The sequence below is a fragment of the Lynx rufus genome, unplaced genomic scaffold (genome assembly GCF_022079265.1).
Source record: "Lynx rufus isolate CCGP_SWC_20201006 ecotype Redwood Valley unplaced genomic scaffold, mLynRuf1.p SCAF_6, whole genome shotgun sequence".
Classification (NCBI taxonomy): domain Eukaryota; kingdom Metazoa; phylum Chordata; class Mammalia; order Carnivora; family Felidae; genus Lynx; species Lynx rufus.
The window spans coordinates 51,038,175-51,182,353 of record NW_025814878.1 but is presented as its reverse complement, the minus strand read 5'-3'; the positions used below and the strand labels follow the sequence as shown (position 1 = coordinate 51,182,353).

At 41.7% G+C, this 144,179-nt stretch overlaps 1 protein-coding gene and 1 pseudogene across 1 annotated transcript; both read right to left on the bottom strand.

Moving 5' to 3' along the window:
• Positions 1–1,206: 1,206 nt before the first annotated feature.
• LOC124528945 (cytochrome c oxidase subunit 1-like) lies at positions 1,207–2,954 on the bottom strand (annotated as a pseudogene).
• Positions 2,955–23,268: 20,314 nt separating this feature from the next.
• On the bottom strand, positions 23,269–143,770 carry PREP (prolyl endopeptidase). The gene is made up of 15 exons (XM_047102400.1): positions 143,690–143,770; positions 137,983–138,057; positions 118,742–118,875; positions 117,440–117,570; positions 114,730–114,939; positions 110,069–110,190; positions 92,171–92,276; positions 77,377–77,568; positions 72,829–73,026; positions 66,931–67,034; positions 36,934–37,070; positions 34,102–34,196; positions 30,930–31,061; positions 27,074–27,230; positions 23,269–24,016 (listed from the first exon to the last, which is right to left on the bottom strand). Exons 1-15 carry the CDS (start codon positions 143,732–143,734, stop codon positions 23,722–23,724), a joined length of 2,133 nt encoding a protein of 710 aa, XP_046958356.1. The 5' UTR covers positions 143,735–143,770; the 3' UTR covers positions 23,269–23,721.
• Between the last annotated feature and the right edge of the window lie 409 nt (positions 143,771–144,179).

The window sequence follows — 144,179 nt, the reverse complement described above, 5'->3', positions numbered from 1 at the left end:
TTGATGGGTAGTAATGTTTTGAAATGTTTAGTTGAAATATAACAAATAGGGTTATAATGATTGATATGGAGGTGATAAATTATGTTGATGTGTCTAGTTGTGGCATATCATTAAAAAGAGGCTTAAACTCTGTCTTTAACTTATAAGGTTAATGCTATTTAGCTTCCTAATGACATTACAGTACAGTTGCAGATCATTTTTCTAAGTGTTTTAGTGGAATTAATTCAGGAATGATTGGTATAAAACTGATTTAACCCACATATTTCTGAGCACTGCCCATAATATAGGCCTGGATGTATAGGTATTCTGGTTGATTTAATTGTCTGGAGATGGCATCTACTTTTAGGCCTAGAGAGGGATGGATCATGAGTGTAAGATGTCTGCTAATGAGATTAATATTTGGATTGTTATTTCTATGCAAAAACAACTTGGTTGTCAACCTTTACTCGTTGTAGTTCTCCTGGTGTTAGGTGTTGTGTGGGGATCAAAGTTTAAGAAGTCAAAGAAGTCAAGAAATAGAAGTCACAGTTTAAGTCTTCATAGTCTGTATATTCATAGCTTCAGTATCATTGATGGCCCATAGTTTTTACAGTTAGTGAGGGGTTGTTGATCTCAATTAGGATTAGGATAGTCGCTGGTAGGATAGTCTATATTGTTTCTACTTCTTGTACATCTTGTATTTAGGTTAATTTAGCTGTTAATATTAGTGAAATGATATAAAGAACTAGAGAGCTGATTAAGAAGATGATTATGTATGGTTGTTAAAGTGTAGGAGTTCTTCTTCCATGATGGGGAATGTTGTACCTTAGAAGCCTAGTTGAATGGATATGCCACGAGATATAAAGAACTTACACCCAGGAGAGCCCGGGTGGCTCAGTTGGTTGAGCGTCTGACTTTGGCTCAGGTGATGATCTCCCAGTCTGTGGGTTCAGGCCCCACATTGGGTTCTGTGCTGACAGCTCAGAGCCTGGAGCCTGCTTTGGATTCAGTGTCTCCCTCTCTCTCTTCCCCTCCCCTACTTGTACTCTCTCTCTCTCTCTCCCTCTCAAAAATAAATAAACATAAAAAAATTTTTAAATGACTTACACCCATAATTTAACTTCGACAAAGTTATGTAATTTTTACTAATATTTCACTTTTGAGAAAGACATAATGGTTATGTTATTGACTTGAAACCATTTTGAGAGGGTTCTATTTTTTCCTTTCTTATTTTAGACTTATATAAGTGGGTTCTTCAAATGAATGATATTGTAGAGGGTAGCCATGTAGTCATTCAAGATTAGTGTTAGTTAATTCCACTATTGCTACTTCTCATTTAGATGCAAATGCTTCTCAAATTATGAATATAATTAATATTACTGCTGTTAGGGAGATAAATAAACCTACAGATGGCATAGTATTTCATGTTATGTATGCATCTGGATAGTCAATGCAATGTCAGAGCATTCTTGAGAGGCCAAGAAAGTGCTATGGGAAGAAAGTTATATTAGCTCCAATTACTATGATTGTAAAGAGGCTTTTGCCCAAGTATGGTTGAATGTGTAGCCTGAAAATAATGGGAATAGTGACTAAATCTTCCTATGATGGTGAATAATGCTCCTATTGATAATACATAGTAAAAATGTCTTACCAAACGTATGTGTCCTGGAGAATAATGTCTAGGGATGAGTTGGCTAAGACAATTCCTGTTAGACCTCCTACTGTGAATAGGAAGATAAAAGTTATAGTATGGCTAGTAATCATTTAATGTTTCTATGAAGGGTTTCTAGTTAACTAAATACTTTTATTCCTGTAGGGATGACAATAATTCTATTAGCTGATGTAAAACATGCTTGTGTATCAACATTTGTGCCTACTGTTAACATATGATAGGCTCATACAATAAAACCTAGGAATCCAGTAGATATTATGACTCAGACTATTCCTATATGTCCAAAAGGTTCTTTTTTACCTGAATAATACATCATACCACATGAAATTATTCTAAATTCAGGGAAGATAAGAATATAAACTTTGGGATATCTGGAGAATCGAAATCAAAATAGGTATTTGTGGGGCACCTGGGAGGCTCAGTCAGTTAAGTGTCTGACTCTTGATTTCGGCTCAAGTCATGATCTCACAGTTGTGGGATTAAGCCCCATGTCGGGCTCCATGCTGGGTATGGAACCTTCTTAGGATTCTTTCTGTCCCTCTCCCTCTGATTCTCCCCTGCTTTCTTCCTCTCTGAAACAACAACAACAACCACCAAACAAAAAAACTCAAAGTAGGTATTGGTATCAACTTGGGTTGCCTCCTCCTATAGGATCAAAGAATGTGGTGTGTAGATTATGGTCTGTTAGTAATATGGTAATTCAGACTAAGACTGGATGTGATAGTAGTCGCAGGTTGGTTGTGGTTAGGAGGGATCCAATGAATGAAGGTGTTGGGTATTGAGATATAGCTGGGTGGTTTTATATTAATAATTATGGTAATATGATTGATAGCCCCTAAAATTGAGGCTACACATAGATGTAGAGAGAAGATGTTAAATTGACTGAGGCTTCTATGTGAGCTAGGTTGCTGGCTAGGGGTGATTATACTGTTCAACTGGTTCCTGTACCTGCTCCAACTGTTGGTGAGTAAGAGCAGAAATGATGGTGGTTATAGTCAAAAAGCTCATGTTATTTATTTGGGGGAATGCTTTATTAGGTGCTCTGATTGTTAAGGGGACTAAACAGTTTCCAAATTCTCCAATTATAATAGGTAATACTCTAAAGAAGACTATCACAAGTGCATGGGCAATTGTGAGTACATTATAAATTAGGTCATCTCCCGGTAAACTCCAGGTTGGCCAAGTTACATATAGGTTAAAAGCTTCAGGCAGTTCCTCCTATTTTAGTTAATGCACCAGATAGTAGGTATAGAGTGCTGATATCTTTATGGTTTGTGGAGAATAGTGGGCAGTTTATGAACATAAGTAAAATGGCTGAGTAAGCAGTAACCTCTAAATCTAAAGTCAGAGGTTGAGTCTTCTTTTTGTCAAGCCCTGTGGTGAATATCCTACTGAATTACAAATTCAAAGAAGCAGCTCCAACACTGCTGGGCTTCTCCTGCCCTTTTCCCCCCCTAGATGGTGAGAGATGTAATTGAAGCCAACTGATTAGTGTATTAACCACCAACTAAAATTTCATGGGGTGGAAACCCACCAATCTAGTAAGGTTTTAGCTTAAAGAACTTGATTTGCATTCAATTGATGTAGGATAGAGTTTTGCAATCCCTGTACTTTTTAGGAATTAAGTGAACATACTTGCTTAGGACTTTGAAGGGTTTTGGTCTTTTCTAACCTAAATTTCTAGTCCAAGATTGATAGGTGCAGGTGGGAGGACTGTTGTTGATGTTATAATTAGTGGTGTTAAAAGAGTTAATCATTTTGTACTTTTAAAATGTCCTTTTATGTTGTTTATTGATGGAAATATAATTAGTGATGTGAAGTTAATTGCATGTAGAAGTACAGATTGAGTAGTGCTATAATGGCTATTAACGTTGGTATAATAAGATCATTTTTTTTTGTCATTTCCTGGATAATTATCCATTTGGGCAGGAATCCTTAGAGAGGAGGAAGGCCTATTGATAGTATGGTAGTGAAGATTAATATAGTGATTAAGGGTATTTTGTTTCATATATATGAGAGTGATAGTGTTGTGGTGGATGAATTACACATAATATATATGTGGTGAGTGTCATCGTGATGTCATTGTAAGGTATTATTCATCTCATGTGGGCAACTGATGAATAGGATATGATTTTTCACAGTTGGGTTTGGTTAAGCCCACCTCATCTTCCAGTTACAATTGATGTAATAGCTATGATTAGAATTAAGTTTGGATTAATGGATGGTGAGATTTGGCATAAGACTGACATTGGTGCAGGGTTTTGTTGTATTAATAAAATTAACATGAAGATAAGGGAATTCCTTATGTTACTTCAAAGTAAAAAAAAATGTTTTAATGTTTATATATTTTTGAGAGAGAGTGAGCGAGCAAGGGAGGGGCAGTGAGGGAGACATAGAATCTGAAGCAGGCTCCAGGCTCTGAGCTGTTAGCATAGGGCCCAATGCAGGGCTCGAACTCACAAACGGTGAGACCATGACCTGAGTCTAAGTTGGACGCTTAACCGACTGAGCCACCCAGGCACCTCTCTTGTGTTACTTCAGGTACTCAGAAGTGGAAAGGGGGAAGTCCAAGTTTTATAATGAGAGCTATTGTTACAATGGCAGATGGATGCTGTGGGATTAAAGATTTTTGTAATTGTTCATTGTCCATAGTATATTAAGTTAATAATGGCCATTATAAGCAGTATTGGTGTGGTTGCTTGTGTTAGAAAATATTTAGTAGATACTGCTATGTCTGAGGGGTTAATCGTTTAATGCTTAAAAAGTAGTTTGATTCCTATAATTCCAGAAATAAGGTCTAAACATCTATTATTTACATTTACTCTGTCAAGGAAATTCTTTGTCAGACATATTTTTGGGATTGTGATGCCATACCTGGTGTAATTATAGGCAAGGATATGTATTACATACAAAGGGCTAATGTAATGATAGAAAGTTTTTTCACAAGAGATATATCAGTTAGTTGTTTTGGAATTGTGGGTAAAATGTCCAGATTCATGGGAAGGTAATGGTTAGTAGGAGGGTTTTGATAATAAAATTAACTGTATGTAGTTCTGGCATTCCTAAATGTTTTTAGGAATATGATTGTTGTGAAAATGTTTATTAGGATGATTTTGGCCTATTCTGCTGGGAAAAATAGGGCAAAAGGGCCTTCTGCATATTCAGTGCTGAAGCTAGTGACTAGTTCTGATTCTGAGGCTCTGTTGGTTTCTGGTAGGGTTGAAATGAATCATATCATGGCTAGTAGTCATGATAGAAAAATTAATCATAAGAATTCTTGATTAGTCATTAATGTTGGTAGTATAAACAGTCCATTTATTAACAGTACTGATAGTAAGATAATTACTAGAGTTACTTTATATGAAATTCTCTGGGCTACTGCTCCTACAGCTCCAGTTAAAGCATATTTGAATTTGAGGCCCATCCAAGTCAGAGGATGGAATATATAACTGAATTTGACATAGCTAGCATGAATAGGTTCTCCTAGGTTTATATTGACTAGTGGATATGGTATAGGCAGGGGAATTTATATTGTTGTTGCTATGGTGAGAGCTAAGATTGGTTCACTCATGGATATGGATATTGATGATGTTAGCATTTCATTGGTTCTTTAATGAATAGTTTTATAGCATCAACAATGGGTTGTAATAGACCATGAGGGCCAATAATTTTTGGTCCTTTGCAAAGTTGTATATATTCTAGCACTTTTCATTTGATTAGTTGAGGAATGCTATGGCAAGTGGGGTGGGGATAACCGATGAGATAATATTAATTCTAAACATGTTGTTAGGAAGAGGAATTGAACCTCTGACTATAAGGGTTTAAGTTTTACACAATTACTGGGCTCTGACACCCTACGAAAACCTGTTCTTGGGCAGGGAATATGTAAATTAACTAAATTAAGATTATACAATCTATTAGTTTGAGGGTACTTCAAACTAATGAAGTAGGCTTCAGTTTTCTTGTCCTTTCATATTGGGAGAAATTTATAATAGAAAGGAACTAACCTGGACTACTTCTGGTCTGAACTCAGATCATGTAGGATTTTAATCATTGAATAAATGAACCATTTATAGTGGCTGCACCTTTTGGATGTCCTGATATAACTGATAAACTCTATTGTTGATATGAACCCTAGAATAGGATTGCACTGTTATCCAAGGGTAACTTGTTCCGTCAATCAATATCTTGCATCAATAAGTGATGTAATATTTTGATTAGTGAGTCTAGATTTTAATCACTCAAAGGTTATTTTGTTCTTTAAGGTCACTCCAACCAAAATCGCTAGTCCACTTAAAGTCTTGTTATCCCTTATCGCCTGATACAGTTCTATAGATCCCTTAACTCATTTTTACTTTTTAAAATTCTTTTTTCTTTTTACTGATCTGTTTGTGTCAGTTCCACTGTACTTTCTTCCAGGTCACTGACTCTTTTGTCTGCTTCATCTAGTCTGCTATTGAATCCCTGTAGTGTATTTTTCAGTTGTTGTATTCTTTAGCTTTATAACTTCTGTTTGGTACTTTCTTATACTTTCTATCTCTTTGTTGAACTTCTCTTCATGTTCATCCATTCTTTTCTCAAGACTGGTGAGCATCTTTGTGACTGTTACTTTGAACTCTTCATCAGGTAAATTACTTATCTCTGTTTCAGTAAGGTTTTATTCTGGAATTTTAGCTTGTTCTTTTCTTTGGAACGTATTTCTTTGTTTCCTCATTTTGCTTACTCTATGCTTCTTATTTTTTTAAATATTTATTTATTTATTTTGAGAGAGAGCATGAGCAGAAGAGGGCCAGAGAGAGAGAGAGAGAGAGAGAGAGAGAGAGGCAGACAGACAGAGGATCCCAAGCAGGTTCCACACTGTCAGTGCAGAGCCCCATGTGGTACTAGATCTCAGGAACCATGAGATCAGGACCTGAACTGAGTGAGATCAAGAGTCAGACACGTAACAGACTGAGCCACACAAGCACCCCTCTGTGTTTGTTTCTATATATCAAGTCAAAGAGCTATCTCTCCCAGTCTTGAAGGAGTAGTCACAGGAAGACTGGAGATGTGTTTCAGTCTGCTGTCTGTGTAGTACCCTGGGGGTGGTAGCCTACCAAGGACTGGCTCGCCAATTGTTTTAGCCCCATGGGGTACAGAAACACAAGTCCCCCTGGCCACAAGAGCCAGGTGTTCAAGGGGCATTTTCTGTAGGGATTGCATGTGCCTGTTGGGTTTTAGTGAGTGGGGTTACAGGAGAGTGCTGAGCTGGGATATGTCTGCCTGCTGAATTTAGTGAGGTAGGCTGTGAGGGAGCATGGTATCTCTTTTTATTTCTTCTTTGACCCATGATTCTTCAGTAGCATGTTGTTTAATCTTCACATATTTGTGAGTTTTCTAGTTCTCTTATAATTGATTTCTACTTTCATATCATTGTGATTGGAAAAGATGCTTGATAGGATTTCAATCTTCTTACATTTAAGACTTCTGCCCTAACATGACCTGTTTTTGAGAATGTTTCGTGTTTTCTTGAGAAGAATGTGTAGTCTAGTGCTTTTGAATGGAATATTCTGTACATGTCAACTCCATTTGGTCTAATGTGGCATTTAGGGCAGTGTTTCCTTAATTTCTGTCTGAATGATGGATACATTGATGAAAGTGGGGTATTAAAGTCTATGAGTGCTGATGCATAGGGGCACTTGTGCCCCAATGTTTATAGCAGCGCTTTCAACAATAGTCAAATTATGGAAAGAGCCTAAATGTCCGTCAACTGATGAATGGATAAAGAAGTTGTGGTTTATATACACAATGGAGTACTACGTGGCAATGAGAAAGAATGAAATCTGGCCTTTTGTAGCAACGTGGATGGAACTGGAGAGTGTTATGCTAAGTGAAATAAGTCATACAGAGAAACACAGATACCGTATGTTTTCACTCTTATGTGGATTCTGAGAAATTTAACAGAAGACCATGGGGGAGGGGAAGGGGGAAAAAGTTACAGAGAGGGAAGGAGGCAAACCATAATAGACTCTTAAAAACTGAAAAGAAACTGAGGGTTGATGGGGGGGCGAGGTGGGGGGAGTGGGTGATGGGCATTGAGGAGGGCATCTGTTGGGATGAGCACTGGGTGTTGTGTGGAAACCAATTTGCCAATAAATTTCATATTAAAAAAAATAAAATCTTCTATGATTAATGTTTATTTCTGCCTTTAGGTCTGCTAATCTTTGCTTTATATATTTAGGCACTCTTATGTTTGGGTACATAAATATTGAATATTTTATCCTCTTATTATATTGACACCTTTGTCATTACCTAATTACCTTCTTTGTCTCATTACAGTTTTTGTCTTCAAGTCTATTTTGTCTGATATAAGTATAGCTACCCCAAATTTCTTTTGGTTTCATTTGCATGGAATATCTTTTCTCATTCTTTTACTTCCAGTCTGTGTGTGTCCTTCTCTCTGAAGTGAATCTCTTGTAGGCAGCAGATAGGTGGGGTTTTTAAAAACTTTTTATTTGAGTGTTACATGTAACATGTAACGATGTTACATTAGTTTCAGGTGTACAAAATAGTGATTCGACTTTTTTATGTATTATGCTATGCTCATCAGGAGTGCAGACTACCATCTGTCACCATACAATACTATTACAGTATCATTGATTATATTACCTATGTTGTGCCTTTTTATTCTCATGACTTATGATTCCATAAGTAGAAGCCTGTATCTCCATCTTCCCTTCATTCTGTCCATCCTCCTACCTACCTTTCCTCTGACAACCATCAATTTGTTTTCTATATAAGTCTGATTCCGATTTTTTTGTTTAGTAGATTATACATGAAGTGACATTATACAGTATTTGCCTTTGCCATTCTGACATTTCACTTAGTATAATATCCTCCAGGTTCATCGTATTGTCTAAAATGAAAATACCTCATCCTTTCTTATGACTATGTAATATTCCATTGTATGTATATACCACATCTTCCCTATCCCTTCATCTATTGATGGACACTTACATTTCTTTCATATCTTGGTTACTGTAAATAATGCTATAATAAACATAGGGTTGCATATATCTTTTCTGATTGATGTTTTCATTTTCTTTGGGTAAATAACCCAGTAGGGGAATTATTGAATCATAGGATATTTCTATTTTTAATTTTTTGAGGAAATCTCATACTGTTTTCTATAATGAGTGGAAATTAATTTCCACCAACAGTGTATTAGAGTTCCTTTTTATTCACATCCTCACTAACACTTGTTATTTCTTGTCTTTTGAATTTAGCCATTCTGATGGATGTAAGGTGATACCTCATCGCGGTTTTGATTTGCATTTCCCTGATGATGAGTGATGTTGAACATCTCTTCATGTGTCTGTTGGCCATCTGTATGTCTTCTTTGGAAAAATATCCAGGTCCTCTGCCCATTTTTTAATCAGATTATTTGGGGGTTGTTGAGTTGTAGAAATTCTTTATGTATTTTTGATATTAACCTTTTATCTGATATATCATTTGTAATTGTCTTCTTCCATTCAGTAGGTTGCCTTTTTGCTTTGTTGATGGTTTCCTTCACTGTGCAAGAACTTATTTTGACATAGTCCCTTTATTTTTTGGTTTTGTTTCCCACGCCAAAGGAGACATCTAGAAAATGTTGCTAAGGCCAATGTCAGTGACATTACTTCCTGTATTCTTCTAAAGGATTTTTATGACTTCAGGTCTCACATTTAGGTCTGTAAACCATTTTGAGTTTATTTTTGTGTATGGTGTGAGAAAGTGGTCCAGTTTCATTCTTTTATATGTAGCTGTCCAGTTTTCCCTAGGACCATTTATTGAAAAGACTATCTTTTCCCCATTGTATATTTTTTCCTCCTTTCTCATAGATTACTTGGCTATATAAGCATAGATTTATTGCTGGGCTGTCTATTCTGTTCTATGGGTTTATGTGTATCTGTTTTTGTGTCAGTGCTATTCTGTTTTGATTACTATATCTTTGTAGTATGTCTTGAAATCTGGGATTGTGATGCCTCCAGCTGATCTTCTTGCTCAAGATTGCTTTGGCTATTCAGGGTCTTTTGTGCTCGTATACAAACTTTTGCATTATTTATTTTAATTCTGTGAAAAATGCCATTAGTATTTTGACAGGGATTGTATTGAATCTGTAATTTCTTTGGGGAGTATGGACATTTTAACGATATTCTTCCAATACATGAGCCTGGAGGATCTTTCCATTTGTGTCATCTTTAATTTCTTTCATCAGTGTTTTATAGTTTTCAGAGTATAGGTCTTTCACCTCCTTGATTAAGTTTATTTCTAGGTTTTTATTCATTTTAGTGCAATTGTAAATAGAATTCTTTTCTTAAATTTCTTTTTCTGCTTTTGCATTATTGGTATATAGGAATACTACTGATTTCTGGGTATTAATTTTGTATCCTACAACTTTACTGAATTCATTTATTCAAATAGTTTTTTGGTGGAGTCTTCTTTTTTTCTATGTATAGTATCATGTCATCTGCAAATAGTGACAGTTTAATTTATTCCTTAACCATTTGGAGGCCTTTTTTGGTCTTATTTCTGTGGCTAGGACTGCCAGTACTACATTTTGAATAAAAGTTTGAAAGTGGATATCCTTGTTTTGTTCCTGATCTTAGAGAGAAAGTTCTAAGTTTTTCACTACTGAGTATATTAACTGTGGGGCTTTTTTATGTATGACCCTTATTATGTTGAAGTGTGTTACCTCTAAACCCACTTGTGAGAGTTTTTATGATGAATAGATGTTGAATTTTGTCACATGATTTTTCTGTATCTATTGAAACAGTCATATGATTTTTATCCTTCATTTTATTTATGTGGTATAACATGTTGATTGATTTGCAAATATTGAACTATCTTTGCATCCCTAGAATAAATCCTATTTGTGGTAAATGATTTTTTAATGTATTTTTGAATACAGTTTGCTAATATTTTGAGTATTTTTTTGCATCTGTGTTCATCAGGATATTGGCCTATAATTTGTGTGTGTGTGTGTGTGTGTGTGTGTGTGTGTGTGGTATCTTTGTCTTGTTTTGGTATCAGGGTAAAGCTGGCCTCATAGAATGTATTCGGAAGCTTTTCTTCCACTTCTGTTTTTTGGAATAGTGTGAGGAGAACAGTTATTAACTCATCTTTAAATGTTTGGTAGAATTCACCTTTGAATCCCTGTGGTCCTGAACTTTTATTTTTTGGTAGTGTTTTAACTAACAATTCAGTTCTGTTGCTAGTGACCAGTCTCTTCCAATTATCTATTTCTTCTTGAATCAGTTTTGGAAGATTGTATATTTCTAGGAATTTATCCATTTCTTCTAAGTTGTCCAATTTGTTGCCATATAATTTTTCATGATATTCTCTTACAATCCTTTGTATTTCCATGGTGTCCATTGTTAATTCTTTTTCATTTCTGATTTCATTGTTTTGGGTCCTTTCTCTTTTTTTCTTCATGATTCTGGCTAAGTGTTTATTAATTTTATCTTTTCAAAGGACCAGCTCTTTCATTTTTTCTATTGTGTTTTTTAATCTTTACTTTCTTTACTTCTGCTCTGATTTATAATTTCCTTCTTCTACTCACCTTGGGCTGTATTTGTTCTTTTTCTAGTTCCTTTAGGTATAAGGTTAGATTCTTGATAATCTTTTTTTGTTGTTAATATTTTGTTTTTAAGTAATCTCTACACTCAACATAGGGTGCAAACTCACAACCTCAAGATCAAGAGCCACTTGCTCTACTGAATGAGGCAGCCAGGTGCCCCAAGGTTAGATTCTTTATTTGAGCTTTTACTTGTTTCTTGAGGTAGGTCTATATCACTATGTATTTGCCTCTTAGAACTGCTTTCATTATGCCCCAAAGATTTTGGACCATGGTGTTTTCATTTTCATTTCCTCTATGTATTTTTAAATTTCTTATTTGATTTCTTCACTGACCCATTGTCTGTTTAGTATCATGTTATTTAGCCTACACATGTTTGTGTTTTTTTCAGTTTTTTTTCTTGTGATTGATTTCTAGTTTCTTACCCTTGTGGTTAGAAAAGATGCGCAGTATGATTTCAGTCTTAAATTCTTAAGAATGAATTCTTAAATTTATTGAGACTTGTTTTGTGGCCTAATCTATTCTGGAAAATGTTCCATGTGCACTTTAAATTTTTTTTTTCAACGTTTATTTATTTTTGGGACAGAGAGAGACAGAGCATGAACGGGGGAGGGGCAGAGAGAGAGGGAGACACAGAATCGGAAACATGCTCCAGGCTCTGAGCCATCAGCCCAGAGCCTGACGCGGGGCTCGAACTCACGGACCGCGAGATCGTGACCTGGCTGAAGTCGGACGCTTAACCGACTGCGCCACCCAGGCGCCCCCATGTGCACTTTAAAAGAAGGTGTATTCCATTGTTTTTGGATGGAATGTTCTGTATGTATCTGTTAGGTCCATCTGGTCTAATGTGTCATTCAAAGATACTGTTTTCTTATTGATTTTTCTGCCTGGCTGATCTATCTACTGATGTAAGTAGGGTACCCCCTACTATTACTGTATTATCACAAATTTCTTTATGTCCACTAATATTTGCTTTATGTATTAGATGCTCCAGTGTTGGGTACATAGAGTATTACAATTGTTATATCCTCTTGTTGGATTGATCCCTTTATCCTCATATAATGCCCTTTTGTTGTCTCTTGTTAGAGTCTTGTCTTAAAGTTTGTTTTGTCTGGTGTGAGTATTTCTACCCCAGCTTTTTTTTCCCCCACTTCCATTTGTGTGGTAAATGTTTTTGTTTGTTTGATTTTTGTTTTTTGTTTTTTTTTTTTATCCCTTCACTTTCAGTCTATTTGTGTATTTAGGTCTGAGGTGAGTCTCTTATAGGCAGAATATAAATGGTTGGGGTTTTTGTTGTTGTTGTTTTGTTTTGTTTTACTCATTTCACCACCCTGTGTCTTTTAATTGGAGCATGTAGGCTATTTACATTTAAAGCAATTATTGATAGGTATGTACTTACTGCCATTTTGTTAATTGTTTTCTAGTTGTTTTTGTTGGTTCTACTCTGTTCTTTTCTCTTGCTCCCTTTCTTTGTAATTTCTTTTAATTTTTTTAAGTTTTATTTATTTATTTTTGAGAGAGAGACAGAGAGAATGAGTGGGGGAGGGGCAGAGAGAGAGGGAGAGAGAGAGAATCCCAAGCAGGCTCCACGCTGCCAGCACGGAGCCCGATGTGGGGCTCAAACTCACACACCATGAGATCATGACCTGAGCCGAACGAAACCAAGAGTCGGACTCTTAACCAACTGAGCCACCCAGGCGCCCCTCTCTTTCTTGTAATTGATAAGTTTCTGTAGTGTTATATTTGGCTTTCTTTCTCTTTAATTTTTGTGTATTCTTTCATAGGTTTTGGGTTTTTGATTACCATGAAGTTCATATATAACATATTAACTATATAGCAGTCTGTATTAAGTTATCACTTAAGTTCAAAAAATGTTAAAAAAAATGTTTTACTCCCTCCATGTTTTATGTATATGCTGTCATATTTTATATCATTTTATTCATAATTTTCTTACATCTAATTATGGCCACTTCTTTTTCCTTAAAGTCCCTTTAACATTTCCTATAAGGCTGGTTTAGTGGTATAAACTCCTTTAACTTTTGTGTGTCTGGGAAACTCTTTAGCTTTCCTTCAGTTGTCCATGATAACCTTGCTGGGTAGAGTATTCTTGGTTGTAGGTTTTTTCCTTTCAGTACTTTGAATATATCATGCTACTTCCTTGTGGACTGCAAAGTTTCTGCTGAAAAATCAGCTAATAATTTTATAGGGTTTCTCTTGTATATAATTTTTTGCTTCTCTCTTACTGCTTTTAAAATTCTCTTAATAATTAAAATATTAAAGATTAAAGATAATGTGTTATGGTGTGGACTTCCTTGGCTTTATCTTGTTCAGAACTTTCTATGCTTCTTGAACCTGAATGTCTATTTTTTGTCTCATAGGTTAGGAAGGTTTTCAGCTATTATTTCTTCAAATAAGTTTTCTGCCCCCTTTTTTCTCTCTTCTCCTTCTGGGACTCCTATAGTGTCAAAGTTTATTTCCTTGATGTTGTCCAAAAGATCCTTTTACCTGTCCTCATTTTTTTCTTCCAAGATTTTATTTAAACTCAAGTTAGTTAACTTATAGTGTTATATTGGTTTTAGGAGTAGAATTTAGTGAATCATCACTTACATATAATACCCAGTGCTCATCACAAGTGCCCTCCTTAATGCCTTTCACCCATTTAGCCCGTCCCCTCATCCACCTTCCCTCCAGCAACACTGTTCTCTACAGTTAAGAGTCTCTTATGGTTTTCCTCCCTCTCTGTTTTTATCTTATTTTTCCTTCCCTTCTCCTATGTTCATCTATTTTGTTTCTTAAATTCCACATATGAATGAAATGGTATGTCTTTAACTAATTTCACTTGGCATAATATAGTCTAGTTCCATCCACATTGTTGCAAATGGCAAGATTTCATTCTTTTTGATGGCTAAGTAATATTCCATTGTATAAATATACCACTTTTTCTTTATCCATTCATCAGTTGATGGACATTTGGGTTCTGTCCATAATTTGGCTATTGTTGATAGTGCTGCTATAAACATTGGGGTGCATGTGCCCCTTTGAATCAGTATTTGTGCATTCTTTGGGTAAATACCTAGTAGTGCAATTGCTGGGTTATAATATAGCTCTATCTTTAACTTTCTGAGAAACCTCCACACTATTTTCCAGAGTGTCTGCACCAGTTTGCATCTCCAGGAGCATTGTAAGAGGGTTCCTCTTTCTTCACATCTTCACCAACATCTATTGTTTCCTGAGTGGTTAATTTTAGCCATTCTGACAGGTGTATGGTGGTATCTCATTATGGATTTGATTTGTATTTGTATTATGAGTGATGTTGAATATTTTTTCTTGCATCTGTTAGCCATTTGTATGTCTTCTTTGGAGAAATGTCTGTTCATGTCTTCTGCCGATTTCTTGACTGTATTATTTTTTGGGTGTTGAGTTTGATAAGTTCTTTATAGATTTTGGTTACTAGTCCTTTATCCAACATATCATTTGAAAATATCTTCTCCTATTCCACCAGTTGCCTCTTAGTTTTGTTGAATGTTTCCCTTGTTGTGCAGAAGCTTTTTATGTTGATAACATCCCAATAGTTCATTTTTGTTTTTGTTTCCCTTGCTTCTGGAGATATGTCTATAAAGAAGTTGCTATGGCTGAGGTCAAAGAGGTTGCCGCCTGTGTTCTCTTCTAGGATTTTTATGGCTTCCTATCTCACATTTAGGCCTTTCATCCATTTTTTAATTTATTTTTGTGTATGGTGTAAGAAAGTGGTCCAGTTTCATTCTTCTGCATGTTTGTGTTCAGTTTTCCCAGTACCATTTGCTGAAGAGACTGTCTTTTTTCCATTGGATATTCTTTCCTGTTTTGTTGAATAGGAGTTGACTACACAGTTATAGCTCCATTTCTGGGTCCTCTATTCTGTTACATTGATCTATGTGTATGCTTTTGTGCTGGTACCATACTGTCTTGATGAGTACAGTTTTGCAATACAGCTTAAAGTCCAGAATTGTGATGCCTTCAGCTTTGTTTTGCTTTTTCAACATTACTTTGGCTATTCAGGGTCTTTTGTGGTTCCATTCAAATTTTATAATTGTTTGTTCTAGTTCTGTGAAGACTGCTGGTGTTATTTTGATAGGCATTGGATTGAATGTGTAGATTGCTTTGGGTAGTATAGACATTATTTTTTAAAATTCTTTTCTCTTTTTGCTGTTAAGCTTAGGTGCTTTTCATTACCCTCTCTTCCAGATCCCACTGATATGTTCTTCTGCATCAGCTAATCTGTTGATTAAATTTTGTTTTAAAATTTTTAATGTTTATTTATTTTTAATAGAGAGAGAGAGGGAGCATGGACAGGGGAGGGGCAGAGAGAGAGGGAGACACAGAACATGAAGCAGGTTCTGGGCTCGCGGGGCTAGAACTCACAAGCCATGAGATCATGACCTGAGCTGAAGTCAGACACTTAACTGACTGAGCCACCCAGCTGCCCTAAATTTTCTTTTAAATTTCAGTTACTGTATTCTTCAACTCTGATTCGTTCTTTTCTTGTATTTTCTGATTTCTGCCAGTCTTTCCTCCAGCCCAGTAAGCATCTTTACAATCATTACTTTATGTTCTTTATCAGGCATATTGCTTATCTCCATTCCATTTAGTTCTTTTTCTGAGGTTTTGTCTTGTTCTTTCTTTTTGAACATATTCCCCTGTCTCTCCATGTTGCTTGACTTTCTCTTTTTGTTTCTATAGATTAGCAGAACAGCTGCTTCTCCTAAACTTGAAGGAATGGTCTTATGTATGGTCATCCCCTATATAGACTGTGTGCTTGGTGACTTTTGCTGGCTTTCTGGAGCTGTGGACGGTGTGGGCCAGGGGTCTTAGGGCTCTCTGTGCTGTAGGCACCTGGAAAGACAGCTAAAGTTGAAATGGGGACAAGCTGAGGGTCCCAGGGCTCTATGAACAGAGGGCACCTTGACAGGATAGCTGAAGCTAAAGTGGGTTTAAACTGAGGTTTCCAGGATTCTTTGCACAGAAGATGCCCTGTAGCAGTGGCTGTAGCTAAGGTGGGGTATAGGCTTGATGATCCTCCATGAAGCCAAGGTGGGATATAGGCTAGGGTATTCCATGCAGGGGGCAACCTGACAGGATAGCTGAAGCTAAAGTAGGCATGGTCCAGAGTGGTCCCTGGGCCAATATGCCCAGGCAGGAGAGCTGAAGCCAAGGGGGAGCAAGCTGGGGTGTCTTGGGTGCTCAGCACAGTGGATGCCTTGGCCAGGTGACTGGAGCCAAGGCTGACATGAGTGGGATTGTCTCTGAACAGAGAGTGCCTTGGTGGGGTGGCTGGAACAGGCACAGGTGGGGTAGGCACAGGCGGGGAATTTCCAGGGTGCTTCATGCAGGGAGCACCCTGGTGATGTAGCTAGATTTGAAGCAGATGGAAGTCAGAAGGTACTGGAACTCTCTGCATTGGAGGTACCCTGGAAAGCTATCTTAAGCCCAACTGGTGTAGGCCTGGAGTGTTCCAGAGTGCTTTGCTTTGCACCTTGGTACAAAAGCTGTTGCTATAATGATTGTAACCAGGGGTTTCCAGGCCCTGTGGCCACCTTGGTGGAATGAGTAGGCTGATGTGGGCTAGAAGCCCAGGGCTCACTGACAGGCAGGCTTATTAGGATGCCTGGGCTGTACCCTGGTCTGTGCTTTGAAGGTGGAGGGAGAGTGTAGACTATGTCTAGCAGTTCCTCTCACCTAGAGATGGTTCCAGAAGCTCTCTTGCTGTTTGGCAGAATTCTAGGGCTGGTTCTTTTATATGCTAGCTATTCTTTTAAATTACAGGTTTGTTTGTTTGTTTTGTGCCCATGGACAGATAGATCTGCTCCCAGTCCCTCAGTACCATCCCTCCCCACTACTGTTTGCAGCAGTGGAGGGGTCCTTTGCTACCATCTCTTGCCATTCTCTTTTGCCATCTTTTGTTGTGCAGAAGCTGTTCAGTTGGCCCTAGTTCTTCTTCAGGAGGAATTGCTCTATAAATAGGTATAATTTGTTGTGTTGCATGGAGGAAGTGAGTTCAGTGTCTGCCTACATCACCATCAGACTGGAATTCTAGATGGGTCTTGTAATTTTATCCATTCAGTCACTCTGTGTCTTTTGACTGGAGAATTTAGTCCATTTACATTTAAAGTAGAGCAACAGGTATGTACTTATTCCATTGTGTTAATTGTTTTATGGTTGTTTTGAAAATCCTTTATTCTTTTCTTGTTCTCTTCCTCGGTGACTTGATGATTTTCTTTAGTGGTATGCTTAAATTTCTTTCTCTTTCTCTTTTGTGTATCTACTATGTGTTTTTGCGTTGTGATTACCATGAGGCTTACATAAAACAACTTATAACAGTATTTTAAGTTGATGATGACTAAGTTCAAACACATTCTAAAGCTCTACAGTTTTTTACTTCCCTCTGACTCCACAATTTTCTTTTGATGTCACATATTACATTTATCTTGTGTAGCCATTAATATTTTTTGTAGTTATGGTTATTTTTATTACTTTTGTCTTTTAACCTTCATACTAGTTTTATAAATTAACTCACCATTTTTACATTAGATTATTCTGAATTGTATAATATATTTACTTTTGCCAGTGAGATTTATACTTTCATATGTATTGCTGTCACTAATTAGCACCTTTTCCTTTCCTTTCAGCATTTCTTAGAAGGCATTTCTAGTAGTGATGAACTCTACAGCTTTTGCTTGTCTGGAAAACTATATCTCCTTCAATTCTGAAGGACAACTTTGCTTGATAGAGTACTCTTAGTTGACACTTCGTTTCAGCACTTTGAACATATTATCTTGCTCCTTTCTGGCCTGCAAAATTTCTGCTGAAGAATATACTCATAGTCTTATAGAGTTCCCTTGTATGACAAGTCGTTTTTCTCTCTTTGCTTTAAATATTCTCTCCTTGTTGGGGCGCCTGGGTGGCTCAGTCGGTTGAGCACCGACTTCGGCTCAGGTCACGATCTCGCGGTCCGTGAGTTCGAGCCCCACATCGGGCCCCTGTACTGACAGCTCAGAGCCCGGAGCCTGTTTCAGATTCTGTGTCTCCCTCTCTCTGACCCTCCCCCGTTCATGCTCTGTCTCTCTCTGTCTCAAAAATAAATAAACGTTAAAAAAAATTAAATATTCTCTCCTTGTCTTTAACACTTTAATTATGTGTCTTGGTGTGGATCTCTTTTGGTACATATGTTTTTGAACTTTCTGGGCTTCCTGGATCTTGCTGTCAGTTTCCTTTCCCAGGTTGGGGAAATGTTCAGCCATTATTTGTTCAAATAAATGTTCTGCCCCCTTTTCTCTCTTCTTCTGGGACCCTATAATGTGAATGTTGGTCTCTTTGATCTTGTCCCATAAGTTCTTTAAGCTTTCTCATTCTCTTTTCTTTTTGCTGCTCTGATTGGATGAGTTCCACTGCCCTGTCTTCAAGTCCACTGATTCTTTCTTTTGCTTTATCTAGTCTGCTATTGAACAATGTAGTGTGTTTTTTTTTTTAGTGCAGATATTGTATTTTTCAGTTCTGTGACTTCTGTTTGGTACTTTTTTATATTTTTTCCTTGTTGAAGTTCTTACTGTGTTCATCTATTCATCTCTCACGCATGGTGAGCATCTTTATGACAGTTACTTTGAACTTTTTATCAGGTACATTACTTACCTCTGTTTCATGGAGGGCTTTTTCTAAGGTTTTGTCTTAACCTTTTGTTTGGAAGGTATTCCTGTTTCTTCATTTTCTTTGACTCTGTGTTGGGTTTTTATTATTTAAAATAACCACTTCTCCCATTCTTGAAGGGGTGACCTCATGTTACCTTACTATTGAAACCTATTGTTCAACCCTGCCCTAGCTCTTGATTGTCTGCCAAACCTTTGTGATTGTCTAAGCAGCCTACTATAGTCTTGGTGGCTTCCAGTAGGTGAGGGTGTACCAAGATCTCTCAGTGCCCTAAAGGAGAGTATCTCAGTCAGCACCTAGATTCAGGCTGATTGGAAGCCAGACACTCAGACAGCAGCTTTTAAAATATGCCATTATTCCTCTTTCAGGGGAAGACTGGACATTTCTGTGTGCTCCCTCTGTGCTGATCCTTGGGATAATAGCCAGTTAAGAACTGTTTCTTTGTTTGCCACCATTAACACAAGAACACAAGCCCTGTGAACACAAGTACCTCTGGCCACGAAAGCCAGGCTATCAAGGGATGTGGTATGGCCACAAATGCTGGAAACTCTGATGATATGGGGCAGGACAGAAGCAGGAAGATGATGACACCTGCCAGCCTCCCTGGTCTCCAGAAGGGATTGTAGTTTTCCCTTAGATGTGTTTTTAATGAGAAGTTTGCCCCTTAGGCCACAGTGATGAAGATAAGCTAATAGGCCTCTTTCACAGAAATACTAGAGGTGCATTTCAGACTGCTGTCTCTGTGTTGTGCCCTGGCAAGGAGGGAGCCGCTTAAGAACTGTTTCTCCATTTGTTGCAGTCCTATGAGACTCACAAATGTAAGTCCCCCAGGCCACCAGAGCCCAGTGTGATCAAGGGTTGCCCTTAGGCAGCAGCTGCAAAATCCATGGCACCAGATGTGTGAATGAATGCCTTTCCAGGAAATACTGGTGACACGGAAGGAGGCAGAAGGAGAGTGTGAAAATGGCTCCCACTGGCCTCTGTGGTCTTTAGAGTAGTTCAGTAGGCTGCTATGTGTGTGTTAAGTTAGAAGCCTGTCCCTCCCTCAGGACAAATCTTTAAGATAAGCACACAGGTGTTTTTCACAGGAAGACTGGGCACTTTTCAGTTGGCTTCCTCTCCGCCGAGCTCTGGGGGTGGCCAGAGCAGTCTGCATGAGCCCTTTAAGAACTGTTTCTTGGGTGTGTGAAATGGGTGAAGCCGTCACAAGGCATAAACTTCCAAAAGTTTTGGGGATGTCATGTCCAACATGGTGACTATAGTTAATAGCACTGTGCTGTACATTTGAAAGTTGCCGAGAGTAGATCTTAAAACTCTTAGAATTTTCTCTATTCTCATAGACTTTTCATCTTTCAAATTAAAACTGTGAGTAGACTACAGAAAACAAAAGTACTTCTCATTTTGCTATAGCCTCCGGGTCTCATGGTCACAAACACCATTGGCTGTCAAAGCTAGATGCTTTGGGGGCTCGTCTCCTAGGTACAGATGTTAAAAGTTGGGGTGCCAGATGTGGGGTCCCGACCCTTCACTCCTCAGGAAGAATCTCTTGAGTTGTGAGTTCCCCCTGGATGGCCGTGCTGGGCGTGGGGGGTGGTTAAGGTAAGACTGTGTCTCAGCCTCTCCTGTTTCGATGTGTGTTTTCTCATTTTCCCAATTCATAGGACTTATCTACTTGTGTTTCTTTTAGAGGACATTATTCTGTATGTAGCTGTAGATTCAGTGCATCTGTGGGAGGAGGTAGTTCAGGACCCTCCTATGTCACGATCTTGAACAAGAACCCTCTTGTTTATGATCTTAGTTCTACAATAGTGGGTAAGAGTACAGACTCCAGGGTCCAGCTGCCAGGGTTACTGCCCTGCCTGTTCACTTCCTGGCTGGGGAACTTAGGTCTTTGTCGAATGGGGGTAAGGGTAGCAAATGGCTTGTAAGGTTGCTTGAGGAGAGAGTGCTTAGGGCTGGGGGGCACTGGGGACTCAGCAAAATAATTTATCCTCTGTCTTCTCCATCTGGAGGGTCAACTTCTTGAGGGCAAGACTTTTTTTCTTGGCACCCCTGCCCCCTAGAATGAATGGATGGAGACTATGGCTAAATATTCCATATTCATTGGCCTCAGCCCTCATCCCACTGGCCTATTGTATTCCAGTCCGATCTCTGCTTTTTTCTGGGCCCCTCACAGCTTTCAATCCTGTCTTTCATGCACCTTTGGGTCTTTGTAGCCTTTCTGGTCAATGGCTATGTGGTCTGTCCCAGGGAACTCCCCAAGGCTGGTGAAACTGTGTGTAATACACAGACCGGTGACAGGCTTTCTTGGGTGAAATTTAATCTTTCCAGTGAGCAGCACCATTTGTGTGTAATTGCCGAAGTTCTAGTGGGAGTATTAGGACACAGTAATTGCCAAATTTTACACTATTCCAGGTGTGTACACATGAAGCATGGTAAATGTGACTATTTCACAAAAGCCACAAATGCTCTAAGGTGTGTGTAGCAAGGCCCTGTGATGAGGCAGTTAGACTACCTGTGCAATGTGTGCAGCTTTGTTTTCAAAACACCGTAGATCAGTGTAAGACAGAGCGGAGGGGCAGAGCACTGGACAGAAGGTGGCATCTAATAGGGGAGATACCTGAGATTTGGGAAGGAGCCAACCTCATATACTTCTAATGTTTAAGGCGTAAGAAAGCTACCCGCAGGGGTGCCTCAGTAGCTCAGTCGGTTAAGCGTCTTTGGCTCAGGTCGTGATCTCAGTTTGTGAGTTTGAGCCCCCCACATCAGACTCTCTTCTGTCAGCGTGGACCCTGCTTCAGCTTCTCTGCCCCTCCCCCACATTTTCTGTCTCAAAAAAAACATTAAAAACAATTTTAAAAAAAAGCTACCTTCAGTTTGTGGGCTCAGTTAACCAGCTAAAATCTAGATGTGAGAGAACTCGCAATTAGAGACCAATTATTTGGTAGGCATTTTTATAAGTGTACCGTAGTGCTTATTTCTCATAATTACCACTCACTGAGAGTTGGGATTTGAACCTGGGTCTGACTGACTTCTCCTGAAGCTGAGACCCTACCCACTGCATTTTCACTTTCCACTGTTAAGTAGGAGACCTCAGCGGCAAAGTAGGGTTGGATTTTGTGCCAGCTTGACAATGCTCTGGACTGACTGGGAACAACCCAGTTGTTCGTACCTCAAATGACCCAACTGGTCTAAGGGAAAGGCTGCCTCTAGCTTATCTATGCAACTGTATTTTTTTCCCTGCCATGCTGGTCAGCAGGTGCATGGCAGCTAGTGTTAGCATCTCTCCCGGTAGGTGGTGGGTGGTGGTGATGTCAGTCTGTACGTGCTGATAGCGGGCGGCACACTTTTCTCGGGGGGAGGGGGATACAGTGCATCACATGTTCGATGACAGCCACACTGTATACATTTCTTATTGAAACTCTGATAGAATACCTGATTCTAGATGAGAAAGTAGCCACCTTTCAGCTAGGCTTGCTATGTAGTGATATATACTTGACAGAAAACGGTGTCTAATTTCAGACCTCAATGTGAAAGGCAGAGCTCTAAAGAAAAGCACAAATATGTATGATTGGAAAATCGGACTTATCTGGGGAAGTACAAGTTAATGGAATAACGAGGTGATCTTTTAAGCTTTTTTAAGGTTAAGATATTTCCTACAAAGTAGTGGTTTTATTTTAGTCATCTGATGAAGCAAGACAAAGAAGAAACTGTTTTCTTCTCATAAATTAGATCAGCATTTCCCAGACTGATGCCCAAAGGAACAGTGTTTCATGAGATGTTAATGCCTTGAAATGTTATGAACTATACTTTGAGGAATGGTATATCCTCCTCTTAAAAAGGTGGCAGGGGTGAGGGACCAAAACTGTTTAAGTCTGTTCCTAAGTGGTCCGTGGGGGGAAACAGCTTGGGAAATGCTGAAATTTCTGATTTTAAGCTAGGTTTGGATAAATGTATCTGGGTAGTTCACTCGTGTGATCTCTTAGTTTTATATGCTAGGTACTCTGATGTCCAGGATAGTTTGTAACCAAACTGATAGGTCAATAATCTGAAGCTTCTGGTCTGCTGCTTTTTAAGAAGAGGTGTCCAAAGCAAAAGAGCCCTGACTCCAATGATCGGCTGAGTGGTTAATACAGAGGAGAGTGAGCCTGCCTCTAATGGCTGCATCACAATAAACCAGGGAGCTGGAATGGATGCACTCAACCTCTTCTCAGGGCTGGCCTTCTAGGACTTCCTTGTTTGGAAACTAACTTGTACGGAAAGGCGAACTGCTTTTCCAACACGAAAGTGATGTGATCCAGAATGCCCCTCAACACAAAGGAACCAGAAATCAAGCCTCCCATTCTTAAATAACATTTATTATTGTTGTAAAGAAGTCTTTTTCATGAGAACAGCTCTCACATTTAAAGCTATATTGGTTACGGTTACAGAAGCACATTTCACTGAGTGCTCTATATGAAGTGTGCCCGACTACGGCTCTGAATTCAGCGATCTATTATTCACGATGTGTTGGCTGCCATTTAGCTATTTATCCAAACATGCCTTTTTAATTTTTTTTTTTTTTCTTTTTAAAACATGTGCCTGCACAGGGTGGAAAAAGAAACGCCAAGGGCTTGCTAAAAAGGAGAAGCCTAAAAAAGATAAAATTCCCGCAGCAGTTCTGTTCAACTGCAGTCTGTGAGTGCGGGAATAGTGTCCACGTGGGGAAGCATGATGCCCAGTGGTTTCTCCGGGTTAACGGTGTGAAAGCCCTTGAGGTTTTCCCCGGCTGTCAGGAGGGAGTGGGAAATTCCATTTACTGAATCCAGTCGATGTTCAGGCACCGTGCTATGAATGCAAACATATCCGAGACTTCTTCTATCACTTTGGCCGTGGGCTTCCCAGCCCCGTGGCCTGCCTTGGTGTCCACGTGGATGAGCAGGGGGTTGCTCTGCTTCCGGCTACGGCCCACGATGTACTGAAGGGTGGCAATGAACTTCAGGGAGTGGAGTGGGACCACGCGGTCATCGTGGTCGGCGGTGAGGAGCAGCATGGACGGGTACTGGATGTCGTCTGCCTCCGGTAACTTCACGTTATGCAACGGAGAATATCTGAAAGACAAAGGCAGTTTTGTGGGGCCAGATATCTAAAGCAAAGTTGTTTGTTCGCTAGGCTCATCAAGGAGGACTGGTGGGCCCAGTGAGCGAGGCAGCGTAGCAGCTTAACTTCTCCAGCGACGGCTGCAGCTAGCTGGCACACGGGGGACCGCCACAGACCCTGCCTGCATCGTCAGCTGGGCCCTAGCGGGCTGCGCTGTTGGAAACCGGGCAGCGGTGTCATGTATTTGCTTGCGCTTTGGAAGACTGTGTAAAAAGCAAAAAACTCACGGGGCTGTTGAAATGACCGTAACTATATATGCACACTTACGGTCTTGAATGATTCCCATACTCTTTAGACTTACTTTTTCGCGACTACAAAGCGGACTGACTTTAAACCACTGATTGTGGACGTCATAGGTGCAAGCCTTTCTTTTGTTGGAAAACTTGAAATTCAAAGTTACAGCTTTTTGCCCCTTTAATATCTATGAAACTTTTATTCCAGGCTCAGCTTGGCAGTCTTGGGAAGAACACGGGTCCCCTCTGGGCCTCTTGCCGGCTCTCATAGGCCAGCAGAAAGAAACGGCCTTTGGCCGATGCTGATGGAGTTAGCGGAGGAGCAGAGAGGAGGCGCATTCTGAAGCACAGCCTTCCAGGTAAGCTAACAAAAGGGTTTTAAGAATAAAAGTGTAGCCAAATTAAACAGTAATTGATAGTAGTTAGGTGAGCAAGATGTCTTATTTTTTCTTCACATCTGACTCAATATGGACATCATGTCTTGCAGAGCGTTCGGTATTAATGAATACCATCAACTATTTTAGTAGAGTTTTATTTGGAGGGTGAATAGTCAAAAATAGTAAAATTTCTGCTCACTTAACCATATCAAGACTGAAAAGTTCTGGAGGTAAGCCTCCCAACAGAAAAGAGGGGGGTGGCAATGGATCGGTTTTCTGGTTCATTTAAGAGTGCTCTTGGATCAACCCCAGATAAGGGTTAGTTCTCGGGGAAAAAGGTTTGGAAAACTCTGCCTACTCAGAATACCAACCCCTACCTGTGAGATTCACACACATGCCACACTTATACATCAAAGATTCTGAGAAGTTCTGTAGAAAATTTATTGAAGCTATTCCCAAACTTGGAAATTCAGCTCCTTCATTGGGGAGACCCCCTTTAGTCTCCGGACGGTGCTTCATGGGACACGCTGCAGGGTTTGAGCAGCTCCCGGTAAGGCCCCCTCTGGCTCAGCTTGTGGTGTAGGGCTGAGCTCTCTGCTCATTTGGGAACAGGAGGTATGAGGAAACTACTGCCCTGCGAGTGCCAGTTTGGAAAATTAAAGTCTAAAGTAGGAATATCCCAGACATCTTGAGAGAAAAAAATACTTAGAACCTTCTTTCCCCCCAAATTAATTTTAGAAGTATTAAGTTCCATTGAATATTTTGTTGCCTTTGATAAACAATTCAGTCAGTATTTTCAACTGAGTTTAGATGGGACTTCTCTCCCTACGTGTGTATTTTCTTTAATTTGAACTAGAGCCTCTTTAAATATTCAGCTTTTACTGGTATTTGCCAATGAGGTTATCTGTGTGTTTAAAAGTATTTAACGAAAAAACTTTAGTCATTTTAGCTGAATCTCTAAGTGAGGAGCTAGCCACAAAAAGCACTGAAAGAAAAAGTTTTTGGAGAAATTATTGTACTGAAATTTAAAGCTGACTGAGAAGGTTGGGACAGGGGACACAGAGCTCTTCCACTATCCTAAGGGCAATTCCTAACTGCTGCTGCTAACAGTCTCCAAACCCCTAAATGTGGGAAGTGAAAAGAATGTAGCTTGCAGTCTCGAAGAGTCTAAACACCTGCCATTTTCTCACTGTTCTTGCCAAAGTGGTTGAAGGCAAGCAATGAAGCTGTGTAATACTTTCATAATGTGATTTGTAGTTTCAAATATACATGGTTACACTGAGAGAACAAAATAAGTTTAATGTACTTGCATACATCTCTATTTCCTTCTTAAAAAATTCCATATATAGATGTAAAGTATGACACCTTTTTCTATTATTTTGTGATTGCTAGGATAACAAATTACCATAAGTTTGGCAGCTTTTAAAACAACACAGATATCTTTTTTTTTTTTTTTTTTTTCCTTAAGAGAAAGAATCCCGAGCAGGGAGCCTGCTCAGTGCAGAGCCTGATTCATGGGGCTGGATCCCATGACCTTGGGATTATGACCTGAGCTGGATGCTCAACTGACTGAGCCACCCAGGTGCCCCACATAGATTTTCACAGTTCTTTCGGTCAGATGTCTGGGCTGGCCCAACTGGCTTCTCTGCTCTGGGTCTCAGCTGAAATCCAGGTGTCGGCTGGCTGGGCTCTTATCAGGAAATTCTGGGAAGTAAATCTATTTCCAGACTCATTCAGTTCCCATGTGGTTACAGGACTGAGGTTTCCATTTCTTTGATGACTGAATGATGGCTGGGGACTGTTCTCAGGTCCCACAGGCCCTTCCCCCATTTTCAAAGCCAGCAATGGCAGATCTAGCCCTCATGATTCCAATCTGACCTCCCTTTCTGCTGCATTCCCTGACTCCAGCCAGAGAAAGTGCTCTGCCTTTAAGGATTAGTCACTAGACTGGGCTCACTTCAGTAATCCAGGATTATCTCCTTATTTTAAGGTGAGCTGACTGGTGACCTTAATTTAATCTACAAAGTCCCTTCACAGCAGCACCCAGATTAGTGTCTGATTAAAGAAACTAGGGGACAGGAATCTGGGGTGGGGTGGGGCTTTTAAGTCTGCCTATCACATCTTTGTAGTTTGTTGTTGTTAAAGATCAAAACAAGGAAGACACATAGGTATTCCCATCACTTTCCCTACTTTTGCAGTAAGTTATATGCAAATATGAGAAACTGTAGAGGACAAAGAGTCAAACACTTATCTTTTTGACTCTGTTCAGTAGTATAATATCACACGGTTAGTAACACACACACACACACACACACACACACACACACACACATATACGTATACATATATCTGTATATATACATATATGTATATATATCAATATGAATTCAAACTTTACTTGATAAGCCATTCGAAGTGTTGTTTGCTGTCTGAGCACCCATAATCGGTGGTCCAGGCATGACCAATGGTATATTTATGGAACTTCAGCATGTCCATTACTCCAACTTGGGCAATAACACAACCGAAGAGGTCAGGACGCTGATTTGCACAAGCAGCTGAAAACCAAGATAGAAAAGGGAGGCAGTCTATCATTAAACATCTAAATAAACAAAAACAAAATAACACTTTAAATACTTTCAGAACCATGGTTATCCTTTTTCCTAGAGCACAGGAAGAAACCATCATAAATCCCCTGCCTAATGGCCATAAGCTTTTCTCCCTCCTTTCACTATATCTGAGGGGTAGGGTATTCTCACCAGGAATAGAGCTTTACTCCCCAAAGTGAATCTCAATAGGGGAGTGTTATTTGGAAAAACTCAAGAACTTCCTGGAAAATCTGTGTCTCCTGCTCCCTTTCCTTTTTTTTTTTTTTTTTGTTTCCACGAAGAAAACTTGTTCAGGATCTATGACATAATAAGAAATATATATTTAGTCCCTGTCCCCAGTTCCTAGCACAGAACTCCTAAAACTCTTGGGATTTCCTGACTGATAGGGGTAAGAAATAACTGGCCCCTTTCAACCATACCTGAGTTTATGCTAAAGAGGTGACTCTTGGTGGCTCCCTAGATGGCTACATGGTGGGGACTGGTGGCCGGAAGAGCCAACCATGTGATTGGAGAGGTGGATCTTTAATCCCCACCCCTGACCTCTGGGGAGGGAGGGGCTGAAAACTGAATAACAGCTAATGATTTAATCTATCATGCCTGCACAATAGAACCTCCGTAAAACCCCTTAACAGTGGAGTTCAAAGAGCTTCCAGGTTGGCGAACACACTGAAATACTGGATGGGTGGCATTCCCGGAGAGGGCATGGAAGTTCTGTGAGCATTCCCGGAGAGGGCATGGAAGTCCTGTGAGCACCCCTCTACCCCATCCCCTACTCTATGCATGTCTTCCATCTTACTGTTCCTCAGGTCTATGAACTGTTCTGGCAGATTCTCAAACCTGAGGAGGCAGGTATGGAACCCCAACTGATGGCCAGTCAGTCAGAAATACAAGAGGCTTGGACTTGGGTGTCTGAAGTGGGGGCAGTTTTGTGAGTCGGAGTTCTTGCCTTGTGGAGTCTGTGCTGACTGTGGGCAGTATCAGAACCGAACTGAGCTGTAAGACATCCAGTGGGTGTCTGGAGAGTTGGAGAATTGGTTGATGTTGGGGGAAAACCCCACACACGTGGTGTGGGAAGTGTCGTGAGTAGAAACTGTTCATACAGCCCAAGGCAGGGCCTGAAACCCAGAACGGGCTCTAATTAATCAACTAAACAGTACACATTCTTGTACCGTTCTAAAATATTCTTCTTTGTATACTTGAGTTATATAAATGTATTTCTTTGTTTTGATAATTCAACAAGTGTTTATTGAACATCCTGCTGTGTGCCGGCACTGGAGATATACCAGTAAATGTTTTAGTGGGAAAGATAAGTGAACAAGCAATTCCAGTATGGGCAAGTCTGGGTGCTATGGAAGTGGGGGGTAGGGGTACCCAACCCGGTGTAAGGCAGATAGGGAGGCTTTGCAGGGGAGTCACATCAAAGCTGGCATGACGAAGAGTTAGTCAAGAAAATCTGGGCTTTTCCTGCCTCTGGCAAAAAACCTAGTTCGCACCCTAATTCTGATTTCAGTCCTCATTCATAATGCCAGATCCTGAGTCCTACCCTGGGGAACCCTGATTCTCTCACAGATGTGAGAGGGGCTTTTCATAAGCCCCTTTTTAATAAGCATTCAACACATTGACAAAGGGAAATCCAATTCTGCAAGTTCCTCATGGGACCAGGTTTGCCAAAAGAACATAAACCAGTTCCTGAATATCAAACTGAAAACATAAAGAAGTTATTGGATGAAAGAGTAAATTATAGAACAATTCTCCCACTATTAGAATCAGATGGTATTTTCAATATCCCTTCTCATTAAATCTTAGATTTGCCCTTAATGCTTCTCTTTTACACCTTCACATATAATCCACATGCAAATTCAGTTCACTCAAATTCAGGACACACCCAGAATCTGCTCCCTTCTTGCTACCTCCATCGCCACACTCCAGGGCCACGCCACCACTGGGCCTCACTGGGATGGAGGCCTCCTCCCTGGCCGCCTGCCTTTCTGCCCTCACCTCCCCTTCCGTCTGCCCTGATTGATCCCATCACAAAATAAGTCAAATTATGACACTCCCCCAAAGGCTTCTTATTTCACAGAGTAAACTGGGTCCTCTACACCGGCTAAGGGGTCCTGCCTGCTTTTGCCTCCTGCCGTCTCTCACCTCTCCTGACACTCTCCCTCGCTCACCATGCCCAGCAACAGACGTGGGCCTCTTTACTGTCGCCAGAATGCTCTGTGCTCTTGCTGGCCTCAGGGCCTTTGGTGTGTTGTCTGCCTCCTCCACTAGAACAAAAGCTCCGTGGGGTCAGAGGTGGTGTCTGTGTTGTTTGAAACTGTATCAATGCCCTGTCTAAATTTGAACAAATTATTTTGGACGTATGTATTTTACCTCCCTGGGAAAGTTTTTTCACAAGACTATATTCTATTTTTACAAGACTACCCCTCTTTACAAGAGGGGTAAAGAGTAAAAACAGGTAGGTATTCAGGTTTTGCAATGACTCAGTACATTTCAAGGATAAGGAAACTGAGTGAATGTGCTGTCCTCCCTGAACCCTCTTCCAAAACAGTGGATTTTCACATGTGTTTTTAACTTGTGCCTGTAAGTCCAGCCTACATTTGTACAACGGCCCGTCATATCCTAATGACGTTGGGTGTAGGACCCTAGCAAGCAAAGCCCATAAATGTTCGTTACCAAGTGAAATTTAACTACCGAAAATTGGGACAAGCCACTTTGAGGCAGTGCCACTTACAGGTGAAAGGAGACTCTAAAACCATAGTGTTGGGGTGCAACCCCAGCATCACACACTTTCCAGCTGTGTGACCCCAGGCAAGCTACTCAACCTTCAGTGCTCCTGAGTCATCAGGAAAACGGGACTAACCTCTTGGGCTGTGTGAGTGTCCAATGAGAATATGCATGAGAAGAGCTCAGCCCTCGGCCCAGCACAGGTGCTCAGCAAGTGAGAACTAACAGTATGAACTCGCTCATTACTGTTACGCTGTGCATCCATCTGTATGCTACCTCATTTTCTCCATCTCTCCTCTTGCTGCACCCACAGCACAGGTGTTCAACAAATGTTTCATGATGATCATGCAAGTTCTGAGTAGCACAACCATAGGGGTTATCAGGCTCAGTCCCGTGATGGCTGAACTCTATAAACCTGTGGATCCGTGTGGGGACAGGGTCCTACCCAGTGTGCAGCTCAGAAGAGCTCAAGGCAGACAGGTGGGACAGCTTTTCAGGCTATCATGAATCAAGTCTACGTAAGATGGGTTCAGCAGTATCTTTTTTTTTAATGTTTATTTACTTTTCAGAGAGAGGGAGAGAGACAGAGTGTGAGTTGGGGAGGGGCAGAGAGAGACACACACATAAAATCTGAAGCAGGCTCCGAGCTGTCAGCACAGAGCCTGATGTGGGGCTCAAACCCATGAACTATGAGATCATGACCTGAGCTGAAGTCGAACGCTTAACCGACGGAGCCACCCAGGTGCCCCTCAGCTGGGTCTTTATGTGTCATTTATCAGGTACCTACTCCAATACAAATGGGTTTTGTTATCTTTGGACCACTACTCCCATCCATGAGCCAAGTAAATCAAGAGCTGTCTACAGTGTATCTGAAAACCCCCAGAGTGTTAACTAGTAAGTACAATAAAATCCAGTTCTCACCCACTAAGAGGCCTCCATTTGAACCTCCATTAATAGTCAGCCTCTTGGGAGATGTGTAACCTTCCTTGATGAGATATTCTGCAGCATGCTGAAAGTCATCAAAGCAGTTCTGTTTGTTTGCCAAGATACCACCTGCAATGTGCCAAAGTGAAAGACTGGTTAAGAAACAAAACATTAAAAAAAGACAATTTTAACCTAAATGGAATTCAAATGATAGGGCAGAGTTTCAACTATTGATCACTTAAACACAATGGGCTGACACCACATTAAGAATATGCATCATGGAAATCCATCAATACCACAGTCACCAAGCCATACGGTGGATTTGTATTTTTCTAAATACAACAGCAGTGCCCCAAGAGAAGAGATGATCTGTTATGTCAGAGAACCATGAGGACCAAAGTATGAAAGCATGTAATCAGAACGAACCTAGGTTTTTGGAGAAGCTGAACTTAACCTTGAGCTGTGCTCAACCCTTTCTGAGCTCCACCTAGTGAACAACGATGGGGCTGTGTGTGCCTCCCCCACCTGGGGACGACGGCAGTGCTCTGCACAGGTGTGCTTCTCAGCCCTCTCCCCTTTGCAGGAGACTGAAATCCTAACGATGAGAAAGAAGTTCTTCGGTTTTGCTCTTAATTAAGGAATGTAAGCAGGAATTAGGTGGGAAGGTAGTGCTGCAGAGAGCAGCCTATTACAGTTCCTCAGTTCTTGAATGAAGATCTCAGACATCTCCCCAGAGAATCCGGATTTCCTCATCTAGAAGTCATCCAATGTATACAACCATGCAAATTACGTAAAGAGAGGAACATTTGTAAGGTCTTGGAATATCTAAAAGTGAAGGCCAAAAGTCAAAGATGTACCCTCAAAAGAACAGATGTCTGAAATAACTGCCTATGAAATGAACAAGAAGCAGGCATAGCTCTAATTAGATATCTGAGATTAACCACTTCTACAGAAATTCAATTAAAGATGAAGCAGTGCTACGAAGAAATTTTTTCATATCAAAACAAATGTTATTAAAATTTTAATCAGAAATTATCAGTGAATTAGAACAGCTAGGATTACTTAGTTTCCAGAAATAATATCATTTTGGGTATATGACTATATTTTCTAAAGAGCACTAAATTTTAAACTCCATACATAAACAGAACGGAATTTAGATATATCAATGTTCAGTATACTGGGGTCTAACTGGAAAAGTACATTTCTGGTCCTATGCCTAAATCTGGAGAAGTTTATGAATCAGTTTAAACATGGCACAGATCGTCTACTGTTAGCCTCCCTCAAGCTCCAAAGTCCACCCAGGGCTTTTGGACAATAAGTTGGTTCTAATTAATACAGAGATGAGAAAGAGCACTGTGCCTATCATACATAGCATGGTAGACACCTGACGACCAGAGGGGTTTTATGGGGAAGAATCTGGGTTCTCCGGGAGAGGGCCACAGGACCAGGAGTCCACGCAGGGGTGTATGTGAGTTCAAACAAACGTTGTCATTAGTAAATCAGGTGTTTCAGGTGATCCAGACTTAGCATACGGATTTGGGATACGAGTCAAATATACGGTATGTAGAGATTTTCTTATTTGATCAATCATCTCTTAATATCACAGTATGATTTTAAAGCAATTAAACTCTTAATATCAGGTCAGGGTCAGGGGCGCCTGGGTGGCGCAGTCGGTTAAGCGTCCGACTTCAGCCAGGTCACGATCTCGCGGTCCGTGAGTTCGAGCCCCGCGTCAGGCTCTGGGCTGATGGCTCAGAGCCTGGAGCCTGTTTCCGATTCTGTGTCTCCCTCTCTCTCTGCCCCTCCCCCGTTCATGCTCTGTCTCTCTCTGTCCCAAAAATAAATAAACGTTGAAAAAAAAAAATTAAAAAAAAAAATATCAGGTCAGGGTCAAAATTACACAATGACCATTGATAAAGTCTTTGGGGATGACACATGGGAGTAGTTGACCTAATGATGGCAGGCAGGTCAGGAGCCCATTTGTTAATGAGAAATACTCTTGCTAAGATGCTCAAATAATTTATCTGATGTCAGCCCTTGGGGTGCTTGGTGAATGTTCAGTCAGACCTGGCCTTTCCTACATCTTGACATGTAACAGGTACTTCTGAAACATCTCTTTACAGATCTATCCTCATCATTGCGGACTGGATTTGATGCAGAAAAGGCCTCAAATTTGGGAACAAGTAGATATACACAGATCTGCTGTTCCTACTGTGGGAAAAGACCCCTTTAACCTGGGGCTGCTGACCAAGCACTGGTGGCCACCTTTGTCCTAGCAGGCTTTCTCATAAATGATGGTCAAGGGTCAAGAGAGGGGAGAAACCTGGGGCTGTGAGGGTGAACGTGTGTTCCTGCATCCTCCTCCAGCTATTGGTTAGTCTATGAATTCCAGATACACAAAAGGCTGAGAGAAAGGATGTACCCCATATATAAAGAAAAGGAAGAGTTAGGGCTTTAAAAAATTATTACAGTCTGGAGAATGAAGTTTCATATAGAAGCAGTATTCTCAGCCAACTGGAATACACGTTTCAGGAGCCCAGAGACCGGAGCCTAAATCATTAAAACCAGAAAAGACAAAGGACGGAGCTCCTGGGTCTAAAACCTGCCCACCATGGAGTCACAGCAGCAAGGCCAGGAGGATGCTACTTCTCAGCAATCATGGGAAAATCAGAGAAAACAAGGAAAGAAATGCCCAGGAAGCTCTATTTTAGATTGCTCTTTTTCTTTTAAGAGAAAATGACCTATTTGAGAGGGCCAAATAATGCCACACAACCAACCTGGTATTTACTAAGAAGAGACAGAATAAATACCAAAAAGTGCCCTGCAGATTCACTTTTGACAGTGATAGATAAAAATGTACCTAGTGCATTGCTAAAAAACAAAACAAAAATGAAAACAAAACAAAAACCACCAATTCTGATTATGGTCTAAAAGGAATGTTTCTGAAAAATACATACTTCATTAGATTAAAATAAACAGATTACAAAGGGAAACAAAATGTGAAAACACGGACTTGTTTTTAGAGGGGCAGTGGTGCCTGCAACATGTTTGAAAATACCTTATTTTTCACTTGTCTAGCCAAACACTTTTCTGCTCCTGACCCCGTCAGCTCATTCAGACGTAGCTTTTGCTATGCCATGTCTGTGTTTCTGTAGAGAAAATACTTCACCTTTATGCCACGTCTCTCCGTATTCGCCGCCTCCTCTGATGTTGGCCACTGCAAGGACACCGCCCATGTGTCTCACAAAGATGAGCCTGGACACACTGAGAAACAGAACAAACAGTTAACCTTCTGTTAACTGCCTGGTAAGGACCATGTTGTCTCCCTCCATCAAAAAGAAAATGTATCCCTGAAGACATTCCACATGTAAAATACTGAAATAGGAGATTCATATTTTTGTATTATTTGATTAAAGTGAAAAATATAAAAGTTCTGATTAATGTTTAACTGCAAAGTTCATACATTTTCATGAACATTTGGTTTATCTCATTTTTCTATACTGGTAAATATTTTACTATACGAAGTGGGAATACATAATTCATTTTTTAAACTTTATTTTTAGAGAGAGAGTGTGTGTGTGTGCAAGTGGGGCAGAGGGGCAAAGGAAGAGGGAGAAAGAGAGAGGGAGAGAATCTTAAATAGGCTCCACAGTCAGCATGAAGCCCCATGTGGGACCTGATCCCGCAACCCTGGAATCATGACCAGAGCCAAAATCAAGAGTTGGACGCTCAACCGACTGAACCACCCAGGCACCCTGGTAATACATGATTCACAATGCAAACAGAGAAAGAACCAGAAGCCCTCATTTCATACCGAGTCCATCTTTTAAACAACCGTATCGGCAAACTGAGTATCACCAGCCACATGACACAGCCCTGGTGTGAATAGCTCCGGGCTGGCAGGAATCCCTAGTGGTGGTCCCTGCTCCACTGTTTCTGGTATCTTTCTCCTAACTATGCAAGTTGGAAGAAAGAAACCTCTTTAAAATATGGGTTTTAAAGAGTGTTTCCAGTTTTACAGACATTAAGTTGCTAAATTAGGTAACACAAGGTGTGAGAGAGGTAGAGGAGACCAAGGACACAGGCCAGAAAGCAAGCATGGAGGTCTCAGGGCTGGAGAAGGTTTTCTGGAAATAAGCACTAAATAAGCACTATAGATAAGCACTAAATAAGACACTATAGCATAAAGTTGCTAGGAGAAAGTTAAGTAAGTCCTTTGGGAAATTTGGATTTTGTTTTCTCTTCCTCTTTCCAGTCTGACCCTCACAGTGCTGAATGACATCTATTTGCTGTTAGCTAAAATTAATTGTGTTTTGAGAAATGTTCATGAAAATTTTATCGTTCTCCCCTTTTAGTAACTGGGGAAATGCAGGTCTCTGTAACCTGGGACTCTAGATGGCCTGAGTGGTAATTTCCCGAGTCTTGAGGATGCAGAGAAAGGGAGTTTGGGGAGGCGGTCATACCACACGACTGGATTGGCCAAATGGATTTCCAATCATTTGGTCTTCTCATCAAAGTTTTTCATGCACCCTTGATGGTCTCTACGGAAGCTCCCAGCCTATCTGCTGGGTCCTGGGATAAAAATGGTACAGGGACCCTCCCTTATTCATCTCTCAAATCCCCAAAGAGCTGGATTAATAACTATTTGTACAAATGAACGAAGATAAGCAGTTTTAGCTACAACAGATCAGCGGAGAAATCCATGTTGTCTCTATCTAAGTCCCACTGTAGCGACTAAGGGAAGCGAGGCTCAGGGTGCAAGTCTCTGACTTGTTCACTGAAGCTTGGATTTCATCACTTTGGGTGCTAAAGAGGGGCACACAATGACATGGCAGCCCACCTGTAGCTCAGGCCCTGCCTAGAACAATGGTTGGTGCGGAAGCGGCTTGCAGGACGTAGAAATAGCACTGTCGCTGGACAGTGAGTGAAGAGCAACCATTACTCCACTCATCTGACTGGCTTCCCTTCATTTTATTCACGTAATGATGCCTCACAAATCCTCTGAAAATACTGATCTACATGATGATTTTACAACTTCATCAGCTTCTCACTAACAAAAGGATAAAATCAAACTCTTTAAGCAGATATCCAAGGCAGTTCATAATATCAACTATTTCAGGGCAGGGACCGTGTTTCATACCTGATCAAGTCCTAAGTACTTAGCTGTCAAAGGCTCAAAACAAAGTAACAGTTTCCTTGTCTTCAAATTTTGGGCAGCTATTTGAATCTACTCTGAATTTATGTCCTGGTAGTCACCTGTCCATACATTTCTTCCTGAATATGACCAGATTTCCTATGAGGCTCTATTTAGAAGTTGGCTTAAAGCTGGTCTTGCTGGTAGGAGACTCCTCGTTTTTACCAAAAATGTTCACCACAAACTCCATTTTATACTGTGAATCGGATACTGAAATCAAGTTTGCAAATAACTGACAGAAGATGTTTAAATAATAGCAAATGTACCAATGCAGATTTTCCCCCCTTGAACAATACTTGTTGGTAAATCATCACATAAACTGAACAGTTTAAAATGAAGTCACAGAATATACAGAAAATATACTGTGGTAGAATGTTAAGATGGTCTATTTTAAGACTCTGTGCTGCTGAAAAATATAATCATTAGCTGAAAAAACATTCCCTCTGAAAAGAATACTGAGGACAGTGGCGTGACAGCAAATGATAAACACTGAAGGTACAAGCTTCCTTTCTGTAAGACCTCAGTTGATGCTAACCTTCTGTAGCCTGGCAGCTATATATAGCCTCAGCATCTAGTTCTCAAACAACCCGTTCACTGAAGACATAAAATTAGCTTGTAAACGATCCTGAAATTCCCGACCCAAAGTATACATACTTAACACACAGCCCTGCTCCTCCACAAAAACAAGCAAGAAATATACAGTTAAATATACTTTAAAAATGAGTTAATAGTCTAGTCTCTGGTCTCTTCCCACTCTATGGTGAGGATTAAATATACGCTGAAGTTCCAAGAGTATCCTGTGCTTACCTGTAGTTGGGTGTGATAGATATGTTGAAGCCGCCGTAGCCATATAAGAAAGCAGGATGAGAGCCATCCAATTTTATGCCCTTTTTATGTACAATGAACATTGGAATCTTTGTACCATCCTTACTGGGGTAGAAAATCTAGAACAAAAGAAAGTAGAGTAGATTTAGTAGAAGTTAGTCAACAAACACTTGCATGCTTTTAAATGGAAAAACGTGCAGGTAGTGAATTCTCTCTTGAAGATAGAGAGGAGCACAATGGATATCCAGTACCATTCACTGGCTATTTAGTGGTGAAGCATCTTTCAGTTTTTATGGAGATAGTGTGGAGTCAAGTGTCTGAAAGTAGGGACACCTGAACTTGAATTCTTATTCCACAACTATCTAACCAGGTGACCTTGGGTGAGCCATTTATTATCCCCTGGCCTCAGCTCTTCAGCCCCTCATGGGGCCACTGTGCCTACTGCATGGTCCACGGAAGAGAACAGGCATTCAGTTCTCTACTCCTTGTCACCCTCCCAGCACCGGAAAAGTCAGATCTGGCCATCCTACCAAACGATTCAATTTGGGGAAACTTTTCTAGGAAACAAATTTCATATTCAACTTCCTCTCTACATGTTAAGACAACTCATCATTTCTTCTGCGTTAAGATATTAAGTAACTGTTAGCAACTACAAAGCATATATTAGGTTACAGTGTAGAACAACGATAAAGAAATCCTATTATTCCTGGTTAAAGACATTTTCTCCAGCATTCTTAATTAAGGCTCATCAAACTTGCCAGAGTCTGGGCAACCTTGGGCAAGTTCAGTCAACATTTCTATATTCATTACTTCTTGGATAAAAGGAGTAAGAGAAAAAGCATAAGGAAGAGAACATTGACTGCTAGTCAAGTGATAAGCCATAGAATAACTGATAAGCCACCAAAAGCTGATAATGGCTTCTTCCAGACAGAAAACCTGTAAACAGCTTTCTGTTTGGGCAAACATGGTGTGTTTACCCCAAATGACACCTGGAAAGTGTTCCAGTTCAGAAATGTCTTGCTGACCTTCCATGGTACACTCAAGGACATAAGCCTTTGCGCTCTGTGGCTTGGAGCCATATTTTATCCAAAGCTTTTTAAGGTAGTTCTATCGTAGGAAGTTGCCACAAAGTCCTTGGAAATCAACCAGGGGTTGGGAGGTAGGGGTGCAGATTTAGAGAAAAGCACTACAGGGCCACCATAAATGCCTGCAAACTTGGTAGTTTTTGGAAACCTGCCAAGAAATAATAGCAAAAAAAGAAGCATTTGTTTTTGACTTCGGAGACAAATACTGAGACGTAAATTTGAGAGTTTAGGAATCATGGACAATACTCTGCAGGGTTCAGAATTATCAAAAGGGGCACACTTTAATTTGAAGTTGTTAGAGGCCAGTTAGCAGCCTCTAATAGAGTGTAACTGTGTGGGTGCTACAAGTAAATGCACAGTAAGAGGAGCAAATTCCAAGTCATTGGCTGGGGCTAATGAACTCAAGTGTAGGGCCTTCAGCTCAGACTTGAGGAGAATTTGGAGCAGGGGAACAAAGTGTCTCGCACGATTCTTTTTTTTTTTTCTTTAAAAAAGTTTATTTATTTTGAGAGAGAGAGAGAGAGAGAGAGCAGGGGAGGGGGAGAGAGAATCCCAAGCAGGATCCCTGCTGTCAGCACAGAGGCTGATGTAGGGCTTGATCCCACGAACTGTGAGATCATGACCTCAGCTGAAATCAAGAGATGGACACTTAACTGAGCCACCCGTGTGTCACGTGATTCTACCTTAAATGAGTCATCTGTTCAAAAATAGCATTCCCTCCAATTTACACCTATCCTCAAACCCCTGATCTCTCTCCAATCCAGCTCACCCGTCCTCAGGCAATACCCTCGTCTGAACCCCACTCTTCACCCAGTCAGCAGGGCTGATGCTGATGGCCCTCTAGTCCCCACTAAGCTGACTCTCCTTCTGTTCTTAGAGTTCCCATCTTGTTGCTCTGTGACAGTTTGGCTGCTCTGGTACCACCCTTCTTGTGGCCGCCTGTACATCTCCAACACCTGCAAGTCTCCCCTGTCTGGCTCCAGGACAAAGGAATCCTTTTAGAAGATACCATCAGAAGCACAGAGTCCCCTTCGGGCCGTAGTTGCAAAAATATATCCAAGCTTAAGTCTGTGTCATTCGGATGTTAAAATAACATTTGAACGCTGTCCAAAAGTGAAAGGGCACTGTGAGATGATTACAGTAAAATCACCTTCAAGAAAACTCCTTACAAGAAGGCTATTTCCGACTTGAAATAAATATACACACCATACAGATATGCGTGTATACAGATTTTATCACATCTCTACACACACACACACACACAGCAGTGTTCTATGCCATTTCTGTTTATGGAACGGAAATTGATAATAAACCTTAACCTGACTCTTCAATAAAAGGGCAAATGGAATCTTGAGTCTCTTCATAACCATGGAATGAATCCATGTGAACATTTTAGAAACAGTCATTAAAAATAGCCCTGCCATTTTCCATCATATGCTTTGTACTTCTTTGACTTAACTGAAACTGATTTCCTCTTAAAGCCGCTTCCTTCAAAAACTTTTAAGATGCTTTGGGGTTGTCTTTCCCACTGCTCTGGATTTGCTTGGATAGGAGGAGAAGCTGGCAGACTCCTTATTTCCATTTACTTCTCAAACCCAGTCTTAGTGGGTGGGCCTCAGCATCTATGACAAACATGTTAAATATGCAGTTTCCCAAACTGCATTCCCAGAAATTCTGACTCCATAGGTCTGGGGTGGAGCGCTGAAACCTGCAGATTTAGCAGGTCTCCTACCTATTCTGGCACAGGTGGATCAGGGCTCAAAAGCTAGTCACACAATTTACTTTTATCACCCCCTCTCTCCTTGTCAACTGTGTCAACTAAAACCAGGTGTGTCCCCACCATCCTTGACAATTCAATATGGAAGGCTATATTTCTCTTCCCCCTCGTTTTCGTGCGATTTTCTTTAGTGACTTTCACAGTGCAACTGAGGACCCATCCGGCATCCTGTCCTTACAGATACCTTAGCTTCCATGCCACACTGGCCACTTGTTCAGATGTTTGCTGTGTGTCCGTTACGTGCCAGGCACTGGACAAGACCTGGCTAACTTCTTCCCTCATGGGACTCGAGGTGCATGGAGACAAACCAACGGGCAGTGCAAACACCCATCACCTGGCTCTGTCTTTGCCCTCAGAACCTGAGACTCTCTGCAAGGAACTCTGATGTTCCCCCTGTGTGACTCCAACTTGTTTTTCCACCACCTCCTTCCCTCCCTTACTCCTGGGGTATCTTTTTTTTTTTTTTTCCAACTCTTATTACAACATTCAGTCCCTTACATTCTCTTGCTTTGTCAGCTTCACTTGGGCTTTCTCGCCCAACTTGAGACCCTTAGCAGCCCTCGTGGTGTCACTATGCCTGAAATCCTCTAATGCTAACCTAACCCCTCTGGATCCCTTCTCTTTCTCCGAGCTGCTGGCACTCAGAAAATGTCCACTCACTTTGCTGCAAATCAGTAATACCTGAAGTCATGGGTTCTGAACTTATGCTTTAGGTCTTTTTTTTTTTTCCCTTCCCCTAAACGAGTTCCTTACTTCTCCTTCCTTCTTTTCCTCCCTATGTCTTTTCCTAAATGTCCTCCTTATACCCTTTTTTTGTGCCTAAATCAACTCCAGAGTAGCTGTTCCCAACACTTTCCATTTTCTTCCATTCCCAACACCACCCATTTGCATCCCCTACTCTTTGTCTTGCCTGTCGTCATAGAGGCCATCTGCTTGGAGTTCTTAAAAAACCTTCTGCCAACTTCACTCACCCTCTGAAACTCCAGAGAGAGATTCCAGTCCTTGACAACCCCCCACCACACTTCTGACTACCACAATGTTTTCTTTTTGTATTTTCTCCCTTTCCTTGGCATGCAAACACACTCCGACTTCTCCTATCCTATGTAACACAAAACGAAAACCTTTTGCATTGCTCTATGTGCCCCTAGAGCTAAATTTCCATTTCCCTCTTCCTTCCTGATCAATCATCTCCACAGTAACCCACACCCCCAGCTCATGCCTTCCAACCTCATTCACTCTGGTCTCCACCACCACCCTTAAAGGGCATCAGCGAACGTTTCTATCTTTCCCCTTGCCCCTCTACCTTCACCTCTGCCTCGGTGGTGCATAACCTTCACAAGTTTTTCATAGGCTTATAGAGACACATCTATTTGTACATATTCGCACATATTCGGGTTATTGTTATATGGCGATACACAGAATCAGGCTGACATTGGCCTACAGTGTACTCCTCCTCTCCTCACTTAGCAAGATATCATGGAATGCTTTCCACGTTAAAGCACCCAGACTTGCCTCATTAAAAGAAACCACAAAAAATGAAAAACAAAACAAAAATGGCAGCCTAGTATTTCATATAAATGTACACAAATACATTTAATCACTTCCTCACTGATGGATATTCAGACTATTCTTTTTCTCTCATCAACAATGGGATAAATCCCTTTTAGATAAATCTCATACACTCATTCTATGATTTCTGTAGGATATATTCTTAGAAATGAGATTGCCAGATCGAAGTATATGTCCATTTAAAAATTCAATATATTCTGAAAAATAATTCTCTAAAAACAGTGTATCAATTTAAGTCCTTAGTGACAGCAATTACCTCAGTGACATTTCTTATCAGCAGTGGATGTTAAAATGGATTTTAATTTTTGCTGGTCTAATAGGCAAATATTACCATTTCATAATTGCTTTAAGATTAGTTTTAAATTAGCAAACATTTTCATTTTAGTCATTTTATGTCTCTTCCTCAGAAAACAAAGTGTATCTGTTCTTTTATTGTGTTACTTTTCTGATTAGTTTATAGAAACTATTTTATTTTTTTTTAATGTCTGTTTTTGAGAGGTGGGGGGGGGGACAGACTGTAAGTGGGGGAGGGGCAGAGAGAGAGGGAGACACAGAATTGGAAGCAGGCTCCAGGCTCTGAGCTGTCAGCACAGAGCTTGACACAGGGCTGGTACTCACAAACCAAGATATCAGGACCTGAGCCGAAGTCGGACGCTGCTCAACCGATTGAGCCACCAAGGCATCCTGAAACTATTCTTACATTAAAGATACTACCTTTTTTCCTCCTGCCATGTTTTGCTTGCATTTATTCCCAGCCTATAACCTGTCTTTTAATTCTCTTTGTGGTATCTTGAATATATATATACCACATATATAGACAGAAGTTTCTCACCCCAAGTTATATAAATATTTGTCTATATTTTCATTTTGAGTTTTTACATTTACATTTATAATCCAAATGGAGTTTATTTTTACATATGGTCTTTCCCCCAAATGGCCAACTATTATGTACCATTTACGGAAGAATTATTCTTTCCCCCACTGTTCAGAAATGCTATTTTTTAACTGGTTTCTTCCCAGGCCTCATCTGTTTTGATCTCTATCTGGCAACTGCTTTGGGTTCTTGGGCACAGTTTCTCTTGGGTCCTTCTGTATTTCCCTAATTCTTTTCCAGCCTTCCTAACCAATCCAGACTAGCTCTTCTTCTTCCCACCACATGCTACTGTTTTCCATACTCAGTCTCTTCTTTTCTCTCTGCAAACCCACCTCTGCCATCTCAGAGAGCTTTAATAAATGACTCTCTGCTATGGACCTTCAAGATCGCACTTGCAGGCCACACGAGGGGCTGTGATCTCACATGGCAGGTGGCCCCTCTCTACCTGCAAGACACCATGCCCTGGGTATACGTGGGATGTACTTCCTTGGGGTTCTTTTATTTTGGTTAGTAACAGTGCTCTCTCATTTCTCTCTCTTCAGCCACTCGACTGCCAACTCAGAATCTGGTCTTGTGCCAAGGACCTCTCAGTCCTTTCAGTTCCCACAGCCAGGCCTCCCCTCCACCATTTGTACTGGTGGACCTGCTCAGGGTTCCATATGGCACTAGCCTCAAAACCAACTGTCTCCCTGACGCCTCTCATTTGCTAAAGTGGCACTGTGGTAGGAATAGAACCTGAAACTACTATCAGTAACATACAAAAATTAGAATGTAATATATATATATATATATGTACAAAAGCCATTAGTGCCTTATGAATAGACAACTGCCAAAGTTTATTTTTTTGTAAAAAAAAAAATTTTTTTTAACGTTTATTTACTTTTGAGACAGAGAGAGACAGAGGATGAATGGGGGAGGGTCAGAGAGAGAGAGAGGGAGACACAGAATCTGAAACAGGCTCCAGGCTCTGAGCTGTCAGCACAGAGCCCGACGCGGGGCTCAAACTCACGAGCCGCGAGATCATGACCTGAGCCGAAGTCGGATGCTTAACCGACTGAGCCACCCAGGTGCCCCACAACTGCTAAAGTTTAAATCCATGTGTAATTCTTCGATTATTTAATAGCCTATTGCCATGACAATACTTAGGTTCAAGTTAAAAAGCAAAACGACTTACTTTTTTCACCCCTCATACTTGTAACCAAATGAGAGGGCGCTGGCAATACACATCCATTGTTTTTGAGTGTCCACTGTGGGCACAGCCCTTTAATGGAATGCCAGGGCTCTTATGGAATCCTTAATGGACAGGAAAACAAAGTGCTCACACAAGATCTAACAGGCGGCTACTTGAGTAACAGAGAAAGTCTCTCTTTCATCCAGCGGTAATGGCTCGTCATGTGAAGCTGATGGGCCCTGCCTTCCCTTCTTCCTGTCAGCAGCAGAGCAAATAGGTTGTGCAATAGAGCCAGTTCCACAAGAAGCCCGCGACACCAATGTAACAGGGTCTGTCCTTGGGCACACGCTTCCCCTTAACAGACTGCAAGTACCACCGAAGAAGCTCCTGGGAGATCTCATAAGAGGGTCTACTTAAGCATGTGGCCACATGAAACCTTCATCAGGGACAGCACAAGTCAAAATAAACATCATGACCTCCATTCAAAGCCAAAATAAACATCACGGCAGCCATTCAAAATCAGTTAGTTCTAAACATTAGTGAGCCAGCCAAAGGTTGCTCAAACACTAGATTAAGAAAGCTTCCCTCCTCAATTTTATTTCTCTCCCCTTGAAAACTTAAATGCCTCATTTTGGAGACTCTCACAGCAGTGTAATAATGTTACTCCACATCTTGAACCAAGAACATTCAGCACAAGGCAATGAAGGTCTACATTCTCTGTGAAGCCCGCGCTATTTGTCGATAGAGGACAGTGACGGGTCTTTTCTGAGCAGTCCCAAGACTGTGCCACTTGGTTAAAAAAAAGCTGGTATCAGTTCTTTCTCAGCCCCGGGGAGTTAATAAGATAATCCCAAATTCTGGAGATTTGCAATGTTTTAGATACAAGGAGAGACTGTCACTCTGGGACCTCATAAGCTGGTCACCCTCTCTTATTATATGAATGACAAACCTGAGGTCCATGAAGATAAGATACCTGCCAAGGTAACGCTGCCAGTTTATGGAAAATTACCACCATGCTCTCCTAAGTCCCTGGTCCAGGTTTTTTTCCTACTCTTATCACAAAGTAATTCACTGTGTTATCACTTCCTTGTAAATATCTTTATTGGGTGTAAACTATCTAATATTTTGCAAATGTTAGAAGCTTTGGCACTGATTTAATAGATTTTTTTTCCTCTCAAGACAATGATCACCAGTCTCTAGGGAATCCAGGGGACAGATATTCTGCCAGAGATACTGTGATTTATTGGCTTTTCTGTTTTTGTTACCCTCTTGAAAAGGAGACTCATTCAAGCATGTCAAAAGCCACATTTCAGATACAGAGGTTATAATATTTACTATTTTTTAAAGCAAAAAAGGTCTTCTTGGAAAGATAATCCTTCTCCAAGCAGTCATCAGTGTTACCATCTTGAAGGCAGATTACTAAAATAATAAAAATCTCAGTGTATCTGCAATGTCATTCTACTAAAATAATTCAGTTTCAATGATATTTTTAAAAGTGTAACAGATACAATTAACTTCACAAATGAAACACAAAAAATGCTTATGACAATCCTAAAGAAAGCAACCCCAACCTTCTAAGCAATCAATTAAATTTAAAGCAGATTCCAATTCTGTATATTTAAGCCCATATTCTAATGAATGATTATTTAACAGATAAGATCTCACAGATCCTCAAGTTGAATTCTTTAAATTAAAAAACTACTGAAGAAAAGAGACAAAGGGTTTCTACTTATATAAAGTATATAGTAACAAAACAAAACACCAGAAATGACTACCCTTTATTGTCAAGTATGACTTTCCAGAGGCGCCATCAAATATAAAGTAGTATCACTCTGGAAGCATGCTTAGGCATGAGATCATGGTCACCGAATACATGCCCAGTTGTCTTAATGTGTAGTTAAGAGATGGTTTTTGAAAAGATGAAATAAAAACATTTTCCTTTAAAAAAAAGTGGAGCAAGGACACATAAACAAATCAAGGAAACATTACTGTTCTTCAAGAAAACATCAGTTATGAAAAGACTAGCCATCTCCACTAAAACGATCACTTTTCTTGAAATGAATACCTTTGGTAATAAAATCAATTTTGCTGAGACATTCAAACATGGGCAACCACTGAAGCTTCTGAAAACAATCTTCAACCCACATTTGTTCTAGTTCAGATCTGGTGCTATCTGAGACAAGTGCCAGGGCTCTCAGGATCACCAGTAAAGGGACGTGCTCAGAGACGACAGAGGAAAAGTAAACTGCAGAGGGCGGGCCCTTCAGAGAGAAGAATGTACCGTGATAGCAGCTCCTTCCTAATTTTAGGGCCTGACAGGTTAAAAGGAGAATGTTCATAAAAGGGTGCTGAGCTTCCCTTTTTATCAGAGTTGACAGAGGCCACTTGTGTGGCCTGTGCTAAGTGTGGCAAATACATGTGACAAGGAGCAGAGCTGCTCAGAAATATCATGGTCAAGGCAAACAGGGATCAAGACATTCCATTTCCCAAAGAATTGAGCAGAAGGCCATCTTTGTGCCTCCATTACCTTGTAAGATGAGTATAGGAAGGGCTTCCCAGGGTTTCGAGGGGGCACTGCTCATTTCTGTACTGTGCTTAGGCTAAAAATACCCACCTGGCATTAGAAGGTTGTAATCCTATCTATTTTCCAGGCATTTAACATTGGAGAAGCGGGGAAGAGTCACCTTTGGGCAGAAAATATAAAAGGAAATTTCTATTCCAGGTCCTTTTTGTTTGCTTTTCGAAGGATGGGTAGACATTTTTCTAACACTGGAGATTTAAAAACTCCCATGGGGGACCTCCACAGTAGCAACATCAGTCTATTTAAAAACCTATTTTAACTTTTGGTACATTTCTTGAGCACCAACAATGTGCTAAGTGCTATACTGATAATCTCTGCAAAAATGCATTCAGCTCTCAAAGGCTGGCCATCTGTTCTTTGGAACAATAAGCCCACTCCCAGTCTCAAACTATGGAGCAAGAAGTGAAATAGAAACTGGAAGATTCTGAACACAAGGAAAGAAAGACAGTGGCACAAGTAGATCATGGTACTTTGAAGTCTGTCTGGAGTTTAGAGGCATTCTGGGCTATGATGAATAAATATGGCTTGACCACAAACATACTAGCCATCTTCAGCTCCACTGATCTGACCTCTTTGTGGTCACTGCAAACACAATCAGACCTTTTCATAAATGTGAAGGACCTACTGCATGCACAGGTTCAGAGAAAGCAGCCTCTGTTTTTGTAACAGGCATTGTTTCTGCGGGTGCTCTCGCAGAATGCATAAATTGCCGGTAATGAGGCTTACTATGGTGGCATTTAGGCTGCACGTCAAATGCACATGTGTTTGTTTTGTTCTTTATGAAAACAGCATGAGGACTCCATCACCAGGGGTTAGGAGCTCTGCACCGCTTGCATTCAATGAACATTTGCTGAATGAATAAATGGGTTAGAATTGCATATCAAACACTCTTTCCGATCCCCCCAAAACCTATACCAGCTCACCTCAGTTCCTAAGCCTCAAAAGGTATCCTGGATGCCTCTAGCACACTATCTTATCCCTGCCTGTCTCCTAACAGGACTCCCACTTCCAGTCTTTGGGCACTTGTTACCAGATTAATCTCCCTGAGATTTAAAAAAAAAAAAAAAAAAAAGAGTGAGAACCTTCCTTTTAATCTTGGTCACTCCCCTACTCAAAACATGCAACACACCCCCATCCTCTATAAAATGACTTTCATGTTTTAGACCAGATATTAAATCTCTCCACCCTCTGCCTTCAACCTTTCTGAATCCTTCCCAACTGAAACTGTCCTCTCCACCGAAAGTGCCCAAAGTTGGCACATCTCCAGATGCCCAAAGTTGCAAGGGTTTACAGACTAAAGCACAGCTGAAAAAAAAAATTTCACTGGCTCTTAGGAATTCCCTTATTTGACCCCCCTCTCATACTCCTACCCAATGTAGGCATCCCCAAAGCTACATCTCAGGCAGGTTCAGCCTCTGCTTGGCTATTTCTAGTGGTAAGAAAGAAATTTACAAGAGCACAAATGGCAGCTTATTTCACTTCCGGAGCCTCTCTTGTTGTTACAAAGTTCCTCCTTACCTGCAACAGCAGAATAACTAAAAACACAGGGAATAAGTTAGCCAATGTGCTGGAGATAGAACCCAGGGCTCATAAATTTCCATACAGACTATCATCTAAAGTTCTATACTTTTAAAAACAAATACTAAAGTGCCTGCCAGTTAGTTTCTGCATTTTTCACAACAGAATTTTCTTTAGCCCTTACTTCAGTCAAAATAGATGTTATTTATTTTACTTGATTTAAAACATTTAAGCAAGTCTAACCCTGAACCAAGCACTACTGTAAGAGTTTATAAATATTCCCTCATTTAATGAGGTCTATACCATGAATACTCCCTTTTTTGGGGGGAGGGGGGTCGTCACTCAGACCAAGAGAAGTAGCTAGTCCAGATCATATATCTTGTAAGTGACAGAGTCAGGATTTGCATCTGGGCCGGCTGACTCCAGACTCCATGCTCTTAGCCACTATAAATAAAGGATCAGCAAATCCCCTGGTTCCCCTCCAGGGACCCCTCCCGAATCCTGTGTGGCACCGCTGCTGTGCCCTCATGTGCCCCTGTGGGTCTGTTACCTCTCTACAGCTAGCACGGTGCCTGAAAGAGAGTGAGCCCTGAGACAAGTGCTGGATGAATGCACAAAGAAAAATGCTCACACTGGACACTATGCTTCAAACAACACACCAAAAAGTATTTTAAATGGCAGATATTGAAATAAAAATCCTTACAAATAAAGCAGTCAAGAGTTTGGCGTCAAAATGCTTATAAGCTGAAAAGTAATAAAATACAAATGAACTCTGGTTGGGGCGCTCAAGAGACTGTATAAGCCTGTATGAGGTCACAAATTTCCAACGTATTACTAATGAAAAATATTTAACACCTGACATTTTCTTTATGTGTAGCTGTTAATCTGTTAATTCAGCAATGCGAGGGCGGGTGGGCTTCATGGCTCTGAAACCGTTTAGTTATGGTCATTTACTGCATGGGACTGCACCTGTGTCATAAAAACCCTGGAAGAATACATGAAATCAATTTCGAATTCTCATTAACTCAAAACTAGGGTGGACCACCTATTTATTTTATTGCCTTAGGAAAACAAAGTTAACAGGCAAAATGCTGACAAGACAAATTCCGGCTAGAATGTTCAGAAATAGAAGAGAACCACAGAGCTTTAAGGGTCTGTGGCTGGTAGCTGAGCATGCCTTCCTTAAAAGGGTGGACTAGGAAAGACAGACAGATGTTAGTGAGGAGGAAAGAGCAGTGTTTGTGCAATCAAGCATTTCGTGGCGGGGGGGGGGGGTGCTGGAACAGAGCTGTACATGGCCGAGAGTGGCCCTGGATTAAGGGCAGTCCTGACAAAAGCCCCAGAACCAGGAAGCAGGCACAACTGTCCAATTGCCATTCTCTCGTCTGTAGGTATCCAAGGGGCAAGTGAGATACAGCCGAACACTGTGAGGAGCAAATGCATACAAAATCACTGCACTGCAGAAAAACGAATGACTGGAATACTAAAGAGGTGAATTTGGAAGTACAATTCTCTGGCATAAAGACATTTATGTGAGTGTGTGTTGGACACTTCCAGTGAAGCTATTATGCTGCTCTGCTTCTATCTAGCGTCTCTCAGACAATGCAAATGCAAATCACCAAAATAAACCCCTCTGGTGAGCAAGAGGCAAGAAAAACCTATCACAGAGGGTTTCAAGTCGCTTACAGAACAATCCTTAAGAAGCTCATGAGCACCTCAGTGCATTTCACTCCCCCACACCGGGAAACGTGGAGCCACAAACGGGCCCCTGCTGGTGAAGGCAGGCTGCAAAGAGGTGGTCAGTGAGAACACGCGCAACGCAACGAGAGGCCTCCAGGGGCATCACAAACAGCTGCTGGAGGCAACTCACCAGGGGGCAGAAAGAGAGGAAGGGGAGCAAATGAACACCAATCACAAGGTTCAGAAATCCTGCTGCAAAATTACAGGCATAACTTCTTTGATTTACATTTTATGCTCTGCTGTGTGAAATGTTTCAGATTTGTGCAGCAGAATCGGTAGCAAAAATCGTAGCACTGAAACCGTACATAGTATTTTTTTTTTCTTTTTTGATGGCTGTGAAATGCCTCCCTCCACCTTGTTCATCCCAGCAGTGTCATGACAGAAAGACAGCATTTTTAAAATGCTTTAAATTTGTAAGAGACTCTTAAAAACTGAGAACAAACTGAGGGTTGATGGGGGGTGGGAGGGAGGGGAGGGTGGGTGATGGGTATTGAGGAGGGCACCTTTTGGGATGAGCACTGGGTGTTGTATCGAAACCAATTTGACAATAAATTTCATATATTGAAAAAAAAGAAAAAAAACCAAATAGTAAAAACAAAAAACAAAAAAAAAAATAAAATGCTTTAAATTTGGAAATAGTATAATTTTAAATATGCATACACATACACACATACCTTTTTGTGTATTTTTTTAATGTTTATTTATTTTGAGAGAGAGGAGAGAACACGAGTGGGGGAAAGGGGGCGAGAGAGAGAGAGAGAGAGAGAGAGAGAGAGAGAGAGAGAATCACAAGCAGGCTCTGCACTGTCAGCACGGAGCCCAATGCAGGGATCAAAGAACCAAAAGGCAAGATCATGACCTGAGCCCAAATCAGGAGTCAGATGCTGGTCCGACACTTAACCAGTTGAGCCACCCAGGCGCACCACCCCCCACTCCCCGCCACCTTTTTATTATCACTTGTAATCAAGGTAGCGAAATACCAAAGTCAAAGGAAAATGCAAGTTTCAGATGAATAACTGAATCATGTTCGTAGAAGATCTGGAAAAGAACACTGCTGTTCTGATGATAGCATTAAGGATGGCACACAGGGAACTTGAGGACTATGAAACATCAGGGGTGTGTATAGAAAAGCTGGCTACAAAACCAGCACACTGAGGACAAAAACTTTCATCTAGTGAAGTTCTTACATGATCTCTACTGCCTAGTTACTAACACCTAAAGCCCAGGGCTGCAAGGAGACTCCTCACTCCCAGACAGCCGGGCTCAGTGGCCCCACTCACAGCCTCTTCAGTCTGCTGCTTTCCTGGCAACCTCCCTAGTCCTTAAAAGTTGTGCTCCCTTAGGTCCTCTTCCCCCTCTACATACACCGCTGGGGGTTTCAAGCTGTGCCCATGCATTCGCTGACTGCTAGCACTGCCAGGCTTCATGACTCTCCTTGACTCCTGACCCTATCTCTCTGAGCACCTGGCAGATACCACATGTGTGTCCAGAATAGTCCCTTTCAAGGGCTCCCTGCTGTAGAGGGGATAAAATCTCATCCCATTTGGATGCATACCAGGCCCTGGCGGTTTTGACCTGTCTACACTTCCAGGCTCATCTCCTGCCAATAGGCTCCAACCCTGGTGCTGGCGGTGCCTCTGCTTTTGTACAAGCTCTCCTCCCTCTGGCGCCCTTCCCCTGTCTGCCCAAAGCTCCTTTCTTGGAAGCCTTCCAGGAGCAGTCTTAGATGTTCCTCCTCCTCTGGGCTCTCCCTGGACCTGGGACCACCTTTCACAGAGTTTCTCCCACCATCAAACTGCAACAAATGTTTGATCACATCCTCATTTCCCCTAGTAAATCCTATTGTTCCTTATAGTGCCAGCACTCCCGGATACAAGGTAGCAGCTTAATAAATCTCTGTGAAATAATTATTTTCATTTACACAATCTTCTAGCTTAGAAATTCCAGGTTATTTAAATTAGTATTAGTAGAACTATCACTGTCTCAGGCACCCTCTGCCTTCTATGAGGCACTGGGACTTTTGGGACCTCACTTAGGCAAACACAGGAAGGGAATACATTACAAGAAACACAAACAATGAGGACAAGAACCATACATACAACTCAATGAAACTATTGAGGACTGAAGAAGGAAAGGGAAAGTGAACGCATGAAACAAGAGGCTACTTTAGAAAACATGCTAGAAAAGCCAAAGGGAGAAAAGTAAGCTTCCAAAGTCTGAAAACATTAATTAAAAAAATCCAAAGGAAGAAAAAAATCCAAAGTAATGATCACAAACCCTCATAAAACATAGCAAGGAATTGGTCAACTGAACTTACATGTTAATAGAATTGCTTTTTTATTGTTCAGCTTGTCTAAAAGTTTCCTGGACACTTGCAAGCAAGCAAAAAAAAAAACAAAAACAAAAAACAACAACAACAACAAAAAAACCACACACACACACACAATGTGTGCCAGGAAGATATAAAAAAAAAATAAGTTTGATGCTTTAAAAGGAGGGGTAGTATGATTTCCTGCTTTGGTCATAGGCCACGACCCAAATACACTTAAAAGACTAGATCATACAAAAATTCCATAGAAGTGCAAATGGTAATAAACATTCATTTTCTGACACTATTTGCTGGTTTTGAATAGACAGGACCAATTACCTCTGGAAGGGAGAGGGAGATGGTCTGATAGCAATTTTACAGACAGGGAATGATCCATTCGTATAGGTTTCTGGCAGTGATAACTAGATCATTTCAGAGTGCATCATTTATCAAGGCATCTCTTATTTATCTGCCAAGTATTTATATGTATCTACTCTGCTCTGGGCTCTGGGGACACAACAGTGGGGAAAACCACTTTCTGAAGGGAAGAAAAAGGACCACATAAATGAAAAGACAAAGCTGGATGCTGGAAGAGGGATCGGGAAGGGCCGCTATCTTACACAGGTGGGAAACAGAAGGGATCTGGGATCTGTGCAGTGGAGGGAAGTGAAGGAGTGGGGGTGAGCATTCCAGGCAGAGTGAGGGGGTCAGTGTGAATGCAGCTGAGTGCTGAGCAGGAGAGGACAGGGGCCAGCCTAGGGGCGGGGGCATTACTCAAGGCTGGTCAACTAGCAGATGAACATAATCCTGAGGGAAACGCTATTTATTAAGAAGCTACGTTCTCCTATGAAACAACAGCAGTCTCTTCCTTTGGACCACTGATCTCAGAACTGGCTGCCCTGCCTGAGAGCACCGACCCCAGCCATGAAGTCTGCCCGCTAATGTATCAAGAACAACATAAATCATTCCCCCAAACTGACCACACCACACATTCTCAGTACATGTAGTATGTTGACGGGAGGCTGTAACTCACAAATGTCACGGCAAGGGAAGAGTTCTGTTTTTCCAATGATGGAAGAGCACTGTGGTAGAGGCGATCTAGCCCCAGTGTCCTCTCCCCCCGACATGGGCTGTGAATGTGGAGAGAACAGTCATGGGGGTGGGGAGGGAGACACAGCTCTCCAGCAAGATCTCTGCTTGCAAGGGTGGGTGAGGGAGGTGGCCTGAAGGGGTAGGACAAAAAGGCACATGGATATGGAAGTGCTGGAGCTAGTGGATGGGGAAACAGGAGAATAAAGACAGGGCCCGTGCCTGCCATGCTGGGATGCAGCCCAGGGGTCACTGGTGGCCGGTGAGCCCCGTGCTGCTTGCAGCATCGCCCTGCCCTCCTAAGAATCAGCAGGGCAGACCTGCGGGACAGGACTGCACACATCAGCCTGGAGTTATCAGCAACTCATGCCAAGTGGAAGCTCAGCTGGCAGTTCTGTACAGTGTTTTTATTAAGTAAAGTAGGATAATAAACGTTACTTAAAAAACAGTGTTTTCAGGACACAAACTGTCCTACCGTTTTGAGTCCACTAGAAAAAATAATGTCCATGGAGAAAAAAAGGTAATGAGTCACTAAGCTTTATATGGCTATTTATATTTTTAAAGAAGATATTTGGAAAAATGAAAGCGTAGAAATAATGGAATGGATTTCTACTGACAGAATTTCAGGTGCTGTGGTCAAAGGATGGGGCCAGGGGCAGAGGCAACCTCTGTGCTCCTCCAAGGCCCCACTCTGCCTTCTCCGGGGAGGGACATGTGATGTCACCAGGGCATGGCTATTCTCTCTGCTTCCAGCACGTGGAGGACGGCCATCACCCTGTGCTACCTCTGAAGCTGGTGCGTCCCCATCACGTGGTTGTTGGCCAATGATACGTGGCAGTGGAGGAAGGCTAAAGGGCTGCAGGGCTGGGATGCGCTTTCTTCTGTGTCACAGGGACAGCCAATGCTCAGTGGGGGAGGCTCCTCAGAGGGCCTGCAGGTGGCCCTGGTGGACAGTGTGTGGGATTTCTGACATCAGGCCTCTGAGACTGGGAAGGTGCTGGTTAACTGCAATGGCCCAGCCTATCCTGACTGATACAGAAAAGAGCAATCAGGAAAGAGCTCATTTGTAAGAAGCAGAAAATTCTAAATTCTAACACTCGCTATGTGAGAGCCTTCCTGCCCCTACACTGGGTACAGGACAAAAAAAAAATGCACGTGTTTCAAAAGTTCAAAACCACTTGTTAATGTTTAGTTGAAACTCAAAAATTATTTGGAAAAAAACCCCAAAAAATAGGTAAGAAGAATTCAGGTCTGAAGTGGGCTCCCAGAAGGAAAGAAAGGAGGAGCTGGTGTTTGGGAATTGCAGCTCTCATACTTCCTCTTTCTCCCTTCCTGCCCAAAGGGAAGGAAGGGCCTGCTTCCACGAAGGCCAGGCCTTCCACCGGGGCTTGGGACCTGCTCACCTTCTCAAGGAACTTGGCCTCTGTGGTTGTTCCCTCCTCCTGGAGCCAACCAGCCACACACCAGAATAATCTGGTTTCTCCCCCCTTCCTAAGACAGGCCCTTGACCTCGTACATCCCTCTCAGCCCATGCAATTAAACGTCTCAAGACCGTCTACACACACGGTTCCTCGTTTCCCTCTCCTCTCCTCCCTTCTCCCTGATCCTGAATTCAATGCCACAAAGGGAGGTTCCATCTTTAAAATGTCCTATGAAGTTAAAATTTGATTTTTTTGGATTGATTTGTTTTCTTAGCACAGCAGTATTCTACAGGAAGCTATTCTACAGGAAGAAAATGACAAATCTGAAAAGAAATCTGAAGGAGGATGAAGGGGGTAGGGTGTGAAGACAGAAACCACAGTTGTTAAAAGAGATGTTCAGTTAACCTCACAGGGATTATTTTTTTTTAAACATTTTTTTTAAGTTTTAATATGTAAGGCTTTTCAGATTACAACATTAACACAAGACTTCTAATTGGCATAATAATGCAATACGATAATGTATGAAAAGCAAAGCTAATCCCCCAATCACTCAGTCACACCCACCCATAAGAAATCATTAAATGAACACCACGCATGTCTTCTCCCCTCTTCCTCAACACACGCCGTTCAGCCACCAGTCTGCCCCACTCTTCCAGAAAGTGTCTTTGTCAAGATCACCAATGAATCCACCTGGTCAAATCCAAGAACTCTTCTTCCTTCCTCATTTGACCAACCACACTGAGTGTCGTCTGCCACTGCCTCCTTTTAATACCGTTTCCTTGACCTCCTGGCTCCCCTGGTCTGAGGTTTGCTGGTTTTTCATGTACCTCCTTGGCTACTCCTTCTGGGGCTCCATGCTGGCTCTTCTTCCTGCAGCGAACCCCTGGCTGTGAGGCTCCTCAGGGTGCAGTCTTGAGCCTCCCTCACTCTACTCCATGTGATTCTGTCCAGATTTAAACAACACCCTTATACTGAAGATGCCCACACTTTAACTCCAACTCAGATCTCTCCTTTGAGCATGAGGCTCAAATATCCAGCTCTACACTTGACATTGCCATCTGGCTGAAATGTAACATGCACCACAAACTTGACATATCCAAAATATTTTTCCTCCCAAACGTGTCCTCCCTGACCCACTGCCAACAACTTTTTGCTGCTCAGATGCGGAATCTAAGAGTATCCTTGATGTGTCCTTTTCCCTCTCCCCTCCACGTGCAATCCCTGAATGTGTCCTGTTGATTCTACCTTCCAGATGTTTTCCAAACCCACTCTTCCCCACGTCCATAGTCTCTCCTTTGGTCTAGGCCACCTTAAGCCTCCCCCAGTCTACTGCTACAGAGGTCTTCCAGCAGTCTCTGCATCCACACCTGCCCCTTGGATCTATTCCCCATAAAATGGAAGATTGCTTTCTTAAATCAGAATAGGTCACATTCCAGTGTAAGACCCTGCAGGGACCCCCACCACACCTGGGATCCTCAACAAACCCCAACATGACCATGAGGCCCTGTCCTCCCCCTCTCTTACCACGTATCTTCTCTCAGGTCCTCTCTGAGACCAAGTGCTTTGTTCTTAGGGTCTTCTTAGCTCTAACAGCTGGGCTGCTCTACCCGAACTTCACATGGTTAGTTCCCTCCTATGTAGCCTTTACATTTCCACTGTCCTTACCTCAAGGGCACTCTGGTTGACCACTTGATTCACACTGGGCCCCTCCGTCATTCCTGGCAGCAATCCTTATTTATTTTGCTCATGGCTCTTCCCCCAAGTTAAAATTTTCACATTTATTTTCTGTTCACTTGGGTTTCTTTCTTTCTTTTTTTTTTTTTTTTTTTGCCTGCACTCCTCAGAGGGGCAAAGACCACAGCTCTCCAGGTCATTGCCACATTCCTAGTGTTTAACACAATGCCTGGCACAGATTAAGTTCTTAATAACACACAGACTGGATGAATGAAGAGTGGTTCTCTTCCCCATCCCACCTCCCACACCAGTGCTGACAAATTTCTGATGGTGGGCGAGGAAGACACCCATCGGAAGCTGAAGATGTACTTGGAGGAGGAGGCAAAGTCCAGGCAGGGGAGTAGAGGTCATGCCGGCAACACCCGACACTCATGGCCCCTCCTATCTCCGAAGATTCTGAACAATGGTTCAAAGTTGGCACTTCAACAGTCAAATCTGCAGATTCTCAAGCAATGTGCCAACCACAGTTTAGAGTATTTATACTCTTCTCTGTTCTTTTCCAAATATTTAAATTAGCTATGTGCACATTAAACTTTGGAGCTGAACTAGAAATATCCTATGCAAAACACGGAAGGCTCCAAGGTCCTGATGAAGGCAGCGCACGCACAGTGACTTTTACTTGCACCCTAAATGGTTTTCTGTTTTGAGTGTCAATTTCAGAATTACCCACTACCTGATGTGGGATCAAAGAGCATATTCTCTGTTTAAAAATATGTTTGCACGCACATTAATATTTACATCTACTCAGATACATATACACGTATACAAACAAATGCCGCTGGAGGCAGGGAGGACACAGGTGTCTGCTGTTACTTAACTCAGCAGAACCAACTAGCAGATGATTTTCAATGTGTTAAGAATTTATATTGGCTGTACTTATCAATACAGCTTGAGTAGACAATTTACATTTCCTTCTTTTGAGACATTAACCAAGGTAAATGACAAGGTTTCTCTGGGATCTTTATAAAGCCCCAGCATTTTATATCAATTCCTGTGTGAGACTCAGGACTGCCTATCTCAGGGGGCTCAACTGCTGGAACTGGGACAGTATGGTGATGAAGCCAGCCCAGCTTCTCAGGGCAGGGAGTACCCTGTTTAGGAGCATTGCAGCACTGGAGACCAGAGATTAAGCTCCAGCTACGCCACTCTATGATTAGGGAGAACTCATCTAACTTCCCTACACTGCAGGCTCTTCATCCTGAAAACAGACATCACGAGAGTACTGATTCTCTGAAGAAATGAGATGATGTGCTGAGAACACGGGCATACAGCCTGGTATAGTGTGTGTACACATCCGTGCTATATTTCCAAGTAACAGCTGAATATCCCCTCTCCCTGTTTTTTGCTTTAGACTGAGCTTCCAAGGGCAGGGACAAGAAGAGAAGCTTCTATAGAAGTTGGGACTTAGCTGAGTACTCAAAACGTGTAGAATTTCAGACAGTGGAGTAAAGAAAATGAGCAGTGCCACAATGGAGCACAGAGGAAAGAGAGCCAAGCGGAGGAAGTACATATGGTGGTCAAGGACTTGGTTTGGAGTTGAGCCTTGATGGTGCTGAGTATTTGGGAAGAGGACTTGGTGAGGCAGCACCTTAGCAGGGATGGATGAAGGAGGGCATCAAGAGTTGGGTAGAGGAGCTCACACTTGACACAATGACCAGGAATCTGTGTGTGTCTCTGTTTAGTACTATCACAATGCCTTCCAACTGGCAATATTCTGCCATCACGTTTACCACTATTATAACATTTCTAATCTACCACTTAAATTCAGTCAGCCCTGGGAGTGAGTGGGGAATGATCAAGTCTACTTCTCTAAACTTAGGTCGATACTTGACCCCAATCAAAAAGTTATATTTGGGGAAATGGAAAATGTCCTCCTTCTTTGTGGACCAGTGAAGTTAGGCCATAATGGTTTTTCCTCCGGGGAGATAATAGAATATCTGCAGTGCCAGGTTTATTTTTACTCACTCTATCATCCACCAGCCATCAGTGTGATGCAGGCAAAGGGGAGGGGAGGGAAGAACTGTGTAGCAGGTGGAGAGACCACCGTAAGCTCCTATGTTCTCTTCTCCCCATCTGCCTAAAAGATAGAGCACAGCAGGAAGCCAAAGAACACTTGTCTAAGTGGCAGCCTACATAAAGACATACCCCTGGGGTTTAGAAGTGATACTGTCACAGAAAAGCAGGAGAAAGATTACTCCAACTCTCTTCTATGGAGCCTTCTCAATGCAAAGAAAATCAAAGCAATTTTCAGGTTCCAGTTTCTAGACATCCACCTAATCCTCTATTAATTTTTAATCTAGCTTCACCAATTAAGAAGGCAGATATAATGGACAGACACTGGAATAGATGTACTTGTCTAAGGAAAAAAACTGAGAAGGTCATCTGCTTTGGGCATAGAAGTGTCTTTCCAGGTTCATTGCACAAGAAGCAAAGGTCCTGGGCTAGCGTGTCCAAAGGAAATCTGAGCATATTCTTCTGAATTTGAGTTAGAAGCAACCTGATGCCAGTGCTGGCATTAGGGCCAACCCTGAATAAGATCTTGGGGGAAGTCCAGCAGAGATAAGAGGACAAAAGCAAAACCATACACACTTCAAATTTTATTTCACTTTAGAACATACTTTAAATGGAGTTTCAAGCTGCAGTATGGTGACCAACATTTAAGACTTACATAAAACTCCTCAGATTAAAATACAAATGTATGTATGTATGTATATGTGTGTATACATTATATATATATATATGTATATTTATATATATATATATACGATACAAATAGATAAGGAAATTAGAATGTCAATTAACATGCAGTGAGAGATTAGAAGTGAACACTAAGATAAACTGTAATATTTATAAGTGATTTTAAACATATATTTATGGGCCCTTAGTGTCTTTCCTTTTACATAGAGAGTATTTTTATTGTTCAACCCGCACCACAAGAGTCTACAAAGTAGTTGCTGGATACTTACATGACGTAGAAACATACTTTTAGAGGTAAGGGGGCATAGGAATTTAGAAACCTTTTAGTCTATTTTAGTTGCAAAAAAAAAAAAAAACCAACAACAACAATCGAGCTACAGAGAGTGCACTTAATTTATCCTGATAACAAAATGTGCAGATTAGCACAGTTGTGGAGTTCTGCCTTCTAGTCTCAGCTCTGTCAATTATTTACAGTGTTACTTTTGTTCAAACACATTGACTTTTAGTTTCCTCATCTCTAAAATGAGAGGTCTCAATTATATGAACCCTAATGTAAATGCAATTGAAAGGCATACAACTTTGTCCACAGCCCAAAACACATTAGTGGAAGAACAGACCACCTAGAAAAAGCAAAGAGGCAGCTATGAAATTAGAGACTTGACTCCTCCCCAAAGGCTGATCTGTGACATGCAGGTCCTACAAGGATGGCTTGTGCCCACATCCTTCATAGGAAATAGCACAGGAGGATGGTTGGGATTTGGTTTTCCCAGTCAAAAAGATGATGCTAGCACGGAGTCAAACCTCTGGAGAGTCACCTGGCCCCCAGCTTACCTGGCTTCCTCATCCTGCCACAGAGATAACCCCTGACACTTCATCTTGATTCTAATTCCCAAGAGTCTTATCTCCCCTTGCATTACAGTTGTGCTAGAGTCAAGACCAGAGTTCAGGAAGTACATATACTCATGTTCTGGAAGCAATATTAAAGGTCTTTCTTCCTGGGAGAAGAGCATCTTTAAAGGGTGCTTCTCTTTGTAGAGCGTGATTTCTGCTGTCCATAATTACATTTGAATACGGACCCTTTTCAAAAGTCTTTGTTTTTCGAATCCTGACCCCGAGGTTTAGGTACCTGGCCAGCAGGTGGCGTTTAGGTTCCTTGGTCTCAGGGTCCAGACCAAAAATTTATGCTGAGGGCCTATTTTGTCTTGTGTGACAGACTGCTACTTGTTCCTCAATATCTATTCTCCTGTTTCTTCAAAAAAAAGGCCCCAATTTTTAGCTGCACACATTTCTTTCCTGGGACTAAAACAACATCTCTAAACCTCCTTGTGATACACGTGGCCACACGAGTACTTTTTCACCAATAAGACAAAAGCAGACATAACACATGTCACCGTTAGCACACATGCTTATAAGACCCCTGGCATGTACCTTCCGTCCCCCTTCTTCTTCTTCCCTACTGCTGCCTTCCTGTTGGCTAGAAAGTAGACATTAATATGGCTGGATGGCCAGCAGCGTTCAAGGACCACGAAGTGATGCTGGAAACAGAAGCCACATGTGACAAAGCGGCAAGAGAGGAGGAGCCTGGATTCCTCGCACCTCAGATGCCATGTCAGCCCTGGACGGATTCCTCCTGCACTTCTTTTATGTGAGAGGGAAACACACATCTCTCTTCTTTAAGCCATGGTTATTTTGATTTCTCCTGCCGCTCACAGCTGAATCTAATCTGAATAACATAACTTGAGATTCAGATTCATTTTTAAAAACAATAATTATTAAAATGACAAAGGTAAGTACCATTAGCACATATGCCGTGATTCATAGACGATACCATGCTATTGATTTAGCGCTGATAAGAAGGAAGTTACTTGCTACTTTGTTTTCTATAAGATAATGAAATAGGACATTCTTTTGGCAAGATAACTGCTAGCAGTAGCCTGAAATCTACCCACCTGCACATGAGCAAACTTTTAGGGATCTCAAAAGCCATGACTCTTAGAACAATGTAAACAAAATGTGAATCTACTTAAGTGGCTTTATTACATATAATAGCAAACTCAGTATTATCTGTAGATATCTGATATATTACAAATTGTGTATGTACTAAGGATGAACAAATCTCCAGAGTATAGTCGTGACCTATGGTATGAGTTTACACGTAGCCTAATCCCTGACATTTAGGGCCTCTAATACAACATTACTAAAGAACAATAAACCTAGATGGCCTTCCAGAAGCAAATCTGAGCCATTCAAATTAAATCAACACCTGTTCACCTCATTAATATCTCGGCAAAATAAGCTGAGCAAACACCCCTGATGCTGAGTCACCACCACGTCCCTGAGAAGAACCAACCAATAGGGCTTCCTTTTCCTGGCCGCCCATGCTTTAAGTCACCAGGGTGGGTGCAGGTGTTTTCCTGGTCCCCATCTCAATGCAAACCCCATTTCCTCAGAGTGAAGTTCAGAGAAGCTCTGAGCAAGGCCAGCACAGGCTTCGCTTTCACCCACGTTGCCCTAGTGAAGCCCCACAGAAGGCTCAAGAAACCTCCCCAGGCCTCTCCTTACGGGACTGGCTGCTCAATTCTCAAAGCCACCTTGTGATTTCTACTGAAAGAGGGTTACATATTGGCAGGTCGCTATACAGTAATGTCCTCTTAAAAAACATGGAAGGGGATTTATTTACGGTGGTATGGGGACTGCAGGAGCTATTGACTTGGGCCCTGGAACTTATTTCTGTATTATAAGGTAACAAGGAAGCAAACTCTTTATCACCCGTTACAAATTACTTTAACACAGCTGATACCAAAAGGGGAAAGAGACACACACACAGTACCCTCAGAATGTGAATATTATGCCCTCCGTCTAGAATGCCGGCATGACAGAGATCTAGAAGGGTGGGGATCTGTTCATGCAAGAATATCCCACTGCGAAGCCTAACATCACACAGAACTTTGATGCACAGGCGCTAAATCATCACCAACAACTGGTTTGACTTAAAGCAGTTTCCTAATCACATGCAAGCACAGTGACCTCTCAAAAAGTTCTTTATGAAAATGCTCCCCCACTCACTCTTCCCTGACATTTCTGAAGATTTCTGATCAATACCTAACTGTGAGAACACAGCACTAGAGAAAAACATCATCGCCAGTCCAGTGGTCAGCTCACTGAGGACGCGGATGAGTCAATATTCAAAAACTGTGATGCACCATGCGCTTAGCGTGGAACTTAACAAATGTTCAAAGACTAATTAACGTTCTGAGCACGTGTTCTCTGAATGGCAAAGTCTGTATATGCTAGCAACCACAAATCAGTGATCACCAAGGTTAGAAAAATCTACACTGAAGAAAAAAATTCCCAGTCCTTCTACCCCAAGGCGTCTTGGTAAACCCAAAGAATTATTTAATTTTAACATTTCTTTTCAGTTACACAGCAAACCACCTTTGGGATGTTCCTGATGTTTCATATGCATTACTTCAGGTAAACCTCAGAAAAGTCCCTACTAAGCACCAGACAACAGGAAGTAAGATAATTCAATCTGTTAAATACTTAGAATTCTTACTATTTTCCTACTATATTGTTTGCTTTCACCCATAAAATTGGACCTTCCTTCCAATTTTTTGTCTTTTATGAAATGCAGAAACTGTTGATAATGGAGCTTATTCACAGTACACTCAGTTCACTGTTCTTTTTCAGGTCTATAAATTTTGTCTTTTATTTGGGGAGGAAAAAGGCCAATCTCTCAGCTGGCTGGGCAAAAATGAGATACTGAGAAACCAAAAGGTGCATCTTGCTACACTACGTATCATGCCACGTTCAACCACAGGGCAAACACTATTTCATCCACAGGTGACAAAAGGCAACCTCACTACACAGGATACTGAGAGCATGATTTCCTTCTTTAATTTGCTGTAAAATTATGAGTAACCTGCAACAAAAAGGCGGAGGCAGTGTCTGAATGAGGGTGGTGGTAAAACTGGTCAGGAGTGTCCTGGGGAACTGGGAATCATGGAAGCACCCATCCTTCAAAGCCCTACCCAATTTCCACCCCTCCCCTGAAGACATCCTCCTCTGCCCAGCCAGGGTGGTCTTTAACACTGCAGCACTGACTGAAGGCTGCACTTCCCCTTGCTCACTGAGAGAAGGTGTCTGACCTTTCAGATCTGTGTGTCTCAACTCTCCATTGAGTTACAGTCTGACTATAAATTTCCTGGGACAATGCCTTGTGTCTAGAAATTTTCTGTGTTCAAACAGTATCACCAGCATTGAAGGTCATGTCATACTTGCTGACAGACTAAATATAACTACCACCTCCCTATTACCTCACTTTTGTTTAAAATGAAACACATGGCTGATTATAAATGTAGACAGATTTTTTCATGCAAATCACTGATCACCAAACTTATTTTATAAATGTAATTTTTTAAAAATGTTTTTACTTTTATTTTTGAGAGAGAAAGAGACAGAGTCTGAGCAGGTGAGGGGCAGAGAGAGGGAGACACAGAATCCGAAGCAGGCTCTGGGCTCTGAGCTGTCAGCACAGAGCCTGACGTGGGGCTCGAACTCACAAACCTCAAGATCATGACCTGAGCCAAAGTCGGACTGAGCCACCCAGAGGCCCGTTATAAATGTAATTTCTAATGTTCAGTATTTCAACTTTTTTTTTTTTTAAAGATATGGGCACAGAGGTTCTAATCAATATTATGTGGATGTGGCATTCACAATAAAAAAAAAAGGAAGAAAGAAAAATTCAAGATTAGTCAAATCAAGATTTGATAAATCTATCTAAAACTAAATTTTTACGTGTACCCCCAACTGGAAGAGAAAGTTTTTCCAGGATCTGATTTTCAAAATTATATTTCTGATACACATCAATTTTCTACTCACAGCTGTAGTCAGAAACGGATAAAGGCTGTAACAGACAGCAGCTTTGTTCTATGTCTGTTAGCAAAATACGACACCATATGGTCAACCCCACTCCCTGTCCAAATCCAAGATGGGTCCTGAGTAAATATATAGCAAACACGAATCGTCCTCTGTGGGTTATATAGCCATGTGTGTCTTTGACCCTTCCTTTCTTCCAGGCTTGGTCTATCTCACCAGCTATACCACCGGGTACATGGGCAGAGTCATGACCACCGCTAATTGCATGGACCAACCATGCAGCATAATCTGTGCCACAGTACATGCTCCAAACCATAACATACCTCACAGAATATAAGAAGGAACAACAAACAGCCCAGAGGAGCTTTTAAAATCACATATGGAATAAATACAAACAGTAGACTCAAGAGGAATCAAAAGTGACATTACCCTAAAGTGACTAAAAACAAAAAGATTTTTTTTTTTCTTCAAAATGCTGTGGTTTTTATTACACACCATCAGGATGTTTTCCATTCATGTACAAATCCCCCTCTAGGGCCTGCTTTTACAACGGTGGGTCATTGTTGGCAACACCACTGAGAGCCTAATCACAGTGTGAGAACATCTGTCACACTCCCATTTCATGTCAAAGCTCTGCTGATACACTTGAATCTAAACCACCGCACAATGGATTTTAAAATGATACGAGTCTATGGTTTTGTGACATCAAAGGGCATTTCAAAGGCACCCCTAAATGATGAAAGAATTCTATTTTGCTAACTCAATGCAATATGTCTGATGAGTATAATCAATAGATATAAAATCTCCTATTGGCATTATACATATATTCGGCCCACAGACACATCTCTACTCTCTAAAATATGGGAATAAGGAACAGTGCATCAAGATCTGTAATGTAATGTGTTCTGTCCAGTTACCACCCTTTTTTTGTTTTTCAAGTTTATTTATTTATTTTGAGAGAGAGAGCCCACGCATAAGTGGGGGAGGGCAGAGAGAGACAGAGAGAGAGATCTCACACAGGCTCTGCACTGTCAGTGCAGAGCCCAACTCGGGGCTTGAACTCATGAACCATGAGATCCTGACCTGAGCTGAAATCAAGAGTTGGACACTTAACTGACTGAGCCACCCAGGCTCCCTATCCAGTTACTGTCTTAAAATACTTACCATCTTTTTTTCCTTCCTATACTGCAGCAGTAGAAACAAAAGGTTGTTTTTGAGTAGCTCAACATCAGGGAAGTTTTCTTTGTGAGGCAAAGAGTTCAGTTTTCCAATGATACAAGCAACCAGCATCACCCAAGCGCATCTCTTCCCCAGTTAAATGTGGGACTGTCAGGCTACGTACCTGGCTGAGAGATTTCTACTCCAACCAAGCATTTGCTTAATTGTAAAGTTTTATCTTTTCACTTCTAAATGAAAACAGTACATAATAGGTGATAACCAGCTTCTTTGTGTATCCCCTATAGAGAATGTTACTATTACCAGCACGGAAAAGAACAGCTACTTGACAGAAGAAACAACCCCAACCATCCTCACTGTAAGAAGAGTGTTACTTCTCTGTAAGAAGCTGCCTCCCTGGCAGCTGCCATTATTACAGGTGCCTCGCCCTCACCCAAACTCCAAAGACAACCACATATTTGAGCACTAATTATTTGTGAGAGGCTGGAAGAGAGAGGAGAATAATGTGTCATTTTTTAATAGAGAGCTGCAGGACTGCATAGTAGCGATGAGAAGACAAGGGGCTTGTCTTGGGTGACTGAACAAATTCTAGGGCAGCCACGGCTGCACCCCTGGGGGCAGAGGAGTGATGGTCACTGGGGGCCACTCGGGCATCCCTGGCATTACTGATGGGAGACGCAATGGTGTGCACTGGTGCGTGCGCACACCCTGGCCCCGGGGATACTGAGGCAAAGACTAGACATAGGCCCTGGGGAGGTCAAATGTTACATTTGATAGGAGCAAACACTCTAGACGTGGAGAAAAGGGATAACAGCAAAGAACAGCAGCTTAAAAATGATTTTTAAAGTCGAATACAGGACTAGGGTGAATTAGCGAACCATGTAAGTGCCAGACGGGCTACTGGCTCCCACAGGATATCTCCCCAGGCAACGGCTCACCTTGAAAATGAAAGAAGCAGCAAGCCAAAATAGATACAGAAGACTAACAGTCTGTTATATTTATTTCTAATATTGATTGAAAAAAATCAATTTATATTCTATGTGCCAGACACTTAATATACATCATCTCAAATAATCCTATAGGAATCCTGTAAGAGAGATATCATCCCTATTCTATGGCTAAAAAAAAATTGTGGCAGAAAGGTTAAGTGACTCACCCAATGTCACCCAACGAGTATATGCACATTTCAGGCCTGACAGAGCTTCATGACAAAGGACCTGAGCATCTACTGGGAACATTCTGATTTTATAAGTGCTTTTTACCATAGACCAGGGATCAGCAAACTCTTTCTCAGAGGGACAAATGGTAAGTATTTTACACTTTGTGGGCCATAGAATCCCTGTTGCACAACCCCCCCCCCCACCCGTTAATGCACCAAGACAGCCATCAACACTACGTAAACAAATGAGCATGGCTGTTCTCCCATAAAACCAGAGGCCAGTCTGCCAACTCCTGTTCTAGAATGAGGGTCGGCAAACTGCAGCCCTGGACCAGGTCCAGACCACCATGGGTTTTTGTAAACAATGCTTTATTCGTTTATGATCTAGATCTAGGCCGTCATCTAGACCGTTTCTAGATAGTTGAAGGGTAACTCAAGGAGCTAAAATAATGCCCGAGTTTCACAGAAACATTCTCGGGAGCGTCCAGCTCTTTGTTCTAAACTTCCTTAACAAACAGTGTTCTGATTCCTAATCTGTGGCCTGTGTGATCCAGCCCTCCAGTGGGAGAGCCCTGATACACACCTGCTACCTGACAGGTGACCGACCTCTCACTGCAAAGGAACAGTGACATTCTACATCCTCAATTAATAAGTCATCAGTTTCTGGAAGACTCAATGCCTTTGGGGAGCTGAAAAAACAGAAACAGAGATTCTTAACCTGAAAGGATGGGTGGTCAGAGACTGACAAATCAGTTAATATGTTCATTCTAATTTTTAGGAAGTGTCTCCTCTGTGCCAGGGGAAATACATGTGAACGCCAGACGGAAAAGACTGACTCGTAGCACTTGAGTACTTTATGTGCAGCAAATCTATGTTGTTACTTGTGACACCACAAGACCTGAGCTGAACTGTAACCCACTCTCAAGCAAGCAGACAAGTGGTGTTGCTGTGACAGCTACTGCAGTAAGATGAGGACCCTGGCTCATCTTGTTGAGAGCAGCAGCTACGGGAGCAGAGCCCACGAGCTCTAGGAGGAAGGGACTGTGCTGGCTCAATGCCCAGAGAGAGCAGGAGGTCCAAGACCTGTTGTCTATATTACTATGGATTACCTCCATGGCTCCTGATGAACTAGGGTGTGAATGGCCTGGTCTGACAGTCAGATTTTTCTAACTCTCATGTTATCAGGATCAAATGCTCCATACCTGGACTGTCTGGTAATCGGAAGCATCGATCCCTTTCACGGTAACCTCTCGGAAGACTCGTGGCTCCAGCTCCTCTTTGGTGAGGTCACAGTGATAAATGATACCTAGAAGGAAGCGGAAGTCCTGATTTAGTCCACAAGCTCACTGGCTGCAAGGGGGCAAGGGCACACAGCACAACTGGATGCCATGAATCACAAGAGAGGAACATGAGTTGGGGACTTGCTGCCATGTGAGGGTCACTGTGCCAAGAGTGCTTATTAGAACAGTCTGCGCATGGAGTGTTCACTTTTCCTCACTGCCACCACACACAGCGTTTTGACGACCATCATCTGTCATATACATTTTAGAAGATTCCATAGCATTCCATGAGTATGAGAAGAGATAAAAACTGTAAGAGTGAAAACTTAACAGGTCTTCCCTATGCCGGGTCACTTAGGAATGCAGGTCAAAAAAGATGGGGAACTTCATGTAGGGCCACTTCACCTTGAGAGGTGAATTAAGATGGAAAACTCAAATGACTGGCCCCAAGTCAACAACCAGCCAGAAGCCTCCTGATGGGAACTCTGGGGCTCCTGACACCAGATACCCACCTGTCCGTGCACACACACGTGGACAGCAGTCAGGGACCAGAGATGACCAGGTACCATTTTAGAGCTACTTTAAAAATTTTTATTATCCCAGGAATTGTGCACAACACAAATGAATGAATGTACACCAAGAATGCCAGCTTATTTAAACACTAATTAAAAATCCATTTCCTGAATTTAATGCTATTACACTTTAACACTTAAGAACTAAATCAAAGAAACAATAAGACGAGTTGTTACTATTTGAAAACTGCAGTGGTTTATGAAACAGAATTAGTCATCCAGAGTGGCTGGTGCGGAAACAGCCCTCCCACACAATACATTAAACATACACTGTCAGATAGATGAAAAAATCGATTTAGCGATCCCAATACTTGCTGGAAAACTTGAAACTAAATGGTACTCCCACAGGGTACATCTGAAGTGACTGATCAGGTATTAAAATGGTGGCTCTCTTTCTTCTCAACTCCTCTGTGCATGTATTTCATTAACAGATGAGAAGGGATACTCTGTACCCCCAGTGGCAAAGAGTAATAGTTTACACTCATTAACAGCAAGGCTGCTGATCCCTATGAATGTCACTGCAATTCTCATGCTTACAGACAAAATTATTTTAAGGTACTATAATTGGAAGTATGATGAATATTGACAGAGAGAAGATACGTAACATGACCCAAGTATTGGCTTTCCTGGTTTAAGTCATACTTGGGTATTTATTAAAATACATCTTCATACATACAGTACTTCCAAACTACACTCTGGGCATACATTCTAATGTACCAGATATACTGATTACTGTCCTTGCCTAGAGGAATGTAATCTTGAAGGCAAGGCTATTTTCAGATATATGTTAATTTTTGAATAGCTTCTTGATCCGTACTTGCTTCCCTTCCTCAAAACACACAAAAAAGTCCAAATCCTTGAAAAAAAAAACCCCAAACAACCAAACAACTAACAAAAATGGCTGCAGACCGAGCATGTGCTATTTGAGCACCTGCCTCACTCTGGTATCGCTGCAACCTGTACTGCAGTGAATGAGAAAGCACCTGGCAGCCAGGATTCCCACCTCTGACAGTTGCTGGGCCAGTGACCTTAGACAAATCACCAAAGTATTAGAATGCAAATTCCTTTGTGAAAGACAATAATAGGAAATGTACTCTAAGCTCCTGTTTATCTGGGGGTCCCTGGGTGGCTCAGTCAATTAAGCGGGTTCATGAGTTCAAGCCCCTCACTGGGCTCTCTGTTGTCACTGCCCAGCCCACTCAGACCCTCCGTCTCCCTCTCTTTCTCTCCCCCCAGTTGCGTGCACACTCTCTCTCTCAAAAATAAATAAACATTAAAAAAATAAATAATACAAAAAAATGCCTTTTATCTGGAAAAACTACTATATCAAATCCTCTAACAGCAGAATGAAACAAGTAGGCAACAGGGGCTGGCTACTACTGTTCAGAGAAATCATGCCAAATACCTGACTTCTATCCTTCGGTCCTGTGCCAAAGTGGCACCTGGGAGGAGACTGGGTTAAACTTGAAGGTACCAGTGCTTAATATATTTGATCAACGCTTCCTTTTAACAGATCCATCTGGGTTACCCCAAGGTTAGCCTATGGCACATTCACATAACGAGAATCGCTATAATTTAATGATGTTTTGTGTCCTGTCTGATTTGGCTTGGTAAGCCCAAGGAAGGTGGGGTTTGGAGAAGTCATCTTGGAATCATAAACCAGAGAGGGCTGGTTAGGTGATCTCTAGGAAATAAATTTCCACATTTCAGGGTGAAAGAGAATTGGGTTATAGAAGAAGTCCCCTGAGGCCAGGGGAGGTGTCTGGACTTGAGGAGATGGGTCTCCTGATGAAAGCAGTGGTTTAACAAAGCCATTCTAGTAACAGGAAGGAGGCGGGGACGATTAGCTCATATATCCCCAATAATCCAAAATAAATGTAAAGGGGTAAAAGAAATGGGAGTAGGAGTTAAGAGGAAGGGATGACTCTGGGGGAAACTGTGAAAGAAAAATCCAAGGCTCTGAAACACTGGTGTGTACAGAGAGGGCAAAAGAACTTTGGAAAAGATGATCTATACTGACCCACCTGTGTAGGGTGGGTTTTAAAGTTATTAAAAGAAAAAAAAAAAAAACATAAATGTAAACTAAAACAAGTCTTGAAAATGTCTGCACTCCTTGGTATTTACACAGAGGAGCTGAGAAGTTATGTCCACACAAAAATCTGCACACGGATGTTTATAGCAGCTTTATTCATAACTGCTCAAACTTGGAAGGTGCCAAGATGTCCTTCAGAAGATGAATGTGTAAATAAACCTCAGTACATCCAGACAATGGAATATTATTCAGGGCTAAAAGAAATAAGCAATCAAGCCCAAGAAAAGATACGGAGGAATCTTAAATGCAGAGTAGTAAGTGAAAGAAGCCAGTCTGGAAAGTCTGCATACTACTGTATGGTTCCAACCATATGACAGTCTGGAAAAGACAAAACTGTGGAGACAGCAAAAAGATCAGTGGTTGCCAGGGGTTGGGGGAGGGGTGAAGAGGGGGAGGATTTTTAGGGCAGTGAAAATATTCTATAGGATACTATTATGATGGATACATGTCATTATGCATTTGCCCAAACCCATAGAACATACAACACCAAGAGTCAACCGTAATGAACACTAGGGACTTTGGGTGATTACCATGTGTCAGTATAAGTTCATCAACTGTGACAAATGTACCACTCTGGTGGGAGATGATGATGGGGGAGGCTGTGCATGTCAGGGCAGGAAGAATACAAGAAATCTCTGTACCTTCCCCTCAATTTTGCTGTGTACCTAAAACTGCTCTAAAAAATTAAATCTTAAATTTTTTTTGCCCTTCCCAAGGCTTCTCTGCTCAACCCGTTTCCTACCCCCATGCACCTCGGACTTGCTGTACTGGATTATTACAACGTGCAAGTCTGTCTGGAGCTAACCTTAGACAACCCTCTGACGTTCCATGAATACAGAATTAATCAGCACAAACCACTAAGTGGTTTGAGCCAGAGGGAATAAGTGCATCGTGTTCCAAATTGCCCCGTATCCTCATTCTCTCCCAAGTTTGACTCAAGGTACAAAAGTCCTAAGCAGCTTGGGCTCAAGACACACAGTCTTCACCATGAGCCTCCAGGAGAAACAAAGTCAGCTCGGGCGCAGTGGCCAGATGCACCCATGTCCTAAACAGCTGGAGTCATAGTTAATTTTGGCCCCAGGGCTTTACTTATAATTTAGTATCTCTGTTGTTTACCACAGTAGTAGATAGCTAATCTTCAGAGACCAGGGAAAGACAGCCTCTGAGCTGGTATGTATGTGCATGTATGTATGTATGTATGTATATGTGTGTGTGTGTGCGTGCGTGTGTGTGTACACGCCGATAATTGTTGCTTTCGAGAGATCCAGTTTACTGATCTGATGGGCCGTTTTTACTTTGGACCAGAAGGCCTAAGTCTGGAAGCCCTGTTCTCTCGTTTTAGGTATCAAATTGCATTAAGGGGAGAAAAGAGAAAGATGGAGACAAAATGAGTAAGAAAAGATAAAGGGCAAGAACAAGGCATTACAATAACAAAGCCTGTTGAGAAACTGCCCAGCGGTCTAGAACTATTCAACCTCTCAAACTTCACAGCCATAGTCGCAGCTAGTATTTCATTTCTTGGCACAGAACCCATCTTTTTACTCTAGGACAATGAGCCCTCTCTCCCCCAGGTAGTGATGAACTTGTTCCTGAAATAAATGGTCACATGGAGTCACCGAAGGAGGTTTACTGGCCTTTGGGAACTCTGACTTTTATTAAGAATGGGTGAGTCACCCCTGCCCCATTCTCCTCATCGCCCTTTGTCCGTTTAAACTGTTTAAGCTATGAGATTTTCAAAGTAAAATTTCTGGAACCAGCGTAAATTGGGGAAATACATCACAGAGCCTGCAGAACGGCAATCTGGAGGAAATGGATTTTTTTCTTGGTTCCTGTTCACTGGCAACCACTGTACCCTCAGGCCCCAGGGCAGGACAGACGTGATGCAGGATTCCCCGACACAGGGCTCCTGACCTGTCAGTTTGACTCCTGGCACTGGCCCTCGTTTCCACAGGGCTGTGGGCACTTTTCCTCACCCCCCTGGGTCCTCTGAAAGGCACATGGGACAGTAAAGCTTGCTAGGTGTTCCGGGTATACCAGCAGATCTATTTATAGAAGAACATCACTCTTTTGGTTTTAATAACCCTGACAGCAAGCTGTCACGACGAGAAGACTCCTTGTGATTGCCTGCTCCGTGACTCTGAGGTGCACACGTGTGTACACAAATGCACACACACGCACACACACACACAGACACACACACACACAAGTACATGCACCATCGCTGTCATCTGGCTGAACCCCACGAGGAAGAACCACTTCAGCACCTGCCTAGCTTTCTCCCCTATGTCTGCTTACTTTGCCAGGGACTGAACCATTGCCGCAAAACCAGACAGGGCTGTGAAGGAGCTCGAAATACAAACAAGGAAAGTGCGGAAATTTTTTCAGCCAGATTGCTTTTAAGATAGGGTGTGCTCGGTCAGCAGCAAGCTGCCAACAGAGCCAGGCTCCTGGGACAAATCAGAGTATGTGTGTGGCTGTGGTTACAACAAAAACCGTGCAGCCAAGTGGAGAAGCAGGAAAGACCAAAACAGCAAAATGAGCGTGACCAACTGAAAAAAAGTTAAAAAGACAACTATGTTTACTTTGGGGAAAATCAACCCAGACCATGGAACGCAGTATCACAATTTATAAGCATTTTTTTTTTCTTTTTGCCTTGAACCCAGTAACAAGTTTTTTTCCATATGATGTAAGACTATACCCTCAGAATTATATTTTAATTTGGTTTAACAACAACAAACATCACTCTCAGTCTGTTTTAGAAAACAAGTTTTTAATGTCAGACGGAACTATAGATTTTTATTTTACGTTTTTAAGTTAATCTGCACTGCGTGTGTCCTGATCCATATAGACCAAAGTTTGAATCTAAGGTTATACTTGTTCATACTAATTTTTTTAAATCAACCTAGGACAACAGTTGGTCCTGTCCCCAGAACACAGACTCAGGATATAAGATGAATGAGTTTGCTGTTTTAGGCACTCACATTTCCCTGTGTTCTAAGCATCTGTTTTATTGTTTTATTCTCATTATGTAATTCTGGCTATAATACAGCATATGTGATTTTCAATAACACAGCATTACATTTCCATTTCCCAAAAGAAACCCAAACATTAGTCTGATTTTTAAGCTGAATAACATTGGTGAAAAGACTCTCTCACCTGGAGATAAAAAGGAAGTAAACTGATAGAAGATTTCGGTGTCCTTCTTCTGACCGCTATACCCCACAACACTGCCGACCTCCAGTGGGAAGGTCTTGAGGAGAGCGCCCGTGGCCAGGTCGTGGAGCTGCAGAACGTTCCTCACATCATGGAGGTAGCATAACACCAAAAAGTTAGACCTCACACAAGCTACCCATTCTGAAAAGGGAAGAACAGATAAAAGCTTACTTAGCTTTGAAAGTAACGAGAAACATAGTTATTTCATTGAACAATAGCTCTTGAGCTATTATCCATTGTGCTATGCAGCAATGCGACTTGCAAAGTGATCTTATAATTGACTTTAATCATTCATCTAACTCCAGAATATTCCTTTAGTAAATGATTGTCACTGTCATGTCTGGAGGAAACAAAATATTCTATGAAAACTTCTGTGATACAAATAACCCTGGCCTACTTATTTTGTGTCCAATCTCATGGTAGGGGAGATATAAGGAAAACAACAAAAACCAAGTCATGATCCACGTCTGCTGGGAATGTTTATTTGACGAAAATATATTATGCTCTGCGTATGTGCCAGATACCCTGCAAGGCACTGGAGAAACAGGCAGGAAGATGATGTCACTTCTGCCCTTAAGACACAATCATATAAAAACATAAGTAGTAACATGTAAGCAGAGGTAAGTGAGAAGTTGGCTGGGGACCCAAAACACAAGAGCCCTCGAGCGAGCACTGAACTGCATCTTGAGCACGGGGGTGTGAGACAGTGGGTGGCTAGGGTGGTGTCAGAGACAGGACAGCTCTCTGGGGGATGAGGCGGTGGGAGGGCAGGCAACTCAAGATGACAGCCAGAGCTGGGAACAGAGAGAGAAGAGGAATACAAACAACCAGTAGGGAGGGAGGCAGACTGGTGAGGAGAACAAGCGACATCTTGTTTTCAAGAAGGAAACTTCCATTTGCAAGAAGAAAAAGGCTGCTTAGCGTGGGGTCGGTGAAAATGGTGGTGGTGGTCTGCCGAGGATCTGGTGAGCCAGATGGACAGGAGTTTAGTTCTGACTTGGCCGTTCCCGGGGAGTTACTGTGTGGACTGTAGGGTGACAGAAATAAAGATGGTATCCAGGAAGGAAGCCGAACAAGGGAGGTATATGGAAGGATGGAGGGGAGACGAGGAGGAACACTACTGCCATGAGCCTGTCCTATCACATCAAGCTGGGACAAAGGCTAGGGAGGGAAGGAAAGAAACGAAAGGCATTTCCCAAGAAGAGTCATCAGGATGTGGTAACTGTGGGGAGATGAACAGTAAGGCGGAGAATTGAGTCCTCCTCAGCTCCCAGGGCTGCAGCTTCAGTAATGGTGCCGTCGGTGACAGAGCAGGGACAGGAGGTGAGCTGGGTGATGGGAAAGGAGAGAACGGGAGGGCAGGCGGACAGCACCGCCCATCCTGGTGTGCACAAGATCAGCTTGAGGTGAGGACGGGTCCTCCCAGAGGGAGAGACGCTGGAGTAAATGGAAGCAAGGACAGGGTGGCAGGTAACCGCTCAGATGTGGAAAAGACAAGCCTTTCATGGTGTGCGGTGAGTTTCTTGACATTTACTACAACCTAAGAAACTAGCAGTTCATGCTTATAACGTTATTATCAATATGAATAAGACATCGGCCAGAGGGAACCCTTGAGGATCAGCCGGGGCCTCAATGGTGCTGGGTTGTTTGGATTAGCACAGTAAGCATTTCTGCCAAGTGAGGACAGAAGAACTCTTGTATCTAAAAGTAATCTGCTCATTATCCAATGCAATTTTTTTTTTTTAAAGTGCCTCAATCAAGCGTTATATTTCAGGTGGCCTTAATGCTTTAAAGAAAGTACGGGGGTAGGGGGTGGGGGGGTGGGGAACTGAAGTAAATTATTTCTGTCAAAGAATAATCACTCTGTGTTAACTGCAAGCACATCAGAATTATAAAACGGAGACTGAATAAGAAAATGACAAGGTGATTTGCAGACTGTCATTAATAAAAGCTCTGACTTTATGACTCATCGCTAGTTTTTATTCTCAAGAGGGCATTCTGAGCTAATGATATATAGCAAATTCAACAGCGCTTCTCTTTGAATTGATGAGTTCTAGTGAATATTGAAGGTTTCCCCTTTCTAGTCTAAAGAACTTATAACCTTTCAGAAGGAAGATTATAAAAATATATCACCCCCCACCAACCCCCGCAAAATCCCCAAGCACTGATGGTACATCTCATTAGATCTACAAAGCGAAAGAGGATGTCACCTTAAGACACACTTAAAACCACTTCTTTGGGACTTTAAAAGGCAGAAAACTCACATGCCTTGGCAAATATTTCTATCTAAGATAGCTTTCTACATGAGGATCGTGAGTGCAACCTGACTTGCACCTGAAAAACGCCAAGGGCACCTTACATGAGGATTTATAACACTGAAGGCTCACCTGGACCCACCAAATGTGAAGTCAATTCACGTGGGTACTTAGGAAGCACTCACTAAACACTGGCTTTTACTATCCTTGGACAGACATTCTGTCTCAATTTGGACAGAAGCCATCAGCCTACCAATGTCACTATAAACCAGATTCCTCACATCAACAACCAAACCCCCATTCCTTGGCTCATGGATCCCTGAACCAAATACACATGAGGGTCAGAGGGAGAATGGAAGATTTTGAGGAGAAAGGTGGAGGGATTTCCTTGAAGAGAGCTCCTGCCATGCTCTAAGTCCCCCTCCCTATTAGAGCTTATTACCTTGTTAGCTGATGCCTAATCCAAACCTGAGAAGCTAAAGGGACTATGGCTGAACATCTAGAAAGCAAGGGGAGGGGCCACCTAAGTAGTTCTGGGGAATGGCCCAGGATGTGCTGCTGCCTCAGAGTTGCAGATGTGGGTTTTGCAGGAAAGAGCAGGCATGGGGTCATCTTGGGTCCTATCCAACAGAGCTGCCCAGAGCGGTATGGAGACTCAGTACACAAGATGGTGGTGGGGTGCAGCCAGATGCCCAGGGGCTGAGGAGAATCTCAAGCAAACACCCAGAGTATTGCTTTTTCCAGAGCCAAGGGCCTAGCAGGAGGCCATCCCTGAGATGGTCAGTCGTAATCACCTGCCCACATTCCCCTTCTCCCCCTGAGCAAGGCCAGGTATAAGGTGCTGAGCACAGAACGTACTGGCTTGAGCCAAGGGAGAAAGAGTCCCTTACTTTTCCAGGATACAAACCTGGACCTAACACTTGTGCTTTAATTCACTGGAAACACATTAAGAACTGCTTAATTGGCAACAGAACTGCTTTGCATATCTCAAAAGAAGTTATTTTCCTAATTTTAAATCTTATACCTTCACATTTTGGGATGGCCCCAGATTTTGCCCTAGTCAATCCATTAACACAAGTTCACCTCCAATGAGTAAACTCTTCATTGGCTTGAAGGTACAGGGACTCTCCTTTTGTGTAAAAACCTGTAGCAAAATTAGTGAGCCTTATTCTAATCAAACTAGCTTTCAGGCAATGAATAATTTATAAAGCAGCATATCATTTTTCGAAAATCACAGAGAAAAAGAATAAAAGGGAACTTAAGGGCACTCTGAAACAATTGATAATGAAGGGAGGGTCTCAGGAGGCTAATGTAGCTCACTGCACACAGCAGCAACTGCAATGGATTCCAATTAAATATGACAATAGTCTATTCTTTTTAAAATTTTTATTCATTTTTGAGACAGAGAGAGAGACAGACAGACAGAGAGAGCATGAGCAAGGGAGGGGCAGAGAGAGAGGGAGACACAGAATCCGAAGCAGGCTCTAGGCCGTAAGCTGTCAGCACAGAGCCCGACACAGGGCCTGAACCCGTGGACCATGAGATCGTGACCTGACCCGTTGTCAGACGCTTAACTGAGCCACCCAGGCACACCCCGTCTATTCTCTCTTCTAATAACAGGACTGTAAATCCACTCTGAGATCTACAACAGGTATAATACAAACAGCCAAAGGTTATTCAAAAGCTAAAAGCTAAGAATTCTAAATAGTTTAAAAAATTAAATATTAATGATTATTATCAAACAATAATTACACAGAGACAACTGATATTTTAAAAGACTACCTTTGAAAGCCTGGATTCAGGGGCACCTGGGTGGCTTGGTCGTTAGGCGTCTGACTCTTGATTTCGGCTCAGGGCATGATCTCACATTTAGTGGGATTGAACCTCTGCTATCAGTGCAGAGCCTGCTTGGGACTCTCCCCCCCCCCCCCCGCCCCTCCCCTGCTCACGCACATGTGCACACGCTCTCTCAAAATAAATTAAAAAAAAAAAAAAAGGAAAGCCTGGATTCATACCCCCACAATTTTTACGAAGGCCCTGCATAACATTGTACTAGCCACAAAGATGTCGTCTAGTAAATACTTGGTTACGCTACTTAGACACTTCATTCTCGAAGACTGAAGGCTGAAAGTTCTTTGCCTTCTAACAGGTCACCAAAGAATGAGAGATGTAACAATGTGTTCACCTTCTCACCAAAACCCAAAGCGCGCAGTGTTCAAGTAGTATGCAATCTTACCTAAGACATCTTTCTCGTGCTCAGGCACAAGCACTTTCCACTTAGACTCCTCAGGATCTGTGAAGTCAATGTTGATCAGGCGATAGTTGGGCGAATGGCGATTTGTCTTGAAGGTGAACAGCGTCCCCTCATTGGTCACATAGTCATATTCTCCTTCAAAGTTGTCGATCAGTTTCACCCACTTCAGGATTCCTGGTGAGAGAGCAAGCATCCCTGTCACCTCTCCTATGTTTAAAATGGTGTGGTTTACATGTGGCGAAGGGAGGGCAGGTTTTCTCTGTCCACAGAACATAAAGCAGACAAAATATCTGAAAAGATCTAGGCCTTGAGAAAGAGCAAAGACAAGTGCAGGTAAATTGTAAGGTTTTAAAAATATGAGGAAAATATTTTTCATGAGAAACCTGAAAGAGACTAAAGGACTTCTCCTCTCAGCCCCCTGCCCCAGGTAATCTGATAAATCCTCTTCTACCCGAATATCTCAAAGCCAAGCACTTCTTTCTACCCGGACTGCCACTACACCATCCCACATCTTCGTCATTCGCCTCCATGTCTTCGGTCTATGGTGGCGGCTCCCAACCAGGATGATTTCACACACCAAGACATGCACACCCGCACACTCATACCTAGACATCCCCCTCCACACACACACACACTCAAACCCAGGTACAAATACAAACACAGACACACATCCTCCACACAGACACCCTCCCCCCGCACACACACACATCCACACCTTAAATGCCATTTATAAAAATAAAAAATATAAATAAATAAAAAACACTGGGAAGACATGTTTCACAATGTATCACATGTAGATATTCAGAGAGTACATTTTAAAAGTTGTATAAACAAAAGAGCTCGATGATTTCTAAACTACTGAAAGGCACTGCCAGATCTTAGCTATTCTCTAATTAATCTCCTACCTTAAATTTCTCAGTGAAATTGCTATATTAATTTGGTAGTGCATTTTTATCCTTGAATCTTTCAAGGTGATTTTACATTGTCTCCTTCATCTCCATAGCATAATATCTTTATGTGATATTTGGTTGAATTAAATTTATCAAGAAAAATATACTCCCATGGAGGAAAGAGATTTTTTTTTTTTTTTTTTGGTCAGACATAACTGAATTAAAACCCCAGCTCCATTATTTAGTTGTGTGACCTTGAGCAATCTCTTTATTCTCTACTAAGCTTTATTTTCTCAACTGTAAACTAGGATGAGTAAGTAAATTAAAAAATTAGCGTAAAGTGATTACTAATACCTACCCCACAACAAAAACTCAACAAATATTTAAAAATGAATGACCAGGGGCGCCTGGGTGACTCAGTCAGTTGAGCCTCCGACTTCAGCTCAGGTCATGATCTCACAGTTGGTGGGTTCGAGCCCCACGTCAGGCTCTGTGCTGGCGGCTCAGAGCCTGGAGCCTGCTTCGGATTCTGTGTCTCCCTCTTTCTCTGCCCCTCCCCCGCTCGCATTCTGTCTCTCTCTCGCTCTGTCTCTCAAAAATAAATAAAAATTTAAAAATTTGTAAAAAAAAAAAAAATGACAGAATTAAAACTAATAATAAGATAAGCAAGCTAAATAAAATCTATAGCTTTCTAATATGCCAGCAATAACCAGTCAGAAAATATGGGGTGAGGAGGGGCCCTCTTGTACAATAGAAGCAAAATTAATACTTAGGAATGCACTTAACACGAAATGTGGAATCTATATGAAGAAAGCTCTAAAATCTTCCTAAGAAATCTTAAAACAACAACAACAACAACAAAACCCTGAAGAACTAGAAACACATACCATACCTCTAGATGGGAAGACTCAATATTTCAAAGGTGCAAATAATCCCAGAGGAAATCTATAAATTTAACATAATTCCAATCAAAATTCAAATGAGATTTTTAGGGAATTTGACAATATCATCCTAAGGTTCATTTGAAAGAACATACACGTTAAAACAGTCATTTTTCAAAATAGAGTGAGGGGGAACTTTTTGCACCATGATGCTCTGAACAAGCCTCTCCCCCACCAAAGGTAACCATCATTCTGAATTTTACATTATTTACTTTATTTTTTGTTCTTTTCCTGCTCCAATATGTATCCATAAACACTAGTCTAATTTTATCTTATCCTTGAATTTCATGTATGGTGAAGTCATACAATATGTATTCTTTTGTGTCTGATTTCTTTCACATGACATGTTTGTGAGATTTTTCCATCCTGTGGTCATTGCGAGTGACTTCTGGCTAAATCCGATTGTGCTCGAAAAACACACTGTATGATTTTTAATCTTTTGAAATTTGCTAAGAAAAACTTTCAGGGTCTAATTATTTTTCCTTTAAGGATTTTTAAATGTTCCTGTGACAGAAAAGAATGTATATTTTGCAGATTTTGGGTGTGATATGCCAAATATGTCTATTAAGTCATATGTTAATCACATTGTTCAAATCCATGTATTTACTGATTTGGGGAGCCATTTTTTTCTAGCAGGCAGAGAAGAGGTCTTAAAATGTTCCTCTATGATTATAGATTAGATTTGTTTAATTTTTACTTGTATTTCTGTTAATTTCTGCCCTCTGTAGTTTGAAAGCATGCTGTTCAATACATACCAAATTAGAATTATTATATTTAAATAAAACCCAATTGAGCTCTTTATGGTTATGAAGTTTTAACTTTAGCAATGCTTTTTACTTTTTATTTTTAAAGTCTACTTCGATGTTAAGACAACTATGTGATTTTCATAGTAACATCTTGGGCAAGTTGTCCTCTGCAGAATGACTGGTCCCAATTATGTCGTTTATCATTTCTGAAAACATTTTTTCTTTTTCATCTCTCTTTACCAGTCATGCATCCCACTGCTTGGTGGGAAGTAAAATTTCTTTACATCCATATTCTATTTCATTAATTCTCTCTTCAGCTGTGTCTAATTTCTTCAACCTAATAACTCAATTTTTTAACATTAATAATCATATTTTTTACAGAAATTCTACTTGGTCTTCTTCCACTCTGTTGGGTTATTCTTTACAGGATGTTGTTTCTTGCTTATGCTTCCAAGCTTCTTGTTTATTTTTTGTAAAAGTAGCATCACACTGTTTACTTTTTAAAGTGTATTTAGGGGCGCCTGGGTGGCGCAGTCGGTTAAGCGTCCGACTTCAGCCAGGTCACGATCTCGCGGTCCGCGAGTTCGAGCCCCGCGTCAGGCTCTGGGCTGATGGCTCAGAGCCTGGAGCCTGTTTCCGATTCTGTGTCTCCCTCTCTCTCTGCCCCTCCCCCATTCATGCTCTGTCTCTCTCTGTCCCAAAAATAAATAAACGTTGAAAAAAAATTAAAAAAAAAAAGTGTATTTAAATTTAAAATGTATTTACGTTAGGATGTGATAATTCCACTCGGTGCTTCTGTTGCTCTATTTCTCATGCTGGTGAGTTTCTTTGTCTGATTTGTGATTTCTTTGTGTGTGTGTGTGTGTGTGTGTGTGTGTGTATGTATGTGTGAGTTTTGACTGTGAAATGATTTCCCTTGAAACAATATCTATGGGAATTCTTGGAGGCCTGAGTTAAAGTAGCATTCTTCCAGAATGCTACCGTATTTGGCTTCCGTTTGCCTGCTGAGAGGCAACCAATCTGGGAGCGCTTTAAATTAAATTCTTAGCCTGAGGATTTTTGGACCTCAGAGGGGATAATCAAGATAACCTGTACCCATGTCAGCCTTTCTCATGTTTTAGGAGAATTCACATCCTGCCTCTCCCTCTCCTTCCCTAGTGCTAATGTAAAGATAGCTGGGTTTTCTTCCCATACCCTCCCTTTCCTCCACCTCTTGCTCCCAGCTCCACCACTGGTAGTTTATTTCTTAATCACCATTACATGGAGGATATCTCTAATTAGATTCTCCAATATGGAGAACCAGAGGCCTTTATCTTCTATCCCCCTTGCCCTGTGTGGCCATCAGATGGAAACTTAACCTGCAAAGCCCAGGAACATTCTGGAACAATCCAGGATTCCTGCATTCATCTTGTCTTTGGTCTCTATGGTTTCTCTTTTTTTGTGCCAACTTTGCAATATATTTAAAGATATTTTATAAGCTTTTTACAGCATTTCAGTTGTTTTAATTGGGAGGTTACTCAGAATATATAATTTGCTGAACTCCTTCAAAGAGAAATCCTTACAATTAATTTTTATAAAGGTTATGCTGTGAATTTAAGTTTCAATTTTCTTTTCAGTAACAAACTGCTAACCTCAAACACAGGTGACCGCTCAGAGATAATTTCATTTTAATTTACATAAAACAATGCTTTAAAAGGGGAAAAACCCAAAAACTATTCCTTAGAAGACTAAGTAAATAAGTAAAAAATTAGCTGGCAACGCAAGAACTGCAGGTAATCAGAAAGGTACATTTGTTTACGCTAAGAATGATGAATCACAATTTTCTGGACTATGACATTTGTAGACACAGAATCTTGGTTCAGAAAAATGTCAGATTCCTTAAATGTCCCCCTGACAATAAAACATTTCCTGATGTGCAACCTTTACTTCTCAAAGTAACCATCTTATGGTTTCTGCCTGAAAAGGTCTTGCAGGCATTATAGTGATATTTATTACGACCCTAGCCACCCACCCCCAACACAAAAAGTCATTGAAATATCTACTAAAGGCAATACACAGAAATTGTAATCAGGTGAGCCTGAAGATGTGGCACACTCGTTTTAAATAATCAAGCCCCAGGGAACACCAAAACAACAAAGTTTGTGGTCATTATCTACCATCAAATCCCGGAGTATTAACCTGAGTCATAAATAAATACTACAAGTCATAAATTCATTTGAATTTAGGTATGTGGCTGGATTTATACAAATGGGATTCAAAGTACTGGCCCCCATGGGGCTGCATGTTTAAAATGGCATTCACGGAATCTTTTTGCTCTCCTGAAAACCTTGCTCCTCAGGGATTTGGCACAAAATAATTCAAGAGAAATGGTATTTCAGTTGAACAATGGGGCTCACTCAGTTTTGCTATTCGCAAGTTAGAACGCTATTGATTTAAATGGAAAATGGAAAAATTACTCTTAAAAAAGAAACATGGCTTAACTCCCAAACCGTCTCACTTTTACCATCCTTTCCTGAGGTTCTTTTTTTTGTAAGTGGCATTATTCACTCTGACGCCAACAGAATTCAATTCCCAAACTTCTCCCTGTGTAAGTTAAAATGACTTTTTATAGACCTGATTCTTGGTGGGAGAATGATTTGTTTGCTGAGGGAAGGTTAGCTTAAAATAAGTCATCTTATGCTTTCCCTAGAGCAAACTCATTACTTTTTATTGCTTCCTTTTAAAATCAATGGTATTAACTTTGTTTCATAGAAAATGTTTTGTAAGCTCTCTAGCAACAGGAGCTAAAAGTGCTTTTATACTTTATGAAACACTATATAATAACAGTAAACAAATGCAAAGTGAAGTCAGGCTCTGAAACTTGGAGGGAAGAACGCTGTTGTTCTCCTTGGCCAGACACCTTCCTTCCATCCCAGCTGCCTCACAGTGACAGTCAGAACACGGGCTTGGGAGTGTCAACTGACCTGAGTCTGAATCTTTGCGTGGCATCAGGGAAGTGAACTGGCCTCCCCATCCCCAGTTTCCTGGAGATAACAACATGTGCTCCTTAGAGGTTGTTGAGAAGACTAAATGAATTATCTACAGTTGTAGCTCAGAATCTGGCACGCAGAAAATGTTAAACAGTCAATACTTACTACTATTCCAAATAATCCCAACATTCTTCAAATGGCAAAAATAAGCTAAATGTGGCTTCTGAACAGCATGACTTGTTAATAGTGAACTTTTAAAATCTAATTTCCATCTGTCACAGCACGTAGCTATTTTCCTAGAATAAGCCTTTAGAATCACTAATTTTAAAATTAGAAAAAAAATACTAGTTTTGTCACTATTACTTATATTTTTATATTTATTTATATTTTACTTCAAAATTAATGTTTTGCTTATTTTTATGCTGTCTTTTGATGTTCCAATTCTTTTTGCTTTTTTTACATTCCCACTCTGAAACACATACTATTTTTTAATAACTCCCTGCCTTTCACAGAAGCCCTCCTCGCCTGTTGGGCTGGCTCTTAACACTCAGCTGAGTTTGCTAAACTTTGGACAACTTGTTTGTTTCAAGTTTCCCAAATTTATTTCCCCATTTCCACACCACCCCCAAAAGATGGTATGAAGCCCCAAGCCCCGTAAGGCATGAAACACGAGTCAGCGTTGTCTCAGCTACTGAGAAACAAGAGGTCACATGCCTGGCATTAGCTAGAGACAGCTGAAGGAACAACTTCAGTGTCCAAAAACACCAAGCTTCCTTGGTATGCGTAGCATGTAGTGTAGATTAATTTTTTATGCAGAAGAGAGCCATTTTTCATTAATGACACGGAAGCACTAAAACAAAGACAGGCTGAGTGCTGAAAACTTCATCAGTCTAAAAGGATCGAATTTTCAGCAAAAAAGGAAAAAGCAGAGAGACAGGTTAGTGAAAGTCTGGATGAAGTAAAGATAAGCTGGTATTTCCTTACAAAAATCAGTCATGTCAGCACCATCTGTCGTTTCTGCCAAATGCTCCATAAATGCTGAGATAGGAGCAAAGAGCATTTCAGGGCTGTCTTAAGATGGCTACGTTGGCATGCTAAGTGTGTTACGTTACTAACAAGGACTTTAGACATTGATAGTGCTTTTCACCTAATAATTGCTTCCTAAGGATTCTATTTCAAAACTTCTAACACAAGTTTAAATGCATTCAGAATAGGGCCAAATGGTCAGCATCTCTTTTGTTGCTGTTCACCTTAACAATAGGAAATAAAGGATCTGAACTTTCACAGAAAAGTGAAAGAACCAAAGAGAGACGGAACAAAAGAAAGAAAACGGAGGGGAAAGGGAGGGTGTTTAGAGTCTTCAGACCGCAGAGATGTCCCAACTGTGAGCCTGCGCTGTGTGCTAGGTCACAGCACTGCTGATAAGCCCTGAAACTGTGCACTGGCGACCTCAAAGAGACCATCCAGCAGGAATGACGGCGCAGAGTGGGGCACCTGATACATGCTACACGCGTGCTTTGTAACTAAATATGTAACACTTACCCAATCCCACAGTTTAGACTGAGACTTACATATATTTGTTGACAGTGTGAGACAACAGAAGCAACCAAATTTTAAAATAGTGGTCTCAGACTTTTCCAGTAAAAACATTTAGAAATGTAAGTTAAATATTTATACTGAACACCAAGATAAATATGCATAAAAGTATGTTGAAAACCATCATTTATATTTTTAACATATAAATGAAATTTTAATAAAAGTTTTTTAGGTCCACATATTTGAAAAAAGAGCAAATCTAAGGCCTGATACTTAACTATAATATAGAAAATTTGTAAAAATTTATTCTGAATTTAGTTGATATGAAGTAACTTTATATATATGTTGACTCCTGAACAACGTGGGGGTTAGGGATACCAACAACCCACTGCAGTCAAAAATCCACATATAATTTTTGACTCCCCTGAAATTTTACTAACATTCCACTGTTGACTAGGCGCCTTACTAATAACATAACCAACCCATTAACACATATTTTGTATCTTGTACGTATTATATACTGTATCCTTAGAATAAAGTAAGCTAGAGAAAAGTGAATATTAAGAAAGTCATAAGAGAAAATACACTTATAGTACAATACTGTATTTATTATTTAACAAAAAACAAACCCAAATATCCACGTTTAGTGGACCTGCAGAGTTCAAATCTGGGTTGTTCAAAGGTTAACTGCATATTCAAATTGGATAATAAACTTAGGAAATGAAATATATATATAATTTTGAAAATTCTTAATTAAATACAGAAAATATAACTACGAAAATCCAGACACAAATCATTTGCTTCCAAGGTTCAGGATGATTAATTTCAACTAATCTGCAGGCATGAATCACATTAAGAATCACAGGAGTCAAGACCCAGCTGTCTTTTCTCCTGCAGACTATTAAATTGTCACGCCAGCCTGGTGTCCTAAGTGGTTCTTCACTTTTGATCTTAAACAAGGAACAGAAGAAGAGAAAGAAAAACTTCTGCCCATACAATATACACAACTGGAGAAACATGGTCTGTACTTATTCATCATTCTCAGGGTTTCATAAAGGATAAAAATTTAACTAAAAAAACTTTAGGTGGCCAGAAAAGAGAAGATTCAAAATGCTTACAGGAACATGACCAGTGACTGATGGAGGATGGCTTATAAAGCAGGGCCACCTGAGCACCATGAGCCATAAACAACAACATCATTCAAGACAAACTGGTACCCACCTTCTAGGAGTCTATATGAAAGAAAAAAATTATCTCACGCTTGTTAAAATGGTAAAGAAGGCTTTATTCAGGACTCCCGAGAGAGGTGTTAAGACTATAGCAATAAGAGAAAGAGAGATCAGGCTTAACTCCAAATACAAAAAAGGGAGCTGGGGATTTATAGCCAATGAACAGAATGGACAGAGGGGTGGTCACTAAGAGGACACATGGAGTAGGGGGGATGGTAGTGAAAACAACCTACTAATATTCGTGGTGAAGGCAGGTCAAGGTAATCAGATATCACATACGGGAGGAATGAGGAATTTGATCAGATATTAAGGGTGATCAGATATGGAGGGTAGGGGATTCTCTTTAAACCGATTTAGTGAGATTCTTGCTACAACTGAGCTGTGCTGGCCCAACAAAGGAGAGGAGGCTGAGGAACCAAGGCTGAGGATTGGTTGAGAAGAGGGCTTAGGGAAGTCTGACTAACCTCTGGCCAAGGACAGACTCCTTGTTATCTGTCAGGCACTGTTCTAGGTGCTGGGCACTCCAGGGAGCAAGACAAAGTCCCTGATCTCATGCAGCTCACAAACACTCACACAAAGTGTTTCTGTTGTTGTTGTTTGTTTTTGCACAGTGAAAAAAAGAAATAAGAATAGGGGAAAGGAAGAGAAAAGCCAACTGCAGAAGAAAAGGTGTCAACCCTGTGGTAACTGCTAGGGCAAAAATCCCTCCTCCCCCAGAGAAAGAAGATAGCAACTCAGAACATGTCTCTGGCAGCCAGAATATCATACAGAAGGGAGTGTGATATATATAATTTTTTTTTATGTTTATTTATTTTTGAGAGACAGAGACAGAGTGTGAGCGGGGGAGGAGCAGAGAGAGAGAGAGACACAGAATCAAACCAAGCTCCAGGTTCCGAGCTGTCAGCACAGAGCCTGACGTGGGGCTCAAACTCGTGAACCCGAAGATCATGACCTGAGCTGAAGTCAGATGCTCAACCGACTGAGCCACTCAGGCGCCCCATGGAGGGGAGGGGGTGTGATATTCTTTGGAAGACATTTGCTTAGCTGTTTGGAACACCTAGGAAATTGTTTAAACAAGCTTCTAAGGCCTAGATGATCTGTCTCGTGCTGTTTCTACACAATGGTAAATGGGGGAGGCAGAGGAGTTTCCTGCTCAGAAAGGTCAGGAAAGGAGCAGCCACCAACCTGAAGTGCAGTTCCTGTGGAAAGGCCATGGGCGCCTTTCCAGATGTGTTCATATTATTAAGTAAAAATACTACACATGTAAATGGCGGAAATGAAGTTCTCCAAAGAGAGGCAAAGGGTAACAGGTTGATAGATCAGGCAGAGTGGTGAGCAGGAAAATGGTCAGCAGGTTGGGGAAGAGAAACAGAAATTTACACGACAAATGTAAATGACAAAGGAATCTAGTTTCAAAGGGAACTCCTTTAACTCTCAATATTCTAGGACTTTTTTTCCATCCTGTATTTATGTAGTTTTGTTTTCTCTATGTGTTTTCCCTATGATAGTATGTAGCCATTGGCCACTTTTTTGTGCTTTTTGTGATTCTCATTTTGAAATGCACAGGGGTAGAGGACTTTCTTGGGAGACAAAGTTCACAGAAAAGTTACAAAGTGCTACCTAAGTGAAATTATTTAGTTTTTCTGACAAGCAATTTAGCCCTGCCCTAATAAACAAAGAATTAATTTACATGAAAATGCTGAGAATTCTCCCTGCCTTTAAGGTAAAAAGGATTAAAATCATAGCAAAAAGGCTTTAGGTTATAAAAGGGATATAAATTTCAGCAATATAAAATGAAAGATTTCAGAGGTGTCTGAGTGGCTCAGTCCCTTTTAAGCCTCCGACTCTTAATTTCAGCTCAGGTCATTATGTTCTGGTTCGGTCTGTGGGACTGAGAGCCCCGTGTCGGGTTCTGTGCTGACAGCATGGAGCCTGCTTGGGATTCTCTCTCTCCCTGTCTCTCTGCTCCTCCCCTGTGGGTGCATGTGCACTCGCTCTCCCTCCCTCTCTCTCTCTCTCTCTCTCTCAAAAATAAATAAATAAATAAATAAATAAATAAGTAATTTTTTTTAAAAATGAAGGATTTTATAACATTGGATTCAGTTTTCAGTCACCGGGTATCCAAGTCTAACTCATCTAATAGTTAACTAGCACATTTAGCATTTAAGTTAAATGTTAACTATTCTTCCCCTAGTTTAAAAGTGTAACAAAAATGGAAGAGTAGGTAAGGAAATAGCAAGAAAAAGATCCCTGGCAGTAGTCATGGTTACCAACTGGGCATATAAACTCCCAAAATTTCAATTATCAACCTATACAATTAGACCATTTCCCACATAGTCTCACACTTAGAGGCACACCTATTTACGTTTTTGTCAATGAAAGGACCTTTTTTTTTATTATGAATCTGGTTTTGCAGAAAATAAGTCAACGCCAAGATCTATGTTTAGAGTAGCTTTGATACTGAAGATAACCATTTATCCTAGGATATTCTCTATCTATTTTACAGTGTTACCCAAAACCAAAGTGTCCGGATTCCAAGTCTTCCTCTTTCAGGCAAGAAACAAAGGAAAAAAGAAAGGAGGACTCCTTGAGAAACTACTATATGCCAGGAACTCTGCTAAGCCCAGCCCCATACCTCTTCATTTTTCCTCACAATTCCTCATGAAGTAGGTATTACTTCCCCATCTGTAGTCATGGAAATAATGGAAACATTGAGAGAAAACATTCCCATGCCTGGTTCACCAGTTATTTAGTTATAGAGCTGAGACTGAAATTCAAATCTGATTTGAAAGTGTTCTGGTTATTGTTCCAATATATCCAACTATAATTAATAGAGGTTATTTAAAAAATTTTTAATGATCACTATCTCAATATGCTATGTGTTTCCTGTTATAAACTAAATATGCTTTACTTAATGTCTTCAACAGTTCAACTGACACATAGTACTTGTTTCTTTAAATAGTCATAATCCTATCACTGACTCATAATGAACAAGCAATTAATTTAAAAAAACCAAAACACAAAAAAACAAGATCTCTCTGATCTTGTCCTATGCAACTGAGTTTGAACCCAAGGATGGAAATGGATTTCCATGCCATTGTATTAGCAACGGCCAATCACTGTAACTGTGGAGAGCTTTCAGAATCCCAGGACTGCCATTTGAAAGAGTAACTACTCTGAGGTTTACGTTACCCACAAACTTAATGCTAGTAAATCAATAATTAAAAAAAGATGGCAGGTCCAGCTACCCCCAGAATTTAGCAGCTATTAGTGGAAAACATTCTCTAATGCGTTCAGTATGCATATCAGTGTATAAATCAACAGCTTCAAATCCACCTATCCTATTATACACTTCAAAGTCTATAGGCTATCACATATTTTTCTAAGTGCCTCAATGAATGCCAAACACCGGTCAGTTTAATAACCTTACTAGAAAATGAAATCAGGTTAGTGTTGTAAGACTTGTGAACTCTATTCTTCTCCATGTGCTTTTTCCATGAGGTCACCGGGATGGTGTTTTTGACAGGTCAACTTGGCTAGTCTAATGTCCTGAGTTAATGAATAAGATACTAATCTAGGTGTTATTGTGAACGTATTTTGTAGATGTGATTAAAGACCATGATCAGCTGACTTTAAGCAAAGGAGACTATCCTAGATAATCTAGATGGGCCTGATTCAATCAGTGGAGCTGAGGCTTCTCTGAAAAGGCAGAAATACTACCTGTGGACAGCAGCTTCAGCCTGTGCCTGAGAGTTCCAGCCTGTTCTTCCTGATGGTCTGCCCTAATGATTTCAGACTTACCTACCTAGTCCCACAATCACATAAGCCCATTTCTTGAAATACATGTCTTAATTTAGATCTCCTACTGGCTCTGCTTCTCTGATTAAACCCTGACAGACACCTTCACAAGCCATCAATAGCTCACAAATACAAAACACCTAGGGATAACTTTAACAAGTAATATGTGGTTAGGGGGCACGCGGCTGGGTCAGTAGAACATGCAACTTTTGATCTTGGGGCTGTGAGTTTAAGACCCATATTGGGTGTAGAGCTTACATAAAAGTAGGAAAAAAAAAAAAAAGACCAAGAACAAAAGAAATATGTGGTTCCACCGAGAGATCTAATATCAAATAAATTTATAGGCTTATACACAGTCCTAGTCAAACATACAGCTGTTCGGATCATGACAAAATAACCTTAAAGTTCCTCTGGATGAATTAAAAAGAAAAAGAGAACAATTTAAAAAATAATAATTGCTAACATTTACTGAATGCTTACTCTGCCCTAGGCTCTTTACCCAAGTTGCAAAAAAAAACCGCAAAAAACAAAAAAACAAAACCACCTAAGAAGCAGAGAAGACAAGGTAATTCAAGGAAAAGATCAAATTGGGAGGGCAGGCCACGACCTGGCTTATTTTGTAAATAGGATCTTCCTATCTGAATGCATCATAGCCATTTATGGTTTCTTAGATGTGTCCCTTTTTTCTCCTTCATGTTCATCCAGCGCTACAGTGTCTGGAATTTTATTCGTGATAGCCTAGTAAATCTCTGCACTGTCTTCCCTCCAGAATCTCAGTCTCTGGGTCCTATAGTCTGTTTTCTTTTTCATGTTTATTTTATTTTTTTTGAGAGAGAGAGAGAGAGAGAGAGAGAGAGAGACAGAGCGTGAGCTGGGGAGGGGCAGAGAGAGAGGGAGACACAGAATCAGAAACAGGCTCCAGGTTCTGAGCTGTCAGCACAGAGCCTGACACGGGGCTCAAACCCACAAACCTGTGAGATCATGACCTGAGCTGAAGTTGGAGGCTCAACCGACTGAGCCACCCAGGTGCCACCCCCACAGGCCGTTTTCTAATTCCTCAGTAAAGAGGCAATGATAAATCGTAGAATAAAAAGTATATAAGGTGAAAACAAACAGATAAGGACTGAGAGGTTTGGAAGAAAACAAGGTTTCCTCCAGTTCTGCCAGCCCTTGGAAGTTTCACTCACTGCATTACTATTATTAAAATGGACACAGCAATCCAAGCTCAGAGTACCAGGAAGAAATTCTCTTCTCTGTATTTAGAGTAAATTAAGCAACTGTGTTTTTTGTAACCTGTATCATTTAATAACAAGTCTATCTAATAATTTAAAGATATAACAAGGTAATAAATAGGAAATGAAACCAGCACTCTCTGGAGGGAGGTCGCTGTAACTGGAATTTTTAATAAACTGGAGAAAGGCTAAGTCCTTCCCACCATCTTGGACTCACACAGGAACACTGTCAGGATGACAGCACAGAAACAGCTAGTCACTGCTCCTTTCGGATTTCATTCTTCAGAGGTCCACTTCTGGGTACACCTAGACTCGCAACTCAAGTGAATAATTCTTGGGTGCTGGCTTTGCTCCTGTCAAAGAATGTGAAAACTAATGTGGCTGATCCAATTTTCTTTTGAGATCAAAATGGGTGCATCTTCTTTTTTTTTAACAGAAAAACAAGAAACCAAACCCACACGTATCTTCATGAAATGGATATATATTTCACACCTGAATAAATCTGTGGACTTCATGCTGCTGTATCTGTGAATGGCGCTCTGCAGTATCTAAGAATGTCAGGATGCCGATCTTGCTCAGGGACGTTTAAAAATGATGCAATGCCCGATCAATAAGAAAAAAAAAACTGTATATTTTCTTATCATAATGTAATACAAAATTAGGTACCGATAATGAAGTAATCTAATTAATAATTAGAAATGTACTCAATATTGTATAGTTTGAAAATCTGTGTCACCATATCTAAAATATATTTATTTTACATTAACCATAACACAGGGTGATTAGTTTGGTGTCCTTATCTGAGTGCCAGCATATCTGTAGAGTTGTTGGGTCTGGAAATTCTCAGCATAGTACATTAAGCAGCTGGAAAGCTTTAATGCTCGACAATGGTGCTGGCATGACATAGATGTTCAAAGGGAACAACATTTAAAATGAGCCACCTCCACAATTTGTAACTAGCTGGTATATGCTTGCTATCATGATGTAGAAGGCTTTCCAGGAAGCAAAACTAGGCTGTTATTGTGCATGCTGCTCAGTGCTAAGAAACTGTAAGAACCTGTTAACCGGGCAAATTCTCACTGGTCTCTTACCTTAGCCTGTGACAGTTTGCACCATTACATCTAGACAATTATAATGCTTTACAGACCAAAGGGCTAGTTTCTCCTTAACACTCTTCAACTGCAATATGCACAGGACATTTTCACATTCATATGCAAAGCATATGGTTAACCTCAATCTATGGAGAAAATGCTAAAGCCAACAAAAAGCTTCATTCAATTTTTCTTCATTTTATGGAACAATACTGAAAGAAAAAATATGAACTGAGATGATGTGGTTGAATGGAAGGTTTCTTGGGAAATCAATTAGAAGACCAAAATAATTGCTTTTTTAATTGAGCTTTCTGGAATAATTACCTGTTTGAAAGATAACTTACCAGTGATGCCATTGGATTCCTGCTGTAGGTCACAGTACCAGAGTCGGTTTACTGGATCACATCCCTCCCTTATTGATAATAAGACATAGCGACCATCGTCAGACAACTGGGAAGGAAATAAAAACAGTGCAGGGAGGGGACTGATTAGAAAATATTTTCTGCGAAAGCACGGTTAAGTAAAAACTAAAGGTTAACCTCAAATGCAATACGTTCATTCCAAATTTATATGTGGCTAAGAAAGTTAGAAAAAAAAAGATGAACATCAACTTTAACTTATTTTACTCTTACATCACAGTTTAAAAAACAGTGAAATATTTAAGTAGAAAATATCAATAGATAAAACTGAATGTCATGACTCAATGTGATTTTGATTTAAATTTATAGTCTATTCTTTAACTGAAAATACACGCAATCTGTCATTTTGAGTATCAGTATCTCTGACTTTGAAATTTTGTCACGGGTTACAGATATTAAAATTGTTGTGAATGAGTGAGAATTAGCAAAATGGGCATGATGCAGTTTATCTGTGGTGCACACTGCTGGCATTAGCCAGTTGCTGTGGAACAACTCTTTCTGTGTATCTAGTCACCTCTACAGCAAGATGTCGAAGATCAAAAGCCTGTGCTTCTGTAGATTTCCTTTACAGAATCAAATAGGAGAATCTCAGGTAGCAAAAAGAATCTTGGTAAACTCATAAAACAAACGATATATTATGATTTTGAGTTGTCAAATTGATATAAGTGGTATCAAACTCTCTCTCTCTCTCCACAGACACACACACATCCTTTTGTAACTCACTTTTTTCAACAGAATTAAAAAAATTAGTCCATGTCAATATATGTATATTTAATTCATTTGTTTTAACTGCTATGCAGTATTTCAATCTAGAAATATACCACAATTAATTGATCCATTTTCCCACGAATAGATGTTTTATTTCTATTTTCTTCCTATCACAAGCCACACTTCAGAGAAGTTTTGAACACGTTTATTTGTGGCCTTATGTGTGTTTCCAGGTGTATAACTAGAAGTAAACTTGCTCAGTGATAAGACACTCACATACTCAACTTTCTTAGATGTGGCCAAATAATTTTCCAAGATGATTGTACCAACTTATATCTTACATTTCACAGTGAGTAACAGTTCCTGTTTTCCATATCCTACCATGATGGCTAATTTTACATATCAACTTGGCTAGACCACGGTACCCAGGTACTTTGTCAAACATTACTCTGGATGTTTCTGTGAAGGTGTTTTTGTTTTTGTTGTTATTTATTTATTTTTGAGAGAGAGGGAGACACAGAATCCGAAGCAGGCTCCAGACTCAGCTGTCAGCACAGAAGCTGATGCGGGGCTTGAACCCATGAACTGTGAAATCATGAACCTGAGCTGAAGCCAGAGACTCAACTGACTGAGCCCCTGTGAATGTGTTTTTTAGATGGGATGAACATTTAAACTGGTGGACTCTTAAAAGGTGATCACCCTTCATAATGTGGGTGTGCCTCATCCAATCAGTCCTGAAGGCCTTAACAGAAAAACAGTGACCTTCCCAAGCAAAAAGGAATTCTGCCTTTGCACTCAAACTGAAAACTCAGGATTTCCAGCCTGCCAACCTACCCTTCACAATCACATTAGCCAATTCTTTAGAAATAAGTCTTTCTCCTATAGGTGTATACACACATTCTGTTGGTTCTGTTTCTCTGGAGAATCTTAACATACTTACCAACAACTGTTAATATGTTTTTTCAACAAATAGTTGCTAAGCAGCCATTATGTGCAAGACATTTAAAGATATATCAGTGAACAAATCAGGGAAAAAAAGTTACATTCTACTGGAGAAGATAAGTATGGAATTATGTAGCATATTATAAAATGATGAATGCCATGGAGAACATGAACAGGTGTAGGTAAGGGAGGCAGGATGTGGGGAGAGGAACTGTAACTTTTTAAATATGGTAGTCAAGGTAGGCCTAAGAAAGTGTCTTTCCATTCTGTTCTGCCTTGCATTGTTTCAGATGAGAAGTAATTTTCTATCTTTTTCTCACTGCATGTAATTTTGTGTTTTCTTCTTTCTGGCTGCTGGTGAGATTTTTTTTTTTAATCTTAAAACTAAGATTTTTATCTTAGGTTTTAATGCAAATTAATAATGGGCTTTGCTGTAGTAGCTTGAGATTTGTTGAACATTTTGGATCTGTGGGCTTGTCTATTTTATCAAATCCGTAACGCTTTTGGCCTTTTTTTTTTCCTCCTTTATATTTTTGTGTCCCTTCACTTTACTGTAGGACTTCAGATACACAATGTTAGATCACTTAGCACTGCCCCACAGGTCAGTGGGGCTGTGTTCATTTTTGTTTCAGTTTTTTTCTTTTTGGTTTATTTTCAATTGTCCTGTTTTCAAATTCACTGACATTTTTGTAGTATCTAAACTGCTGTTAAGCCCATGCAGAGCATTTTTTGATTCGGATGGTTTATTTTCACATCTAGAAGAATGTTTGGTTGATTTTTGAATTTTTTGTTTCTTTGTTCATTATACTGTTTTCTTAAATCCTTTAAAAATTACTTTATAAGTTGTTTTTTAAAATTTTTTAAACATTTTATTTATTTTTGAGAGACAGAGACAGAGCATGAGCAGGGGAGGGTCAGAAAGAGACAGAGACAGAATCCGAAGCAAGCTCCAGGCTCTGAGCTGTCAGCACAGAGCCTGATGCGGGGCTTGAACCCACGAACCGTGAGATCACGACCTGAGCCAAAGTTGGAGGCTTAACTGACTGAGCTACCCAGGTGCCTCTCAGTTTTTTTTTTAAAGTCTCTGCTCATTATCCTGCCTGTCACTTCGAGATCTGTTTCATTGGCTACTATTTTCCCTGGTTATAAGTCACATTTTTCTGCTTCTTTACACACTTAGCAACTTTTTAAAATTGAATTCTACACATTTTGAATGTGGTCTGGATGTTTTTAGTGTTTTGTTTTTGTATTACTTTAAAAAGTTTTGAGGCAGTTAATGTGTTAATGGGTCAGCTCAATCACTCGGAACTTGTTTTCAAGCTTTGCTGGGAAACATCTACAGCCTCACTGCAAAGGCATGGCCTCTCTGGGGTAGCCAGTGAACACCCCAGATGTTCACAAGGTCTTTTCACTTTGGTCAGAAAGTGACAGTCTCTCAGACCTGTTACTTGTTGGCTTATAGCACCCTATAAGCTTGAATCACGAAGTTTCATTCTATGCATATACTTAGTAGTCCACAAAGACACAAAGGGATACCAAGGCAGATTTCTGGAACTTAGTGGTAGTTCCCTCCTTTTGGTACTCTGCCTGCAAATTCCAGTAGCTTCAGTCTTCCTGAATTCTTTGGATACCAAGTTCAATGAGACTGCAGTACTCTGTGGGTTCTTCCTTCCTTGTGCCAGGCTCCAGAAAATAGCTCCAGAGAGGCAGAAATACAGGGCAATCACAGCATCTGTCTTTCTTACAGATGATGGTCCAGCAATGCCTGTTGACCAATATCTGCAAATGAATGGTTTATTTTGTATAGTTTTCTAGCTGTTTATGGCAGGAGGGCTGCTCTAAGACCGGTTACACCGTCATGGCCAGAAGCAAATAACTGTCATTATATACATAATTTTTTAACTCACTTTTTAAAAAAAAAATTTATGGGGTGGGGAAGGGGGGAGAGCGAGAGAGAGCACAAGCAGGGGCAGGGGCAAAGAGAAAGGGAGAAAGAGAATCCCAAGCAGGCTCCATGCTGTCAGCGCAGAGCCCAACACGGAGCTCAAACTCACAAACTGTGAGATTATGACCTGAGCTGAAATTGAGACTTGGACGCTCAACGAACTGAGCCCACCCAGGTGCCCCGTTAACTCATTTTTAATTCTTTATTGTATAATTACACTTTCTTTTTAGAGTATATTACTGTGCATGATTGAAATACACAGATATAAAAATTAAGAATGTAATTAAGGTAGAACTAATTTAAAAGAGAATACCCATAATTAATAAAAAACATAACAGGGGCGGGATTCTGTCTCTCCCTCTCTCTGCCCCTCCCCTGCTTGTGCGCGTGCTCTCTATATAAACAAATAAACATAATACAAAAAGTTTTAAAAAACATAGTGATATATTTCTGTCTCATTACACAGTAAGGTATTTTTACTGTTTCTGTTTTCTATTCCAATAATACTTCTGTGAACTACCTGCAGCCTTTGGGGCATGCTTCTTTTCTTTCACGTAGAAGTGAAACCATCAAAAGTTCACTCTGACTTGTTCCGCTGCCCCCATCACGCCCACATATGCTGATTCCTTCTATCAGTGCAATGTGATAATACCGAGCGAAATGTCATCTAGACAAGAGTGCCTGAGCATGGAACACTTAGGATTTTACTTACCACCAGCAGCAAGTGCTTAGACTTGTAGGAATTAGGTTCCAGCTCTCCAAAAATGTCCATCCACTGTCTATCTACAGGGTCATTTTGGTAGACCAGCTGTTTGTCAATTTGGTTCTTTGCATTTATACATTAGTCATAACAGCTATGCGTGTTTAAAATGCCCATTGTTTTAAACACCTGGCAGCACACTGGATGTCTTAAGTTAAGCATCGCTTTCTCAGAAAAAATCATTTTAAAGCACAGACATAATTTGTACTTGTGAAATAGAAGCGAGATTCCAAAGAAGTTAGTTTCATCAAATATTCTAGAAAATCCTGTTCAATTTGGCTGCTCTTTCCTGGTGACATTTTTTTTTTCTGAGTTCAGAAACAGTTTCCTTTCACAAACATGAATCATACTTTGCTGTATGGGTTTTTGCCACAAATTATACATAATACCGAATGACTCTAGGTACATTCTCTTCTATCTTTTGCTGGCTCCTTATAGTCTTTTCAGATATCGTCAGTTTTGGAGAACCCTTACATAAATTTCTGATTTCCGTTAATTCTTTTCTCCATTTTCATCCTCACTGTATTTCCAACTTACCTGTCATTATGTTTTAAGTGGGTCTCTTGCAAAAGAACATTAGATTTGACTGAGTTTTTAAAAAACCCAACTTCAGAATTTGTATTCCATTTTCATTAATTGTCATGCTGAAGTACTGGCTTCCATGTTAATTTTGAGTATTCACCTTGCTTTCCCTTCTTTCCTCTTCACACTGTATTAATATAAATTTCTTTCTTTCGTTCTTTCTCTTTTTTTTTGAGAGAGAGAGAGAGAGAGAGCAAGAGCTGGGGACAGTAAAGACAGAAGGAGAAAAGTGATCTTAAGAAAATATTTTTTTAATTTTTAATGTTCGATTTATTTTTGAGAGAGAAAGAGAGAGAGAGAGAGAGAGAGAGAGAGAGACAGCATGAGTGATGGAGTAACAGAGAGAGGGAGACACAGAATCTGAAGCAGGCTCCAGGCTCTGAGCTGTGAGCATAGAGCCTGATGTGGGGCTCAAACCCATGAACCATGAGATCATGACCTGAGCTGCAGCCAGACACTTAATTGACTGAGCCACGCAGGCTCCCCTTGAGGGAGAAAAAGTCTTAAACAGGCTCCATGCCCAGCACAGAGCCCAATACTGGGCTCAATCTCATGACCATGAGATCATGATCTGAGCTGAAATCAAGAGTCGGACACTTAACTAAGCTACCCAATCGCCCCTAATACAAATTTATGAACGTTGTCCCTTCTTTGACTTTGGGAGTTATATAACCTATTTCTAGGTTTTTACATACTTTCCTTAAGCTTTTCATATACATAGTGAATGAACTCATGACTAGAATTTTAGTTCTACCTTATTTTTATTTTTAATGTTATTTTTTTAATGTTTACTCATTTTCGAAAGACAGAGAGAGAGCACAAGCAGGGGTGGGGCAGAGAGAGAGGGAGACACAGAATCTGAAGCAGGCTCCAGGCTCTGAGTTGTCAGCACAGAGCCCAATACAGGGCTCGAACCCACAAACCATGAGATCATGACCTGAGTCAAAGTCGGATGCCTAACCGACTGAGCCACCCGGATGCCCCAAGTTCCACCTTATTTTTAAATGGTCCTATATCAATGCCATCAAGCAACCTTATATCATAACTTCATTAAATGTAATGAAAAGCAGCCTCATTAATACTTCAGACTTTTGTTCTCTTGTCCTTTAAATCAGGACAGAATTTTTATAGCTCAGTGCTTAAAGTATCGCAATCATAAATGGTGGTTAACTGAGTTGTAGTGATTCAGCCAACAGAAAGGGCAGTAAAACTCACTGCCAGAATCACACCAAACCTCTGATGAAAGCTGTGTCTCAAGCACATCTAATGAGGTTTTCTCAGGATTTCTGGCTGAACTAAATATTGTAGCAGTTTATATTTAATCTAAGGCAGGAAACCCCAAGGTACATTGCTGTTGGGATGCCAGTTAAGTCTCTCTTTTTCACCATAACTCTCTTCGTCACAGTCCAGTGATGTTCCATAGCCACTAAACAAATCTGCTAAACTGGAAACTCTGAATTTTCAAATGCTCAAGGTCTCAGATTTCAAAATCAGTGTCATTTCAAAATGACAGATTTCAAAATACGTGTCATTGTTGCCCCAAAATATATAGATTAGAAATACACCTTGATCCACTAAAATTGTCGCAATGCATGTTTAACCACGGCTTCACATTCAGACTACAAGGCAATTTAAAAAATGTATTTTGGAGCTCACTGGGAGGAAAAGAGAAAAATACTATTGATGAGGAGGACACTTAAATCTCAACAGAAAAAAAGTAACTTTTCTGAGATCCACATAAAAAGAAAACAGAAAAGCAGGTGAGTCAAGGGCCCGATCTGGCCTTCACGAAACACTACAAATTCCAGTTCACAAAATACCGTTTTTTTTTTTCTTTAGATAATGATACCAGCAAGAGTACTGTGTTCTCTGGAAGCAATCTGATTCAAAAACACTGACTTGTTGCAACGAGGCTGGGATAACGCCAGTGTGGCCAATTATGAAATACATAATTCTTAATTCTGTGCCTTCCACAGCTTCCTTCTACTTTATGTCTATACTGTTTCAAACTAATTTTCCTTAAGTCAAAATGATCTTACTTCATGAAAATCTACCTTTTATACAAATAAAAATTAATTAACAAAAAAATTCAAAGAATCACTGTAAATCAAGTATTTACATTTGTGGATATTAAATCCAGTAACTAACTGCATTCCATACAATACCAACAGGGATGAAAGCTATCATTCTTTCTTTAAATTATTTTTAACGTCTGTTTTTTTTTTTTAATTTTTTTTTTTTCAACGTTTATTTATTTTTGGGACAGAGAGAGACAGAGCATGAACGGGGGAGGGGCAGAGAGAGAGGGAGACACAGAATCGGAAACAGGCTCCAGGCTCTGAGCCATCAGCCCAGAGCCCGACGCGGGGCTCGAACTCACGGACCGCGAGATCGTGACCTGGCTGAAGTCGGACGCTTAACCGACTGCGCCACCCAGGCGTCCCTAACGTCTGTTTATTTTTGAGAGACAGAGAGAGCACAAGCAGGAGAGGGACAGAGAGAAAGGGAGACACAGAATCCAAAGCAGGCTCCAGGCTCCGAGCTGTCAGCACAGTGCAAGACTGCAAGATCATGAGCTGCGCTAAAGTCAGATGCTTAACCAACTGAGCCACCCAGGTGCCCCCATAAATAACCATTCTTTATCATGTAGCTTTTCATTATCCATAACCAGGAGAACCTTAACAGACAGAAACAAATGCAAAAGCCAACCCAGCCACCACCCCTTGCTCCTGGGTGGGTGGGACTGGAGATGGCTAATGTCACCACAGTGGTCGGTTTTCACAGGAGTTGAGGTGCCCAACAACTTGCCATCCCCTTTCCCAAAGACACGATTTAACTAACATGCCACCAACACAGCCATCCAGTATTCAGGGAGTCAGAGCTGAGGCTGTTTATTCTCCTAATATCTACTGAGAGTCTGCCGCTGCTGACCAAGTTCTGAAACACACAGATCAACAGGGCCTTCAAGAGCTCATGCTCAGGTAGGAGCACTGATAGCATGAAGTGCAAAGTGTGGCGGGAGTGCAGAGAATGCAGCTAACAGGGGGGGAAGCTGGAGAAAGAATGAGATCTGAGGAGGATATGGGGGTGGGATGGCCCCCAAAAGAGAAGATTTCTCTCTTAAAAGAGAAATAGAATTCCCCTCAAAATGGTTGCTTGAATTTTACCCTCTTACAACCGCCTCATTGGTATAGCTATCTGGCTCACAGAGCAGTACTTGACAGGAGCAACATAAACTCATTCTCAAGTGCACATCCTGCCAATGGACATCAGCATGTGCAGTGGATGCCGTGGTCTGCTGGGTGCTGGGATGCTCAGCTAAGAACCTCTAGGCCTGTCCTCCGGTCGGAGAGAACCACCTTTCCCAAGATCGAATTCTTTCGGGTTCTTCCCACAGGCAATGACTGATTAATGCAAGGGTATGAAAGCCCAGACCCCTCAGCCCCCAGTCAGGAAAATGCCGAAGGCCAACCCAACTGGAGAGCTCCCTGCAGAACTGGCTGAGGTCTTTGTAATGACTGCACACAGTTCAGCCCCTCCTCTTCTGCTCTCACTTCCCCAGCACAGGCGGAGATTTCCAAAGCACTCCCTTTCAACTTCCGAGTCTGCTTCCCCAGGAACCTGACCTGTGGCAGCATGCAAGGCACCACAACACCCTGTACACACACGGTGTGTAAACTAGCACAGCCCACAACTGCTGTGCTTCCACGCACTCCCCAGGCAGAGGCAACAAGCAGTGCATTTCTCCCAGTTCATCAGCTAGAAATGAAACGAGTCAGCAGATGCAGAACCAGATTATCAAGCTGATCCCTGATAAGGTGCTCACCTAAGAATGCAGCGCAGGGCTGTGAATCAACTAGGTTGAGAACTCCCAACCCCCCTCAGATCTAGCCCGGAGGCAGCCCTGATCCAGGAAAATTCCCAAACAAGGAGGTCACAGGAGCGTGGAAAGAAGTGTTCCCTTCTAACTTCTGTGGTTTCTCATTTTGGCATATTTTATGCTAACTGGAGAAAACCTTTGTTAAGTGTGGGCTTCTTTTTTTTTTTTTTTTTTTTAAATATTTCTTTTTTTTTTTTTTTTTCTCCAACGTTTATTTATTTTTGGGACAGAGAGAGACAGAGCATGAACGGGGGAGGGGCAGAGAGAGAGGGAGACACAGAATCGGAAACAGGCTCCAGGCTCCGAGCCATCAGCCCAGAGCCTGACGCGGGGCTCGAACCCACGGACCGCGAGATCGTGACCTGGCTGAAGTCGGACGCTTAACCGACTGCGCCACCCAGGCGCCCCTGTGGGCTTCTGTTTTTGAAGAGGGTACCCAGTAACAACTGCCATACTCACTGATATTTACCAAAATGGCATAAGGTATGGGGTTTTCAGACTATACTTTCATTAAAGAAGCCACATTCACGAAGAAATTTTAATTGTGTATATTGTGGTGTTAAGCTACACGGAGATAGTATTTACCAAGGAAACTCTTGACAGACACCATTCAAACTATAAGATGGAGTATGTATTTTATTATTTTATTCTGTTATGTTATATGCTGCTCCAACAAACACAAAACTCACGTGACTCAGCACATTCAGGAATGTAACTTCCACAAACCCAGGAGCCATTAACATCACAGAATTTAGAGAAATATACCTCGGGGGAATCTAGTCCCAAATAAGAATGCCTAGTGTAGGTGTGATGGTAATCCACTCAGAACAGGGTCTGGGTCAGGCTGCTCCATATTTACAAGATGTCAGCAGCTTCACCATCCATTCATTTATAGAAAGGAGTGTGATGGGGCGTCTGGGTGGCTCAGTCGGTTGAGTGTCCGGCTTCAGCTCAGGTCATGATCTCACAGTTTGTGAGTTCAAGCCCCGCGTCAGGCTCTGTGCTGACAGCTGACAGCTCAGAGCTCAGAGCCTGGAGGCTGCTTTAGATTCTGTGTCCCCCTCTCTCTCTGTCCCTCCCCCATTCATAGCTCTGTCTCTCTCAAAAATAAAAATAACCATTAAAAAAAAAAAAAGGGGGAGTGTGAAACAGAAGTTATATGACAATAATAGTTTCTCCAGAGAACGGGATGCTTATACTTTATTTTAAGCAATAAACCTGTATTATTATGTATTATTCTTAACAGCATCATAAAAATGTTAAAGTCACTGGATTTGGCTATTCTCAGTCTCAATACTATACAATAAGAACAGCTGGGCTTTCCAAATGACCTGAATCAACTAGCTTTTCTTCATCTCATGTTAGGAGAAAATGGACAGAAGATCACTTATTAATGTTTTAAACTCCTAATCATTTATCTACAAAGTTGTCTTTCAAAATGAGAGGACACAGAGCTGACATTTATATATAGGGAGAGAATAAGTGGACTTTCATCAAACAAATTACCATTTTCAAAGAACGACTCATGAACGATCTTATGCTAGAGCTACTGAGCTCCAGTCATGTGGTCTTGTGTTAATAACCGAATCTCCACAGACATGAAATTTCTTTGCTACATATAATAATTTCCATTTAGAACCCAGGAAGTAAAGAAAGGTTTTTTTTCATATTTTGAATCTACATGCACCTTTTCAAACTGGGGAAAGTATTCTTTTTTATGTATTATGATAAAAGAATTGTGTATATAAAAAAAGTATGCTAAAAAGCAGTGAGACTTAAAATTGTCTGGAAAGTTAACAAAAGGAGTGAAAATGGATTTTAATAGCCTTGAGAGTTAATCATGTGCCTTCAGAGCAGGAAAAATTTATCAATTTTATTTCACAGTCTCCTTTGGATTCCTCTCATAATAGTTGTGAATCATAACATCATCTCTTTAATATTAAGTATGTTTCCAAAACTTAATCTATGAAAACTTTTAAAGGCCAAACTATCATCTACATTTATGGATGTCTTTTCACTTAGGGAACTGACTAGGGATTTGTAAGAAAAATAGGAGACAGATTCGTACAGAACAACAGGAATAGTCTTAAGCTCATGTGGTATGTGTTAACAAAAACATTTTCAACAGGCAGTCATTAAACCAGATTTCGCAGCTCTCCCAATACAATGTGGTACTACAGCAATGGGGGAATAACAGAAATCGACCCAAATACTATCCGATGTGTTCCTCAATACGCCACAAACAGATGTGACAGAGAACTCTAGGAAAAGAAAACGCATTCAAAGTAAAATGAGCAATGTGGGTCTTGACATGATGTAGCTGCCACTGTTTCCAATCTACCTGGTTGTTTGTCTGGCAGAGAAGCTTGATTACTTAAGAATGTGCCGTTTGTTTTCTTTTCTCCCTTACTGATCAAGAGGGGTCAGGTGAGAAGTGACTGATCAGCAAATCCAACCCTTACTACATAAACCAACTAACTCCAGTCAGGAGCTAGTTCATGTACATAGAGTAGCACCGCTTTCTAGCTTTTTACTCACATTCAGGTCTTTTGTGTGGTTTCCTGACTTTTCTTCCCAACCATGCTGCTGGGATTTTCCCGCACGCTAATCAGCATGATGGATATTATCACGCCATGCAGTGCTGATGAAAGAGAGGACACAGGTGATGAGCCGGGGACATGCCAAGTCTGGTTAGGAATCCACCCCAGGACTGATATAAAGACAACCACTCAGCCACTCCCGTGATGAACAGAGAGAATCATCAGTCTCTGGGAGCTAGTAGAGAGTACATGGCTCTCTGGTACAGCACAAGGAAATGAAGGCTCACTAATGACACACTCTGACAGCCTCCAGCTCAATTACTGAAGTTAAGGTCAAGAGGACAACAGTCCCTTAAAAATGACACACAAACTGAACATGGTGGGAATTGTCATGAGCCCCTAAGCCCCTTAGTAATGTTTAAAAATGTTTATACGTAATGGTTTCCTATAACAAAAACATGTTCCAAAAGGCCTGAGCATGCCCGTCTCTGCTCCCGAGCACTGCCTGGCCCTGGCACAGTGCTGCACCCAAGGCAACGGCTTATTGGGCATCTAGGGAATGAATGCAGGAACTGGGCTGACCAGGAAGAAAGCTGCTGGACAACTGCTGCTCCAAGTCCAAACGACCCAACGAGGACGGGGCAGGTGAGGCAGCATTCCCTGAGGGACAACTGGACATTACTGTGTAGGCTTCATCAGGCAGAGCTAGATGCACACCGGGCCTCGAGGGTCTTCATGTGCCTAGACCTCAGCAGGGGGAGGGAGGGTGAGGAAATTAATGTTGGCTTTGTGCCCACAGGGTCAAGCATCAGGCAGTGATTTTACATGTTAATGTAGTATAACATGTGTATATATAAAATAGTGCAACATATACGTACATTTATAATACGTGTATAATGTACGTACAATATATAAATGTCCACACAAATAGACACATATTTGAATTATTAGGGATCACAAGTGAACATATAAAAATGGCAATAGGGATATGTGATAAACATTAAGATTAGGATTACCTTTGTGAAAAGAAACTTTTTTTTTTCAAGAATTAGCTATGACAGAATTAGGTTCTCAATATAGAATTCAGCTAGATGGTCACAAAGAGGCTGGGCATTTTCTCCTTAATCCTTCCTAAAGGTACCGGATACATTTTCAGAATCTTCATCTAGAGCACCCTCTGCTGGGAAAAGTGCCTCAAAATACTTGATTTCCTTGTTCCCCCAAATGCTCTGCGAATCTTTAAAATAAAATAAAGTAATTTTTTCCTGATCCGGTAGAATCTTCTAAAACATGACAATTTCTATTGTCCCACGACCCTGCCTTCCAACTAAAGCCTCACAGTCTATGTTAAATAATTGACACCACTGTCCCTTGAAGGCAAATGCTAGACAGGTTTCACATTACCCCCAAGGGAATGAGGGAGCTGAGGGGACTGAGGGCCAGAGGGCCTTGGCTGGCAGGTGAGGAGAAAGAACAGTGGTGACCACCACCCACCTTCCAGGATGGGGCAAGCCCTGGATGTCACTTTCCCTGGAATGAGAGGCACCGGGAAGGTAGCTGGCCTCCAGACATCTTGAAAGGTCTCTGCCGAATAAGGATGGAAGAGGGGAGCTGCAGACAGGCGCAATCCCAAGGGAACCCTGCTAGGAGCAGAAGCCTTGGGAGGCAACACAAATGTGAGCCAGAGAGTTTATCGTCCACATCACAGAATTGAGGGGATCTCACTACAAAAGGATGCCATGAGGGAGGCGGCACCAAGACACCCATCATGACTGCAAGTAGACTGTGGCAAGGAGATGCTGGCAAACAGCTCCAGAGAAGCAGAAATCCCCTTCCCCTCCTCTGATTCCTCCTCCTTGCATGGCCGCTGGAGAAACTAATCCATGATGAATAACTGAGTTGAGATACCTGGAGTCACCGTCATTGCTGGGAATGGCCTCACCTGCACAACATCAATTCCGATGTTCCAGTGTGATCGTCCTCCAAAGTTTCCCTCTGCCCCTTCATATTCCCTCCCTCCAATTCCCCACCCCCATCCCCAAGCAACCACTGACTGTTTTGTGCCATTATAGACTAGTCTGCATTTTCTAGAGTGTTCTACAAATGGAATCCAACACCGTGTACTCTTTTCTGGCTTCTTTCACTGAGCATAACTGAGATTCATCCCTACTGTTAAGTGTATCAATAGTTTGCTCCTTTTTACTGCTGAGTAGTATGCCATCATAGAGATGTACCACAATTAGTTCATTCATGCACTTGATGATGGATATTTGGGCTATGCTAGTTTGGGGCTACCTTTAATAAAGTCTTAATGTGAAAAAAAAAAAAAAAACACCAAGCTGGGGGTTGAGTAGTCCCTCCCCCCATCCTCCATGTGCTCACCAAACTGGAAGGAGGGGGAAGAAGCATGTCAGCTGGAGAGCCTGCTTTGGACTACAAACAGTTCTAATACCCAAAAGCATCCACAAAGTTACGGGTTCTGTTGGATAGAAGTCAGTCATCCTGAGGAGAGGTGCTATCACAGGCAAGGATGCAAAAACTAAAGCCACTTCCTGATTATAGGTAATGGACTGCTCAAGCAAGAAAGACCTGTTCCTGCAGGAAGGCAGAGGAGCTATCGGTGAAGGAAGAGTCATAAGGAGATAGTATCAAGGATAAAAGGGAAGTCCTCAGTGAACCTGGACTGCAGCAGCCCAAGGAAAGAAGGATGGCAGCTCACCAGAGAAATTCACACACATCCACACACTCAGCCACTCACCCCAGAGGGCCCTCCAACCGTACCCACAATGCCCAAACTGCTCTCACATCCAGCAGCTACCACCTCGCCCAGGAAGCCTGCCTCAGCATCTATGAGATGTTGTGCTAAATCCTCTAGCCCAGACTTTCAGAGCTAAGAAAGCCCTGGAGGAAATGAAGGAAACATATCTGGAGAGAAGTGATGTACTCAGGGCTATGCACACAGGACCAGAATAAAACCTCCTACTTTGTGTTACAGCACACCATCACCGTAACACCAGCTCTCTGCTCAGATGCTGGGACAGTGTTGGAGGTATTAACCAAACACAAGGTTCAAAATGACGATCCTAAAAGCAACTCCATGAAAAGTGAAAGAGCAATGCAGCACATGCACTGGTGCATGGTTATGAAGCAACCAATGCTAGCAAGTGGCAGGGTGACACCTGTTGTAACGAGACTCCCCTGGCAGCTGCAGTACAGCTTCAAGGAAGACCACATCCAGCTTGTGTTTACTAACCCCGCTCGCTCTCTTATAGACTTCCTCTGCATCATCCACTTTTGAGGCTCTGATCAACATCAAGTTCCTTAGGACTCACCATATAGGTCTTTAGTTCTTTTTTTTTTTAACAACTTTAGTACCTCTGTGCAGTAGAGATGCATCCCTTCAGTCACTGCCATCCTTTCAACAATTATTGTTGCTGTTTTTGCAAGAGCTCTTTCCTTTTGACCAAAGAAGCAAGCACGTGTGGTTAGGAAGACACAGGCTGTGGAGTCTAACACACTCAGCAGGCAGTTCCAGCCACAGGCTTGCAAGCTAATGCCTCTAGCAGGCATTTTACTCCGTCCATGCGATGGAATGATCACCTCCTTCGCAAGGCTCTGGTAAAGATTATATCAGACAATTTACAGAGTGAACATCTTTTTAAAGAACGGTAGAAGGATCACCTCAACTATTAAAATCTGCTTTTCTTGTCACTTGCCCAGTAGAACTGAATATACATATGTTGAATACACAGATGATAGATCTTCACTGTATTTCTTGAAAGCTGGATTACTCACAATAATGCTATGGAATGCCTCAAGCACCCATCAACAGATGAGTAAATAAAATGTGGTGGGCACACACAATGGATTATTATTCACCATAAAAAGGAAGGAAATTCTGACTCGTGCTGCAACATGGATGAACCTGAGGACTTTATGCTAGGTCAAATAGCCAAGTCACAAGAGGACAGATACTGTATGATGACATTTATATGAGGCACCTAGAGTAGTCCAACATAGACCGAAAGTAGACTGATGGTCAGCAGGGGACGGGGAGAGCCGGGGAGCCAGGAAGCTGGGAAGCCAGGGGGTTACTGCTTTAGCAGGCCCAGTTTCAGTTTTGCAAACTGAAAAAAGTTTTGGAGACAGATGCTGGTGATAGTTGCACAATGATGTGAATGTACTTCATGCCACGTAACTCTATGCTTAAAAATGATTAAACTAGGGTCGCATGGGGGCATAGTCGGTTGAGCCTCGGACTTCAGCTCGGGTCATGATCTCATGTGGTTCATGAGTTCGAGCCCCGCCTCGGACTCTGTGCTGACAGCTTAAAGCCTGGAGTCTGCTTTGAGTTCTGTCTCTCTCTCTCTCTCTCAAAAATAAATAAACTTTAAAAAATTGATTAAACTAGTAAATTTTGTTATGTCTATTTTACCACAATTTTTTTTTAAAGTAAAAAAAAAAAAAAATTGGGGCACCCGGGTGGCTCAGTTGGTAAAAAGTCTGAGGCTTGATCTCAGCTCAGGTCATGATCTCACAGTTTGTGAGATCGGGCTCCATGCTGATGGTGTGGATTCTCTCTCTGCCCCTCCCCTGCTTGCGCTCTCTCTCTCTCAAAATAAATAAACTTTAAAAAAAAAAGTAAAAAAAGAATCTAACTGCTTCATCCAAATGCTAAGAGAGATCGAAGCAACTTGAGTTGCATGTGTATTTTACTATGAAGTTTGTTTTCTTTTAGACCACTATGCTAAATCATATAAATATTCTGGCATTTATTTCCAGTACCCATGTTACTGTATCAACCAAATAAGATTACTTTAATTAAAACAGTTCTGCTGTAATGAAATTATTAGCTTTGAAGCATAAGAATTTCTCTAGAAGAGTATGTCTTTGATTTTATGAAGAATTCAGAGGGAATAAAACTGATTATTAAAATACACTATTTTAAGTTTTCCCCATCAATACCTTCCCCCCCACAAAAGGTAAAAAGAAACACATGAACTGACATTAAAATGTTTTGGGGCAGCATATTTATCTCCCTAATTGTTACACCTGGATGACAGTAAAGATGTGTATTATTTTATAAACAAACACCTATTATCCATAGTAACTAGAAGACTTATGCAGGAGGAGAAGCTGAACTAAGAAGAGTAGAAGCAATCTCCACATAGAGTCAGAAAAGCCATTAAAAACAAATAGGTGAGAAAAATGACAACAGCAACTACAGACGGAAAGCTCATGGGAGGCGGCACTTAAGTGAGGAAAAAAAAAGCATGAAAAAAGGACACAGTCTCAGAGAATGTAAGTCCTAGAAATTCACTTTTAACACACTGCATTAAAGTCTGACAAGTTTTGTGTTTTTTTTCCTATGAAGGGCCAGAAAGTGTTCCCAGCTTTGTGGGTCGTGGGCCTTTTGTGGCAGCTACTCATCTCTGCTACTGAAGTCTGAAAGCAGCCACAGACAGTACGTAAAGAAATGGTGTGGCTGTGTTCCCTGTGTTCCTCAAAAATTTTATTTACAAAAGCTGGCAGGAGGCCAGGTTTGGCCTGAAGGCAGGCAATAGTTTGCCAACCCCTGGTCTACGGAAACAAAATAAATAAATGTAAGGACATTTGGAATAAGGTGTATCAACGCACACATGAGCTCAAATACTGTGGATTCCTATTCTACCCCCTAGTCAATCAGACCCATGGGCTGAAGTTTAAATATAAAATGTTCCTTTTTTACCAAAAAAGGTAAGTGGTTCCATGAGCTAAAGACTTCCTAGTGGACTTCTCACTCCCATTAAAAATGGGCCGACAGCCCACCTATATCAAAACATTTAGAATGTTTTTTTTTCATTTAAAAAATATTTCTCAGTATCCAGAAATGAACTAACAAGAGTTACAATTTTACTCCAAGCACCTCTAAGTTTTTCCATAGTTGATTCTCAACATACAGAGTAAAATCTAGGCCAGTAACTTCATAGACTTCAGTACAGTTGATTATGGTCAAGACCCCCAAGGTATACATGAACTATCTATATATATGATGGGAAAATGTCCAAAAATATACATTTTAATGTAAAAGGTGAATAAAATATGAAGAGGCAAGCTGTGTAAAAAGGAAAACACACACACTCTTGCTCCCCACATTCTCACTTAAACAAAGAAAATGTTTGGAAGGATATTCTCCTCGCCTCTGAGAAATAAGATTCCGAATTTCAAAATGTTTGTGTTTTGCTTTATGCGATTCTGATTCTGTACTATTACATTTTCCACCATAAGCAGGTATGGTATTAAAGTTTTCTGTGGAGGTTGCAGTTAAAAGGTTTATCACTTTCAAAACTAAAAGTCAGTTTGAATACTGATATTTTTAAGAGAATATTCACTCACAGGACTTATCCATAAGGATCACACAAGAATATTTATATACACAATTCATGTGACATCATTTTTGTGGGGCAATTTCACAGTAGCACAATACCTCAGCTCCACCCATCCATTTGGGCTCATCAGGAAACTCAGCACACAAAATATCTTCTGACTGATCAGTCCCCAACACGTGGTAACAGAGTTTTTGGTGGAGATTGGTGGATGTCTCTGTACCTGAAGAAGTTAAAAATGTATACACTGAAGTGGCAGTTGACAATTTTAAGAAAATCTATTCCACTGGTATTGTACAATGCTAGAAATATTTAAAAACTTACTTATCTGGTCACAGGATACAAAGTTAACATGTAAAACTTAATTGCTTTCTTATACACCAAGAATGAATAGTGGAATTTGAAGTTAAAAACACAATACCATTAGGGACGTAATACACACCATGGGACCATAGTTAGTAATAGTAATACTGTATTGTATATTTAAAAGTTGCTAAGAGAGGACAGGTTAAAGTTCTCATCACAGGGTGCCTGGGTGGCTCAGTTGGTTAAGCATCTGACTCTCGGTTTTGGCTCAGGTCACGATCTCAGGTTTCGTGAGTCAGGCCCCCATCGGGCTCTGGGCTGGCAGTGCGAGCCTGCTTGGGCTTCTCTCTCTCCCTCAGTCTCCCTTCTCTGCTCATGCTGTCTCTGTCTCTCTCAAAATAAATAAATAAACTTAAAAAAAAAAAGAAAAGTTCCCATCACAAGAAACAGAATTTTATAATTATGTATGGTGATGTGATACATGTTAACTAGATTTAAATGATCATCATTTCATAATATATACAAATATTGAATCATTAGGTTGTATACATAAAATATGTCAATTATACCTCAACAAAAAAATTTTTTTAAACACATTACCATTTACATTAATACCCCCTAAAATAAAATGCTTAAGTACAAATCTAACAAAATATGTATTAAGACTTATATGAGAAACACTACAAAACTGATAAAAGAAATCAAAAAAGAACTAAATAAAGGGAGAGATGATCCATGTTTATGGATAGGAATACTGTCATGTCAATTCTTCCTCACTTGACCTACAGATTCAATTTAATTCCAATAAAAGTCCCAGCAAGTTATTTTGTGGATACCGATGAGTTGGTCCTTAAGTTCATGCGGAGAGGCAAAAAACCCAGAACGGCCAACACAGTATTGAAGGCAAAGAACAAAGTTGGAGGCTGACACTACCTGACTTCAAGATTTACTGTAAATAATCGAAACAGTGTGGTACTGGCCAAAGAACAGATAAATCAATGGAACAGAGTAAAGAGCCTAGAAACAGACCTACATAAATACAGTCAACTGATCTTTGACCAAGGAGCCAAGGTAACACAATGGAGCAAAGATGGCCTTCTCAACAGATGGTGCTGGAACAACTAGACATCTATGTGGAAAAAATGAATCCAGACACAGACCTCACACCCTTCACAAGAGAGAATTCAAGTTGGATCACAAATCTAAACATAAATGCAGAACTATAAAACCCCTAAAAGATAACATAGAAGAAAATCTAGACGACCTCTGGTTTGGCAAGGACTTTTTAGATACTATGCCAAAGGTACCATCCATGAAAGAAAGAACCAATAAGCTGGATTTCATTAAAATAAAATAAAAAATTTCTACTCTGTAAAAGACGCTGTCAAGAGAGTAAGACATGTCACAGATGGGAGAAAATATCTGTGAAACACACATCTGGTAAAAGGACTATTACCCAAAATTCACACAGAACTCTTGAAACTCAAAAATAAGAAAAGAAACAATCCTATCAAAAAAATGGGCCAAAGATCTTAACACAAACCTCACTAAAGAAGATATGCGAGGGCGCCTGGGTGGCTCAGTCAGTTAAGAATCCGACTTCGGCTGAGGACACAATCTAACAGTTTGTGGGTTTGAGCCCCACGTCGGGCTCTGTGCTGACAGCTCAGAGCCTGGAACCTGCTTTGGATTCTGTGTCTCCCTCTCTCTCTGCCCCTTCCCCGCTTGCACATGGTCTCTCTCCCTCTCTCAAAAATAAACATTAAAAAAGTTAAAAAAAAAAAAAAAGAAGGTATGCAGATAGCAAAGAAGCATATCAAAAGATGGTCCACATCATAGGTCACCAAGGAAATGCAAATTCACACAATAATATACAACTATACTCCACACGCCTCCGCCCAGAACAGACAAAATCCATAACAATAGCAACACCAAATGCTGGTGAGGATGTGGAAAAACAGGAACTCTGATTCATTGCTGGGGGAATGCAAACTAGTGCAGCCACTTTGGAAGACAGTTTCACAGTTTCTTACAAAACTAAACATATTCTTCCAATACAATCCAGCAATCACTCTTTGGTATTTACTCAAAGTAGTTGAAAATTTATGTCCACACAAAACCTGCACACAGATGTTTATAGCAGCTTTATTTGTAACTGCCCAAACTTGGAAGGTACCAAGATACCCTTCAATAGGTGAATGGATAAACTGTGTTACATTCAGACAGTGGAATACCATCCAGTGCTAAAAAGAAATTAATTATCAAGCTATGAAAAGACATGGAGGCAACTTAAATGCATATTACCAAGTGAAAGAAGCCAATCTAAAAAGGCTACATAGTGTACGATTCCAACTATGTGACATTCTGGACAAGGCAAAGCTATGGAGACAGTAGAAAGATTAGTGGTTGGGGCGCCTGGGTGGCTCACTCGGTGGGTGTCTGGCTCTTGATTTTGGCTCAGTCATGGTCTCATGGTCATGGGGTCGAGCCTGGCCTCTGGCTTTGTGCTGATAGCGCAGAGCCTGTTTGGGATTCTCTCTCTCTTCCTCTCTGCCCCTTCTCCACTTGCTCACTTGCTCTCTCTCTCTCCCTCTCTCAAAATAAATACATAAACATTAAAAAAAGAAAGAAGATGAGTGGTTGCCAGAGGCCAGTGGAGAGGGAGGTGAATAGGTGGAATACAGCATTATGAGGCCGGTAAAACTGACACTACAATGGTAGATAGATATCAAGTAGCATACATATGATTAATCAATCACATTTTACATTTGTCTAAACCTACGGAATATACAACATGAAGAGTGAGCTGTCATGTAAACCCTGGACTCTGGGAGAGTATGATGTGTCAATGGAGGCTCATCAATCTTACCTCGTCTGGAGAGGGATGTTGATAATAGGGGAGGCTCTGCATGTGGGGACAGGGGAGGTACGGGAAATCTCTGCACTTCCTCCTCAGTTCTGCTGTGAACCTAAAAATGCTCTAGAAGGTAAAGACTTTTTTTTTGTCTTTTTAAGTTTTGGTTGGGCATCACTCTGGAAGTAATTCACACGTATCTGCTGGCTTTGGAGGCTGCTGTGAGACTGAAGTATTCTTTTTTTCATTATGAAAAGGCACCAAGCTTTCAGGACAATGAAAAAGGTAATACCATAATATAAAAGAAAGTTGTACAGAACTTGGTGACTTTCCATAGCTTTCCCAGGAAGCACATGGTCAGAATTGTTGAGCCTCATTGTAAGTCCCTCCATCACACAACCTGAGTGGCCGTTGAGGTCCTCGTGACAAGAGGGCAGCAAATTACAGCTGGCAAGAGATGGTACCTTTCTGAAATCAATCACAATAACTAATCTTCACTATTTTTGCCACTGAAAGCTGAGCCTAAATAATAATTTTCATGTTTTTCACAAATAACATTGTTCTCTAACAAGAAATGGCCAGTGAAATACTTTTTTGGTCTCCCACCTGTAAAGACCAACCAAGACAACAGGAAAACACTACATGCCAGAGATGGTAAAGCATGAAGTAGGTGGTGTTGAAAGCTTATATCAGCAAGGTTCAAGGTACCTGGCCCTTTCTATCTGGGAAGATGAAGAGTAAAGGGGGAAAGAAAAGAGACTACTTGAACACAATAGGATCTTTGTGCAAGTGAAAAGAAGAACAAAGGTATGTCCTGCAAGTTAACAAGGAGGAAAATGTCACGATACATCAACCAGGTGACCCATAACTTCTGATCAGAGGAAGAGATACGATCACCACAGTAGGAAAATTTCATAATCACTCAACGTCATTAAATAAATTGGTTTTGTAGAAAACAAAAAAGATCCATCTTCTCCATGACTCCTTGGGAGATATAACACATCTGTAAAGGACTGATTGCAATAATGGCTCCGTTTGTCATGGGTCCTTATATCTGTTTCTCCACCCCTTGAACTGGGGCTGCGGGCCCCATGACTTGCTTTGGCCAACAGAATGCAGCAACATGATGCAGTGCCAGTAGCAAACCTAGGCACCAAAGAGGCTTGTGCCTTTTGGCTCTCCCTCTTGGAATCCTGCTGAGCTGCCATGCAAACCAAGTGGCTAGCTTGCTGGAGGATGAGAGACCACATAGATCAGAACCCAGGCCCCGACACGGGAAACAGCCAAGCCGAGATCAGCCAACTGATCCACAGCCGAACATGGAAACATGACAGAACTCAGCTAATCCAGCAGAACTGCCTGGCCAACTCACAGGCTCACAAGCAAAAACAAACAAACAAACAAACAAACAAAAAAACCCAAACATGGTTATTATTCTGAGCCACTAAGTTTTGGGGCAGTCTGTTACCCAACTGATACAACATCCTTTGAGGAAACTGGGCTCTACACCAAACAACTTCTATGTAGGTTTAGCTTTTAAAGTCATATGAAGTCACACTTCTAGTTCACGAAAAAGGTGCTTCACCTGATACCTTAACTTACCATCACTTTTTCCATCCTGTTGGGGATATGAGTTGTAGAACATCCCCTTCCCATCATGGGTCCATGCCATACAGCTGAACTTGACTCTCTCAAGCACATCTGGAAGCTCTTTGGCACCATCAACTTTCATGAACTTGATCGTCACCCAGTCTGAGCCGCTGGCACTCAGACCATAGGCAAAATATTCACCATCTTCACTGAATGCATAGCCTATGGGACACAGGATAAATCCTCAGTGAACTTGGGGACACAACCCCTAGCCCTGCCCACTGCCCTCCGTGCTGTCTGACAACGTTCTCTGCCAGATGTGCAACAGAAGGAGCAGGAAACCTGCAGTGAGGAACCCAGAGGGCTGAGCCCAGGCCTTACAGGGATTCACCTCACGAGCTTGGACAAGTGTCTGAACCTCTCTGGGTCTTAGTTTTTTTAACCTGTAAAATGACATCTTGGATTATATGACCACTAAGATACTTTCATTGTTTACATTTCTATAATTCAATAAGCAGTTCGGTTAAAAGCAGAGCTCATCTGAGACTTTCAACATATTTTATTTATACTCTAAAGAGGAAGGGGAAAAAGAATAAGGAAACTACTTTTAGAGTATTGACTGGATTATGACACGTAGCATGTAACAGAACTAAACGGAAGCCATTAAGTAATTTTTGGAATGGATTCCAAACTATTTGAAATCACTCTTTACAACCTCATTTTCTGAGCATTGCTGGCACTCAAGGATTAACGTCCACACCATCTGACCAGCACAAGCCCAGGTAAATAAAGCCCAAGGGTTGCAATGAAGGCTCACACAGTGCATATTCCAAAAGTGACTGTGAAAAAGAAAAAGCAACACCATTTATGAACTGTTACGCATGTCCAATTCTTTAAGTCCATGACAGAATGTTCTAATCACTACAGAATATGTGTTGAGAAATTTTATGTTTATATCAGCTTTTATAAATATAAAGTAGGTATAGATAGCATTTGTTACCAGATACTGACACTAGAGATTTCCTCTTACAATGTTTGCTAAACTTTACTAGGGATTGAAAATTAATCCTCAGAAACTCAACTATTTTCAGAACTGCCCTACTATTTGACATGGAATTTCTATTAGTGGTAAATAAGTTTAAAATTTCACAAAATCTCCTTATTAATCATTTTTGATGCCTATGAAGTATGCAAGCTCATCTCTATATACAGAGAAGAGTCTAGAAGGTGATGGAGAGAAAATACTTCTTACTCTATATAAATTATTTCTATATAATGAAATTTTTCAGGAAAAATTTAAATAATTGATTTGAAATATATAAAAAAATCACATGCTATCAAAACAATCAGTATGTCTACCCACACTGTAACCTCCCTATAATATCATTTTCAGAAAACTTGAAGACTGAGGCCAGGTCCCATGTCTAATTTCCCTTTTCATCTATCAGGACCTGTATATGGCAGGCATTCCATTAAAATGTTACTGGAAAGAATTTTCAGAGACTCTCCTATAATGAAGTTCTTCTGGATGAGTTACAAGACAGACTTTAGTTAAAATTAAATGATATCCTACACAGGATATGTTCTTACATACCGAACCAGTGTATTAACTTCATTTACAAGTGCAAGCTCAAATTCACGGGAGGATATTTTTGGTTAGCTGGCTGGCATCTTAGTTTCAATACTGATTACTTTCAACACGAGTTAGGTAAAGGACCATCATTTACATACACAGCCTATTTAGGAAGAAGAGGGGAAGACCCATGAAGTGGCTGAGTGGCTCCACAGAATGGTCTTCCCAAAGCGCTGCTACAACAGGGCCTTTTGATTCCCACCTAATCGATTACAGGACGACCGTGTTCCAATTGCTCAATTCCGCAGGCTGAACCCCCACCTCTGCTTTCTCTACAAAACAGAGGATGCTACAGCCAGGGAACTGCAGGGAACAGTCAGGGAAATGCTGAGCCAACTTCATTAAGATCTAGGATACCAACGAGAGATGATTCCCAGAGTATACAACTATTCAAGCATAGAACCAGAGAAGAACCAACTTCCTTCCTTAGAACCAGTGCTCGTGGCACAAACCAACAGTAATGGTTATGGACTGTGGAGGTTATCTTGGGGTGGAGTTATTGAGGAGACATGTGGTCACTACAGGCCAAACTTAATGATTTGGGTTTTAAACTTGCATCTTCAGGCAACAGGGTATCAACCGGTCTAATTTCTACAAGACTGTGTTTTTTTTTTTTTTTTTTTTACTTTTAATTCTAAAATACTGACAGCTAAAGTTTAAAACTCTGATCACTTCCTCCCCACCAAGGAAAGAGATCTTGTAAATATTCTTTCCTATTTTATATTTATAGTCGGAACATTCTTCGTAGAGCTTAAATTACTTACAGAAGATTTTTTTTTCTAAACACAGATAGGTCTCAGGGATGTTAGAAGCAATGATGTTGGTACTTAAATATCTCAGAAGCCCTGGAAGCTAATTTGGGTCCAGTGTGAATTATTCTCCAGTTCTGCTTCATGCCACCAAAACACGTGGCTACTCATGTATTCCAAAGATACTGTGCAAAAATTAGCTTTCCTGATACTGCATGTGCATCTGTTGCACAATATGGTCCATCCCGTCTGGTATTTCAGAGGTGAGGGGACTGCAGCAACGTCAGAGCCGTGAGTGAGGGCCCTGGGACTCCTGTGGGCTTGGCTGTGTAGCACTCACCTCGGAGAGCCACTGTGCCATCGTCAGAGAGTATGTTGGGGTCGAGGAACACTCTGGCTTCACCTTCTAAGGAATCCTGTACGTATAATACTCGCTGGTTCTGCAAACCTGTATTGTAAAAATAGAAATACCTGGGGGACAGAGATGGTCTTTATTTAGCGGTAGAGTTTTCCACTTGTGGGGTTCAATCAAATACACACAAGCAAAAAGAAAAACAACACACAAGGGTTCAATTGCAAATGGGCTATGCCAGGGACATACGTACGTGGGGACTAGGATGGAAGGTCCCACCACCTCCCTGTGCCTAGAGTTAGTTATCTGAATTGTTTTAGGTACTCAAATAATTTATCATAATTCTGCATATTAACTAAATGGGAACAAATAAAGCCTGCTTCATTTGCTAAAATGAAAACTGATAATCAAAGAAAGCAGTAATTTTTTTTCTTTTCAATGGAAAAGAACACAGGTATTCTAAAACGAAATGCTGGATCCTGCCCTCGGCAAGCCGCTAGGGCAGGGGTGGACAAACCCTTTCTGTACTGGGCAAAACTGCAAATGTTTTAGGCTTTGTGTGCCATAGAGTCTCTGCTGCTGCTACTCAATTCTGTAGTTGTACAAAAGCAGCTATGGATAATATGTAAATGAATGGACAGGTCTGTGTGCCATTTCAATTTTATTTACAAAAACAAGCGGCAGCGGGGCATGTAGACGGTACTTTGCTGGTGTGTGTGTGTGTGTGTGTGTGTGTGTGTGCGCGCGCGCTCGTGCACATGTGTGAAGGCAGTGGAGGGGGGGTCTAAGAAATTCTCAATAAATTTATGATGATGGTTCCAGAGACTTAAAAAAAAGAACAAGAGAATATGTCTAAGTAGGTGTGAAAGGGAGAGGAACAAGAGAGGTGAATTAGTGATAGGTGCCGCCCCCTGGCCATTTCCATTCCTGGGTGAAAGACACCCATACAATAAAATCCTTTCTAGCAGTATAAGCCAAAGGGAATCTTAGAGGCAAACAAATCTCCACTGCTGTCTGCAAATCATCCTATCTCACCAATTACTAGCCATAAGACAACAATAACTTCCTATAATCTAGATTTTTTTCCCTAGGAAGTATCTCTACTAAATTTCTTAATTATAATTTTAAGAATATGGACAACAGACCAAAAGTTTTTATTCTCATACTCAAGCACAGAAATGATTTGACTTGAGAGTGAATTAATTCCATCAATGGCAAGTTATTTAGAATTTGTATTTCAAGAAAGCATTCAATTAGACAAGTAAAAAAAATAAAAGCAACCTCACATACCGTTTTCCTTTCTTGAAGTGGCAACTATACTTGGGATAATCATACAGTTCAGTCATTCTCTCTTTGTATAAACCTCTGATAGGACATTGTTCAAGAAATGGAACAGTAATCTTGTTCTGGGCCTCAACAAAAGCCTATAGAGAAAATTTAAATAGAAAAAGCAAGTCAGACATAAAATTTTCCATATGGAATTTTATCCACTGATATATATCCATGAAAGCATATTTTTCCCTCAATAAATGATAACTAGTCCTTTCATGGCACTAACTACATACTGTTAACTCATTTAGAACTCACAATTATCTTATGGAGAAGGCTCTGTTATTAGCCCAACTTTACAGAGGAGAAAACTGAGTCTCAGAGTAGATGAAAAGCTGCCCAACATCAGACAGCCAGGTCGGGGCAGAGTTTACTCTTGAATCTGTTCCCTTAACAAACACAGTCTGCTGTACTAAGATCATGCAGTCAGTCGACTACGTTCACACGCTGCCAAGGTGCCAGCCTTCCTAGTCAGTAGTCTGAGATCCCACAAACCATCAGAATTAAAGAAACATATACAAAGGTGCTATTTTACCAGTTTTGCTTTTGCCTATGCTGTCTTCCTAAGGCCTCCTACCTTGTCAACTTCAGAGAACCTTGTTAAAATTTGAAACTGAAGAATATTCTTTAAAAATTGGAGAATGGGTGGCATTAGATAAGAATATCAACAAAAACAGTTTGTAAGAAGGGCAAGAAATGGTCTGCAGGAAGTCTGGCAGCAAAGGCAGGGCAAGGGGCAGGTTTCACAACAGATCAACTATACCCAAGCCTACCCTGTTTGTAAGTAAGCAATTAGAAAGTTCTTCATACTATGAAAACTCAGACTCAGAATATTCACCTCTGGCTATCAGTAAGAAATGAAACAAGAATAAATATATTAGCTCTAAATTCAGTTGAAGGTTCAATCTGATGTTTACAAACAGGTAAGTTCTCAGAGGAAAACTTCAGGAAATTAAGAACATAATATATTTTGAATGACAGATGAAAATGCGCTATCATTGGCCTCTACTTTTGGATGGATCATCAAGGTCCAAGGGCCCACCCTAACTCAAAATGGTCTTCAAATGGGATCTCCTACAATAACCACCAACTGTGCTCTGGAAAACCATGATTCTGTGTTCAGAGAAAGCTGTTCTAAAATTCACTGATATTTATAATGTGCTTGAGAATATGAGAGAAAGAGTAGAAAGTAGGACTAAAATAATGAACAACCCTTTTTGCAAGATGATCCATTCAAGAAAAACTGTTATGGGGGTACCTGGGTGGCTCAGTCGGTCGAGCATCTGACTTGGCTCAGGTCATGATCTTGCAGTTCGTGACTTCAAGCCCCACCCTGGGCTCTCGGCTGTCAGCACAGAGCCTGCTCTGGATCTTCTGTCTCCCCCTCGCTGTCCCTCCCCTGCTCGCCCTCTCTCCCTCTCTCTCTCAGAAGTAAATAAACATTAAAAAAAAAAAAAAAAAACCTGTTATGGGTCACATTTCTTATTTCATTCAAACAGAAAATAAAATGTATTGAGTCCCAAAGAAATATAATGCCAAATGCTTATTGCCAAGGAACTGGCAATTCACCCTGGCCTGCCTTCCTACGGCACTTAAGCTAACGATAGTTTCTATACTTTTAAAGAGTCGGAAAACAAAAACAACCCAACAGAGGCCTATGTGGCTCTCAACATCTGAACCATTTAATACATAGTCCTTTATAGAAGAAGTTTGCTGATTCCACTGCGCCTCATTAAAAAGAGTGTCAAAGAGGAAACGGGCTTTTATTTTGGTTACAGTATCAGTGTACAGCCCCAAAGCCACTCAGGGGCAGGACTGTGGAGTTCACAAAGTGTGTGCAAGAGCATTACTGATTTCATGATGGAAGGAAATGCCTTGTCTACTTTACAGACACGGAAACTGAGGCATGCAGTATTGAAGTCACCCGGTCAAGGTGAACAGTGAGTTAGCAAGAGCACTCAAGCAGAATTACAGCTGACCCTTGAGCTACATGGGCTTGAGCCAGGCAGGTCCACTTATTTGTGGATTTTTTACAGTACTATAAATGTATTTTCTCTTCCTTATGACTTTCTCTGTAACATTTTCTTTCCTCTAGCTCACGATAGTATAAGAACACAGTACATAATACAAAAAACACACAAAATACATGTTAATTGACTGTTTATGTTATCAGTAAGGCTTCCAGTCGACAGTGGGCTATCGGTAAAGTTTGGGGGAGTCAAAAGTTATAAGGGAATTTTCGACCTCACGGGGGGTTGGCACTTCTATCTCCTACATTGTTCAAGGGCCACCTGTACTCTATTCCAGTCACAGTAGGAGAGGCTGAGGCCGGCTCCATGCCTGATTCCGGATGTGGGATGAGTAAGAGCAGACACCCGGGGGGAGAAAGGAAGCCAGGCCTCCTATGATTTTCCCCCCGCCTGTGTTAGGTGGGGCTGGACAGGCACGTCAGGGTCCTGGAGCATCGGAAAGGACTTAAGAGAAACCTCATGTGCATCAGCACTGATCTTGGCATTGTGGATGGAGAGGTGACAAGTCCAGGACAAGCTCCCTGCCTTCGTGGCGCTAACACTGTACTGGGGGAGACAATACACAAGCCAGAGGGTTACAGAGAATGGTTAGTCCGAAGGCCACACGCAGGGTAATCATGAGCATCTGCAGCCTGTGCTGGTCCTGAACTGTATGCCACCTGCCCGGGATGAGGCCAGGACAAAGCCTGAGAGGGAGTGCTGTGAGCAATGTGACATCGCTGTGACATCTCTGCTATGTTTTACAAAAATATCAATCCATACCAGTTTGGAAATTTAAAAACCAGTCCTTCACCACAGAGCCTGGGAAGCACTGGGAAGGAGGAGGGAGGGTGGCTAGGGAGGCCCTTCTGAGGCGGTTCTGAATTAAGGTAGGCTAGGCGACAGGGAGCAGCCATGCAAAGACGGGAGAAGTGCTCCAGGCCAAGGAATGGCAAGTGTGGGACCCTGGGAGATGGGAGCTCCCAGGTGTGAAGGAGAGCAGGGAGGGCAGTGAGGCTGGGAATGAGTGACAGGGAGCAAAGACCCAGGCGGGAGCTGATCGTGCGGCACCTCATCACGCGGCACCTGGTGGCAGTTATGAAGTTTGAATCTTCATTCTAGGGGCAAACAAGCTATGACTGGGAAAGGAGGTAGTTACAAAATCTGGCTTATCTTTTGAAACATCTACCCTTGCTTTGGATGAAGAATAAACCAGGGAAGCAAAATTGGAAGTCAGGAAGGTGGGCCAGTGGTCCAGGGAGAGCTGAGGCCAAGTGAAATGGCTGGTCTCCAGAAGAAGCAGGAACGACCACTGTGATGGGGCGCAGAGAAAAATGGGCACCGTGTACGCTCGTGTGTGGATTCGATGGCTATTTCCCAGAAGGGCCTCATCAGACTGCTCTAGCTCCTCAGGGCTCCCACCCTGGGATCCCAGTGTGCTGAGGCTCTTGGCTGGCCCCTCTTCTTCCACTGGAGGGGCCTCTGAGGAGGGCACTGTGTGGGCTCTGTGTCCCTCACCCTTCTGGTTTATGTTTGTCTGAGGCTGATCGAGGCCCTATTCAGGCTCTAGTAGGACCAAGGTGGGCCCAAGACACACAGGTGTTCAGTTCCTTTGCTTTGGAAAGGTGGAACCGTCTTCTTCAACTACTCCTCTATCTTGCATCACTTCTTTTAGACGTCTCGTGGTACAGACACAACTGCGGCCACCGAATCCATCTCACACTGAAGCAGACACTTTGGCTTTTCTCGTTTCAAATGTTCATAAGACTGTTATGCCAGGCATAATGCTACTAAATAATGATACAATTCTAGGAGTATTATGATCAATTTTGTCACCCCACCCATCCACCGATGATAGTCAACCAATTACTCTAAATAGAGCAGTTTTTAAAGACTATGTCCTTCCAAGTCAAAGACCTACACGTAAAACCAAACTGGTCAAATGCCTCAAAGTCTCAAATTCTTTATAACTTGGGCAAATCGTTCTCATGCTCAAGACAGCAAATGTTCTATAAAGGGGCTTTGTGAAATTTAGGGTTCTACAGACTGTCAATATGATTTCTGGTATTTTAATCAGGAAACACCTTCTTGGTCACTTACAGATTTAATAGTTTGGCTTCTTGGTCTAGAAATTAGAATAAATTGGGGGAAAGGGAGAAAAGGGGCAAGAAGAGACGAACAAAACTGGAGGACATCCATGATGATAAAGGAGCGGGGTGAGGAGAATTAGAATTCTCTTCTTTCCTATGGGGCGCCTGGGTGGCGCAGTCGGTTGGGCGTCCGACTTCAGCCAGGTCACGATCTCGCGGTCCGTGAGTTCGAGCCCCGCGTCAGGCTCTGGGCTGATGGCTCGGAGCCTGGAGCCTGTTTCCAATTCTGTGTCTCCCTCTCTCTCTGCCCCACCCCCGTTCATGCTCTGTCTCTCTCTGTCCCAAAAATAAATAAACGTTGAAAAAAAAAAATTAAAAAAAAAAAAAAAGAATTCTCTTCGTTCCTCAAGAAGCTTCGGCGTCCACAGTCGATTACAGAGTGTTGTCCAAGTGACTGGAATCTGAAAGCCCATTAATGACACCTGCAGCTGAGCCTCTGAAGAAGATCAACAGTTTGGATTTTATAGCAATGAATGGATGTAAGCGCACTGAATAGCTGCCCGGGACTAAGAAACTTGGCTTATACCTCCCTCTTCCCTTGAAGATTAGAAAGCTCCACAGCAAGGCAATGTTTCAGTTATGCACACGGAGTAAATTCTAGAGATGTGCTGCATGGCACTGCGCCTGTAGTTAACAATACTGTACTGTGCACACAAAACTCTGGTAGGAGCTCATCTTTTTTTTTTAAGTTTATTTATTTTTGACAGAGAGAGAGACAGAGCATGAGTGGAGGAGGGGTAGAAAGAGGGGGAGACACAGAATCTGAAGCAGGCTCTAGGCTCTGAGCTGTCAGCACAGAGCCTGACACAGGGCTCAAAATCACAGACCATGAGATCATGACCTGAGCCGAAGTCAGATGCTCAACCGACTGAGCCACCCAGGCACCCCTGGTAGGAGCTCATCTTAAAGTCTCACCACCATGAAAGAAAAGGAAAGAAGAGCTAGCTGGCAAAGGGTCACTCAGGTTGGGAGCTGGAGATTCCTTTACCCTGTCTTCAGAAAGAATTTCTTCAAGTTGTCCTCACATGCACTGTATTTTAATCCACAAAATACCTCACATCCTTTAATAAGCATAACTCATACATATATGAGTAAAAATGAAGCATACAGTTACTCACTAACTAGCTGTATATATATAAAACACCACAATTAACATAAGATTAAACAGATGAATCAGGGATAAAGGGAAATGCTACAAGAGAATAAAGGAGAAACTATTTCCAGGATGAGGCAGGAGTGAGAGAGAGTGGGGCAGGCAGATGTCAAGATGACCAAGAGGGAGTCTTAGGTAGGACATTAACTTGCACACGGCTATCAACCTCCACTCTTCCCAAATAAACAACAAAAACTAGGAATGGTGCTATCCATCACCATCATTTGAGGAGTTTCTGCTGCAAATTATACACACAGACATATGCATGAGTGTATATGACCTGGTTAAAGCAACTTTCAGGGGCTTCTGAAGAAAACAGGTTGGTGTCAGAGGAAGGTCTGGCAGAACAACACGGTCCCAGCCACGAGGAGGCTGAGTGCTTCCTGGAGGCCAGAGGGAGATGCATATGTGGGTCCCCTCTCACTGCTGGGAGTATGGCAGAATTCAGATATGACTCTCCAAGTGCAGGGACACCCTTATAAAAAAGAAGGTAAAGCTCATCCATGAGGCTCCAGGACTCAGGGCCCAGAGATTTGGACAGTCACACAGCAAACTGAAGGCAGGTCATGCCAAACAGAAAATTAAACGCAGCTGCTTCAGGAAACAGGTCTAGAAATTGAGACTATAAAGGAACGGAAATAATATATTTTATAAAACTAATATGAGAAATATATACAAAAAGAGAAAGAGAAATGAGTATCCCATATTTTCCAGTACTCACTGAACATTTTTAAATAATTAGCAGTACCTCAGACAACAAAGGAAATCTTAAATTCCAAGAAAAAAAGGGGATTCAGGTCACAGTAAAAGCACAATGCTACTTTCTTTTCCCAGCCCCACAAACCCATTACTTACTTATTCCCCAGGAGGAGAAAGAGTGAATTCAAGTGGTAAGAGCCCCAACTCTATGGGGCTTGTCTTTTAACATTAAAACCCCAGAGTGGGTGCACCTATTCTCTCTGGGACCGTCCGCCCTCAGGCAAGGAAGGCTCACACTGAGCTTCCAGCTGCATGTGATTAACAGTACAGGTGGGGCCTTCCAGAATCCCAGCCAGGTCTCTTTTCCACCTCCTATGCCCATCCCATATGGGCAAATCAGTTTGACCTTACAGTCAAGTCTTGTTCTCAAATCTAGTCACTACTAGGAAGTCCATTCAAAGCTGAAACTTGAACTCCATTTGGCTTGGTCCTTTGGGGCACATGCTACTAACCAGAAACCTGGCAAGGACAGACAGTAGTTCAAATCTAAACCTAACTAAAAACCTGATCATGAAGAAGTTAAATGCATACACATCCTCTCTTAAATAACTATTTTTTTCAATAAGAGAATCCAAACAGCAACAGTAATATTTAGAAAACAAGAAAAACAAGACTATTAAAGAGTTAAAATTCATGAGATGTGGCAAAACATCTGAAGGTGATATCTGTATCTTGGTACCCTTGAGAAGTCCTACTGATAGAGTGGGGGAACAGTGTGTGACTTCTACTGGCCATTTGAGCACCCCAACCCTCGATCCAGGGACTGATCCAGGGCCAGGAAGAACACCCATACAGGATGAGGCTTGCACTGGGTCCAAGGGCTTGTTCTGTGACTTATGCACACAGTGCTGGTGTCTGGGTGTGCCTTGTCCTGAAGGACAGCAATCACACTGTGACGGTTGAGGTATGTCTGGCACAGGTGAGGTGCTCTGCATTCGAATAAACAAGCCGGGTCTGGAAAGTGACAGTTATGCTTTCAGGAAGTTTGTGTTTTACCCTCTCTCTCCATCAGATTTTACTGTTTTTGAGTACCAGTAGATTGCACCATCTGTCATATGACGTTACTGCTACCTCTGTCTGTATTCTAACTATGCTAACTCCTTTCTACATTCTTCATATAAGAAAACCCTATCGGATCGCCTGGGTGGTTCAGCTGCTTAAATGTCCGACCTCGGCTCAGGTCATGATCTCACGGTTCATGGGTTCAAGCCCTGTGTCAGGCTCTGTACTGACAGCTCAGAGCCTAGAGCCTGCTTCAGATTCTATGTCTCCTTCTCTCTCTGCCCCTCCTTCACTCATGCTGTCTCTCAAAAATAAATAAATGTAAAAAAAACAAAAAAGTGAAAAAAACAAAAAAAAAAAACCCTATCCATTTCTGTAAGCAGTCTTTCCATCCATTCTTCTCTATAGGCAAGTCAATAAAGGAGTCATGAACCCAGGCAAAGCAACCAGAACCCTTTTTCAGTAACAGGGATGCATACTGGCAGACAGAAGTTATCTTATGGGATTTGGGACCATGAGGACTGAGTAAAACTGAAAGAGACAAGGCCCATCTTTTCCTACCACATGGAAGAGGCTACTGGAAAACAAAACAATCAGAGAAAAGCAGATGACCTGAGAGACAAAGAGAAACAGGTTTCCAGAAATATCATGTGCACTCCTGGATCAGGCTGTGCCTAAAGGCTCTTACACCCTGGTCGCCAATCACAGCCACTTTGCTCCTTTTTTCACATGAGCTGGAATGACTTGGGTTTCAAGTACCACTAATCCGGCATCCTAACAGCTCTTCCAGGAGTCCTGCCATCTGCTGAGCAAGGTGAGGCTGGTAGAACATGAGCAGCCTAGGAAGAGGAGGAAATGACCCAAAGTTTGCCCGAGTCCTGGTGGGTGGAGCTGAGAAAGGTGTATCTACACGAATGGTGTCTTATCAGTACATGAGAAAGTGGAATGAAACTAAGCATTCAAATCAAAGTTTTAAAGTAACAAAAGAACATGAGAAGAAATTAACTAGAAAATTAAAAGAGTATAACTTCTAAGTCCTCGAATGTCTTCTTTAAAAAAAAAAAATTTAAAAAGGTAAACAACAGACTCAACCAAAGCTCTGGCTAAGCTAATCAAGGAAAGGGGAGAAATGTTGCAGAAACTCAATATTAGAAATGATGAAGAAACATAGCCATGGACAGGGAGAGTAGAGTTGGGGACGTAAGAGATATTACACTAACCCCATGCTGGTACATTTTAGAATCTCAATGATGTGGGCAATGTTCTAGGAAATACAAAGGATAAAAATCAATCCAAAAAGAAAGAAAGATCTGAACAGGGCAATAACCATGAAAGAAAGTGGAGGAAAAGAGCCTAAGAATTAATTGCAACAAAAGAATTTGTCCCACATAGCTCTAAATTATCAAGCAGATAATTTCCATGCTATTTAAAGTGCTCTACAATAAATGCAGTGGCAAACATTTATCAAGCACTTACTTGTATCCACCATTTTGCTGCATGGTTCAAAATTATCACTTAATTTTCACCACAACCATACAGAGTAGTTTGCTCCAAATTATAAATCAGAAAATTGAAGTTTGGAGTGGTTAAAAAAATATGACCAACATCACATCTGATGAAATTGTGGCGTAAAGATTCAAACCTGCCTTTCTACCTCCGAAGCTGCTCATTAAATGATCCTACCCACTGCCTTCCCATGAACATGCAGGTTCCAAGATCTCTGAGGGTTCCCATTAGTTGTTGGGGGGAACAGGGTAGAAAGAAAATCCTAGAAGGGAGACAAGTTAGGAAGCTACTGAATGTCTACCACAATGGCAATGCATGCCGGAACCAGAGCAGTGTCAGTAGGAATAAGAAAGAAAGAAAGAAAGAAAGAAAGAAAGAAAGAAAGAAAGAAAGAAAGAAAGAAAGAAAGAAAGAAAGAAAGGAAGAAAGAAAGAAAGAAGAGAAAGGCATGAGATTTTATAGAGGCAGAACTGGAATTCCTAAGAATCACGTGTATGATGAAACAGACAGCTGACAGAAATGGTCAGTGCCGTACAATATTACGTAGGAGAGTCCCTCAAGTCTTTATTCTAACACTTGCCTTGATATCGCCCAATGAAAACGTCAGAACCACAAACACTGTCCCTCCGATTTATAAAGATGCTATAAACAACAGTGAGGCATCGACTAGGACTTTGACTCCTTGAAAGTGGTGTTACTATCAAAGGTGTTACCACTTTTCTCTAACCGTGTCTAAGCATTCTCTAGGGCAGTTTTCCCAAGCTTTCTGGACCTTAAGAATTATCTGGGAGACAGAGATTTCTACTGAAATCAGATGCTCCAGAATTACAGTTTGGAGACCTATATTTTACTAAGTGCCCAACGAAGGTGGTTTTTATGACTAAGTGCTTTGTTCCCTGGAAATGGCAGCATGGGGTGGTGAGTGGATTTTAGACAGCTAAGTTTGGGGGCAGTGGGGAAGAGAGGCCGGGAGAAGTCAGAGTTATCTCAGTTCTTCAGTTGTTAGCTCTTTACCAATGGTTTTCCCAAACATATCTGAGACCAGCATTTCTCATAGTAACACCATGATGATTAAAAACCAAAGTCAAGTAACTGCCCACAGGCAAGATGTCACTATTAAATGTATTCAAGCACGTCAAGCATTTTGTCAGTGGTCTGGGGTCTGCTTTTCTAAAATGAGACTCAGGATGTGTCTGAGCCTCTTTTCAGCACAGAACTCTAGCAGCTCGAAGGTTAAGTGGCTTGCACACCCCCAATCGCTGGTTCTCCTGTGCTAACACGTAAATTCCATGCCGGCAGGGGCCACATCTGTCTGGCTTTTGACAGAGTGTCTGTTCCTCCTCCCAGTTTGATCTAATGCTTGCCACAGTGGACACACAGGTAAGCTTGGATAGGAGAGGAAAGACAGGGAACAGGGAAGGGAACGAACACATACGGAGAAGGGAGAGAGGATGAAGCCAGCAGACCTGTGGCATTTCGGGTAGCCGGCATCCATTCTCCCTTTCCAGTGTCCTCCCTTCTTAGCAGACAGTAATTCCAGGTAGCTTCCTGACGGTACAAAAGCCAAAGAGGGTCCCAGGGGCTTCTACCAAATTTCCCATTACCACAGTTCAGCCAAGCAGTGAGCACACATTTGGAGTTTGGCCAATCAAAACTCCCTCTCCTGGGAGAGTCACTAAACAAGGGACAGGCAATTGAAAAAGTGAAGATCATTTATGCCATTAGCAGTGCTGGGTGAAAATTGGAATTTCTGCACTAGAACTATCTGGTTCCTGTCTGTGCCAAGCCTAGCCCTTCAGTCTACCCCAGGAGCTGGGCTCATCCTTGCCATAAATTCCCTATTTGCTAAAGCTGGCCAGAATCCATTTCTGCTGCTTGCATCAAAACCCTGGTTACACGGGTGCCTGGGTGGCTCAGTCGGTTAAGTGTCCGACTCTTGATTTCGGCTCAGGTCATGATCTCACAGTTCGTGGGTTCGAGCCCCACATAGGGCTCTACGCTGACAGTATGGAGCCTGCTTGGGATTCTGTTTTTCTCTCTCTCTCTGACCCTCCCTAGCTCATGTGCATGCTCTCTCTCAAAATAAATAAACCCTGGTTATAGAAGGCATGAGAAAAGAGAAAAAAAGCCAGCAGCACTTAGAAAAGAAGATGGTCCAGTACCAGCAACTTCCTCATACTTTTGATGATTATCCCATCCATACATCAAAAGGAAGTTGTTTCCCTAATTACATATTTCCACTGTGGATTTATAAGAAGTGTATTTACAAACTACAATAAGGAAAAACATTTCCAAAGGAGGTGATGAGTGAGATATTTAGGAACCTGAGATAATATGTGGTAACATATTTACCTAAAGCGCCTCCTGTTTCCAATCAAGAAGGACAGCACAGTAGTAATTCCCAATTCAGGTCCTACATGGAACAGTAATGAATGGGTGGACGAGTGTTTCACAGGCCAGCTTTGCCAAGGGCGTTCACAAGGCCCCAGTTAAAAGAGGTACTACCAGATAGTTTGAAGGTAATCTCTGCCCTAGTTTAATCATCACGCTTTAGAACACGGGAACCTCACTTAGAAGTCACAGTCCCATGGAAAAATACCAACGCACAGAGCGTGAGCCTCTTTATCTTAAACACCTAGGATTCGAAAGGAAAATCCTTCTTAGTTTTCTGGATGAAAATAGAAGAGTCTTTGAAGTTGGACATTCTGACTAAGCGGCTGGAGCACTAGCGTCTGAAGGTCTATATCCCGCTACGGTTACGCAGCAGTGCCCCAAGCTACACCATCTTTGTGCAGACCTCTGCCAGGTACGGAAAATGAATTCTTCTGTGCATTTTCTGAGGTGAAGGTCAGTAAAACCTTGGAAGTGATTTCTATAATACTCATTTTATAGGCGAATAAAAGGAATCCAGGCTAGGTAGCCTGCCATGGTCATAGAACAAGAAAATGGAAGGACAAGAGCTCTGATTTGTGTGTTCTGCCTTGCAGTCCCATTTGGCAAATATTCTCTGCCTCCACACTGCTTCCCAACAGAAGTAATATGAGGAGTGCCTGCAAGCGCACAGGATGAAGAACTATCCACGAAAAGGATATTCAGTGTGTCCTAAAGTCTTCAAAGAACATCATAAACCCAAGCCAATTAATTTCCAGTGAACTTCATCTGCTGTCATTTGGCTCAGAGACTAGCCCTTCAAGCACTGGAAGTCCTGGGAGCAACCTTCAACTCTGCTGGCTCTGCAGCCCGACAGCACAGTGGCCTGCTGTAGAAATGCAACTGGACAAATGAACTCTGCTCACCCAGCTCCAAGCTACTTCTTCCACAGGTTGGCTCTGGTTCCATGCTAGGGAAAGCCCAGTGTCCAGGGAGAGCTGGGCCAGACTGGTACCGGAACAGAGCAGAAACTCCTCACACTACGTACGTTTAGGGTTAACCTTTAACAATGAAAACAAAAGCTAGCAAACGAACAAGAAAACAGACCTCACAATAGGCAGGAAGGATGCCTGAAAGCAGGTGCTGACCTCCTTAAACTTTGTTCTCCACTGACCTCTGTGACACTAAAATACCTACACTGAAATCCTAGGCTGCTTCAATATCCTAGAGATGATCAGAAGTCATTTAAGATTTAAATCTTCCCTGCCAGAGAAGGAAACAGTGTAAGGACAGGGGAAGGGAAAGGTAACGTGTCCAGGTTTCTTACTCTGAAAGACTGAAGGACCCCTGCTCTCCTCCCTACGTTTCTCAGCCTCTTCTCAGCAGGTGTAATGAGCTATCTCCAACTAGTCAGCCCAATGGGAGAATGGGAAGGGAGAGCAAATAATGTCCTAGAGAAGACCTATGTTGTGTATTCCTTTGATCTTCTCTGACACAGTTGGCAATTTTATTTTATCAGAAGAAATGAACATAAACTAAAACAACTGTTTTGTTTTGTTGTTGCTGGTTCTCACTAACGTTCTTCTCTCGTGAGATCCACCAAGGAAACAGAGCTGTTTGCTGTGGCTCTCATTTTGCCTAGGGCCACTCTCAGGGAGAAAACAAAATTAGTCCTTAGGTATATGCAGATCATATTCTACACTTAGCTACTGCTGTACCAAAGTCCCAGGACAGAGTTTCTGTGAAAGGCAGATTTGACAATTAGTTACAATTAAGAGGGCTATCCCTTGAAAGGTAAAAATCCCTCCATTCTCTGTATCTCCCCTTCAGTAACTCAGTAACAACTTCTGGCATATGCAACTAAGAAGTTGGAGCCACAAAACGTGGGGTAAGACGGAGAGCCTCCTGAAGAGCCTACAAGGACACTGCTTCCGTCTAGACCTTGGGGCTGCAAAACCAAGCCCAATGATGTAGAGAGAGGAATTTATCACACTATCAGGAAGGGGAGCAAACAGGGTGGAATGACTGCACCGCAGTGAGCAGAGAGGCCAAGACAAATACTCATTTAGTAGTGTCACAGTGACCTCAAAGTGAGATTGCCATCTCAGCTGTGAGAGCAATGGAAGCAGAGTCTGGGGACTTGGGAGTCAACGCAGGGCCAAATGGCAGAGCAGTCTGCTGGACAGGACAGATGCAAGTCTCCACCACTCCCCCGAACATGTGGTCCACGTGCACAGTGAAGAACATAGGGTTGGGAAGTTTCTGGATTTGAGGAGGTTGGTCTATGTTGATGGGCAATATTACCGGGTATGGTGACAAAGGAAGAGGGTCAGCTATGTGACGGGGCGTGTGGAGTGACTCCTGGACAGAGGAAGAAAGGGAGATGGCACATGGTAAAATCTGAAATAACAACTGACCAGGGCACCCCTGAAGGGCCAGGACACCAACGAAGAGGAAGAAAGAGGTTGAGAAAAGCTACACAGAGGGTGGGGTTTGGGGTTTGTTTCTTGTTTCTAGGAGGGAAATCTAGAAAGTTAAAGATGAGGATGTCAATCATGTGCACGTTAACGTCAGTGGATGGAAGACAGGGGAGCAGAGCCTCGTTATTAGATTGAAGGCTCAAGTTGACCTCAGCGTCAAATACGGGTGTGCAGGAAGACTGCTCCAAAGTGCCTCCTACGATCTACAAAGGACATGCTGGAGATGCCTGTTGAAATGAGAGTAGGAGCTAACTGCCTGTTGGGGCCTGCCTATTTAGTCTCTAAATCATTTTTAATGACTGCAAACCTCCCTCTCTAGCTCTTCATGCTGAAAACTTCCAAGGTCACCTGGGTGTTCCACTTACACCAGTGAGATTTCACTACGGTTCAGATGCTTCAAGAGTCATACTTAGCTCTTCTCTAAAGTGCTTTTAACCCAGAACTTTCCCTTTATCTGATTTTTGTTGTTTAGTTTCTATCCCTATATAGATTCTCCTACAATCATTTTACAAAGGTCGTTTTTAATGTTGTAACCACTTGGAGCACTGTAATTTTTATCCTCGCACTTAATATTCTACCACAAGCACTTTTTCATGTTAGCACGCAATCTTTATAGCCCAACATTTTAACAGATGCACCTATTACTTCATTGAACAGATTCAACATATTCTACTTAAACACTACACTATTGTTGGAAATTTTTCACTATTAGAAATAACGCCCTGGGGCGCCCGGATGGCTCAGTTGGTTAAGCATGTGACTCTTGGTTTCAGCTGAGCTCATGATCTCGCATTTCATGGGTTTGAGCCCCACATCAAGTTCTGTGCTGACAATGCAGAGCCTACTTGGGATTCTCTCTCTCTCTCCCCCTTTCTCTCTGCCCTTCCCCTGCTTGTCCCCCCACCTCAAAAATAAATATACTTAAAATTTTTTAATAAAAAAAAAAAGATATAACACTCCAAACTGAGCCTTTGAGAAATCTCTGTATTTTCAAAGTGGCATTATTACTTTCCCAGTAGGCACAAAATCTCTTTCTCATTCCCAAGTGTTTGCTTTTTGTTGCTCTCAGATGGGTTAATTTCTCATTACTGATGGTACATAAGAGCTGACAGTTTTGTATTTCTTTTGTACATACTATTTTATACATAATCACTTTATGGAATCATTAATTCTGGTAAGTTTTCATTTGTTTCCCTTAGGCTTCCTAGATACATGATCATATAATCTACAATTCATGATTTTTACTTTCTTCTCTCCAAATTTTGGTTCATGTTTTAATGTACTGATCAAAGCTTTGTGAACATATAAGAATCATAGTAACAGAGACATTTAGCCTAGTATTTAAGGTGCTGTTTTGGATGAGATGTCACCTTGATAAAGCACTGTAATTCCAACTGTACTTTTAGATTTTAATTTTTTAAAGCTTACTTACTTATTTTGAGAGAGTAAGCGAGCAAGAACAGGGGAGGCACAGAGAGACAGGAGAGGGCGAGAATCCCAAGCAGACTCTGCGTGTTGTCAGTGCGGAGCCTAATGTGGGGCTCAAACCCACAAACCATGAGATCATAACCTGAGCTGAAACCAAGAGCCGGACGCTTAACTGACTAAGCCACTCAGGCACCCCTTTAATTTCTTTTTAATATTAATTAGGATAATTATATAGCTTTATTTAATCTATTTCTATATTAAACTCTTCCTTAATTCCTGTGATAAATTCAACTTTCTTTTAAATCTACTAACATTCATTTATATTCTTTATACTCACAAGAAAGGTTGGTCCTTACATCTTCATTGTCCCACACAGGAGCCACTAGCCACATGTGGCTATTGAGCCCCTGAAGTGTGGCTGCTGTGAACTGATACATGCTAGGGGTGTAAAATAGTCACTATATTTCAAAAACTTCGTTGCAAAAAAGAGGAACATATTTTAATAGTATTTTATATTGATTACCTGTTGAGATATTAATATTTTGAAAATACTAATTAAATATAGTACTATAAAATAATTCCATTTGTTTCTTTGTACTTCTTAAAATGTGGGTACTTGAAAAGTTTGAATTATACATGTAGCTGGTATGTATCTACTGGGTAGGACTGGTCTGTACAAAGTATCTCAAGTTTCCATATCAAGGTTGGATTTGCTTCAGAGAGTCAAGTGAGTTGTTGTATAGGATCTTTTACGATCTGGAGCATTTCCTATAAAATAGGATTATATGGGCCTTGACAGCTTTAAGGGATTCATCTAGATTCAACAACCTCCTACTTTTAAGTTACAAGTCTGCTCTGATATTCTTTTATAAGGGATAAAGCCTTAAATGCCAGTCACTGTCAGGAATGGATAACCCATATTACATACTAGATTAAATCAAAGACCTCCTGATAGCATTTCAGAATTTAGTATAAAAGAGCTACAAATGTTCTTCACTTCCTGACTGGTTTTTCTTTGTTTTGGAGGCTATGTGAAGATATTCCTCTTTACATCAAGGTGTGACTAATACACCTTTGTGTACATGTGTCTAACCATGAGCAGGAAATATTCGTGCTGCTCTTCTGCTCGTTAGAAAAACACATTAGAAAAAAATAACTCCTCAGAAACCAGATGATATTACTAGCCTTGGTCATTAACGAACCTGTCTGGAAAGGAGGGAGATGGGTGTGTGAGAAGACTGCAGGGAGGAGGTAAAGGTTCAAAGCCACTCTGACACCCGAGGGCAGCTGTCCGCACAGGCCAGTGTGGGCACAGCGGCCACAGCCCATAGTACCCGCAGGAGGATGGCCAAGACCCACGGCAAGCACTGACATGAATATATTTCCCCCAAAGCTATTACACCCAGAGTCTTTTCCCTTTTATTAGTTTTTAACATAAAGTTGATAACCACCTAGCTACCTCCACACTTATTAGCTGAATGACCTTGGGCGTGTTACTTAATTACTCAGTAACTCCATTTCTTCATCTGTAAAATGGGGAAAATAAAAAGCTCTGCTTTAGGCTTTGAGAATTAAATGATAGGGGATGCAAAGCTACCGATGAAGTGCCTGGCACACAGTAAGCACCCAATAAATGTATACCATGAAAATAATAGCATATACTCATTAGCTTCTAGCAAATGTGAACTGTAAGATCACTAGCAAAGTTTTTCATCTACTAATAAGTGGCTTGTCAACCACAGGACCAGCCAGTATCAATTAAGGAACAGCAAAGCATGTGTTCATTAACACATAAGCAAAAACTGGGTCACTCTGACACTACTGAATCCCTCAATCACCATCAAAGCCTGAAGAAATTCAGGTTGTAGCCAATACCTCAAAGTAATCATCACAGAGACAGTCTTTGGGGCAGTTTTCCAAGAGATGCACTCAGGAAGTTCACTCCTTTCCTGGTGCTTCCCATCCATTACAGGTTAGGTAGCTGCCTGTGACTCTCCATTCCCAGGCTCCATCCCTGTCTCGGCTCAGGCCAATGCCAAGTGATCAAGGTCATTCCTGGCAGGGTCGAGGTGAGGAGGCAGCCCCACATCTGCTCCCTAAGCCTCCTAGCCTTCCCTGCAGAGTTAGAGCCCCACCCACTCTCAAAGATCCCCATCTATTTCTCATCGTGGAATCTCTATCCCTCCACCTTTGTAACTAATGTTTCATGAAAGAGAACTGAAAACCCGAATACCAATAATTCTCACCCATGAGACCTTTGTCTTTCTTGAGGAGTCGGGAAAGGGAGATAAGAAGGACTATGGGTATAAGCAAAAACCATTAGAAAATCTCAAAATGGTGGTGTGCTTACTTCAAGGACAAAAGGTAGGGAAGAGGTTATAAGGGTTTCTACAGTGAGCCAAAAAGGACACACCTGCTGGAAAGAAGAGGAAAGGGTGGAAGAAAGGAAAGCAGGCAAGCTGGTGCATGGGAATGAAGGAAGAAGAAAGAGACGACATGAATTTTACTCCAGGACCACCTCTTCCTGCCTCTACTTTCTCCTCTTGCACAGACTACCATGCCTGGCTAAGCCCTTTGCCCCATTCCTTTCCTCATCAAGGTCTTTCCCAAGGATTTAAAAAAAATTTTTTTTTTTCAACGTTTATTTATTTTTGGGACAGAGAGATACAGAGCATGAACGGGGGAGGGGCAGAGAGAGAGGGAGACACAGAACCGGAAACAGGCTCCAGGCTCCGAGCCATCAGCCCAGAGCCTGACGCGGGGCTCGAACTCCCGGACCGCGAGATCGTGACCTGGCTGAAGTCGGACGCTTAACCGACTGTGCCACCCAGGCGCCCCTTTCCCAAGGATTTAAAAGTGGTGCAATCTGTTACCCCACAGACTGACCAGGCAGGAATGGGAGGTGGGAATGGGCAAGGGGAGAATCCCAAGCCCACTAGCCAGACCCACATTGGGAGGGAATGCTTTCCTGGCAAATCTGAACTGCCTTGGAAACCTGAGTTGACTTCTCCAGAGAACACCGGTATTTATGGTGGCAGGGGACCACAAGACATAGGAGGAGCTAAGACATAGGCTTATTGGCAGCAGGTCTGGAAAACCACCCAGAGTGCATTTAGCATTGCTTTTTTAAAAAATGGAAATGTACTCTGGGATTCTAAAGAAGTTCAAATAAATTTCCGGGATAGTGAGCATATTAGAAATAGCATACATATTCCCATGCACTAAGTAATATGTAAATATAGTTATAAAGTAAGAGTCAAGGAACTTGACATGGATTGGAGAAACACGATCCCTTCACCCAAGCAAACTTGATTAACAAACTTACAGTATATGTAAGGATGAATCCTACATGACAAGATCTGGGCACTCCAAGGACAGAACATCTGTGGGACATAGCACTCAGGGGTACTTTCATTAATGGAATGAGACTTCAGCTCAAAATACTATGTGTTTCTCCAAAAGAACAGTAAAGATTTGCATTGTTAGGCAGAGCAGAAAATTCTCCCTTCACCCCATTACTTCCATAAAATATAAGAATGTTCTTATATTTACAATTTGGTTCATTTTGTTTTTGTTGCATTAAAATCAGTAAGTAATCCAAGACCAACACTCAGTTTTCAAGACCTGGTATTTGTTCAACATACAGTTGACACTTGAACAACAGAGGTTTGAACTGTGTGGGTCCACTTGCACATGGACTGTTTACAGTATAGGACTACAAATGTATTTTCTCGTCCTGACGATTTTAATACCCTTTTCTTTTCTCTCTTAATTTACTGAAACAATACAGCACACACTACTTTTAAAAAATGTGTGTGGACTGTTTCTGTTATTGGTGATGCTTCCAGTCACTATTAGTAGTTAAGTTTTTGGAGAGTCAAAAGTTGTAGTTGGATTTTCAGCGGCGGCGGGGGGAGGCTTCGACCCCACCCCCACCCCTCCTCCCACACTGTTCAAGGCCCAACTTTATAAGATTTTTTTTCCTTTGGAAAAAACATTTTAGGCAACGTTTCATTCACATAATTTTTCTCTAAGTTTTCATTTTTACTTGGTAAAATCAGTTTTTTTTCTTTCTCATATTTTCCTTTCAAATTCTTGCTTCATCAGTGTTACCATAAACCATAAACATTATTGCAAACATTTTCTTTTCTCTGGGACAAAAAATGCTTTCATCTTTTTTCCCATGGATCATTTGACAAAAAGTGGTAGCACCAACAGCTATATTCACCATCCCACGGCAGAAAACACAGGAAGATGCCAGAAAGGAAAAGCCATAGCTACTGAAGTCTAGGGTTTGGGGCAAGGTACTAAGACCACCTTATCTTTAATTATAAGCCCCAATTACCTTTGTCTGCTCGCTGTCTGGATCTTCAAGCCAAGCATAAGGGTCGTAAATTTTATGTCCATGATAATCCTGTACCTGCAAAAGACAAAATGTGGTTTTGGACAATTAGAGTCTAACCCCAATTAAATTAGTATTTTCTGAATGTAACAGAGGAAAAATAGGATAAGGATAGGTAAAATACTCCAATTGGCTCACTGGCAATGTGTCTGCCCAAATTACCACATGAACCAAAGCTGGCAGGTTCTCAAAGGTGTCAAGCCACCCATCATGAAAAGAATGTTTTAGCTGGAGAAGGAAGAAAGATGAAAGGTCAGAATAGGGAACTGCTCTGTCTGTACAACACAAAACAAAGGCCTGCCGCTGTGCTAAAGAAACTTGAAAATGTGTGGTCAGTGGCAAAGCATGGAATCGCACAATGCACCAGGGATGCAAGAAGGGCATGTTTGTGAAGGAACCACCACGCACGTGCTGATTTGCTTCTTTTCTGTTCTTGCTGAGCTTACTAATGATGAAAAATCTCCCTGCTATATATAACATGATTGGTTTTTGTCTTTAAGTCTAAACTGCCAAAAAGCAGGTTACCAACGTGCGGTAGAATGATTCCAGTTGATAGCAGCTTTAAAAAAGCTGACGTAAGTGCAATGAAAGAACATTTCTAAAACTGCAGCCTTTCTTCCCTTTTGTGTATTGTTACAAAATGCTTACAAAAAGAGGCACAGAGGCATCACCCATTCAGACTACCCTGGTATTTGAAGAAAGACAACTGCTTAGTGCAGCAGGGCCCAGCAGAGGGGAAGGCTTCAAGGAGCTCCCGCGGGCGGCTGAGCATCAGAGACACCTTCCAGCTCCTGAAAAGCCCAAATTCCTGGGCCTGGCCTCGGAAACTGACCCACACACTACAAGAGCAGTCGGGAGTCACCGCTCCCCGGGTGATTATGCCTAAAGAAAATTTCCAAAGGTAAAAATCATCACAAAATCTCTCCATTTCATACTATCCTGATTAATGTCACTGAAAGCATAGGGACATCTCTCCAGTAAATCTCTTCTGAGCAACTCCAACATTCCTGTTACAGTTTCTCACAGGTTTTTGGGAACAAGAATGACAGGATCTCAGATGAATTTTTAATCTGTCTCCTTGCTTTGTCGATTACATCGAAAGGTAAGGGCTATTCCCTAATAGAGGCAAATAATCTCCCAGAAAAGGAAAATCTGTTGTTTCCCCAGCTGGTCTAAGTTCCAGTGTGGCTGCTGGCCAGTTTAAGAAGGACCTCTTGGTGCCTAAAACCCCAGGCTTTCTGCAAAGGGCCTTCATCTCTCCTTATCTGGTACCAGATGAGAGAACACCTGGAGAAATGCACACCTGGAAGAATGGTCAGTTAAGGCGGAACACTCAGAAACTGTTCTCATTAAACAACTGACAAATACAGGTGACATAAAACCAGACTAGAATCTCTCCTGACAAATTCTCATAAAATCACCAATTTTGAACCCTTAAGAAAACGCTCTCTAAATATTAGCTGATTGTGGGACGCCTGGGTGGCTCAGTCGGTTAAGCGTCTGACTTCGGCTCGGGTCATGATCTCGCTTGGTTTGTGGGTTTGAGCCCTGCGTCAGGCTCTGTGCTGACAGTTCAGAGCCTGGAGCCTGCTTTGGATTCTGTGTCTCCCGCTCTCTCTGCCCCTCCCCTGCTCACAGTCTCTCTCTTGCTCTCTCAAAAATAAATAAATGTTAAAAAAAAAAAAAATGTTAGGGGTGCCTGGGTGGCTCAGTCGGTTGAGCATCTGACTTTGGCTCAGGTCATGATCTTGCTCAGTCTGTGGGTTTGAGCCCCGGGTTGGGCTCTGTGCTGACAGCTCAGAGCCTGGAGCCTCCTTCAGATTCTGTGTCTCCTCCTCTCTCTGCCCCTCCCATGCTCATGCTCTGCCTCTGTCTCTCAATAATAAACAAATGCTAAAAAAAAATTAAAAAAAAAATGTTAGCTGACTGTTACCACTCAATGAAAATTTGTATCTTTTCTTATCTGCAAGTCTTTCACATTTTACACACATTGAAGTGGTTTTAAATATGCTTAAAACAACCTTCTTTTCCTCTGACAATAAGAAATCAGAAAAATTTAGAGTTGTAAAGGATCTTCCAGTCCCACATTTTTAGGAGCAACAGCAGGCTCAAGATGGCAACGTGCCCAGGGCCATACCGAGTTCAGAACCAGAGCCGGGACTAAAAGCACACTGCCAACAGCTTTTCCCCAAATATTCCTCAGAGGTGACACACCAGACACTTGAAAAATGTTCCTCGATCATGATGTTCCTAAAACTCAGACGTATCCATTAACTTGTCATAAGAAAGCAGAAAAGATTCACAGGAAATCATGTTAGTTTTGCCTAATACTAGATCCAAAGCAACGAACATTCGCTCACTATCCACACTATGGTGCCCAGTGTTGTAAAGCAACCTTGTGAGAGGGTGGATGATATTCCTATTTTTCAGAATATGGAATGCAATTCAGAGAGGTTAGCAGGAGAGAGTGAAGGCTGCAGATTTACGGCTCACTTGGAGATCACTGTGAACTAAACACTGTGCCATAGACTTCAGCCATGGTACCTCACTGTGAAGCTATTACCAACTCATTTTCCAGGTGAGGAAACTAAAGCTGGAGAGAGCTAAAGCAACTGTCAAAAGTCAGGTGGCTAATAAACAGTAGAACCCGTGACCCTCTTTGAGCTAACCCCAAAGCCTGTGGGGCTTGCTACTGAACTACAACGGGTGTAAACTGGCAGGCCCACACCTGGACCCTAACTCAGAACCTCCCGAACGGTGTGTATGGTCAGGAAACCCCTCCATCTTCCCAGAACCAGCATTACCATCTGAAGCCAATTAAGGGCAGGTGTTCAGCAGGCATTTTTAAACAGGACAGGAAACTGATTCTCTCCAGGGCAAGCCCACAGGCAATCCCAGGAGCCTCATGCCACCACCCTACTCCCCTGCCCCCCCTACTTTTTCTTCTACAAGACCGTACCCTACAGATGGGGTGGTCTCGTAGCCATATCCCCTGAACTCAAGTTGGGCAGTACGTGGTTCTCCTTATGATTTAAGTTTGCCAGCCATTCCTCATCTCCCCAAAAGACTTTAAAAATACAGCCCTGATAAGGCACTGTTAGCATTCAATATTTTACTTGTACCATTCAATAGCTCACCTGCTGACTTCAGGATAAACCGCAGAGTCCTACACAAAGTAGGCAGAGCCCATCAAACCTGGCCCCACTTTTTTTTCTTTCCACCCCCCACCCAAGCTTATCCACCCATGGATGGTCACAACAGCCTTACTGCCATCCTGCAAACAGTGCAAGTCCACGACCGTCCAGCCCTACATGACTATGATTTATTTTGGTCACACAGCCAGGAATGTCCTTTCTACCTTATCCAACTGGCCAACTTCCAGGCTCAATTCGCATATGATCTCTTCCCCCTGATGGAAATTAATCCCATTCTCCTCTGTGTTCTCCACTCACCCTACACACTCTTCTAACCCCTACAGCAGGCCTGAATTTCCTGACAGCACATGCTGCCAGTACAGACAATGGCATTGCATTGGAAGCATCATGGTTTCCAAGTTTCTGCTCATTAGGGCGGAAATTCACCAAAAACGGTTGTATGCTCCAACCCCACAGGTCAACAGAAGACTGCCTGGTATTCGGCTGAAAATGTTCAAGTGACAGAGAGAGAGCTACAGCAATCTCTAACACCTGCTGGAGAGAGCCAAACCCAACCTAGAAAAGAAAGTGACAATTTCAGCCAATGCCTAAATCTAGCCTAAGGTTTTAGTCATCAGGACCCTGTCACAGTAAAAAGATACTTACTCCATGTAGGCTATCGGGGCTGGGATAAGTACACCGTGGGATCCACAGAGTAGGGTCCAAGCCAGACCTGAGCTATATTCCCTTGGCCATGAGGCTTAGGGTTTTCGTGAGTTCTCCAATGAGAAGAAACTGTAGAATATCAAAATCTGTGGAACCTTTTGAGTTAACTGTTCGTAATCTTTTGGACGTCTTCATAAAAGCCTCACTTAACCCTTTCAAGAATGGCAGGATTTTGATAACCCAAATAGGGAAAAACTAAGCAAGAAGCAATCCCAACTAAAAACACTACTAAAATGACACTTATCAAGTCACACAACCGATAGTTCTTTCTACTTTTAATCTATCCTGAAAACTCAAAGATCCTTAAGAACCGAACTGACATAGTCACAGGTCTTCTGATTACTGAAGTCTGGCACACTGCAGGGCCAGACTGTCATGGGAATAAATGAATGATGATAGTCTTACTGCAAAAGTCAGTCCTAAGCCCTGTGGTTGGCCAAGCCAGTACTAACATTTCATATATGAGAAAGAAGGCCCATAACAGGTAAGCGATCTGCCCAAAGGCATCCAAGCTAGTGAGTGACAAAACCAGCACTAGCACTCAGGTCTTCTTACTTGGTCTGCCCTCTTTTCCATTCCAGCAGGATCACTTTACTCCCATACACAAAGGGAACAACCCTTTGAAACACAGGAATACAGCTTCTTGGGCTGTTAAAGTAAATTTAATAAGCAAGCAGTTGAATAGACTGAGAAAACATGGTTACCAGATGGCCACTGGTCAAAGAAACCATGAATGCATCAGTGCCACTTGGAAGTCTTAATTTAAAACAATATGTCCTTTACTTTAAAGCCTCAGTACCTTTTAACCCAAAGTGAAATGTGCTTTGAAGTACAGACGTTCTGGCATAAATCAGGTCAGAGGAAGCAGAAAAACAACACAACCACCACCACAGATCTATATATACAAAAATTTTTTATTCTGATTCTATTTTAAGTAATCTGTGATATTTGGCTATTCCTCAGAGAATCAAGCCCACATTTGGATTCATTCCAGTTCTTAAGATGCCAAATTGATTTTTACACAAAAAGAGTGTTTGCCCAGATTTCCACCCACTAGATCTCAACAGTTACCCTGAGCTAATCCACAGCTTATGTAAATGATGGCTAACCCTTCCACTAAGCCAAACAAACTCATTCTGAAAAAGGCCATCCCCTCTCCCTTCTAAAGCCCTCCTCTCACCCGCATCAACTCCTTCTCTTGTTTAGGAAAACTTGGATCAGCACTGCAACACTACGGGGTCACCGCTCCACCCTCCCCATTCCACGGTCTTGTGTCTGCAACCCCCGCACCACACGCCCGGTACCCGGCCCGGGGCACGGCAGGCGCTCGAAGCACGTTTTAATACCGAATGAATGAACTTCAAGGATTTTAAATTTGGAAGTTTAAAAAGTTTGCCTTTGTTTTTGAATTTTACATCATCTACATACATCCACACTTTCTCCTACCACCATATTTAAGCAGGAGCCTCCTCCAGTCAAAAAACAGTGACACGTTCTGTCTTCCCAATCCCGTCAAACGCCCATTCCTACCTGGGTGTCTGCCCTTGACCCCATTGATTTTTAGGAGGCGGCCAAGCGGCGACTGGCCTCGGGCTCTGCCGCCTCTAGGCAGCCAGTGACGGCCACCATGGCCCCCGCGGCTCGGGAGGAGCCCGGCGCCCCCGGCCCGTATCTCGCAAACAAAGGCCGAGGGGGAGGGGAAGGACGCAGGGGGCGAGGGGCTGCGGGGAGAGGGGCCGGGGACGGCGGCACACGCGGCGCCCGCGGCGGGCGAGGGCTGGGGTACTCACGGCGGTCTCGTCGCGATACACGTCGGGGTACTGGAAGGACAGCATGGCCAGGGGCGGGCGTGGGGCGGCGTGGGGGCGCGGACTGCGGGCGCGAGCCGGCCGGGCTGGCCGCGGGGCGAGGCTGGGGCGCGGGCAGGGGCCGAGCGGGTGGCGGCGGCGGCGGCGGGCGGCTCTCGGCCAGGACTCTCACGACCCGACCGGCGGCAAGCGGCGAGGACGTGCTGGAAGCAGGAAGCAACTGTCGGCGAGGCCGGGAGCCCCTCCCCGGCGGGCGGGCCCAGCGGCGGCTGCGGCGGCAAGAGGGAGCGGGCGGCGCCGTGCGTGCGCCGGGCCGGGCGCACAGCTCCCTCTGCAGGAGCGCCGGCCGCGCCCGCGCCGCCCGGGCACACGGGCCACCCCACCGAGGCCGCGTCGCAGCCACGCCGGCCCGCCCGCCCCGGGCTACCCGGCCCGGCACCCGCCGGAGACGGACCCGCGCGGGCCGGGGACA

Coding starts and splice junctions, on each gene's coding strand:
- PREP (XM_047102400.1), bottom strand. CDS start 143,734: ATGCTGTCCTTCCAGTACCCCGACGTGTATCGCGACGAGACCGCC. Junction 118,876..137,982: donor CAGACAGCGAGCAGACAAAG/GTAATTGGGGCT, acceptor TTTTCTCTATAG/GCTTTTGTTGAGGCCCAGAA. Junction 34,197..36,933: donor TCTATCACACCCAACTACAG/GTAAGCACAGGA, acceptor TCTGTTTCTCAG/TGTGTCCAGGCTCATCTTTG.